The 106,721-nt window shown below is 44.4% G+C and overlaps 2 protein-coding genes and 1 long non-coding RNA gene across 8 annotated transcripts; 2 read left to right on the top strand and 1 right to left on the bottom strand.

Moving 5' to 3' along the window:
- Positions 1-7,625: 7,625 nt before the first annotated feature.
- Positions 7,626-80,160, bottom strand: ATP6V0A4 (ATPase H+ transporting V0 subunit a4). 5 transcript variants are annotated; one of them, XM_032643739.1, is made up of 22 exons: positions 80,077-80,160; positions 68,671-68,748; positions 55,169-55,302; positions 53,528-53,606; positions 53,155-53,249; positions 46,278-46,403; positions 45,660-45,754; positions 44,329-44,455; positions 42,052-42,134; positions 41,531-41,624; positions 39,097-39,309; positions 35,734-35,884; positions 34,957-35,096; positions 33,354-33,511; positions 29,720-29,813; positions 26,229-26,347; positions 24,002-24,218; positions 20,795-20,896; positions 15,562-15,690; positions 11,591-11,708; positions 9,889-10,060; positions 7,626-8,053 (listed from the first exon to the last, which is right to left on the bottom strand). In XM_032643739.1, exons 3-22 carry the CDS (start codon positions 55,283-55,285, stop codon positions 7,960-7,962), a joined length of 2,523 nt encoding a protein of 840 aa, XP_032499630.1. In that variant the 5' UTR covers positions 55,286-55,302; positions 68,671-68,748; positions 80,077-80,160; the 3' UTR covers positions 7,626-7,959. The 5 variants fall into 5 exon arrangements, with proteins under 5 accessions (XP_032499630.1, XP_032499634.1, XP_032499631.1 ...); XM_032643743.1 differs by lacking the exon at positions 68,671-68,748 and having other exon boundaries at positions 80,077-80,146; XM_032643740.1 differs by lacking the exons at positions 68,671-68,748; positions 80,077-80,160 and adding an exon at positions 56,675-56,820.
- TMEM213 (transmembrane protein 213) lies at positions 80,042-85,147 on the top strand. Of its 2 annotated transcripts, none has more exons than XM_032643746.1 (3): positions 80,042-80,273; positions 83,691-83,759; positions 84,869-85,147. In XM_032643746.1, the coding sequence occupies exons 1-3, from the start codon at positions 80,129-80,131 to the stop codon at positions 85,036-85,038; spliced, it is 384 nt and encodes a 127-aa protein (XP_032499637.1). In that variant the 5' UTR covers positions 80,042-80,128; the 3' UTR covers positions 85,039-85,147. The 2 variants fall into 2 exon arrangements, with proteins under 2 accessions (XP_032499637.1, XP_032499636.1); XM_032643745.1 differs by having other exon boundaries at positions 80,049-80,273; positions 83,688-83,759.
- Positions 84,174-84,777, top strand: LOC116759709. The gene is made up of 2 exons (XR_004351534.1): positions 84,174-84,352; positions 84,512-84,777. It is a non-coding gene; the product is annotated as an uncharacterized LOC116759709 (long non-coding RNA).
- Positions 85,148-106,721: the final 21,574 nt, after the last annotated feature.

Genomic DNA, 106,721 nt, shown 5'->3' with positions numbered 1-106,721 from the left:
CTTTCTTTTGGTTTCCATTTGCATGGAATATCTTTTTCCATCCCCTTACTTTCAGTCTGTATGTGTCTCTAGTTCTGAAGTGGGTCTCTTGTAGACAGCATATATAAGGGTCTTGTTTTTGTATCCATTCAGCCAATCTGTGTCTTTTGGTGGGAGCATTTAGTCCATTTACATTTAAGGTAATTATCGATATGTATGTTCCTATTTCCATTTTATATATTGTTTTGGGTTCGCTACTATAGGTCATTTCCTTCTCTTGTGTTTCGTGTCTAGAGAAGTTCCTTTAGCATTTGTTGTAAAGCTGGTTGGGTGGTGCTGAACTCTCTCAGCTTTTGCTTGTCTGTAAAGGTTTTAATTTCTCCATCAAATGTGAATGAGATCCTTGCTGGGTAGAGTAGTCTTGGTTGCAGGCTATTCTCCTTCATCACTTTCAGTATGTCCTGCCACTCCCTTCTGGCTTGTAGGGTTTCTGCTGAGAGATCAGCTGTTAACCTTATGGGGATTCCCTTGTGTGTTATTTGTTGTTTTTCCCTTGCTGCTTTTAATATGCTTTCTTTGTATTTAATTTTTGACAGTTTGATTAATATGTGTCTTGGCGTGTTTCTCCTTGTATTTATCCTGTATGGGACCCTCTGTGCTTCCTGGACTTGATTAACTATTTCCTTTCCCATATTAGGGAAGTTTTCAACTATAATCTCTTCAAATATTTTCTCAGTCCCTTTCTTTCTTTCTTCTTCTTCTGGAACCCCTATAATTCGAATGTTGGTGCGTTTCATGTTGTCCCAGAGGTCTCTGAGACTGTCCTCAGTTCTTTTCATTCTTTTTTCTTTATTCTGCTCTGCAGTAGTTATTTCCACTACTTTATCTTCCAGGTCACTTATCCGTTCTTCTGCCTCAGTTATTCTGCTATTGATCCTATCTAGAGTGATTTTAATTTCATTTATTGCATTGTTCATCGTTGCTTGTTTCATCTTTAGTTCTTGTAGGTCCTTGTTAACTGTTTCTTGCATTTTGTCCATTCTACTTCCAAGATTTCGGATCATCCTTACTATCATTATTCTGAATTCTTTTTCAGGTAGATTTCCTATTTCCTCTTCATTTGTTAGGTCTGGTGGGTTTTTATCTTGCTCCTTCATCTGCTGTGTGTTTTTCTGTCTTCTCATTTTGCTTATCTTACTGTGTTTGGGGTCTCCTTTTTGCAGGCTGCAGGTTCGTAGTTCCCGTTGTTTTTGATGTCTGTCTCCAGTGGCTAAGGTTGTTTCAGTGGGTTGTGTAGGCTTCCTGGTGGAGGGGACTAGTGCCTGTGTTGTGCTGGATGAGGCTGGATCTTGTCTCTCTAGTGGGCAGGTTCACGTCTGGTGGTGTGTTTTGGGGTGTCTGTGGCCTTATTATGATTTTAGGCAGCCTCTCTGCTAATGGGTGGGGTTGTGTTCCTGTTTTGCTAGTTGTTTGGCATAGGTTGTCCAGCACTGTGGCTTGCTGGTCGTTGAGTGAAGCTGGGTGCTGGTGTTAAGATGGAGGTCTCTGGGATATTTCCACCGTTTAATATTATGTGGAGCTGGGAGGTCTCTTGTTGACCAGTGTCCTGAAGTTGGCTCTCCTACCTCAGAGGCAGAGCCTTGACTCCTGGCTGGAGCACCAAGAGCCTTTCATCCACACAGCTCAGAATAAAAGGGAGAAAAAGTAGGGAGAATTAGTAGAAGTATGAGTAAAGAAAGAAGGAAAGGAGGAAAGGAAGGAAGGAAGAAAGAAGCAAAGAAGGAAAGGAGGGAGGGAGGGAGGGAGGAAGGAAGGAAGGAGGGAAAGAAGGAAAAAAGACAGAAAGAAAGATGATACAGTAAAAATAAAATAAAGTATAATATAGTTATTGAATTAAAAAATATTTAGAAAAAAAAAAAAAGGGACGGATAGAACCTTAGGACAAATGTTGGGAGCAAAGCTATACAGAGAAAATCTTACACAGAAGCATACACATACACCTTCACAAAAAGAGGTAAAGGGGGAAAAATCATAAATCCTGCTCCCTGAGACCACCTCCTCAATTTGGGGTGATTCGTTGTCTAAAGGAGGGAAGGAAGGAAGGAAAGAAAGAAAGAACGAAGGTAAAGTATAATAACGTTATTACAATTAAACTTAATTATTAAGAAAAAGAATTTTTAAAAAAAAGTCATGGACAGATAGAGCCCTAGGACAAATGGTGGAAGCAAGAGTATACAGACAGGATCTCACACAGAAGCATACACGTACACATTCACAAAAAGAGGAAAAGGGAAAAAATCATAGATCTCGCTCCTAAATTCCACCTCTTCAATTTGGGATCATTCCTTGTCTATTCAGGTATTCCACAGATGCAGGGTATATCAAGTTGATTGTGGAGCTTTAATCCGCTGCTTCTGTGGCTGCTGGGAGAGATTTCCCTTTCTCTTCTTTGTTCTCACAGCTCACAGGAGCTCAGCTTTGGATTTGGCCCTGCCTCTGCGTGTAGGTCGCTGGAGGGCGTCTGTTTTTTCGCTCAGACAGGACGGGGTTAAAGGAGCCGCTGATTCGGGGCCTCCGGCTCACTCAGGCCGGGGGTTGGGGGATGGGGGTAGGAGGGGCACTACGTGCGGGGCGGGCCTGCGGCTGCAGAGGCAGCGTGACGTTGCGGCAGAGGCCGGCGTGATGTTGCACCAGCGTACTCCCGGGGAAGTTGTCCCTGGATCCCGGGAACCTGGCAGTGGCGGGCTGCACAGGCTCCGCGGAAGAGGGGTGTGGAGAGTGACCTGTGCTCGCACACAGGCCCCTTGGTGGCGGCAGCAGCAGCCTTAGCGTCTCCCGCCCGTCTCTGGGGTCCGCGGTTTTAGCCGCGGTTCGCGCCCGTCTCTGGGGTTTGCGCTTTCAGCCGCGGCTCGCGCCCGTCTCGGGGGCTCGCGCCCTCAGCCGCGGCTCGCGCCCGTCTCTGGGGTTCGCGCTTTTAGCCGCGGCTCGCGCCCGTCTCTGGAGTTCCTTTAAGCAGCGCTCTTAAACCCCTCTCCTCGCGCACCAGGAAACAAAAGAGGGAAGAAAAAGTCTCTTGCCTCTTCGGCGGTGCAGGCTTTTCCCCGAACTCCCTCCCGGCTAGTCAGTCGTGGTGCACTAACCCCTTCAGGCTATGTTCAAGCCGCCAACCCCAGTCCTCTCCCTGAGCTCCGTCCAAAACCAAAACCCGAGCCTCAGCTCGCGGCCCCGCCCGCCCCCGCGGGTGAGCAGACAAGCCACTCGGGCTGGTGAGTGCCGGTCGGCACCGATCGTCTGTGCAGGAATCTCCCCGCTTTGCCCTCCGCACCCGTCGCTGTGCACTACTCCGCGGTCCCGAAACTCCCCCCTCTGCCTCCCGCAGTCTCCGCCCGCGGAGGGGCTTCCTAGTGTGTGGAAACTTTTCCTCCTTCACAGCTCCCTCCCACTGGTGCAGGTGCCGTCCTTATTCTTTTGTCTCTGGTTTTTCTTTTGCCCTACCCAGTTACGTGGGGAGTTTCTTGCCTTTTGGGAGGTCTGAGGTCTTCTGCCAGCCTTCAGTAGTTCTGTAGGAGTTGTTCCACGTGTGGATGTATTTCTGGTGTATCCGTGGGGAGGAAGGCGATCTCCGCGTCTTACTCTTCCGCCATCTTCAAGGTCCCCCTCAACTGGTGATTTTTATCTCCTGCTGGTCTTGGAGAGTCTCCGGGAGAGCAGAGTGGGTGGCGGATGGGGGCGCACAGCTGTGGCTCACCCTGGGGACATGAACGCTGGTGGCAGGTACATCGAGGAACATCGGTATGTGTGATTTTTAACTGATAAACTTCCTTCTTTTAAGTGTGTTATGAGGATTAAATGAGATAATGCTTGTATAATATGGCACAGTGCTCACTGCAAGATAAGCACTCATGGTCCCACTGTTTCTCATCTCTGAATAAAGGTAATCAACTAAATTTCTAAAATTTCACCATAATCACAAATCAAATACACTCAGGGTAAGTTTTTAAGCATCTACAGTGTTATCAAATGTATATCTCTCCAAATGCAATTATTGCTAATATTTGGCCAACATGAAAACACCTTGGACTCAAATTAAAAACCACCCAAATTGGGGGAAAAAAACTTGCTTGTTTTCTAAAATAGATTGATTAAATTTCAAGGGTCAGCTTAAGTGGTGTTAGGAAGCCCTCACATGTGCCATACGCCTATTGGAACATAAGACCAAAAATAACCTCTCTAATCAGATATGTAACAGTGATATCCACCCAACCCAGTCACCTTATGCTTATGAAGAGCACAACAAAAGGGGTAATTTTCACTAAAAACGTGCTTGTTCTACATTGCTTTCAATTGTAAAACCAGCGTATTTTACAGAAAGAAAAACCTTCTGAACATGGAATGGCCTGGTTGGTGCATGGGTGCGGTGCTGGTGGACAAAAAAGCTGGCAGTCACGTGTGACCCAGACTCCACTCAGAGGAGCAAACCCGTTCAGTTTCGCCAACTGTAACATCAATCTTTCTAATGCCCAGCCCTTCCTTGAAGATGGTCAAGGCTCAGGTGCATTCCCAGTGTCAGGGGAGGTTGCCAAGGGATGGAAAAAACAAACATATAAACTACCCGCAACAGAGAAAGTTCTCATTCCTGCCCTAGTAGGTTATACGGGGCCTTCAACCACAGGATTCCTTGGTGGGGGCATGTTGGTTGTAGGGGTGCAGGGTTGTTGGTTGATAGGATATTATCAGGATTTTGTTATTCACATCTGTGAATTATAAAGAGGCTTACAGGGCTTCCCTGGTGGTGCACAGGCTAAGAATCTGCCTGCCAGTGCAGGGGACACGGGTTCGAGCCCTGGTCCGGGAGGATCCCACATGCCACGGAGCAACTAAGCCCATGCGCCACAACTACTGAGCCCGCGGGCCACAACTGCTGAGCCCATGAGCCACAACTACTGAGCCCACGTGCCACAGCTACTGAGCCCACGTGCCACAGCTACTGAAGCCCGCACTCCTAGAGCCCATGCTCTGCAACAAGCCACCACAACGAGAAGCCCACGCACCGCAACGAAGAGTAGCTCCCGCTCGCCGCAACTAGAGAGAGCCCACGGGCAGCAATGAAGACCCAATGCAGCCAAAAATTAATTAATTAAAAATAAATACATAAAAAAAATAAAGGGGCTTTCATTTCATGTCATTAAGAGGACACTCGAATACTAACTCAAAGTTAACAGATATGGAAAGTATTCTCTTACTATATTTTCTTGAGTTCCAGCCCAAAGTTTCATTTAAAAAGTTTTTATAAAGAGGAAAAAATATTTCAGAGATGAATATGAGGAAAGTTACTGAGAGATAGAGCTTGTAATCTCAACGTTGAAAAAGAATGTTGGAAAAGCTGAGTTGGCATCTTCTATTCTTTGGCTCCCTAAGTCATTCTAAATCCCTTCTAGCCTAGGAAGAGGATGGATGATGGATAAATGCATGGAGGGATGGACAGATAGATAACCAGTCAGACCAATTCAAGAAAATAGGGACTAACATGGGGAAGAACGCTCCACATCCCTCACTATCATTCCTGAAAACCTACAATAGGAAAGTAACCATTGCCTGCCTTCAAAGAACTGACATATTGGGGATTTACTGTGAAACTCAAGGGCTCAGATGGAGTTCAGGCTTCATTCAAACAATTTCTAAGGAACTGATGGACATTTTATTCTACTATATTTTGCTACACTTAATTTTTGAGCCAAAAATAATTAGGCCATGTAGAGCTTTTTAAAACTGAACTTTGTGTGTGTGTGTGTGTGTGTGTGTGTGTGTGATGTAATTTGTTTTGCAATATCATCAGTAAGAAGAGAGAAATTTTTATACTCCATCTGTATTCAGCCAAGTACTAATGGTCAAATCCCCTTGGCTCCCAGAGCAGAAAAAGTAAATCCAGATCTATGTTGCCTGTCGGAGTTTCTTACCTCTCTGTATTTCCTGGGAAGCGTTCCAGTTTCGGGCTCTTCTGCTCTTCCTTACTGCAGCTGAGTCTTACACAGAAGTTGGGCCACTGATGGCCTCTTGGGGGCTTCTGAACTTCCCTTCCCAAGAAGCCTGACTCTCAGGTCTTCTCCTCCCCTTTCAGCTTAGTTCTGTGAACAGGATTCTTTAAGGAACAATCGTGCATCCTGGGCGACTGAGTGACATGCCGGTCACACCCTCTTCTCAGCAGCCCTTCACCCAATCCCTTTTTAAAGGGGAGATTACATCTCTCATTGAGACAGAAAGAGGCTGCCAATCCTTGGAGGAAACTACTGTGTCGTTCTCAAGAAGGCCGGGGATTTCTGCAAGAACAGGGGTCTCAGCAAGCAAGGGGCAGAGGGCAGCTTTGTTTTTTCATGCCTTTTCTCACAGCCATCACTGTTTAGAATTAAACGGCAAAAGGCTGTGGTCCATCTAGGCATAGCGTATTTTTAGATAGGCGTTGAGAAGGGCAGTGATGAGCTGAGAGAACCTTGAAACTCTCTGGTGACCTTGGCAGCATGGGGATTTATGGACTTACAAGAACCATTTACATACTACTTTAGTCTGTCCTTTTCTTTGATCGATGCCATTGGCTAAGTACCTCATCCATGCTTGGTGCTCTTTGAGCCCCAGCAATATGTGGAACACTCCAGTTCCTGCCCAAGGGCACACATGATAAAGTATCCGAGTCGGAACTCACAGATACGGAGTCTTCTGACCCCAACTATATCATTCTTGAGCTCAACCTGTTTTAATCATTAAATGAAGACTTGCTGAGCACCTGATTGTGCCTTAAATTGTACTGCACAAGTCAGGACACCAACGTGGAAGGTGACACGGACGTTGCCTTGGGCTTGAACAACGACACCTGAACACGAACAATCGTCAACCCCACTGCACGGAGGGGCAGGTGGGAGCTTAAAAAAAATAGAGATCTGTCCAAAAGGCGACTTTGCATTTGGTCAGATCTTCTGGAAACTTATTACAAGCTAGATACTATGTGAAACTGCTTTGAAAACTGTAAAGCACTACACCAGTGTTAATGACACTTAATTCTACCAGTATAGTTACCATAAAGATGGCAATTAACCTGAACACAGGCTGTTCAGACTAGTCGATGGAACACATCTTCTTCTACACCTGGATCTTGGAAGTTTGCCAATGAAGATGCGTAAGAAGTGACTCTGGGGCCAGCTGACCCAGAGAGCATCAGGGTAGACTGTCTGGCAGTCTCCTTTCCGGCAAGCCATTTTCCAGAACTTGCTGAAGCCTGCAGATCTCTTTCTCCAGCTAACTCCAGCACGATGTGCACTGAGAATAAACAAAATCACTGATGATATCATGTTGTCACACTTCATTCCACAGGATTTAACAGTTCGAGCCACGCCAGGGCCAGCTCTCCATCTGAACAGAGAACATTATCTGTTTTTCCTCACCTGGAGTGAAAATTCTTGAGAAAGTCCCTAATCCTGTAAAACTTAGCCCCCGACAAGGAAAAAAGGTATTTGAGGAAGGAGGAAATGAGGAATAAAAAACCATAACCTTTCTCTAGGGTTACTTTGTGTAACTCTATTGTTTAGCTTTGGCCTATAATTATCAATACTCAGTTTTACAGAATAATGTTGAAAAAAGACACCTTAATAACAAAGTGGATGACCCAGAAGTTTAATTACAAGAAAATCTCAGTTTGGCACTCCCCTCTCCCCATTTCTCAATCATTCTAGGATTTAACAATTAAGACCCTGCATGAGGTTGAAACGACTTGCCTGTGTAGTCTCTCTACGACATGGTTAAGTCATATCAAATCCCAAGGCTTACAGATACAATACATGGCTTCCTCCCTCCGGTTAGCGAGAACAATCATTCCATTGACTGCCTTATGCAGGCTGACGTTAAAGACAAGACAAAACTTCTTTCATTGGCACAGAGACTGGTGTAGGAGGTGACTGATGGAAGAGGCGGCTGCAGCCACCAGACGTGCAGCTACTGCTCGGCTGTCCCATCCAGGATTTGTTTAAAGGAGAATGGAGAAAACTTGTAACCAGCCCCGACGTAGAACTTGTTCTGGAACTCCACCCTGTTGTTAGGGGCAAGGAGAAGGGGGTTTGAACACATAAACAAGAGGCTGGCAGCTGGAGGGGAGAGGCTGGCAGAGCATGTGTAAAATCAAGCACCAGGTGACAAAGGCGCCCCAGGCTGGCAGCCACCACAGGAATCCTCTGAGGCTTTTTTTTTTAATCCTTCTCTTGCCTCCCTCTTACACCTTTCCCTCCCCCGACCCCACTTCTTCCAGGCCTTTGCTAGTGGCCTCAGGGACCAGAGCATGACCTCCCCCAGCTCCCAGCAGCCGGGAAGCCCTCGCTAGGCAGTACCGGATAAGGAGCTGGTGATGAGACAGCGTGTCACCAGGCTGTATGAGGTTTTTTGTTTCCATCCTGATCTTAAACTGTGGGGCTTACGTGATTGCAGAACCGCCAGAGCCTTGACATATATATATATATATATAAAGAAGATGTTGGGGGTAGGAGTTTAGTAATTTATTTATTTATTTTTGCTGTGTTGGGTCTTCATTTCTGTGCGAGGGCTTTCTCTAGTTGTGGCAAGCGGGGGCCACTCTTCATCGCGGTGCGTGGGCCTCTCACTATCGCGGCCTCTCTTGTTGCGGAGCACAGGTTCCAGACGCGCAGGCTCAGTAGTTGTGGCTCACAGGCCCAGTTGCTCCGCGGCATGTGGGATCCTCCCAGACCAGGGCTCGAACCCGTGTCCCCTGCATTAGCAGGCAGATTCTCAACCACTGCGCCACCAGGGAAGCCCTTGACTTATATTTTTATAACTTACATAACAGATATCATGTATGATCATTTCCGCTTTATTATACTGCAGAGTTCATTTCTTTAATGAAACGGGGAGAAATGATGTTATAGCCTCAGGCGGGGGACCCTGTGATTCTCTCAACAGGTGAAGTGTAAAACCTTTCCTTTATGAACAGTGGCCACAGAGGGAGGGAGGAAGCCCCAGGGTTGCTGAGGACAGTCTGGTTCAGGATGCATAGGAGCCCTGATGCTTCAGTATGGACAGCACACTCAAAACTCTTGGCTGAAATGTGACTTGGGAGAGAGAGAAGCCGAAACAAATGTTTTCATATTCGTCAGCCCAGTGATGGCCGACAGTCTCTGGACACATCTGTGAATGTCAAGGGCCTCCAGTGAGTGCCTTCCTCCTGCTGGGTACCCTCCTTCTGTTTCCACTTTCCAAGAGTTTAGTCGCGGGACTTCCCTGGTGGTCCAGTGGTTAAAAATCTGCCTTCCAATGCAGGGGACGTAGGTTCGATCCCAGGTCGGGCAACTAAGATCCCACATGCTGCAGAGCAACTAAGCCCATGCGCAAATACTGAGCCCACACCCCACAGCTAGAGAGCCCGCGTGCCACAACTAGAGAAGCCCACATGCCACAACGAAGATCCCGCGAGCTGCAACTAAGAATCGACGCAGCCAAATAAATAAATAATTAATTTAAAAAGAAAAAAGAGAAAAAAAAAACAGTTTAGGTGTCTGTTCTGTTGGTATAACTCCAGCACTCAGCAACAAAGGCCAGACATCCCAGATTTGCTCAGCATTGCCCTCTGTGAGCCCTTCAGATCCGTCATCTTACCAACAGTTGAAGCCAATTATAATAACAAATGAACATTTCTAACATGCCTTACAGAGCAGTCACTGTATATGTATATATGCCCCCAGGTATTACATCATTTAATATCATACCAACAAGGGGACTAAACTAAGGTTCCAAAAAGGTACGTGAATTGCTAATGTCACACAGCAGGTCAGGATTTGAACCCAGTTGGCTGGCCCTACAGCCCATCCTCCTTCCCTAGAGCACACTGAGAGCATCTACCCTACAACCAGTTCTTACCAGTGCAGCCGCAGGGCGTGCAGGAAAGCCGAGAGGCCCTCCATGATCAGAAGGATGGCTACCGTCAGAACAGCAAATATGGCAAAAATGATGAAGACCCCAATCAGTCCTCCCCAGCCTTGCACGCGAAGGCCAATGTTCATCACCATGGTCCAGAGCACTTCAGACAGTTCTGCAAGATGCAAGAGAAACATTCTCAACCACACGGTTTATCTGGCAAATGCAGATTATTCTTACACCATAATCCTGGACCTGCACACCCTACGACTCAGCAACTCCACTCCCAGGTGGAGAACGCGGTCACGTGTGCCCTAGGGTACCTGCGTGAGACTGTCTACACAGCTTTGGAGGAGCTTCCATCAAGAGGACAAGTATAGGACGGCATATTATTCACCAATGAAAGTGAGCAGACCATAGCTACGGGCAGCAACGTGAATAAATCCGAGTAACATCATCTTATGCCAAAGAAGCAAAACACAAAAGAATACATGTACTATGATTTGATAGCCCCTCTAATTCATATATTAAAGCCCTAACCCCAAAGTGATGGTACTCGGGAGATGAGGGTGGGATCCTCATGATGGGATTAGTGCCCTTATGAGAAGAGATACCAGAGAACCCCCCCACCCCTTCCAGGGAGATACTGTAATTACAGGAGTTTGTGCGAGGAAACAAACACAGCCAGAGCAGTCAAGACCACGCTAACGCTGAGCACATGCTTTTCTGCTGTAAGTCAACAATCAGGCTCACTTTCACTGCTTTGCTTTCTATCCCTTTAGCACACATTTTGGCCTGGCTTCTCTGTTCTTGGCATTAGGCCCAGTGCTGGGAATGCAGAGATAAAAGTCAGGGTCCTTGCCTTTCAGGAAATGACAGTCTAGTAGGGAGACAGGCTAATGAGACAGAATTACAATCGGTGCTAGGATAGGGGCACCTCCAGAACCCAGGGGAAGGGCACCTTCCAGACTGGGGGCCAGGGAGGAAGACTACCCGGGAAAGGTGCTAGCTAAGCTGAGTTCTGAAGGAAGGATGAGACATCAGGTGGGGAGAGAGTGAAAGAAGGGAAGAATTTTACAGGCAAGGGAGCTGCAGGGCAAACACACAGAGGGGCCCAGCTAGTGTGGCATCTTCGGGAGCCTCAGTGCAGTTCCTGTGGCCACTGCACATGAAATGGGGAAGTGGGTGGGGGTAATCGGGAGCCGGTGGGGCATGGAGGGAAATACCAAGAGACAAGACTGGAGAAGCGGGCAGAAATCAAGAGGGGTTTTACAAAGTAAGTTGATGAGTCAAGATTCCAGACTTAAGTCATTCTTGGGGCTTGAATCTTCATACCAAGAGATGCAAGGGGCCTGTAGAAACTAGGAAAGGCAAGGAAATAGATTCTCCCCAAGAGCTTCCAGAAAAAACAGACCTGCCAACACCTTGTTTATAGGTCTTCTGGCCTCCAGAACGGTCAGATAGTCAATTTCACAGTGCTCTGAGCTGCCACACATGTGGTAGTTTGTTACAGCAGCAACTGGAAGCTGATACAGAGGGTAACCATTCCAGCAAGATAAAGCCAGACCCACTGAAAAAGGTCACTTCTACTACGAAAGAAGAGCCATTCTTCTGGTCAGCGCACCAGAGATGACCCAGAAGTACGCTGCGTCTGTTTCCAAAGGGACAGGCGATGGTGACCCTGCCACGCGGCCCGCTCACTCACGTGCGTGCGCCAGGCTGAGGGCCCAGAGCCGGAGGTAGGAGGCTGTGTTGGAAATGCAGCCCAGGCAGTACTCAATCGTGTGGATGGCCTGATGCACAAAGATGTCTCCAAAGCTGAACTGAAAGAGAGAATTTGTAATGCTATTTCATTAAGTACTTTCTACTCAGACGTATTACAAATGATACCACGGACGAATAAGGCCTGGACTCTGCTGTTAAGACATTTCCAGTTGAACGAGGGGGAAATGGGTATTAATATACTTGTAGAAACAGAATGAGCAGCCCACAGTAGGACATGGTGTGTGTGCGGTAACATTTCCCAGAAATGGCTGAAAAGAGCTCAAAGCAGCAGAGTGGTTGGTTGGTAAGGGGAGCTGAGATTTGTGCTGAGCCGTGAAGAACAGGGAAGGAAAAAGAGAAGCCAGTTCATTCCTGGTAAAGAAAATGACTCCGGGTAAGGAAAAGGCAGGTGGTTGGGAGCATCACGAAGGTAAGTGTGGGAGAAAAACCATTTGGCTCTCGACGGGGAGCTTGCTGAGGTGAGGAAAGACTCAGCTGTGGAAGCCGTGGGAAAGGCAAGGATGGACGCAATCGAGAAAACCACCCAGAGTCATGAGGAACCAGTAGAAGTATCTCAATAAAATAAAGAAATATTGGAGGCAAGATTAATCTGGTAGAAAAATGGATCAGGGAAAGGACAGCCCATAAGCAAAAAAAGTCAACTTGTTGATTATGTTAGTAATCCAGGTATGAGGGGAAAAGGAACAGTGCAAAGACAGCAATAGATCATTCTTTTCTTTCATGTACTCTGATGTTATGAGGGAAACAATCTGACTGGCACCATCCCTGCCCTGAAGCAGCTCACCACCCAGCAGGGAGAAGATGCAAACAGACAGTTACCACACATCAGCACGGGAACTGCAATAACCAAGAATGCAGGGGTGTCGTGGGAACACAGAGAAGGGTCCCTCACCCCGCAGGGCCAGGGTCATACAGGGCTCTGAGGTCCCTGAGCCCGAATGGGTGAAAGAATGGCACTGGCGGAAATGAATAAATTGGAGAAGGGGAGTAGCTGATTCCCAGACGTGTTGCGTTGCAGGTGATAGCTGGCCATACAGGCTGAATCTCTCAGCACAGACCAGCAGAGGCAGAACAGGCTCAGAGGAAAAGTCTGGGCTGGAAAGGGACACCTGGGACCACAGCTGTGCGAGGAGTGAGAGTGGGAGCTACGAGGACCGAGAAGATGAACAAGGGGAAGATCATGAGAAGAAGAGCTGCCACCCTTAGGAAACATCTCAACTCGGAGATAAGAAAGAAGGAAATTGATGATGAAATGAAAAGGTCAAAGAGCTGGGAGCAGTCACAGGCTGCGGTCCAGGACGTCAAGGATGGAGGGATATACAGGAAGAAACGGGGGTTGTGGTCACTGGGGGTTGTAGTCAGATGCTATGGGGTAAAGACCAAAATCAGTGCCTCCCCTCCCATTCATCAGTGAAAACAGCAGAGAGGAACTGAAGGGGCGGGGATGGGCAGAGGTGGAGAGAGTGGGTAGAGAGAGTCACAGTAACAGAGGAATGTCTGGTGAAGAATGAACCTCAGCCAAAGAGAGGTCTGGCTTTGCCCTGGCTCCTGGGAGGCAACCTCTAAACGCCTGGCATTTCCCAAGTGAAAGAAACGTCTGATATTCATGGTCCGTCCCTGGGACCACACCTCACCACTTTTGCGAATGAGGTGTCTATGGTGGGCACTTGGTAGTTTAAGTGGGAGCTGGCTTCACGTGGTTAGAGAGTTGAGACTTTCAGCCACATGTTATCAACCCAAACCCATCTCCAGGGAGGGGACAGAGCTGGAGATTGAGTGCAACCACCTGGATTGCACTTGGGTCAATCACACCTACATAATGACACCCCAATAAAACATCAAACACAGAAGCTCATGGGAGCTTCCTGAATTAACAATACGATAATACTGCCACATGTCAATGCTGGGAGAGTCATGCATCCCTAAGAACACAGAAGCTTTGCATCTGGAACCTTCCCAGTGTCAGATTCTGCTTACTTGTGTCTTCCTCTGGCTGGTTCTGATTTGTAGACTTTTGTTGTAAGTAAAACTGTAATTGAAAGTAGAGCATTCTTCTGAGTTCTGTGAGCTGTCTACAAATGACTGAACATGAGGGAGTCTGAGGGGACCTCCAGACTTGTGGGTGGTGTCAGAAGTGTTGGGTAGACTTGGCAGTCTGGAGAACTGGGCCCTTAACCTGGAGTTTGGCTAACTCCGGGTGCGGACAGAAGTGGGACAGGACCTGGAGGGGGAAGCAGAGTCGAGCCTGTATGTGCCTTGTGCTGGGAGACCCAGGCATTATTGTACTGGGGGAAGAGCCGTCAAATGGAGCCTGAAGCTGCCCCCAGTGAAGGCAGCTGGTTCACGAAGGAGGTGGCAGGTGAACATTGACCGGATATATACCGAGGCCACGAGGAGGATGGATGAGGAAGGTTGTACTGGACAGGCTGGGACTTGATGAGTCAGAAGATGTGTGGGTTGGATTCTAAAACATTCCAGCAGGTCTGACAGACCTAGTAATACCAATCGCCATGAATATGGGTTACTCTCTGTACCTGGAATCTTGTTGGGAAAACTTTCCATGATCCAGATTTTTCATTAATTCTAATTGACTATTCATTGGTGCAGATGAATACTTGTTGGTTTTTTTAAAGTAATTAACACCACAGATGGAGTTATTTATAGCATTTCTCAGGCCTCAGGAACCCTGTCCCCACTCCAGAATTAGAACAGAGCTCGGGTTAAAACCCCCTGCCCGGGGTTCAGGACCGTGGGTGACTTCAGTCATGGTATAAAAACAGCCAGCCGTCTTGTCTGGGAAAACATGGTAAATTCCTGAGCGGGGAGTGGCTGCCCTTGGATGGAAAGGGACAGGGAGGGAGGAGAGAAGAACACATGAATTTGTGACTTCCCTTGAGAGGCAGACAATATTACAAAGATAAGTGAACAAAGAAGAGACTGAGCCAGGGTTGAGGCCAGAGGCGGCGATGGCATCTGAGGCTGCTTACGCTGGGGAGGAGGACTGAGAATAAATAACCCACTTCTTTTTTATTATTATTATTTTTTTTTTTTTTTTTTTTGCGGTACGCGGGCCTCTCACCGTTGTGGCCTCTCCCGTTGCGGAGCACAGGCTCCAGATGCGCAGGCTCAGCGGCCATGGCTCACGGGCCCAGCTGCTCCGCGGCATGTGGGATCCTCCCAGACCGGGGCACGAACCTGTGTCCCCTGCATTGGCAGGCGGACTCTCAACCACTGTGCCACCAGGGAAGCCCCATAACCCACTTCTTGCTTCAATATAAGGGACCAGACTTGGCCTCTGCTCTCATGAGTGAGGGTCACTGATGGGAAAGATCATCATAAATTTGGCAGACTCCCAGGGGCCCAGTTCTGAGCCAAGGAGACCTCAGTAACATTTAGGACCTTCTATGTCACTAAATGTGAGGCTGATATTCACCTCATACTCACAGATAGAGCGGCACCTGGGCGAAATTATTTAAAAGGCTCCCTGACTGGTTAGTAAGTAGTTGTAAGCTTAAGTGACCCCCCTTTCCTGGGACCTCCCCAATTTCCCATGACTCAGTGATGACAGGGTTGCCACCAGCAGGGTCCTCCCAACCCTCCCAGCTCTACTGCCTAAGTCCGTTCTGATTGGCTGGTGCCCACACGCTACTGGCTGTTAAATACGTGAGCACCATCCCTGACTAGATCTGGCTTCTAGAATCTGTACAAACTGGAAGTATTCATAGGGTGTCAAGTCCCAAATACCTCTTCCCTCTTCTTTAGATAAGCAATTAATTTTTTGGCCATGCAGCTCATGGGATCTCAGTTCTGCAACCAGGGATCAAACCTGGGCCACGGGAGTGACAGCACCAAATCCTAACCACTAGGCCACCAGGGAACTCCCCCAGATACCTCTTCATCGTGGTCATCCTGAGCCCCATGGGCACCTGCAGAAGCCCTGTGGCCAGGGCTCACGGAAGGATTGGAGTTGTCACCTTCAATGTCCTCGGTGGCATCTTCTTGGATCCTGGAGGCCTGTAGCTTTCAGCAAATAAGAAAATGCAGTGTCAAATTCACCCTTCGAATGACAAAACTTCTATATAAAGGCTCTCATTAAATATTAGCCATGTCCCAGATACTGTTCTAAACCTTCTATTCAATCTTTTTATGTAAGCACAATTATCACCCCCATTTTACAGAGAAGTAAACTTAAGTAACAGAAAGGTTAAGAAATGAGCCCAGGACTGCACAGCTGGTAAGGCTAGTTAGTGGCAGAGCCAGGATTCAAATCCAGGCAGTCTAATTCCAGGGCATGTGCTTTTCTCCACTGTGTTCCAGAATGTGCCAAATTAATCACACTCTTTACAGGAAACCAATCGTCGTGTGACCCAAACAGCCAGATTTCTACAAGCAAAATTAAGAGAGATTAATGACTGCTATGGTCTGAATGTTTGTGCCCCCCCACAAAATTCATGTTAAAATCCTAACCCCCAAAGATGAAAGTATTAGAAAGTGGAGACTTTGGAAGGTACTTAGGTCATGAGGGTGGAGCCCTCGTGAATGGGATTAGTGCCTTATAAAAGAGGCTTCAGAGAGCTCCCGAGCTCCACCCATCAGGTGAGGACACAGAGAGTTGTCAGCAGTGAACCAGGAAAGGGGCCTCACCAGAAGGTGACGATGCTGACACCTTGATCTTGGACTCCTAGCCTTCAGAACTGTGAGCAATAAATTTCTGTTGTTTTAGCCACCCAGTGTGTGGTATTTTGTTACAGCAGCCCAAACGGACTAGACAATGACTTTTCCAACACAAATATACTTTTTAAAGTAAAAACATCACTTTATGAAAATAGCTAAGAAAAAAATTCAAGGAAAAAAAAATCTAGGTGTAGTCACCATTCAATTTGGCCTGGTTTTCTCCTTGAGTCTGAAGAAAATATTTCTTTCAAGTCACTGTGAAATTTAATGTCCCACATCCAAAGTTTTTCCTAGAATAATTTCACGGGTGGCATATTGCAAATTAGGCATTAAAGTGTCTTTATCATTCTTTCTTCAGCAGGTCTGAACCTGATATTTGCAGATCTTTGGGCAAAGGTACAAATGAAAGCCCACATGCCATATGTTTAAATATTTAATAGTTAGAAATCAAGCCAACAAACTCCTAAATAAAATATGTTTTGGTGTCTGTCTTGATAAATAAATTCTCACAAGAACTTGGAAGGCCAGGTTCAAATTCAGCATCCCACACCAGGACATGGCAGCATGGGAGAGCTGGCCCTGCACCCCGGCGTATGACCCTTCCCTTCTCACCTGTGATTTCATCTCACAGCATAAGGGCCGTGGCCTCGTGTGCACATGCGTGGACACTCCCACCCAAATGTCTACGTTCCACCCACACTCCCTCCTTGGGAGTCCTGCTGCCCCTTGGCCACACCAGGGTCAGTGGTACCCAGTCCGGTGCTGTGGTTGGCCCTTTTTATGCCCTGGAAGTGGGCTTGTGTCCATCTGGACAGGAATTCCAGGGTGCTGGGTACCAAGAGGGGGCTCTGGGTAAGCCTTTCCCCTTGGCCCATGGTTCCTTGCCCCATGGTGAGAAAATGGGGCTCAAGTTAACATTACTTTGTCTTCTTGAAATCCTATTTTCTCTCCCCATCAACTTAAGGAAGAAAATACCAAAGAAGAAACAGAAGACAGTTTTTCCACTTCCATCTTTAAATGCTAGCCTCTTCTGGTCATATCCTGAAATTGGTTCAAATCAGCATGAACAACTGTGTAGAAGCGTGACACTGGGACTCTGTGGATCTTACTGACTCTTCTTCCCATTCAAAATATACTTTGCAATCCCCCTAACTAAACATCTCACAATGTTTGAGCTGGATGCCGTCTGAAATAAAATAGGAATCAATTTTAAATGAGTTACTTGCAACTGTCTAAAAACACATAAAACACATGTGCACAAAGACAGACACAAGGATGTTCACAGCAGCACTATTTGTAATTACTAACAACACTGGAAAAAAGCCAAATAACTATCAATATACAAATGGATAACCAAATTGTGGTATATTCACGCAAGGGAATACTGTAATACATAGCTATCTCACACGCACACACACACACACACACACACACACGCACACACAATCTCTCAAACATAACACTGGATGAAGGAAGCCAGACCCAGACGAAGGCGCGGTGTATGGTTCCACTTACATAAAGTTCCAGAGCAGGGAAGACTAACCTGTGGTGTTAGACGTCGGGATAGTGGTTGACCTTGGGGTGACAGTGACTGGAAGGAAGCACACGGGGACTTCAGGGTCTATGGTGTTCCGCGTCTCTATCTGACTGCTGGTCACACAGATGTGTCCATGTGATGATACTTCACTGATCTGTGCCCTTATCATTTGTGCACTTTGATGTATGTAGGTTATACTTCAGTGAATTTTAGCATAGAAAACACGCAGGTAGATGTAAAGATTTTCAATAGAAATGCAAAGTTACTTCACCGTGACCTGGGATATGGAGTGATAGGAGACCTGGGTCCACGGCAGCAAGTCTGAAGAGGAAGCAGAATGTGGGTGGTCCAGGCGGTCCAGGGGGCTGGCATGAGTAGTTCTGGGGAGGAGGTGTGCGCTCACTGGCTGCCTACAGGGTGCGTGCCAGAAGGGCCACATCACAGGTGGCCCTCTAGTGAAGGGGTTTCCAAACCATGTCCTGCAGGGACCCAGGGCTACAGGGTTACAGAGGAGCCTGAGGAGATGGGACCTCTGCTCATTTCCCCCAAGGCCCATCAGAACAAGTCTGTTTATAATCTCTATGTACTGGACCTCTTTAAGGCTTCACAGGGGGACTTGAGAGGAGGCCAGATAATTCCATTATGGAATCATCTCTTGGATGGAGGTGGAAGGAAATGTTTCTAACATGAAAAAGGACCATGTAACCAGCAGCCTAAGGAGTCAATCGACAGCTACACATCCCAGGGGCCAGGAGGCAGGCCTCCAAGCAGCCTTTGGGAGCCCCTGTTCCCCTGAGTCAGCCTAGGAGGTATCGCCCAAGATGGCAGACTACAAAAGCACCTCTACTTCCTTCCCTGTCATACAAGTCATCCGTGGGGAAAAGGGAGAAATCCGTCACTTTGGGCTCAGCCACTATTTAAACAGCTTTTGTGGAGCAAAGAATAAGACAAGCTATGGTTTGAGAGTCCTGGGACTCAGGCGAGCCAGCAGTAACCTAGTCCTCGACTTACGGACAGGTTGAGTTTCTAAGAAAGACAGTCGCATCTGTTTCTGCAGAAAGGTATTTGCCACCTTCCTTTGAAACACCAGTTCACCTATTTGGACAATGGTCCACCTCAACTCTCCTTTACCATCTTGGTCTCTCACCTATTAACCAAACAATAAACAAGTATTCGTTGGTTTGCCTTCCTGTGTATTTATATCCCACATAAATTATATCTCAGACAGGTTTTGGATCTGGTCGAGGCTGGCAGGAAATAGTGGGAGAGGCAGGTGATTTAGAAAGAGAGCGCCACCTAGAGACGAACCTCCTGAACTCCAGCCTGGACCCACCCAGGTCCCCGACTCTACCATCAGCCACGTCAGGGTGTGGAGAAAAGGGAACTCTTACACTGCTGGTGGGAATGTGAATTGGTACAGCCACTATGGAGAACAGTATGGAGGTTCCTTAAAAAACTACAAATAGAACTACCATACGACCCAGCAATCCCACTACCGGGCATATACCCTGAGAAAACCATAATTCAAAAAGAGTCATGTACCAAAATGTTCATTGCAGCTCTATTTACAATAGCCCGGAGATGGAAACAACCTAAGTGTCCATCATCGGATGAATGGATAAAGAAGATGTGGCACATATATACAATGGAATATTACTGAGCCATAAAAAGAAACGAAATTGAGCTATTTGTAATGAGGTGGATAGACCTAGAGTCTGTCATACAGAGTGAAGTAAGTCAGAAAGAGAAAGACAAATACCGTATGCTAACACATATATATGGAATTTAAGAAAAAAAATATCATGAAGAACCTAGGGGTAAGATAGGAATAAAGACACAGACCTACTAGAGAACGGACTTGAGGATATGGGGAGGGGGAAGGGTGATCTGTGACAAAGCGAGAAAGAGGCATGGACATATATACACTACCAAACATAAAATAGATAGCTAGTGGGAAGCAGCCGCACAGCACAGGGAGATCAGCTCGGTGCTTTGTGACCGCCTGGAGGGGTGGGATAGGGAGGGTGGGAGGGAGGGAGACGCAAGAGGGAAGAGATATGGGAACATATGTATATGTATAACTGATTCACTTTGTTATAAAGCAGAAACTAACACACCACTGTAAAGCAGTTATACCCCAATAAAGATGTTAAAAAAAAAAAAGTTTACCTGAAAATATTTCCAACCGCTTAAAACATACATGATCTCAGCACAGCCCACTTAATCTTTTGTACTAACAGAGGGAAGCAGAGACCAATCATCTCAAACAGTGCCTGTGTGTCACTTCTAGACTCTAATGGTCCTGGAAGGTTAATCTTCCCAAATCCTATGTGATTTAGGCTGACAGTAAACACTTCGTCACCCTCTGAGTAAACCTGAGGCTCAGGAGAAGTTCAGACAAAAGGAGGAAGTGGGCTGAAACTGGTGTTTGACAATAGGGTGAAAATCAGAAAAACAAGAACAGACTTATTTAAACGTGTTTCCTCCTCTAGTTCCCTCTCACCATCTGTAACATAATACAGTAAAAGCCCACAACTTTAGAATCCTGATGAAAACAACTTTCAATACTCATTAACACACTAAAACTACAGTAAAAGAGTCTTATTTTCAACTAATAAAACGACCACATTCAGAACCTTAAAAGTCATTACCTACCACTTGACTCAGCACACACACCCCAAGCACGGTTTGCAGCACGTAAGATTTAAATGCGACCATCATGCTGGAATCAAGAAAGCCCCAAGGAAAAGCTGAGCTCTGCAGTAGGAAGCATACCTGGGGTGGGCCAGTTCCTCACCTCACCAGGTCCTTCAGGCCCTGGTCAATGCGGTGTTCTCTCTAAACCCCAACTTACACTTGCAGGGAACCCACACTCCTACCCACAGTGAGTGAATGGAAGTGGATGGTGCTTACCTGGGATCTCCGATGACTGGCTCTAAGAATAAACGGCTTAATCAGAAGCATCCACGGCACAGAAATCAAAGCCATAATAACAAAGAAGCTTTGGACTTCTTGCTGTAAGACCAAAAACCGTAAGATCCTATCATTTCAAGGTGATTGCACAGCACATTTCACACGATAAAATGGTAAATATGTATCATTTTAGCTGCACTTTATTTGGGAGTGATCTACAGCGTTTCAATGGACCCATTCACCCTCCCATCTTGGGCTATTCCCAGTGCAGGGAGACAGCTGTCAGTCCGGTGGTATGGGGTGTCCACTCATGGTGGACACTGGAGTCTCCCTGTCTTTATTCCTTACTCTCCAAGTGGTCCCTTATCATACACCCGCACCATGTGGAGCCTGTCATTGGACAGAAGAGCTCATGAGCCACATCATAAGGGCAGCTTTATTTGTCCCTGGTCCCCTTGACTCTGTTCCGTGGGGACAGTCAGCCCTGGCCCTGGACAAAGCGCTGGCCTGGCACTGCGCTGGTCACTCTGGAGTGACCAAAAGTTCTTGGGTCACTTAAGTCACAAATTTACTGTCTCCATCAGTAACCTTGTATTTCCAGTACTACTAAGCCCTTGTGCTCTCTTTTTCAAAACAATCGTCGCCTACTCGCACAGAACTCATTATGGGTGAGTCACCTAACGGGTCCTGGGACGCCTGGGCTGAACTCTCTTTTGCTGTCTCTCTCACTGTCAGAATTCACTCTGGAGTGAGGCGTCTATGGTCTTCATGCCTCGCTGAAGCCCAGGCGACATCCCACTTTATCATCCTGTCACATATTTCCTTTCACATCCTCACCCCCAACTCTTTTTCCTACCCTCCCGAGTCACTGGGTTTGAGGACTGACCCAGAGCTGCTATGGTCTGAAGAACCAAGACTCCTGGGAAGGTTTCATCAGAGCCATTGAAAAGGTGTAGAAATGGGGTGCTCAGAGTAAAAGGGAAAACGCTTCTTGAGCCCTCACATTTCTTTAACTGTTCTGGCCAAGCTCCCAGTGAGACAATTTATTATCATCCCAATTGTAACAAGATTTACCCCGATAATAATGGAAACATTTTATCTTCTCCATCTCCTACCCTCCTCCACTCTTATTTTCTTTTATTTTATTCTTGGCTGAGTTGGGTCTTCGTTACTGGCCGCAGGCTTTCTCTAGTTGTGGTGAGCGGGGGCTACTCTTCGTTGCGGTGCACGGGCTTCTCGTTGCGGTGGCTTCTCTTGTTGCGGAGCACGAGCTCTACACATGCGGGCCTCAGTAGTTGTGGCACACGGGCTCTAGAGCACAGGCTCAGTAGTTGTGGTGCACAGGCTTCAGTAGTTGTGGCACGCGGGCTCAGTAGTTGTGGCTCGCGGGCTCTAGAGCGCAGGCTTGGTAGTTGTGATGCACGGGCTTAGTTGCTCTGTGGCATGTGGGATCTTCCCAGACCAGGGAGAAGACCCATGTCCCCTGCATTGGCAGGTGGATTCTTAACCACTGCGCCACCAGGGAAGCCCCCTCCTCCACTCTTAACTGCTCCCAAGAAGGGGGAGAACCACGGGAACACACACTGTACTTGCCAGTCCCAGGTCCCTGTCCTCGAAGCTACCTCGTTGCCATTTGCCCATTTAGATATCATGCTTTTTCCCTTCACAATGTACAAAGCAACCAGAGATGTCTACTTATCTGTTGCCCTTCTTCTTTGATATTGAAACATGGCACGAAGCAACCAGGGCAGTGTTTGGAGGAGGCTGTATTAGTAACTTACACTGTCTCTTCCAGCTGCATGACGGGAAGATGAGGTTATGGAAACTGCAAACTGTGTCTAGATAATGAATCTTCATTCCAGGGTGTGGAAACCAGCCAACTCCAAATAACATTTTTGAATGGAAAAAAGCTGGAAAAGCCATTCACTGTTCAATGTTCAGTGCACTAAGACAGGACTTTAGTCTTTAGGAAAAGAATTAGCACATGAACTATGTGGTGAATCTGAGTACCGTGTCTCAAAGAGAAGACTTGTTTGGGAAATCCAAGTGAACTTTCGTTTAGACTCCAGCATTGCATAAACGAACCTTCCAGATACATTCATTTAATGCCAATAGTCTAGGGATGGTTCCTACACCATTGATGTATAACAAACAGGTGCAACAATAGTAAGGTGGGATATAAGAGAGCTTTCAGAGCTACATGTCGTCTCTGATTATTAGCTAAAATCATTCCTTACTTTTTCTTCTTCTTATTTGCTGCTTCTGTAGGGGAGGAGAACACAGCTAGGATTCAAACTCATGAGGACGTGTGCAGCTGTAGGAGGAGCATGGCTGTAACTGGGACCCAGGATGAGCGGTCACTGGCAGGTGCCATGCACTGATATTGGGAAATCTAGCCCTAGAGCTTGATCCAGAGGAATTAGAACCTATATAAGTGGATCCTCCCTTAGTGAAAATCTACCAGCAAACAATATGATCAGGTTATCACTGGGAGAGGCCAGAGGAAAAGAACTATTTGTGTTACCAAAAATTAGTCACTGAGATATTTTTATACCCACCTCTCATGGGACATTTATACTTTTTTAAAATAAAATATTAAGTTGATAATGAGGCTGAAAGAAACAGAAGTCAGAATGGCAATAACATCCAACTGTTGGAAGGTATCATCCATAGAAGAAGAGCCCAAAGAAAAAAAGAAAGAAAGCATCTCCAATTAGCCATGGAAGCTCATAGGACAGCATGAGTTTGGTTCAGTTTTCCAGAAACTCACTCCCCACGTGAACAGAGGGATTCTTCTTCTTGACTCTATTTCAATTTTCTTTCTTGTGAACCTTAACTAGAGTTTACTTTTATAATAAAAGATTATTCATTTTTAAGGTGCTATTTAGAGCGTTTAGTTTCAAGCCAATCAATCCGAAGGATTATTTGTTTTCTTTCTTCGCAGACAACGTACAAGCTAATTTTCAACCCCACAGCAATAATCCCTCCCACGTATTACCCAGATAGGAACGGCTGGAGCCACACCACAGCACTGCCTTCAGCACCCAGACATTCATCCAATTAAGACCTTCTGAATTTGAAGAAGCTAACACATCGGGTGCTGAGATGGCTCAGTCTTGCAAATAATTACTCTCTGCAATACCCAAGAGTAGGAGAGAGATTTAACATAATCAAGTGCGTAAAAGAAGAAGAAAGCCCCATCAGTACCTGATGTTTGTATAGGGGTGCATTCGAAGGGTCGTTATAGTTAAACAGGAACATGTTGATGAAGTGGATGAGGATGCTCGGGGCTCGCCGGGACACGGAGACGTCGAAGGAGCACCATTTGAAAATGATCATGAAGACCAGGTATCCGAAAAGACACAGGATAAAAATCATCTCGGGGATGAACTGCAAGATGATGCTGAGCGTGTTCCTGAAGAATCTGAGGGTGGGAAACACACACACATACCAGACAGAGCACTGAAGGAACACCAGCCACTCACTATTCTCTCCAAATCACCAGATGTTCATTTCTTTGAACCCTGCATCCACTCCCCAGGCAAGTGGCAATCATGCATGGCTGGAGAAGATGAGAAAGGAAGGTGCTTTTGCACAAAAGGTTCAGAGAGAACCGGGGTCTAGAAGATAAAGTCTGAGGCAGAGGGCAGGCTCACATAGACAACTGATGATCTGGCCACAGCTTCCCATGCAGACCGAATTCATATCAACACAATTAATGGTACAAGGATATAGAAGCATGGCTTGGCAGCTTCTCCCCTAAGGATGCCCTAGGACAGGGGTCGGTCAACAACGGCCCACAGGCCAAACTGAGCCCATCACCTAGTTGTGTACAGCTTACAAGTTAAAAATGGTTTTTACATCATTAAATGGTTGGGAGGAAAAAAATCAAAAGAATATTTGATGACACGTGAAAATGATAGGAAATTCAAATTTCAGTTTTCATAAATAAAGTTCTATTGGAACACACTCACACTCGTTTGTTTACACAGAGTCTGTGGCAGCATTCACACTACAACACCAGAATTGAGTAGCTGTGACACAGACCATCTGGCCTGCAAAGCCTAAAACATTTACTATCTGGCCCTTTACAGAGAAAGTTTGCCAACTTCTGCTCTAAGAGAGTCCCACAAGACTAAGTTGGGGGACACCCAGTTAAAATGTCAGAAAAGGGCCCCAGACCCTTTGTTAATTGTAAGAGTTATTGGAGGGAAAAATGGAGATCCCATGATAAAGCAGGATTACTAGAGATAGTTGAGGCCAGCCTGACACACGATGTCAATGATAGTCCAAAAATCACCTCCTGGTTTTCTCTCTCATTTAACTCTCACAGCACTTTCAGGCAGGCAGTAGTACCAAGGCGCTGTCATTCGTTTACTCACTAAATAGTTCTTATTTTTTAAGTAGAATCGTACATCTATTGGTTTTCCGATTGGAGGTCACCATGTGACTGGCTCTAGTCAATGAAATGGGAATGGAGGTGGCCTGTGTCACTCCAGGTGGAACCTTAAGAGTCAGTGTGTAACTGACCACACTCTCCTGTCACAGCAATTGGCAGCTTCCAGGTGGTGGCAGCCCATCAGCTCTGGTCCCAGTGTGAGGATGAGATGAGCAGTGTCCCCGGTGGCCCACGATGACAATGCATCACGGCCATAAACCACTGTGATTTGGGAGTTGTTTGTTACTACACAGTAACCGACCCATTCTGACTCCTCTATTCCCATTCTATAGCAGAAAACGATCTCAGAGACGTTAAGCTACACATCTATGATCACACAGCTATAAAGAGTTAGAACCATCAGTCAACCTTCTGACTCTAAACTCTGTACCATTTCTTTGGCACTGTGCTGACCTCCTGGCAGGTGGGTTTCAGCGATACCCACAAGCTGCCATGTCCACAAAAGCATCTCTAAACAGGCATATTGGAGGCCGTTTTCAAACATTTACAACTTAGCACAAATATGCAAGTTTGAGAAGCTTTCTACAGATCAATCTTAACAGAAAGAAGAGATGGGAGAACGTTAACAGTCAAAGAAATGAGAGAGAGGCTGCTGCCAGCAGGAAGAAATTATACCGAATGGAATTCAGAATTTGAGGGCACTTATGTCCCCATTTGCCCACTGGTGGGAGTTATAAGCCTGGATCTAGCACCAGCGGAAGCCCTGCAGGCTGGGAGGACACATAGCACTGTGGCCTTGCAGTCTTTCTGAACCCTCAAATACTTCTGAGGTGAAAGGTGCCCTCAGCTCAGGAGAAACAGAGGTGTCATTTCTGGCAAACAAGCTTGCCTGAACTCAAGCCAAGAGACCGGGGAAAGCAGTCCCCATAGGAAGGAAACTTGCACGGAGGGACACAGGAGCAAACTGGGGGCTCTGCCACTGCTCATCCCCGACACGGTCAGACCAACAGGCAGAAAGCTCATTGTGAAACTTACATGTGATTGAAAAGGCTGAGAATGACACCAAAAACCATCTGGACAATTCCCAGGATAACTGACATCTTCATCTTATAGGAGTTCAAGAATGTTAGCTTGTTTGAAGCCAAGTTCCAAACCTGGAAGGGAAACGTGACAAGAAAGACATGAGACCAGAGTCTAGAAGTTCTCCCAGAGTCAGGGGCTAAAGCTCGATTTCCCCTGAAAAAGTCGCTCTGGGAACCACATTTTCAAATTTCTGTCCAGTTCAGCCCATGCATTTTAGGCTCAGAAAAGGACCAAACCCCTTATAAATGCAATTCTCATGACAACTGTGTTGGAACCAATAGCACCATTAGTAAAACATCAAGTAACTGGAAGAAAAAAAAAAAAAAACCGACATGATTTTTCCCCTGTTCTAAATGAAAAGACATTCTGAAACATTATGGAGAGATCTCAAACTTGCCTGGGTTCCCACATTAATGGTGTAGATCTCTGGTCCATGAATTTAGCCCATCCCCTCTTAATAATACCACCTTTTAGGCTGAATTTCTATAGCACTTTACATTACAAAGCATTTTCCCAGGCCCTTCTCAAGAAGCCACTCCTGTAGCCAACATTTATTGGCACAGAGAGGGACGTGTGTACCTGTCCTGCCCACACAAGACGGGCACACAGGACAAGCACTCAGTGGCTGGGGGCTGTCGTGGCCTCACCCTGGTTAATGGTCCCAGTCACTAACGCTCTTCTTCCCCGCAGAAATCTCCAACACCCACCCCCACGCGAATGATTCAAGTCCTTGCTTCTACCTCTGACCCCTCTGGAACTTTAGGCATCTGGAGGGTTTGCTCCTCAGAACTAACAAAGCCACAGGGTCTTCTTTTCTTTCCTCCTAAACTACTTCCTCCTCCAAACTCCTCTGCTTCTGCTAAGGGGTCGACGTCCACCTAGTGCAGCCTCAGTGCACAGTTACCTTCCCCTCCCCCATGCAGGAACCACCTCTCACTGATTCTGTCTCAACAATGTCCTGAGCGGCCACCAGCTTAACAAACACTAAGGGGGCTGCTGGGAAGATGGGGAAAGGGACTCCTGTAACAGGTGCTCAGACCCCAGAGGCACCTCCACTACCCTCCCCATCTGCCCTGGCACTGAAGCTGCACCAGGCTTGCCCTCCACCCTCTGCTTTTTCCCTTTGCCCTCCTGGTTGGCCAGTCTCCACAGAATCACTCAACACAGTAAGGGCAGGGTTACCAGTACACCTTAGACCCAGCTTGGAAAAACTAAAAAATGTTCACGGTTAAGTACCAGGTACATACTAAGCTCTTTAAGTGTATTTATCTCATTTAATTCTAACAAAAACTCTATGAGATAGTTGTAAGTATTCCCATTTTACAGATAAGGGCATTTATCAAAATCTCAGAGAGACTAAGTTACTTACACGCCCAAGGAGAAATAATATAACAGCAAATGGAGCGTTTACTCTGTTTATGCAACAGACTCTTCTGGGTGTTTTACCTGTAAAATTCGTTTACTCTTCTGAGCAATTCTATGAGGGCTATTATTATATCCATTTTACAGATGAGGAAACACAGACCCAGAGATGATAATTTGCTCAAAATCACGTAGCAAGTAAATAGAAAATCCAAGATTTAAACACAGCCTATCTGATTCTAAATCATGGGCTTGTAACCATTGTATAATGTTCATTTATTATAAAATATTTACAGACGCCTTTAGAAAGCCCCCTCAGCTCTGATGCTCGAATATTTTGTGATCTGACTCACAAATAGATGCTCAACAGAGTTAATAAATGCAGCTGTAGAAATTTACATTATGTAAAAATCAAACCCTTCATTAATATATATAAGTGCTAATATAAACACAGAAATGTTCCATTAAAGAGATTATCTCTGGGCAATCAGATTGCAGGAAGAGGAAAGGTAAGAAAGGCAACTCTTCCTTTTTATTTTTTTAATTTTTTTTTTTAACATCTTTACTGGAGTATAATTGCTTTACAATGGTGTGTTAGTTTCTGCTTTATCTTTTTATTTTTTAATAATTTTTGTATTATATGGGTTTTTAATCATATATATTATTTTATAATGTTTAAAAAGGCCAAAAATCTTTAAAAATCTAAATGTTACTAGGAAAAAATTAATTATTTTCAGCACATCACCTTCCCTTTCACCCTCACATTTTTCTTTTCTTTTCTAACTGGTGGGCAGATGACAAAATTGCACACAGAGTAAAGACTGGACCACTCAATTCTGAATCGTGAAATTTGCTACCCTCCCTTTGTCCATGAGGGGCAAAATTGGGTAGACAGGATTTGCTGATGCATGAGATGGGGGCTGTGAAGAGAAGAGACAGGACAGTGGGAGCAATGAGATTCAAAGGAAAGGAAGGTCAACCAGACCCTAAAAATCACTCCCCTCTAATACTCCTCCGCTGCCTGTTCGCTGATCATGAAATTCCTTGGACTGAAGATAAAGCCTTCCAGTCTACAAAAATAACAACTTGCATTTATTTTTAGCACTTTGCAGCTTACAAACAGGACTTCAAGGACTTCGCCTCTTTTGATAAAACTTTGAATGCAAGTGCCCCTGGGTGGCAAGTATAAACCAATCCTGGGTGAGGCTTGCTGCTTTTATAAGGGACAGGAGGTGGGCAGCAAGTGGGAGGAACAGGAAAACTGAAGAGGAGATGACCCACAAGATAGGAGGGACCAGAGAACCAATTTTAGGGCCAGTGCTATTACTCTCAACTGTCAGCAAGTAAAACTGTGGTCTCAGGTTCTCTTCCAACAAAGTGAGAGTAGAGGAAACTTTTATGAACCCCATCTGCCAAGTTCAGCTCCAGACACTTGTGCTCATTTGGGGCACAAAGCCGCCACCTGGTGGCAATATGGTGCTAAGCCATCGTGTGAGGGGTTTTACCCAAATAGGGATGTGTCTTCTTGACATCTCTTTGTACCTGCAGGCTTGGTGAGGAAGCACCTTTGTTTGTTTGGCTCAAGTCCAATTGAGGTAGATATAACAAACCATTAAAGTTAACACATTTTTAAAAACTTGTATAATTCTATGCAATAAAATAAAGCAAATATAAAAGCAAATCCACACTTTTCTAGGAAAAAGAGAGATGTTAATCACTGCAAGAAAACGCCAAAGTTGGGAACCCAGTTAGGTTGCTAAGTTGCTTATCTAATATGCATACTTTCCAAGCAAGGGCCTTTTAAAGAAGCAACGGTAAACCACCAGGGGTATAACTGAGAAGAAAGAGGCAGATGTTTGGAAATTGCACGGAAAATGACCCAGGGGCTGGGTAAAGGGTGCAGGTAGGACGTTTACTTGAATCCATTGCAATGCGTCACAAAAACCTCCAGGACATGCTATTCTATCTCAGTACAAGTTGGTGGATTTGACAGGTGCTGGTACTTTCGTCCCCTCCACACAGAGATCTCCTCAGCAAGACATTTTACATAATGAATATTTAATCTCAGAAGACATTATTACCGGATCAATCCCAAAAGGGTATGGATTTCCGGAGTACACTCCCGGAACGGCTGGGTCCAGCTGTAAATATGGATTTGTTTCCATTACTTGTGTACTACAGAGGGAGAAAGGAAAAACAAAACAAAACCAATGATCAACTAGAGGTAGGAAAAATACTATAGTACCATCAGTCATCCACTTGCAAGCCAATCAAAGCCTAACTGTTGGTGCGACTCACCAATTGGTTCATTCAATTATTCCACAAATGGATATTGAATACCTACTATGTGCTGCGTATCACCCTAGGTACTGAGCTACAGAAATTACCATCTGGCCCCCAAGGAGGTCACAGTGTGAGTTTCCAAAGGGCTCTCAGCCTGACTGGGTATAGTAAAGAAAAAGTTATACTACATCAGAAAAGAGGCAGGGGGCAAGGGTGACAGGAGTATAGAGGAGATAAAACCCAGCCCTGGGACCAGGCTGGGAAATCTCCCCTGGGAGCACGAGAACTGATCCTGGAGGAGTGAATTGGCTTTCACACATGACCCCTGACCTCTGGGAAACTCAGCCCCTGAAAGCTGTGGTCCATTAACTGCCTTTAAATCTGTGTCCCATTCTCACCCAGAAGCACAAATGTCAATGGGCAGGAATTTCTTACCATCTGTGCAAACCTGAAGGGGTTGAGAACATTAGGGCTTAATTTTTCTTTCTTTTTTTTTTTTGCAGTACGTGGGCCTCTCACTGTTGTGGCCTCACCCGTTGCGGAGCACAGGCTCCGGACGCGCAGGCTCGACGGCCATGGCTCACGGGCCCAGACGCTCCGCGGCATGTGGGATCTTCCCAGACCGGGGCACGAACCCGTGTCCCCTGCATCGGTAGGCGGACTCCCAACCACTGCGCCACCAGGGAAGCCCTTAATTTTTCTTTTTTTAAGAGCACACATCTATGGAGGGGCCTAAGGATGAGTATTTGAAAGGATGAAGAACAGAATGTTGGCAACGTTGACAGGCTGCCTAGAAATACACTCCCTCCCTCCTGCACCTGGGGTGTGGTGGGTATTCGGTAGCACGGGGGAAATTAGGAAGCCTGATTATGCTGACCAGGCCCTCAGTGACAGTGTAAACAGCAGGCCCTGACCGGCCATCTCAGACATAGACCCCGGTCCTAATAGCACGCCTCGGTGCAAATGGTTGGATCTAATGATCAGAGGTGTGTTTGTGTGTCAACAAAGATAAAAGAGGGAACTGGCCTGGCGCCCACAGCTAAGCCATGGTATCTGTTTCACAGAACATCAGACAAGGCCACCCTGTGACCATCAGGGACCAAGACAAAAACAAGACCATTCCACAATCATATCTGATATCAAAATATGGACAGTTCAAAAATAAGGACGTTGTCCAAACCACAAAAATGACCACCACTCCCCTTATCCTCCCAGAGGCCAAATCCTCTAAGCCCTTCTAACACCCTCTTACTGAGATGCCCACCATCCCCAGAGGGCACCATCTCCCTCACTGAGTCAATCAACCCAATTTTGGTGACAACACACACGATCCTTGTGGTCTGTGGCTGAAGGACGGTGGGACAGTGTCTCTAGCCCACTGTCAGCGAAGGCAGGCCCAAGACCTAGCTTGTGGCCAGTGACAAAATCAGCCCGCTGTTGCCCCTTGCCGCTCTGATGTGTGCCTACGATTTCCTTTCGCCTCCCTGCTGAAGAGGGTCTGCTTCATACCATCCATGCTTGGGCGTGGGGCTGAGCTTGGGGTCTCTCCGACTAGGCTTGGCCTCCACAGCCTGGAACTGGGGCCAGGGTAACTTACGTGCACACAAAAGAACAATATTCCAACCCACGTTTGCAGAGTGACAGCAAGCCAGTTGACTCGGACTTTTCGCAGTCACACTCCAGGGCAAGTGAAATTTTGTGTAAATAGTTTGCTGAAGTTACGCTGATTTAACACATGTTTCGGGATCCATCACTGTGCTTATGAGTTTAAAGCTGAAGAGCAAAACTGAGCAATTTCTCTCCAAATGCTATGAAAAGTTTTGTTCTTCGAGGCATCTCTTCAGGGTACTAATTGCAAAGAAAAAACAAACAAAACCCCACAGCCATAGCCATCTGTAACTGTAGTCCTGCAAAATGTTTTCTTCTTCATTTTTATTTACTTATTTATTGTTCAACATTCCTGTCCTCTACTACAGGGCACTTGGACCCAGCAAAGGGACTAAAAGGAGAGGCACGGAGCCTCTGCGACACACCCACCTGTACTACGATAGCCCCTGAGCCCCCCTGGGCCTTCAGTCAGCACCAAGCCCCCAAATGCACTTAGGAACATTCACGTCGAAAGGAACCCTGCGTTGAATCTTTCCTGAGAAATCCTCAGAGGAGACGGATGGTGTATTCTCTCCCCCAACTTACGATGTGTGGTGCAGATTTTGGTGAGCAGATAAGACCCCTGACGTGCCTTAAATAGAAAGTCCTACCACGCTTGAGAGAGAAAAGATGGAAGCAAGGTTGCAGATACGGTTACACATCTCCGCCTCCCCTTTCTCGCGGTGCTCTCCTCTCACACTTCCCACTGGACGTTCCAGAAAGAGACAGAGAAACCTGAAGCTGCCCTGAAGCAGGTGAGTGGGCAGACGTGAGGGAACATCACCTGGGACTTTTAGGCCTCGCAAAGCAACCCGGAACCCACTGTGGTTGTCTCGAGTGTGTGACGCAGGCAGCCGAAGGTGCCCCAAAGATCCCAAGGGAGTCAGCATTCTCCCTCGAAACCCCTGCCCCTCCACTGCCCTCCTTTTCTCCCCCAATTCATCACACTGACCCACCCCTCAAACTCAAAAATCTTTCTCCCTCTCCATAAAAGTCTCCATTCCGAAGCGCTCTCTCCATCCTGATGACTGTGTGTCTGACACACTGCATAATAACTGGGGATGCCTGCGGAAGGTGTGGTGGGTGGGGACGCAGAGAGCTTCCAGGTCTCTTTCCTGCAGCCCAAACTTCTCACCAGCCTGCACACCCTACCCTCTGCGTTCCTCACCCCGTCCCCCACAAGTACAGGGAACAAGTACAGCAGCGCAAAACTAACCGTCTCCTCCTTTGCTTTCAACATTCAATCAAGCTGCTCTGAGCCGTCAAAACAAAAATGCCCTTCTGGTGAGTCCGGGGCTTTGAACGTGGGAAACCAATCACTTATATATAGTTCAGACCTGCATCAGCCTTTCTTAAAGCGAAGCCTTCTGTCCTAAGTACGTGGCTGCATAATTTCACTCTATCCCCGACTCCCTGCCAAGCAAGGTATGTTTCAAACGCCACCTCCTTCTCCCGGAAGCCTCACTTCCACGACCGCTACTCGGATGCCCAGTTTATACCTGCCCCACCGTTGTTTTCGCAACAGTGCCTGGCACACGGGGTGCACTCCAGGATACCTACTTAATTCAGCTGAAGTTTTAAAAACTCTCTCCACGCATTACAGTTACCAGCGCAGTTACTGAGGAAGCGGTACAAGGTCTCACACTCAATAGATAAAACCAAATTATCTGGTGAAGTGGTGGGCGCACCTCTGGGCAGGGCCAGGCGTAGGATCCCCCCGCCACGAGAACTGTCACTGAGGCCACCTGGATGGCCACTGAGTGACCCAGCTCTGTCCCAACTTACTTCCATGTGCCATTTCTGAACATGGGTTGGACGCTCCAAGAAGAGCCGAAGATGTTGAAAGACTTGGAGAAGCAGTCGTTGTAGATCAAGCCCGTGTAGATGGAGAAGATGCCCAGGAGGAGGATGAGGTAGCGTCCGTGGAAGAAGGTGTCCCAGATCTGGCCCCAGGGAGACAGAGGACGATTGTCAGTGGGCTCTGAACCAGACCCCGGGGACGTGTGTTACAGGATGCCGCCAGCACCACTGGGACAGCCACTGCAAGGCACACGGGCATCCCACACAGAGGGGCCATGTGACCAGGCAGGCATCAAAGTGATCCAGACAGACAGGGCACACACATCCTGATTTTCCTGAGCTTCTACGGGTGATTCAGAAAAGTCCTAGAATGGTAGCTGTCCCTGTGGAAACAAAGCACTTATAAGCTTCATATTCTTTAATTCAGCCTTGGTTAGAAAACGTAACTGAAGCAGCTGAGGCCTCCCTTATAAACGAAGGGACATGAAAGTGGGTGGCGGCTGCCTCAAGTGCTTCTGGGACCTGCCACCTATGCTGCTAAGTTTTACAGCAAGTGAAGTCTACACTCATCTGGGGTCTTGTTATAACAGTGAGTCTCTGTCTAAGTACATCCACCAAGAAGAGTAAAGCGTTTTCCGTAGGACTGGATGATGTGTATCAGCCGTTCTCAGAACAGCTGAAGTGTCCATTTGAGACTTTAAATATTTATTATAGGAAAGCCCAGCTGTTAAGACGCTTGTCATGGAAAACTCTACTGGTCACAGGTTGATTCTCCCACTAACCCTGCTTATGACTGACTTGCTATGACATCATTGAACTAACTCAACTTAAGTCAACTTGTATTAAAGATTGCAGATATTCTTAAAATTCAGAACAGAGTGAAAAGCGTGTTTCCAGTTTATAAAATGTATTACAGTGGACATAAAGTGACGTTAGCTGATTAACTTTGAAACAAGGCGGACTTCAGTTGTCTCAACCTTCACAATGCTGTGCAGGGACTTCACAGAAAATGTGGAAACTTCAGGTGTGCAAGTGAAGACCCGATATTCAGGATTTCTCAGCCTTTCATAAGAATGCTGATCACGGGCTGATCGTAGGAGAGGGGCTCTGCCGTAAAAAAATATGTGTGATATTTTGAGTGAAAAAAAAGGAAGCTACAAATTAATATGCACTATTTCATCCCAATTTTAGAAAATTATATACCTGCGTATAAGCACAGGAAAAAAAACATTAATTGTGATTTTTCTCTAGGTAGTTAGATTATTGTATTTGCCCAATTTTTGCAGTGAACATATATTGCTTTTATAATCAAAGGAAAAAATCAATGTTAAGGAAAAAAAGTAAAGGAAAAGATCACTGCATGTCAAGTAATGTACAAAAAACAAAGATGCTACTGTACCGAACCGTCCAAAGGATTTACCTTTGGCCACAGGAGTTTTTATGTTGAACTCTGGTTCTTTGTCACTTTCCATCTTTCTCTTACTTCTTATAACAACATGTTATTTCCACGGTGAAAACAATATACACATTTTTAATATTCTACTTATAACCTCCAAGAAACGAGGCGAGACATTTGATGAACACTCACCTCATTGGTCGTCTTCTGGGACAGCAAGCGTCTCTCATTAAGGACCATCCAAAGGGCTGCCAGTAGCATCACAATTCCGTGACCACAGTCTCCAAACATCACAGCGAACAGGAAGGGGAAAGTGATGATGGTGTAGGGAGCTGTAGAGGTGAGACCCACCACAGCCTGAGTCCTCCCAACATTCTTTGGGCCCCACATCAAAGATTTCTCTACCACGATCTACAAGCTGGTTCCTTGTGTCTTTCTGATTCTGTCTTCCCTCACCATCCCCACCCCTGACACTCACTTAGCTCCCCCATACACTAGCTCATCAATGACTAAGTATTATTATTCCCCACTTTACAGATGAGCTGAGTTTTGGAGCAGCTAAGTGACTCTCCCCATGATCATTTACAAGTCAACTTAGTGACACAGCTTGTGACTCCAGTCTTCTGACTACAAGTCCTGTCTACGTCCATCTCCATCTCTCCCACACAACAGCTATGGGACTGTGCAGACGCCTACAGATGACCCTCATTGAATCAGTAAGGAAACAAGAACTGAAGCTGGCTGCCTGATACATCTACGGTTTAAGGGAGAACAGGTGAAATCTTGACGAAGAGCAAATCTTTCACTAATCACCATTTGCAAAAGACAATACAGGGCATTAGGAAACCAAATAAGATTTTAGGAATGTCACAGATCAAAGTGATTAACTGCCAAGGCCACTGTAGGGGTAAATCTTATCCAGTTTTCATTTTCAAGCTGCCTAGTTGTGCAATATGTCGGTCCCTTTACCTGGGTTCATCTCCCGGTAACTGCCTACACCATATGCATCGACAATATTCTGGAAGCCAGCTGTGAATTTATTGGTCCTGTTAAATGTGGGAGGAGCTGTTTTAGATTGCACTGCAGTCATGATGGGGACCATGGAGGAGCCGCTCAGTTCCTGCAAAAAGAACATACAAGAGGATGTAAGGAAGAGAGCCGTAGGCTAGGTGTCAGCAGGTACATCTCACAGTCCTACTCCTGCTGCCGTCACTTACTGGGTGAACTTGGGACAATTTTCTGACCTCTCTGAGACTCATGATCTCATCTGTAAAGTTAGTACTCTTCTCATTCCTCTTACAGGAGAGGCGTCAAGAGAGCAGAGCTCCTCCTGAGTCTCTGGTAATTTCCATTCTCCGGCTCCTGCAAATGTCATGCACTCTTCTGAGCCCTCTACTCTTCCCTCCTTCCTTCCTACTCACTCTCTCAAGAGTTCACTCACTTTCCTAATTCTGTTCCTAGATTCCCAACGGCCCTGACCCTCTCTGAAATTTCAATTCTCTTTTCATTGCCTGCCCAGGCTTTCAAACACACATGTCTCAACAACCCCACAAAAATCCAGGAGCCTAAAACTGAACTCGCCAACTTGCCCCAAAGCCAGGTCCTCCCCTGACCTCTCAGTAATCTCCAATCTCCAGATTCCAGGCACTTTGGAATCACGAGACTTGTCTCTTCTCTTGATTCGGTTAATCACCAAATCTTGCTAATCGTCCCCTTTAAGTCCCTCCTCTTCCCATTCCCACAGCCACCAGCCTGGCCCCGAGCCTCACCATCGGACTCCAGTCTCCTTCCCTTCCATTTAGTGCCTACTCCAGACCGCGTAATCCTTCTTTTAATAAAACAAACAAAAAGCACTACTTTAGTCATGTTACCCTCCCACTCAAAAATCTTCAAAGCCTTCCCATTACCTAAAGAATGAAATCAAATCTCTTTGGTCTTATAATCCAGACTTCTTTACAACATTGATTTAATCCTGTATTCACACCTTCACCCGCACTACTTCTCCATGGAAGTCAGCCAACTCCACACTAGGCTTCTCTCTTCTTCCCTTCTCCAAGTATTCACAATTCTCCAGCTCACCCCCCAGGAACCTTCTGGTCACTCCAAACTCCAGCAGCGCTTACCACCTGTACACTCAGTACAACTTAGCACCAACTAAACGAGTGCTCAGCCATCCTCCTAGCAACTCGATGACGTAGGTATCACCACAAGCCTCACTTTACAGATGAGGAAACTAAGGTGCCGAGAGATTAAGTAACTTCCCCAAGGTCACACAGCAAGTCGAGGACATCCTCACTCCACTTTTATATGCCTTTTCATGTGTGTGATTATGATCTCCTTGAGGGCAAGGACTGTGGCTTCCTCCTTTTTTCTAAACATGCCCTCCAGGAGCTGACACAATGCCTGGCATGGAGTAAGTATCTTTTGCTTATGTGATGATGATAATGATAGCCACTCCCTTCCACTTCTCTCCTCACCTCCTACCCACACAGGTCCTCTACTCCGATCTCGGGAAGTAATTATCTCACAGGACTGGAGATGCTGTAGAAATGGTCCCAAGTAGCCCTGTAGGAGTCTGGCCCCTTCACAATTACAGAATGTCGCTGTTGGGTTCAGACCCCTGCGTTAGGGCAGCCCTCCCGCACAGCCCGCTGTCTGCCCCACACGGCAGTGAAATGTTTCTAAAACACAAACTGGACCGTGTCGCTCCGGCACAGGAAGGTACACCACTAGAGAGTCCGTCCACCAGCACCTGCCCTGCAGCCTCTCCCCGACCTTACTCGAAGCCTTTCAACTTGCCGCGCCCCAGCTCCAACCACTGGCCACCCCACCTCTCTCCACCTGCCCACTGACCGCCCTTCCACGGCTCAGCCCGTGCACTCCTCCGGGAAGCAGCTGCCCCTCCCAGTCTGGGTGAAACGCTCTGTGTAAGTGCCCCATTTGGGTAGTTACTGGACCACGATGTGGGGACATTCAAATCCTACCTCCTGGCTACAGGACCGGGGTCAAGTTACTTCCACTCTCGGTGCCTCCGTTTCCTCATCTGTACAGAGGGGATAAAGATAGCTCCTATCTCCTCATCCAACCCGACCTCCAGGTTGGGTCCCTTCAGACCCTTCAGCCCGAAATCTCTTCCTCCCACCCTGCCTCATCTTCCCATGACGTGCAGGAAAGTCTGCTCCAGTGCCAGCTGCTCAGAGGGGCCTTCTCCCCAACAGCCCTAGAACGGTATTAGAAAGACCTAAAGCTTCGGGGCCCCAAAGGCCAAGCCATGCGTTCATCTGCTCCCACCAGGTATGCCACCCACTTAACAGGAAAGGTTCCCCACCTAGCCAGTTCTCCCAGCAGACAGACCAACGGCACACTGCCCAGGCTTCAACCTGATGAGTTTCACCTCCCTGCCACCCCAGAAAATCATTCAAACAAGCTAATAATCACACTCTCCCATGGAAACAGGGGTCCCCCATCCTCCTGTCACTATGAAGTCTGCCTCCCCTATAGCTCCTGCTGATTCATTCTGCTCCCAAGTGCAGGTCCCAAGTGCAACCTCCATGCGGTCCTGTGTGACGTGCAGTGTCCTCCCCTGGGCTGTGAGTATATGTGACAAACTGTGGCCAACCTCATCTGTCCAGTATCAGGTGTCGTCTGTTTGGCCAGCTTGCAATAGTTAGGGCAGAGGGTCCCTTCTTCACCAGTGGGGTGAATAGGTGATCAGACAGGCCCCTCACTCCCCACACCCTTCACTTTCCCCCTGCTTTACTTCCCGTTCACCACGATTTCACTGCCTGAAATCACATTGGTTAGGGACAAGCCTGCTGTCTATCTCCCTTTCGAGAAAGTCTATCAGAGCAGGCCTTTGCTCTGCCAGCACAGCCCCAGGTCAGTTCCTGGGGCACAGTGAACACCTAGAGGGGTGACTCAAGAGCGCGGTGAGAGCTACGTAAGGTGCGCTGAGTGCTCAGCACAGCGGCTGGCACAGGTGAGCAATCCGCTCCCTGCGTTCCGGCTGTTATTGCAGGTGCCTGGTTATCTGCCTTTCCAGCCAGACAAAGGCGGTACCTACCGGCATAACTAGCAGAGTGATGGCACATCAGTGCCCAGTACACACTTGCTAAGATCAAAGAAATGGTGCATGTTTATCAAACGCTGAGAAGAGCGGGAGTTTCTGACATGCGCCCACGCCCCGGGTAAGGACCGAAGGCGCAAAGATAAAGGAGACAATCCTACCAGGTGAGGTTCGCTTGACTTAGGAGGCTGACCAGCTGAGGGCCTGGCAGAGAGGCTGCTCAGGCTGGACGTGACTACCCGCCTCCTGCTCCACGCGCCACGCACCATGCCTTGCTCCAGTGCCCTCCTGATGCGCACAGCGTCTGCCACCGGGAACCAGATCTCAGCGATGATGCACTGCTGGGTGACGTCGATGTTGCACATGTTCAGAATGTGGTAAATGGCCTTCATCTTGTGCACTTTGATGACCCAGGAGTGCCAGTTGGCAGCTGCTTCTTGCAGGAGGTGCTGACGGTGAGACTCTGTCTGTGTTATGACCTGGGCAAAAAATACCAACAGCAAAACAAGGGGCACTCGTGGAGATGCCGGACAATGTGGCAACAATGGAGGCTCATCGGCCACGGGGGCGTCCTCTGCTCCTGGCCCCCTCTTCCAGCCTGCAGCTCTCACCTGGCCTTTCACGAGCAGTTTATCTCCCCCACTAGAGGTTAAAACCCTCAGGCAAGGACTATATCTTCCTCTTCTTCGAAATTCCTTATAGTACTATTGCGATGTATTGAATTGTGTCCTCCCCAAAAGATATGCTGAAGTCCTAACCCCTGGTAACTGTGAATGGGATCTTATTTGGAAATAGGGTCTTTGCAGATATAATCGAGTTAAAATGAGGTCATAAAATGAGTAGGGTGGGTGCTATTCCAGTATGACTGGTGTTTTTATAAGAAATTTGGACATGGAGGCACATAGGGAAGATATGTGTGATGCAGGCAGAGACCAGAGTGATGCATCTACAAAGCAAGGACCATCAAGGACTGCTGACAACTGCCAGAGGCTAGGAAGATGCCTTAGTCCACTCGGGCAGCTATAATGAAATACCATAGGCTGGGTGCCTTATAAACAACAGAAAGTTTTCACAGTTCTGGAAGCTGGAAGTCTGAGATCAGAATGTCAGCACGGTTGGGTGAAGGCCCTCTTCTGGGTTGCAGACCTCAAATTCTAACTTCACATGGCAGAAAGGGCAAGCAAGCTCTCTGGGGTCTTTTTTAGAAGGACACTAATCCCATCCACGAGGACTCCACCCTCACGACCTAATCACCTCCCAGAAGGTCCCACCTCCCAACACCATCACCTTGGGCATTAGGTTTTTGACATTCAAATTTGGGGGCAATACAAACACTCAAACCATAGGAGAACAGCTAAGGAAGGATCATTTCCTAGTGCGTTCAGAGGAAGCCTGGCTCTGCTGACACCTTGATTTCAGACTTTTCACCTCAGAACTGTGACAGAATAAATTTCTGTTGTTTTAAGCCTCGTAGTTTGTGGTAACCTGTTATAGCAGCAGTAGGAGACAAATACACCTATCAAAATGCCTCACATACATAACCTCTCCAATAAATGACAGACGAATTAATGAATGAAGGAATGAAGAGGCAATTTGGCCCCCACAGAATTTATTTAGTGGAATTAGTTTTTGTTCTGGTGATACAACACAGAAACCCTCTTCAGTAACCTCTACACGGGGCTACTCAAGTCATCCGAAATGTAAGTTTAGCATAACTTCCATTCTCCTCGTGCAGTTTTCATAAAATCCAGCAGAGTATTTGGGGGCAAAGGACTTCAAGGGTAATTGCTTCAGGGAACCACGGTCTCCCTGACAAGTGACAAAGAGGGAACAGAGAGGATGAGAACAATTAAACACAGCTTTTTCTGGGAAGATAAAGATGTTTGTTAGCCTAGGAGTTTCGAAAAACACACACACCTGATTTCTAAAGATACTCATTGAGGACCTAGAACTGTGCTGACCAAAACAGCAGCCGCATTTTATACAAATAAAAATCCCGTCCCCCAGTTGCACTAGCCACGTTTCAAGTGCTCAGTGGTCACATGTGGCCCATGGCTATCGCACTGGACTTGCAGGTTATATAACGTTTTCACCACCACACAGAGTTCTATTGGACAGGGCTGGTCTGGAATAGGCGATTTGATGTAGGCCCAACTCCTTTCAGTGACTACTTGCAAAGCTTATTGAAGAAAATCATATGTGTTGAGAGCCCATCCTAGCTGATGACAGATTCGAGAAGAGGATATGAATTGGGGGCGTGTTCATATGTGAAACTAGACTCACTGTCTTGACAGAATTAATTGCTTGGCTCACACAACTGGGCAATTCCGTGGAAACAGAATCAGCAAGACTGGCTGGTCGACTTAATTGGCTAGTGAGTTATATCACAGATGCGGCCTAGGCCAGTCTGGCAATAAAAGCCTCCTTTTATCAGACTGGGGTGGGCACCTGCAGGTTGACCAGGGCTGTGGTTAATTCTAAGCCCAGGCAAAGCATCACTGACATGCAGAATCATCACCGTGAACTTAGTGAACACTGCTCCCTAATTATGAAGCTCCTGCCGCAACAGCCAGAAGAGCATAGCAGACATTCCAGCCGGCCTTGGAGCAAGGGCCCTGGGAGACAGGACTTATAAGGAAACGGCAGACGTAGCCCATCGGCAGCCCCCGCTCGGGTCACCAGCCCGAACACCTCACTCACAGTGATTAAATCTTCCAGCCTCATGTTGACACCATCCAGCATCTCTCTGCGCTCCGACGCCGGCTCTGGGCAGGGGTATATGGTGGCTCGAAACCTGTGTTTCACACATTTCAAAGGACACACATGGGTTACCGCCAAGAAGCCTTCTGCACATCCTTTTCCGCTAACCCATCATTTGCCCACTTTGGTTAGATGACCGCCTTCCCCTAGGTTCTACGTATTGTATTCAATGTATTGCACACAACCTGACCTAATTCTGACCCAAATTGCTGATGAAAAGAGCCCTTGGGCTTCCCTGGTGGCGCAGTGGTTGGGAGTCCGCCTGCCGATGCAGGGGACACGGGTTCGTGCCCTGGTCCGGGAAGATCCCACATGCCGCGGAGCGGCTGGGCCCGTGAGCCACGGCCGCTAAGCCTGCACATCCGGAGCCTGTGCTCCGCAACGGAAGAGGCCACAACACTGAAAGGCCCACGTACCGCAAAAAAAAAAAAAAAAAAAAAAAGCCCTTAATAGCCACTTACCCATCACAAATCTTCTTGATTTTCTGCCTGAGCTGCTCTCCTTGATAAAATATGATGAATATATTCTTTTTAATTTCTTCTCTCTGGAAAATCAAAACAGTGAAAAATATATTTTTAGAAAAATTTAAAATTTTCTAAATTTAAAATTGGAAAACTTAAACTTCTCCCAGTTGATTCAAGTTCGTAACTCATGATGGTTGAGGGCAAGGCCACAGAGGCAGGCTGGGCGGGGCGCCCAGGAAGGCCGATACAGCCTTAAAGGGACCACCTTGCTGTTTGCTACACTATTTGGATCACAGTTGAGCCTTGTGTTCAGCTCTAAGCCCTGTGCTTAAGAGGTGTGTTAAGAAAACACCCAGAAGAGAGGGACCAGGATATTGCAAAGGCTTAAAATAAAAAGAGCTGATCTAGCTCACCAGAGTTAACTCATACACAACATTGACATTTCAGGGGGGACTGGGTGTTTGATATTTAACAAGGGTAGAGCCAGGTCTAATGTTGGACTCACACACTCAGTGTATGACCGTAAGAACCCTGATTAAATGCAATTTAAAAGTCCAAGTTTGACATTTCACAAGAAAGGAAAAAATATGCATTTCACAAGAATATCTGGAAAAGTTCAACGTTTACTGTAAGCGAAGAAATGTGCTGTTTTACTCTCTTTAGTTTGGGATGGGGGGGGTAAAGGCAAAATGAAACCCATTGTTGGAAAAGCGGTAACAAATCCAACGCACTCATCACACACCACTTGGGTATCATGTATCTTTGGAATCAGGTACGACCCCAATGAAAAGCCATTTGTCAGGACCTATCGAGGGTCATGAAAATGCTCACACCCTTTAAGCCAGCAGTCCTATTTCCTGAATTCATGCCATGGAAATACTTCAAAATAAAAATCCACATGCATGAAGATGCTTATCATAGTGTCTATATTCTGGAGAAAAATTGGAAATAAAGTGTCTAATAACCGACGGTTAATGTCCCATCAACTCAATGGAAACATGAGGGACCAACTGAAAATAATACCAGAACGAACTGCCTCTTTGCTAGGTGCTCATGGGAGCAGGGAAGTACTTCAGGATTTGGGGAACTGACTGCTTTACATTATTTGAAGGAATAAAGGTTCCTTCAACCATGGAGTTCACCCCTAGTCCTTTGCTGAATCTCTCAGATCCTTCTTTGTCTCTGGATCCACCAGAACCAGGAATCCATTCTGATCTCATGCTATCTGTTCAGTGATCTTCAATGTCACCAGGCTAAAGTCATCTTACTTTGTAAATACTCTCTCTACCACCATGACTATTCCATGTCAAAACGTGATTGTGAAAAGGAATGATTCAATTGTCGAATTTTAAAATGATATTTATAAATGGCACATAGTAATACAGGAGGGCATTTATGTTATTTAAATCAAGAGAAGGCCAAAAAAAATGATTTCCATGCTATTTCTACAACCATATTAAATTACACCTGCTTATGGCTATGGACTAGAGAGAAAGAGGACAAGAAAAAAATAAAGACATTAGAATGGTACTGCATTTTTTTTTTAAAACAAGTGCTTTTTTCTTATTTTAAATTGTATTTGTTTTAACAGTGAAGTTGTTTTCCACGAAATAAAACTTAAAATTACATTTTTTTAGCCTCTACTATAGACAAGATTATGACTCTTTTAGAAATAAGCCCAGCTTCTTGGAATTAAAAAGTAAGTGGATTTAAATACTGGCCGGAAGGGTGGAGGAAGCATACCCTATAGATTTAGTAGCAATACCGTGTGGCACTCAGTGAAGGGGACCCTCAAAATCTTTGTTCGAAGTGTGTGGCCCACTGACTACCAGCAACTAACTGCAAGCTGATTAGAAATTCGGGCTCCCGGGCACCACCACCCACTGAATCAGAATCTGTCGATACACTGAACAAGATCTCATGCTCCCATGAACACTGGAGCTTGGGATGCACTGACCTAAATCAGTTCTCAGTGCTTTGTGATGAAGACACAGCTGCCATTCCACATGGCACTACTACAGCTAAGTTTCCAGGAACTGGTACAGCTACGGTATTTGGAGGAATGAGCACTTACGAGGTGTCAACAAGACTCAGTTCTTTCATGGGTATTTTTTAAAAGGAGGGGTTGGGGAGGAAAAAAGAAAAGAAAGGAGAAAAAAAGGAAATAGATATTAGCTTCATAGAGCTAAAGACTCAGTGTTTGAGAGAATGAAACCCTTCTGGTGGGGCTACAGAAAATTTAAGAAAACATTTCCTGCAGCCTGAGATACCCACTGTAACGGGATCTTCCAGAACTGTGTCCATCTCACTGAACTTTAAGTAGATGTTTCCTCGGCAAATTCGCCACAGCAGCCTCTCAAAGGAAGCCATCCTCTCCCGGTTGACCACACCAGCCGTGAACCTGGGCAGTCAGAAGAGGACATATTACTGAGGCACAGGGAGCGGGGTGCAGAGAAAAGGCCCTGTAGGATAGGAAGATATGCAATCACAAGGTGGAGGACCACCTTCCCTCTGAGCGGGAGGTAAGGACATAGCCCTGATGGGCAGGGGCCACAAGGCCACTCTGGATCCCAGCCCCAACTTTCCCCAAGTCCCTTTTGACCTCCTGTTTCCTTTGACATGTCCGGGTTTCCTTAATCATCCCAATACTATACATACACTTATTTGCAATTAAAAATACGATAGACCATTCATTATAGCATTGTAGCTAAAGGGAACAAGTGTTCAACCTGCTCAACAATGGTTTCTATGAGTTTATACAAATAAGGTACTAAAACTGAAACATATATATTGATTTCTATACATCTCTGCTTTTACAATCATCTAGGTATCTAGATAATTTCTGATCCGAACTTTTCAAATGAACTTTAGAATGGTTACTTTCACTGGCCTATTACTTTAAATGTACATTGATTCTGTATTACCTTCCGATCAAATATTTTCAATACATATTTTCCTTGCCATTTCAAATTCAATGTCTAGTGCCTCAAATAGCATGCCCCCAAGTACCTATTGAATAAAAAACTAGAATTCTAAAACTCATTTTCATCAGTTTTACTTGGACACTGAATGAAATCCCATTTTGAATCACCACACATTTTGGTGGGTATTATCACATCCTATTACCTCTACTTGTGGAAGACACGATTGCATAACTACCTCATCGCTAATTACACTCAAACTTCACACTCCAAATTTATTTTATTACCAAAACAGTATTTTAGAGACCAGGAAAAAAAAAAAAAACATGTATCCCATAATTGTTCCAAAGCCAGGGAACAGTTGTGAAACCCCATCTAAACAATTATCACTACATCCTTCCCATGTGGAGACAATACACACATCGCACTCTTCAGACCCAAGAAGGTCAGTATCACCATAAACAAGGTAACACTACCTGCAACTCCACTAACCTGGTGAGGTTAAACTTGGGTTTATTACTGGTGGAGGCCTTACAGTCGTGTGAAAGAGTCCTCATGCCGGTCGCTATTTGTCCATTCATTCATTCATTCACTCAAACACTCAGGGAAATGTTGCACCGGGCACTGAGCTACGGACCAGGGAGCCATCTACACATAACCTTCAGAGCAGGGAGTTTCACTAACCCCAGCTTTCCACTCATGTATGCAGGTGTAGGTCTTAACTCCAGGAGACCAGAAGTGTCTTCCATAAAGAAATCATCAGCTAAATTGGTTTCCGTCTGAAAGTCAAAGAATCACTATTTTCATTTAAATGTATTTAGACTACCTTAAAACCACACCTCATAGTTTTGTCTGCTTTTAATGATATTTCAATTTTCCACAAATAGTTAGAATTCAAAAGGTAGACTGCTTAGACCTGATCTATTTTTCTGTTTTAAATAAAGATTTATGTGCGTGTCAAAAAAAAAAAAAAGGTAGAGTGCCCCTTGACAGATCAAAAAGCTTCCGCAGTCTCTTCCTACCAAAATCCCAAACCTGCTCAAACTAACTGGTGCTTTTTTCTGACTTCCACTTCTGTCTGGGCCATTTGGGGCACCACATCCTTTTTAGTGAGCACCTTAATGTTTCTGCATTCATTTCAACCAGTACCACGTGCCACCCTAACCCTCCCCCTCCCCCTCGGCCCAGCCATGTGACAGAAACAGCACAATTTATTCATATTCCAAACCAGCCAGTTGTCGATATGGAAATTTGAGGTTCTGGCGGAAAAGGCCCTTGAATAAATAGTCCCCAAATTACAACCTCAAAGAAGTCCTGGGTTTTCTTCAGGAGATGTTTGAATTCAGTCAGTTCTAGGAAGCTTTTCTTCAAAGCCTGATAGTTCTCATTGGCTTCCTGTAACTCTCCTTCCAGTTTTTCTAGAGCAGTCTATGCAGGAGGGAAAAGAAAGTAAGCCGGGCAGAAAGCATTATGACGTTTACTGTACATTAACCGTAACGGATAACTAAATATCAAAGCGGTATTCAGTGCATCACAAGGTAGCTTGAAGTTGAGAGGCCTGTTCAGTCAAACTCAGCAAGATTGTGGAGCTGTAAGTAAAGCCGCTCACAGGAGTTCTCTCATCAAATGGGGAGGATCAGAAAACAATCTGGGGGAAGGGACGTTAGCTGCATGAGGAAGTGAAGGCATTTCAGCAAATCACGTCTCTGCCCCCATTTTAAACACTGAATAGGGAAGCTGGAGTAAATTTACATGTTGAGAATTCCTTCTGCCCCAAACACGTTATAGTGATAAAATACAAAATATATTTTCTCATAAGATATAAAAAGATAAACCACCAGTTCTGAGTGGGGGGGTCCTGGAGAACCAGGTACAAGCAAGTGAAAAAGGCAACATAGAGAAGCACAGAAGGCTTCTGTGAGCAAAGAAGGCAAGATTACAAAAACGAAGAAGAAACCAATCTCCCTTTCAAGTGAGGCTACAAAAAGAATACGGCTCATGAAGAAATCTAATGACAGGAAAAGTCACCAACAAAATCAACAATCAGAACACAAAATCTCAGTGGGTGGAATTATTTTTACAGAATAGTCTGAAAGAGTTTTGAATGTTCGAAGAGATAGACAAAGGTATTACTTCCACTAAAAAGTAAAACAAGAAATTACTAAACAAACATGTCATAAAATGAAAGAACAGGAAGTATTAAAAAAGAACTACTTAGAAATCTTAAAAATGTAACATACAGCTACTGAAATTCAAAATCCAATAGGTGAGTAGGGACTTCCCTAGTGGTGTAGTGGTTAAGACTCCGCACTCCCAATGCAGGGGGCCTGGGTTCGATCCCTGGTCAGGGAACTAGATCCCACATGCATGCCACAACTAAGAGTTCGCGTGCCACAACTAAGGAGCCCTCGAGCCGCAACCAAGACCCAGTGCAACCAAATAAATAAATATTAAAAAAAAAAAGATCCAACAGGTGAGGATCAACTCTCTACTGGACACAATTTGAGATTTAGCAAATAATGTTAAAATATGAAAGCTCATTTCTCATTCATCCAATATCCATCAACAATAGAATGGATAAAGTGTGGTACATTAAATAAAAGAAACACTACCCAGCAGTGAAAATGAATTCATTTCAGAAACATGAAAAATACAAAATTCAGGTAGTGATTATCTCCAAGGGAGGAGGGGAGGGGTGAGATGAGGGGCACACAGAGGGCTTTAAGAGCATCACTGCAGTGACCTTTCATCTTATACAGGGTGGTGACACTTGATACTTGCTATATCATTATTCTTTGTACCATACATGTATTTTCTAAAAATCCTAATACACCAATTATTTAATAAAAACAATTACAAATGAATCCATACTTAAACACATTGTAGTGAAACTATAGAACAAAGACAAAACCTTAAAGGCCATTGAGGGAAAAAAGACATATAATCCACAAAGGAAGGAGCATTGAACCAGCAGCAGATTTTATGGGAAGAATTTACTAAGTGTGTATCTCCAGATGTTAAGCTTAACTATAATCTATAGCTTTCAACCCAAGAGAAGGGTGAAAAGGGTTGAAGGTCATTACAGAAAGGCAGGAAAGGGGAGGAAAACAACAAAGGAATGGTATAACAAAGAGCCAGTAACTCAGTAATCACAATAAACGAAAATGGATTAAGGTCACCTATTAAAAGACTGACAGTATCATGCTAGATGTTTCAAAAATCCATCTAAGAGACACCCTTACCGAAGAAATTAAACAAACAAAAAATAAATAAATAAAAAGATTTCCATGCAAATGTTAGTTCCTATCTTCTAAAAAAAGCACCTTAATATCAGACAAAATTGAATATTTAACATTTTTCAAACATACTTTAGTAGGGAGACCACATAATGAACCCACACACTGGTCACCCAGCTTCAATCGCATCCCATTCCTTCCCCTCTCAAAAACAATCACTACCCTGAATTTTGAACACTGACTATAGGTGGCACAAGTTGGGGAAAAAAATGAAATCCTCATTTCTTCTTTTTTTTTTAAATAAATTTATTTATTTTTGGCTGTGTTGTGTCTTTGTTACTGTACGCAGGCTTCAGTAGTTGTGGCACGTGGGCTCAGCAGTTGTGGCTCACGGGCTCCAGAGCGCAGGCTCAGTAGTTGTGGCTCATGGGCCCAGTTGCTCCATGGCGTGTGGGATCCTCCCGGACCAGGGCCCGAACCCATGTCCCCCGCATTGGCAGGCGGACTCTCAACCACTGCGCCACCAGGGAAGCCCCAAAATCCTCATTTCTTAACCATCTGCTCTATCCATTTAATGATTCCATTAAAAGTAATGCTGCCATTAAAAAAATTTTGGAGGACTATGCAGTATCTAAGAAGTGGTTTACAACATGATGGTAAATGGAAAAGTAGAAAACTATAATGTATATTATGGATACGTAGTTATAAAAAATACAGCTGGCAAGAATAAAAACAGAAAAATTAAGGCAGTTTAAGCTGAGATGGTAGATTTGTGGGTACATTTTATTTCCTGAATTATATTATTCCCTCTAGGATTGCTACGAAAGCCTCTTTAGAAATTCTACAAGGCAAGGGCCCAAGCCACTGTGTAGTACTGCCAGGATTCTCCTTTCTAGGAATGTGGGAGGAACACTCAAGTCACTGCCAGATCAGCTGAATCAATGAACCAATCCCTGTGATCAATGGTAAGACACATATTACTCTCATAAGCACATGTTGTTTTAATTTCATCTTTACAATAAATAGTATCTAGAAGGAAAATACTGAGCAAAGACTGTTGGCACGCATCTGACTGCCCCTTATCTAACTGGTTATTATTACAAATGTGTACAGTTTCAAACCAACCAGTCAGCCCATAACAAACTCACTGGGATGAAGTGATTTTTTAAGCTCCTGTCTAAAACATATAACCAATGTCAATTTGGAAATAAAAATACTTGTTACCTGTTTAACAAAAGCAAGAGTCTCCATGCGTGTCAAGTTTCAATGTAATATCAAAGAATATCTGCAGTTATTTGAAAAGGCTATTAAAATTCTCCTCCCTTTTCCAACTACCTATTGTGCAAGGCTGAATTCTCTTTACATACTTCAGCGAGAATAACATATCCCAACAGATTCAGAGCAGAACAGACACGAGAAGCCAGTCTTCTATTAAGCCATGCATTTAAGAAATTTGCAAACGACCTCACTCTTATTCACTAAAGTTTTTGTTTTGGAAAATACAATTATTTTCCGTTAAAAAAATGTTAACATGTAATGAGATATTGTTATTTTTAAATGAGTTACAGCAAGTCACCTACTTACCAACGAGTTCTGTTCCAAGAGCGCGTTTGTTTGTAAGTCCAACAAAATTAACCTAGGTACTCAACTAACAACACAATCGGCTACGTAGTACTGTATTGTAATAGGTTTATAATGCTTTTCACACAAATAATACACGAAAAACAAACACACACAAAAAATTCTTAACCTTACAGTACAGTACTTTGAAAGGTACAACTGTACAGTACAACAGCTGGCACACAGGGGCTGGCATCGAGTGAACAGGCAAGAAGAGTTACTGCCTGGAGGAGGGAGAGGAGGTGGGAGATGGTAGAGCTGAAGGACTGTCAGCAACAGGAGACGGAGGGCAAGCTGCAATTTCACTCACGCCTGACGTTGATGGCACAGGTTCTGGTTCTTTGCTGGAACCAGATGCACGTTCGCATCTTTGAAAGTTTGCAACTTGAAGGTTCGTATGTAGGGGACCCACTGCAATAACTAGTTTGCTTTTTTTCAGCTTTAGTTCCTAATGCAGTAATATCAGTAAATATAACCCTCATAAATAAAGCTCTTTGGGATCCTCAATATCGTATAAGAGTGTACAATCAAGGGATCTGCCCGAGGACAGCGGAGGACTTGAGAGGTAGGACAGGGCTGAGGAGAGCGGGCTTTGCTGCCAGCATGGGCCTGACATAGGTAAGAAGGGAACCATCGTACATTCTCAAGCAGGGAAGTGACAAGATAGAGCGACACCATGACAAAAATTAGGCTGGCGGTAGGGAGGCAGAAGGGACTGGAATGAAAAGAGGATGAAAAAGATTATACATATGGATAACTGAGCCACTTTGCTGAATGCCAGAAACTAACACAACACTGTAAAAAAAAAAAAGAATGAAATAGTTAAGAAGAAAGTTGGAAAACTAGGAAAACTTCTGCCAAAACTCAGAAATAAGATTAGAGTGATTTTGCAGCAACATGGATGGACCTAGAGATTATCATACTAAGTGAAGTGAGGCAGAGAAAGACAAATATCATATGATATCACTTATATGTGGAATCTAAAAAAAAAAAAAATACAAATGAACTTATTTACGTTCACAGGCATAGAAAACAAATTTAAGGTTACCAAAGGGGAAGGGGAGGAGGGATAAATTAGGAATTTGAGATTAACAGATACACAGTACCATATATAAAATAGATAAACAACAAAGTTGTACTACATAGCACAGGGAACAATGTCTTCTAATAACCTATTATGGAAAAGAACCTGAAAAAGAACATATATGTGTATATGTATAACTGAATCACTTTGCTGTACACCAGAAACTAACACAACATTGTAAATCAACCATACGTCAATTTAAAAATAAAGATTATGGTAAAAACATGAGCCATTAAGATATCTCACAGTCCACAAGATCAGCTCTAGGTGTTTAGGAAGGTAAGGGGGAGGGGAGCTGTTAATTAACAGGGCTGGTATTAGAAGACTAGTGATAAGACTGAAAGTGGAGATGACTTTATGGAAATCCGATTCATATGGATTAAAAACGTTCTCCCCAAATGTCCAGATTTTAATAAGACAAGATCCAAAATATTTCCTAGGGGAGTTGCCAGCCTCATATTTCTGTTAGAGGATCTAGACTTATACTACTGATGACTTCAACAATTTCAAGAATTTTAAGTTATCTTAAAAGAAAACAAAAAACAAACGAGAAAACCCAGCCAGAGATAAGGTTCAACTCGGTGAAGCTCTTCCTTACCTGCCCGCCTCCCTTAGGGAGCCCTTCCTCCTCTGACAATAAAAACTCCAATTTTTTTTTTTTTTTAATCAAGATCTACAGGGCTGGGACTTCCCTGGTAGCACAGTGGTTAAGAATCCGCCTGCCAATGCAAGGTACATGGGTTCGAGCCCTGATCCGGGAAGATCCCACATGCCATGGAGCAACTAAGCCCGTGCGCCACAACGACTGAGCCTGCGCTCTAGAGCCCGCGAGCCACAACTACTGAACCCGTGTGCCACAACTACTGAAGCTCGCGCGCCCAGAGCCCGTGCTCCGCAACAAGAGAAGCCACCGCAGTGAGAAGCCCGCGTACCAGGACGAAGAGTAGCCCCCGCTCACCGCAACTAGAGAAAGCCCGTGCGCAACAACGAAGACCCAATGCAGCCAAAAATAAATAAATAAATAAATGTATTTTTTAAAAAAGATCTACAGGGCCTTCTGGGATCTGGTTCTGCCTACCTTTTGGCATCCTCTCCCTCTGCCTCACCCTGCCTTCTCTACCACCTGCTCTAGAGGGCTCCTAGAGGGCAAGACCATGTTTCACTTCTCTCTAAGGTGCCCTGTGTGTGGCAGGTACTCAGTGTTTTATAAAAGCAACTAGACAGAAAGGGGAAAGAAAGAGGAAGGGCCCCACCAGCCACAGTGACCTTGGCTAAAGAAAACTGCTGTCTTCTCACACTTGACCTCAGGAGCCAGTCTGAGGAGAGGCCTCAATCCAGACTGGAACAAATGCATCAGCTATTTCCCACCACACAGATAATTAGAAAACAACCCATTGGATCCAGCAATTCCACTTCTGGGTATTTTATCCAAAGGAAATGAAATCACTATCTTAAAATGATATTGACATCCCCACGTTCACTGCAGAATTAACAATAGCCAAGACGTGGAAAAACACAAGTGTCCACCAACAGATGCGTGGATAAAGAATATGTGGTACATATACACAAAGGAATATTATTCAGCCATAAAAAAGGGAAGGAAATCCTGCCATTTGCGACATGGATGTACCTCGAGGGCATTCTGCTAAGTGAGGTGAGTCAGGCTGAGAAAGACAAATACTGTATGATCTCACTTACATGTAGAATGTGGAGCCTAAAAAGAAACTAAACTCAGAGATCCAGAGAATAGATTGGTGGTTGCCAGAGGCGGGGTGAGGGGGGGTGGGTGAAATGGGTGAAGGGGATCAAAAGGTGCAAATTTCCAGTTATAAAATAAGTCCTGGGAATGTAATGTACAGCATGATGACTGTCATTTTAAAAAAGAAGAAAGAAAAAAAGGAAACCTCCCACTGTGCCAGTGTAAGGTCTGTTCAGTGGCATCATATAGACAAAACTTTGCTACCTGTAAGAATCTTATGTCCCAAAGGAAACCACTCCTCAAAGTGGAGTGAGCTTCCCTAGGGCTACGTTGAGAAAGAGAGCTCTCTCCTGGATTAGGGAGAGTGACTCTAAAAATTGCACCATGGGATTTTCCTGGGGGAGTAACACTGAGAAGTGGAACAACACATAAATCCGCCTCCCCACCTTCAGCAACGGGGTAAAGGACCCATGAGAGGCTTGCAGAGGCCCCAGGAGACAGACTTCGTGACTGTCCTCAGTAAAGTCGCAAAGAACCTACCTCCAGGGTAATCATTTCCCGTGGGAGAGGGGTCGACGGGGACTTCTCAGGCACCTGAATCTCAATCTCATTTTGCATCTGATCTTCCAGAAAACCTGAGGGACAAAACCCCACCAGAGAGCCCGAGGTGACTGTATTTTCTCATACCTACGAAATGGGGTCAAGCAGGACAGGTGCCTTTCCCAGCTCAGCTGCCTTAATGGCCCTGGGGACCTGCCACAGCACCTGGATCCCATTTCTAACCTCCCCGACCCATCTCCAGGATCACCTAGAGTAGCATTACAAATAGGGGCATATTACAGGACACCAGCCCTGCAAACCATTTCCCTCCCTGCCAGTTCACTTTTAGACAGCAAGCAGAAAATTGGCTCACGGAGGATTCTCTCCAGCGATTCACACCTTCTGACTTCATTCACAAATTTCCTTTGGAAGCGGCTCTCATTCACATTTAACTAGAAGGGAGGCGAAGAAACCACAAGGCACACATTAGTAGCAACTGCTGCCAACATATTCTCTTTGGTTATTTTATTACATTTTTTTAATGCTGGAGAATGTTGCTGGAATCGTCTTAGAACTAGATACTTCTGTGCACAAGACAGCAGAGTTCCAGGCAAAACACACCTTGATGTTCTTACACTCAACCCCCCAAATGCCTTAAGTTCTGGCCTCCTTATACTTCTAAGAGTCCTCTTGTAGCTAAGGTTTCCTTATTTTTAGCTGCACTGACTATCCAAATTGCCTTGAATTCCTCAAAGGCGTCATGCATATGGCAGGACCTTGAAAACTGTACAGCTCCCTGCAATGTATCCCTGTCTTCAACAAAAAGTCAGTGTCCTTGTGGTGGTGACTTCACAGCTCAGCCCAATAAATGTTGTTGAGGAACTGCCCCATGTCAGGTCCTGAGCTAGGAACTAGGGCCACAAAGAACAAGACGTGACCCTTCTCTGCAGGGCTTACTTTTGACCCTGACCTTAGTGAGAAAATAAAGAGTTCAATTTTCTAAATTGGATTCAAAAGATTTTGGTGAGGATCTAAACTGCCTCTGGGAAATGATAACCCAACATCATACTCAAGACAGCCCAATAGTGACAGATGGTGAACAGACTTCTCATGGTGATCATTTTGAAATGAAAAGAAATATCGATATCCTGGTATCATTGTATACCGGGAACTAACATAGTCATAGGTGTAGGTCAATTATACTTCAGAAACAAACCAACCCATAGAAAAAGAGATCAGATTTGTGGTTACCAGAGGTGGGGGGTGAGGGAATGGAGAAATTGGATGAAGATAGCCAAAAAGTACAAACTTCCAACTATAAGATAAACAAGTACTAGGGATGTAATGTACAACATGGTAAATTATAACTAACACTGCTGTATGTTATATATGAAAGTTAAGAGAGCAAATCCTGAGTTCTCATCACAAGGAAAAAAAATTTTTTTCTATTTAATTTCGTATCTACAGGAGATAATGGATGTTCACTAAACTTACTGTGGTCGTCATTTCATGACGTATGAAAGTCAAATCATTATGCCGTACACCTTAAACTTACACAGTGTTATAGGTCAATTATATCTCAATAAAACTGGAAGAAAAAAAAAAAAGAAACAGTCTAGCCCAAGAATGTCACTGCAGAGACTGTGGACTCCAGGATACTTTTTCCTCAGACTAACTAGTCAGGAAGAATTGGTTTCTGCCCTGAGAAAAAGGTTGGTAATCCATGTGCCCATTGGATATATCAAATGTTCTGAAGATGGTACATCAGAAAATAAAATACAGTGCCATCTTTGTGATTAGAGTTTCAAAACATTCCTAGAGAGGAGACACATAGGGAGGAAGGGAGAACATGTTTGCAAGTAACTTGCCCAGTGTTATCGCAAATCCTAGCCAGAAGAACTAGAAACACCGAATTCCATCTATTCCAGCCCAGGGCTCTTCTCTCTGAACTTTGTTCACTCCCAAGAAGTAGAAACTCCACCTTCTTCTGGTCTCCAAAGAATGCAGTACTTACATCTTTGAACTGAACCAATCCAAGCTCTCCAAGCTCGGCTACACAGCAATATGCAGCCTCAACCTGGAGGAAGAGCTGTGACAAACACATCTCCTCACTTCGGAATATGGACGCCATCTTGACCCAGCCTTGGTCTGCAGGAGACAAAGGTATTTGAGGTAACAAATGGGTGAAAACCTTAGGACGAAAGCTGGTTTTAGTTGCGTCAAATTAAAATCCAACAGAACTAAAAAATGCAACAGGAATCACTCCTGATTTCTAAAATATTAACAAAAACAAGGTAGCAATTTTCACCACCTATCAGATTGGCAAAAGATTAAAAGATATGATTAAAAACTCACGTTTGTGGAGAGTATGGGGAAGCAGGCATTTTCATACAGTTAATACTTGAAGTGTTACATTTGTACAGCTTTTTAGAGAGCAATTTGTCAATATCTACCAAACTTTATATTACTCATATCCCTGACCCAAGATTTCCACTGCTCTTCACCCAGATAAACTTGGAGATGTATGGGGAAATAGACTCACAAGGATGTTTCTGATAACACTGTGTGTACTACTAATAATAAATAGACCTAACCTAGAGATCCATCAACAGGGGGAATGATTCAGCTGATACAACAGAACCCTGTGCAGTCAGCAGGAATTTTTTTAAAAATCTGTATGTCCTCTATAAGGAAAAAGGATATTCACCTAGAATCCATTCTCATCCAAGACCCAATAGACTGCCCTATTGCTGCCAAACCAAATTGTCTTCCTCGAAGTCCAACCTTTTGGAAGAACTGTCACACCTCCCAGAGGGAGTCCCTTCTCCTTATCATTTTATAATATATAATCTACTATTTGCCAGACATTGGGTTTATCCTTCCTGTTTTAATCCTTCCATTGTCCCATTTTCCCACAGGATAAAGTCTAAAACCCTTGACGTAGCCAGCAAAGGGCTGCGTGCATCGTCTGGCCTCGACCTTCCCCTCCAGCTTCACAGAATTTCTCCTACTTACCCTAGATTCAGAACCTCAACTGCTTCCTCCCCACCCTGCATTCCCCACACCGCGCATACTCCTGTCATTCCTCCCTCTGGGTGTCAGGATCCTCTTCCTCCATAAGCTTTCCGATCCCCAGCACTCCCAGTGAACTTAGCCCCCTCCTATATATTCCTCCCAGAATATAATCATATGCAATTACTTGCTTAGTGTCTGTTTTGCCCACTAACCAGAAAGATCCATGAGGTCAGAACTCTGTGTTTTTCACTCCATCACCAGTCTAGCTCAATGCCAAAGAAGGTGCTCAAAAAACGTTTCCCGATTTATGGACTAGAGGCTAACCCTCATCCCTCCCTCCAGAATGCAGAGTCTGGTTTTCCATTTTTGCCTTTTGACACCGAGATGAAGGAATTTTTCATCCTGCTAATTCTGGTAACTACGGCGATGTTTTCATAGAAACGAGACGGAAGACATTAGCTTCTTGCAGACCAAAGAGCACAAGGTAGAGACCCCTTCTTCCTACCCAGCCTTGTCCGAGCAGGTCCTGGGCGCGGGTCTCCCGCGGCTTCCTTCGCCGGACCCCGAGCTGGCAGCACGGGCCGCAGCGGCCGGGCCGGGTGTGTCGGGCTGGCGAGCGGCGGGCCGGATGGGACCAGCCCGGCCGGGGACTCCGCGGGCGACCTCCCTGCGGCGACGGCCGAGCCCCTCCTGCGGCTTCTCCTCCCCGGGCGCCCGCAGAGGCCGAGAGGCGGCTCTGTTGTACCAACACCGACCTGTCCGGAGCTAGGACAAACCTGCTCCGCCGGCCGGCCCTGCTCAAACCCCCTCCCTCTCCCCGCCCCACCTGTGCCCTCGGCCATGACCTTGGGGCCCCACCAGGAAGCGGTGACTTTCTTCCCTGAGGAAGAAACCTACCCCCCAGTGAGCGGAGGGTTTGGGAAGAGGTTGCTCGAGGCCTCAGAAGGGCCCCAGAGACAAGTTCCTGCGTATCTACTGCGCACATTAAAACACTCCTTTTCGGTGGAGAAATGAAATAACATTTAAAAATGGTTTTGGAAAAACAAACACACACACTCACTACCCTACCAACAATTTCAAAAACACTTAACTTTCAAAGGAGAATAGACAGACAAATCCATCTATATAGCCTATGGCTAAAATTCAGCTTCCAGGTGGCCCAGGTAAAGAGACGGAGCCAGTTGAGAGATTTATTCTTTTCCTACTGAGGTTTGCTGTCTTTCCCTTTTATCTGGTGGAGGGGTGAGGGGCAGAAGAGTGAGCCTATTAGATGTGTTTCTCTGCAGGGGCCACCTGAGTTCACTTTGTGAGGTGAGCAGATCCCTCACCGAGGCCCTGGGTGCCTGTAAAATGTACCCTAGAATGAGGAGCGTGCTTTTTGGTTTTTTACACCTTGTTATGGAAAAATTCAAGCATCTGCACAAGTACAGAGGATAGTATAAGAACCCCCTGTGTACACACCAGTCAGCAGCAACAGTTGTTGAATTTTGTATCATCTAATTCCCACCCACTTCTCCTACCCACTCTGGGCTATTTTGAAGCAAATCTCATACATCACATTTTTCTTTCAAAATAGTTGAATATCAAAATATTCAAAAGATAAGGATTCTTCCGTGTGTATGTTACACACACACACACAAAATACTATGGTCACACCTAAAATTCAACAATAATTCCTTAATATCACATATCCCATCAGTGTTCACATTTCCCAGGTTGTCTGGATTTGCCTTTTTAGTCAGCCCCTCAGGTGATTTTTGTGTATGATCAAATTAGAACCATTGCTTTTGAGAACACAGGGTGAAAAATCTAACTTTAGCCTGGGAGGAAGCAGAGAGAAGCAGGGTGTAGGCAGTTTGGAAACAATCAGCTAAGAAAAAGCAGCAATTTTGCCCCTGGCGCAGTGGAGGACGGGTATTAAGAAGCCAAACTTGACCACACCCACCCATCTCAACAGGGCAGATCCACTCAAGAGTCCAGAGTCACCTGGGCAAAGCTTCAAAGACTGAACTCTGGATTCTCAAAGCAGAGCAGGAAGATGAGAACAGAAAACTTCCCGAGGCATCATCAGAGTTGACTCTGCCTCTCCCATCAGATAAGCTCCGGAGGCAAGACGAGCCCCTGCCCCAATTAGTGCCTCCCTCTTCTTGCCCCTCCCCCGGCCCACCTCCCTTCTGCTCTTCACCCCAGGTGGGAGTGCTGTGTCTTCCGGTCAGGGTCAGTGGGTGGAACTGTAGCTCCCAAAGGTCCTGGTGCCCAGGAGTCACTGAGAACCATATAGAGAAAAAAGTACATCCTGGGCTTCCCTGTGGCGCAGTGGTTGAGAGTCCGCCTGCTGATTCAGGGCACACGGGTTCGTGCCCCGGTCCAGGAGGATCCCACGTGCCGCAGAGCGGCTGGGCCCGTGAGTCATGGCCGCTGAGCCTGCGCGTCCAGAGCCTGTGCTACGCAACGGGAGAGGCCACAGCAGTGAGAGGCCCGCGTACCGCAAAAAAATAAGAAAATTAAAAGTACATCTTGATGGTTAAGAGCAGAGTCAACATCCAAACTGCCTGGGTCAGGAGCCCATCTCTGCCTTTTAACATGTGTGACCTTGGGGAAGCTATTTCGCCCCAGGCCCTCAGTGTCCTTATCTGTAAAATACAATAGGATCTTAGATATTTATTTAACATGTGGAAATATAGAAGGGAGAGGTTATTTTCAGGTTTGCTATTTTTTCTCCTAGAGCCCCAAATCAAAGGTGCAGAAGACCAGCAGGCTCATATGACACTGGCAGGACGCTAAATTAGTGCAACCTGGGGAACTCCCTGGCTGTCCAGTGGTTAGGACTCCGAGCTTCCACTGCTAGGGACTGCTAGGGACGTGGGTTCGATCCGTGGTCGGGGAACTAAGATTCCATGTGCCACGCAGCAAGACCAAAAAATATAAATAAATAAGTACAATCTGTCTGAAAGTCAATTTGCTTGTCCTTTGACCCAATAATCCCACTTTGGGAAGTTCATCCTAAAAAAAAAAGGATGTAAACCAAAATTTAACTACAATCGTATTGTCTGTAATAAGCATGTAATTGTAAAAGACCTGAACTCTTTCATCCATTCAATAAATATTTATTGAGAGTCTATTATGTGCCACTCTGTTCTGGGCTCTGAGGATAGGGTGGTAGATAAGAGACAAGGTCTTCCCCTCATGAAGCTTACGTCCAGATGGAAGGAGACAAACAGTAAACAAGTAATAAGTTAGCAAGATATTGAGGATTATGAAAAGTGTAATCAAAGGAAGATAGGCTTTAGAGAAATGAAGCGAGATCATTTTAGACAGTCAGGGAAGAGCTCTCTCATCTGAGAGGAGGTGGCATTTGAGCTGAGGTGCGGAAATTTTTTAAATGAGCCAGTTTTGCAAAAAGAAGCTGCTAGAAGGGTATTCTAGGCAGCAGGAACCCCAAGATAAGAGCAGGGGTGTGACATCATCGCAATAGCTAATGTATCTATTGAGTGCTTGCCATGTGCTGGGCATTGTTCTCATGGCTGTAGAACACAATTAAATACTTTACATGTGGACTTCCCTGGTGGCAGTGGTTAAGAATCCGCCTGCCAATGCAGGGGACACGGGTTCGAGCCCTGGTCCGGGAAGATCCCACATGCCATGGAGCAACTAAGCCTGTGCACCACAACTACTGAGCCTGCGCTCTAGAGCCCGCGAGCCACAACTACTGAAGCCGACATGCCTAGAGCCCGCGCTCAGCAACAATAGAAGCCACCATAATGAGAAGCCCGCGCACCACAACAAAGAGTAGCCCCTGCTCGCCGCAACTGGAGAAAGCCTGCGTGCAGCAACGAAGACCCAACACAGTCAAAAATAAGTCAATTAAAAAAAAATACGTGTATTAGCCCATTTAATTTTCTTAATAACTCTATGAGGTTGGCAGTGTTCTTATTCTCATGCTACACATGAGGAAATAGAGGCACAAAGAAGCTAAGTCATTTGCCCAAGGTCACACAGTCACTTATGACAGGTCATCTGACACCAGAATCCTTGTTTACAACCACTGCATGGTATTGTCTCACACCTTCTAAAAAAATTAACTCAAAATGGTTTAGAGATAAGTTGAAAACATAAAACTCTACAACTTTTAGAAGAAACACAGTAGAACACTTCCAGAACTGAGGGTTTGGTGAAGAGTTCTTAGACAGGACACCTAAGTACAATTCATAAAAAGAATAAAATGGATTTAAATTTTTTTCTTTTTGCTGAACAAAAAGACCCTGTTAAAAGGATGAAAAGACAAGAGAAAGGCTGGAAGAAAATATCTGCAACCCGCATATCTGATAAAGAACCCATATCTAGCATTTATAGAGTTCTCATTCTTCAACAGGAAAAAAACTGAACAATCCAACTAGAAAATGGGCCAAAGACATGAAAAGACATTTCACCAAAGAGGATATACAGGTTGCAAATAAGCGCTTGAAAAGATGTTCAACATCACTAGCCATTAGGGAAATTCAAATTTAAACCATAATGAAGTATCAGTATATATCTATTAAAAGAGCCAGAATAATAAATACTGACAATTCCAAATGACGGCAAAAAGGAACAGAAGTTGGATCTCTCATGCATTGCTGGTGGGAATGTAAAACGGTACAATCGCTCTGGAAAATAGTTTGACAGTTTTTTTAAAGACTAAACATGCATTTTCTTTATAACCCAGCAATCACACTCATGGACGTTTACCCAAAGAAATGAAAACTTATGTTCCCAAAAAAATCTGTACATCAATCATAGCAGCTTTGTTTATAATATCCCAAAACCTGGAAACAACCAAAATTTCCTACTTATGATACATCCATACAATAGGCTACTACTCAGCACTAAAAGCGGTAAACTATTGATAAACGCAACTCCGGTAGATCTCAAGGTCATTATGTTAGTGAAAAACTTAATTCCCCGACCAGGGATCGAACCCGTGCCCCATGTAATGGAAGCACAGAGTCTTAATGACTGGACCACCAGGGCAGTCCCCGGATGATTCCATTTATATAACATTCTTTAAATGACACAAATTATAGACATGAAGGACAGATTAATAATTGCAGGGGATTAGGGACGGTGACATGTATGTGTGACGATGAAGGGGTAAAACATGAAGGAGAACTCTGTGGTGATGGGATAGTTTAATATCTTGATTGTGGCGCTGGTTACATGAATCTATACATGTGATAAAATGAACCACATACACTCTTTATATTATTGCCAGTTTCCCGGTTTTGACATTGTACTATAGTTATGTAAGATGTAACCAATGGGGAAACTGTGTGATGGAAACGGGAGACCTCCCTGTACTACGTTTGCAACTTTCAGTGAAATCTACAATTATTTCAAAAGAGAAGTTTTTTGGTTTTTGTTAAGATTTCAATAAGAGCAAAGATGACTTGTACTTAGGCGGCATCCTAAGAGAGAGAGCAGAGAAAAATTTTGGAGATGTGTGTTCTAGATCAAGCTAGCCCAAGAGATTTGAGCGACCTTCAAACGATAAGTCCCCACCATGAGACTCAGTTCCCTCATTGCAAAATGAAGATGTTGAGCCAGATGAGTGGTTTTTAAACTGGGGCACAGAACCCTAGGGATTTTGCACAGCCCTCTTCAGGTCCCATTTTGGGGAAGTGGAAAGGAAGAGTCAAGATGCCCTGCTTCATCCTGAGCAACACCTTTATCTATGGCATTGCTGTATAATTTTTTTTTTGTTTGAACAGAGAATTTCCTCATGAAAAAGAAGTATGAAGACTGGGGGGGGCAGGAAATACAATAAAAAACAAATTACTCTGGAAGCTGCATGAAGAAAGGATTAGTAATGGACAAGAGAGGAAGCTAGTTTGTCAGGAAGAACTTTAAAATGATTTCAGTGAGAGCAAGTGGTTTGTCCTCACACTGTAATTGGTGAAAAGCATGATGCAGCCTTTATAGCTGTCAGGCTACGAATCTTTGATTATTCAATCTTTTTGTGATAGGCATACATCATTTTATAAAAACAAATTGCAAAACTTTGGGGAAAAGATCTTAAGAAGTTAGAAACAATGTAAATGTTCAACATTACAGAGCTGGTTAAATAAGTTATGATGCAGCTGTGTGATAAAATACAGCGCAGCTATGAAAACAGCACCAAAAACACTCTACTGACAAGGAAATCTCTTCCTGGTACACTGTTGATGAGAAAGTATTTTGTGAGAGTGTATATATAGTACTGATGACAAATTGAAATTATAATGGAGTGATCACAGCTCAGGCAGACAAAAATGGAGCCAGGTGGACATCGAGGATCTGGTCTCAGACATGTCTCTGTACCACCGAGAACCTGAACTTTCTTTGAACTATACCAGATCCAAGGACATTACCAGCTCTATTCCAAACAACACCTGCCGGCTGCAGCGTTATGGTCTCAAGGTCTCCCCTTGTAACTATGCGACCATTTTGGACTCCAACCAATCTTTAGTCAACAAGCACCTTTACTTCTTGCCAGCTCCGATTGTAATTCTTGATAAACCACTGTGACCTTGCCATTTTTGCCTAAGTCTCCCCCATTTTGTAGTCCAGCAGAACACAATTCACGTGCTTCTTGAATTTGTGTCTCCCAAGCTGCAGTCCTAACAAACCCCAAATCAACACCTTTTTATTTCAATCAGGTCTCTGTTTCTAAAATTTTCTGTTTCTAAAATGAATATACTTGGTGTAGCCGGCAAGATTCAGTGGCAATCGGCACTTCCTCAGATTTGGTGTAAGGACCTACACGGACCCATTGTGTCCAGCCGTCTCTTCAGCTGCATCAGGTCTCCTGGCCAGGGTCCTTCCGGTTGAGCTTCAGGCCTTTATTTGGGGGTTTTATTGGTGTCGACACTAGCCCCGCTCCCTTTCTGAGAATGGGGTTTTCTTGTTTGTTTATTTTTCTGTCTTGAGATGTGGGTTTCATGTTTCCACGAGTATTTGGAATAATGGGAAGCTCTTACAGAGAGAAATTCAAAGAAAGATGACACACCCAACCCCAGAAACCCCTGCTGGCCTTACGTTTAACATCTATGGACCCTCATCCTGTAACTACTTATCAAAATGGGTCCATTTAAGCTGGGATGATTTACATTGCATTGGCCGAAATGGCGAACTTTCAAAATTCCCAAATTAGTCTATCTTCATGCATGACTAAACATGTTTCAGAAACAGACAAATAATAGGAAGCATATTTTAATTAGTGTCTGGAGGCCTCTAAATGTAATATCAAGAAAACTGCTTCCCTCCAAGCTGTAAATGAAAAGTTGACTCAGACTGTCTCTAAACTTGAAAAATCAGTTGAATGAACTCTCTTGCCCCCCTCCTACCCCCTCCCAAAGTCTGCATCTTCTCTATCCTTTTATGCACCTTTTTCCAAACTCCTCTTTTTTAATCTGCAAGAACCGCCCCCCCCTTCTCCTTCTCCACCGGATCTCCTTCCTCCTCCTTTCCTCCCCTCTAACCTCCCTCCTGGCAGACCCTTTTAAAACTAAGCCCTCTGGACAAGAGAAAAGACCTGCCCTGGCGCCTCAGCAATTCCCCAGGCCTTCCTACAAGTAATCAGAAAATAAATCAGCTGCAAGCCAATATTCAAGGGCTACTAGAAGCAACTGTTTTTGTTTTGCAAATCTCTACAACTCCTACAAACTATTACTACCCACCTTCACCAGCCCCAAGGCCTCACCTATTCCTCTCAAAATGATTATAGATATTATAAAAGATCAGGATATCAGAAAAGAAAATGTCCTGTACTTTAAAAATGTTTTAAATAATCATCATCCTAAGACTTATAATAATGGATACATTTTCTTTCTCTGTCCAATAAAGTTATAAATCTTATCATTTCAATGAAATATAAACACAGCCACATCACCTGAGACTGCAGCCTTAGCTCAATCAGTAGAACCCAAAACTAAAAAGAAAAAAAGAGGGAGAGGGAGCTTCCCTGGTGGCGCAGGGGTTGAGAGTCTGACTGCTGAGGCAGGGGACACGGGTTCGTGCCCCGGTCCGGGAAGATCCCACATGCCGCGGAGCGGCTGGGCCCGTGAGCCATGGCCACTGAGCCTATGCGTCCGGAGCCTGTGCTCCGCAACGGGAGAGGCCACAACAGTGAGAGGCCCGCGTACCACAAAAAAAAAAAAAGAGGGAGAGAGACCGTTTTAAACACAAACTTCTAAAAGGACCCTCTTGCCCAAAGAGCCCCCTTAAAATTGCTTGTCAAAGGCAAAGACAGATCTTAAAAGTCTTCTCCATAGACTATAAAAGACTTTAGCCAACTGAGCAAGTAATCTAATTATCTAATTTATTCCAACTGTTATTTATAAACTAGTGAGTTTTGTAGTGCACCAATTCATAACTAAAGTTTTATTTATTTTTTTAAATTTATTTATTTATTTTTGGCTGCATTGGGTCTTTGTTGCTGTACGCAGGCTTTCTCTAGTTGCAGCAAGCTGGGTACTCCTCATTGTGATGCGCGGGCTTCTCATTGCGGTGGCTTCTCTTGTTATGGAGCATGGGCTCTAGGAACATGGGCTTCAGTAGTTGTGGCTCGTGGGCTCAGTAGTTGTGGTTTGTGGGCTCTAGAGCACAGGCTCAGTAGTTGTGGCGCATGGGCTTAGTTGCTCCACAGCATGTGGGATCTTCCTGGACCAGGGATCAAACCCATGTCCCCCTGCATTGGCAGGAGGGTTCTAAATCACTGTGCCACCAGGGAAATCCCAAATGACTAAAGTTGTTTTTGTTTTTGTTTTGGCTGCATTGGGTCTTCGTTGCTGCACGCAGGCTTTCTCTAGGTGCAGCGAACAGGGGCTACTCTTCGTTGCGGTGTGCGGGCTTCTCATTGCAGTGGCTTCTCTTGTTGTGGAGCACCAGCTCTAGGTGCACAGGCTTCAGTAGTTGTGGCACACGGGCTCAGTAGTTGTGGCTCACGGGCTCTAGAGCGCAGCCTCCGTAATTGTGGCACATGGGCTTAGTTGCTCCACAGCATGTGGGATCTTCCTGGACCAGGGATCAAACCCATGTCCCCTGCATTGGCAGGTGGATTCTTAACCACTGCACCACTAGGGAAGTCCACCAATGACTACAGTTTTAAAATGAAAACTATCAGATCTCTGGTTGTGTCTGTCTATATCCAGATGGTATGGCCAAAATTAATTTGTAAAAGAGCTCTATTTAATTGGCTTAAACAAATAAGTGCTTACAGAAACTCTCAGAAATATAATAGAAACTAACCCAAATGAATTTCAGGTTCTCACGACCTGGGGAAATATTCGGTATTAAAGCTAATTTAAGGGACTTCCTTGGTGGTGTAGTGGTTAAGACTCCGTGCTCCCAACACAGGGGGCCTGGGTTCGATCCCTGGCCAGGGAACTAGATCCACATGCATGCCACAACTAAGGAACCCGCATGCCACAAGTAAGGAGCCCACAAGCCACAACTAAGGAGCTCTCGAGCTGCAACTAAAGGAGCCTGCCTGCTGCAACTAAGGCCCGGCACAACCAAATAAATAAATAGATAAATAAATTTTTAAAAAATCAATTTATTTATTTTTGGCTGCACTGGGTCTTCATTGCTGCACGCGGGCTTTCTCTAGTTGTGGTGAGTGGGAGATACTCTTCATTGCAGTGCGCAGGCTCCTCATTGCAGTGGCTTCTCTTGTTGAGGAGCATGGGCTCTAGGTGCTCGGGCTTCAGTAGTTGTGGCTCGCGGGCTCTAGAGCGCTGGCTCAGTAGTTGTGGCACACGGGCTTAGTTGCTCCGCGGCATGTGGGATCTTCCCGGCCCAGGGCTTGAACCCGTGTCCCCTGCGTTGGCAGGCGGATTCTTAACCACTGTGCCATCAGGGAAGCCCAATAAATAAATATTGTTTAAAAAGAAAATAAAAATAAAAATTACTACTTGTTAAGTTTTGGTGTAGTGTTAAAGGAAAATATTCACAACTATCTGAAAAAGCCGGTAAAACATTTTCCCCCTTTTTGAAACTATATATCTATGTGAGGCCAGACTTTCTGTATGTACTCAAACAAAAATAACAAATAGCAACAGATTGAATGCAAAAATAGATACAAAAGACAAAAGCTGTCTTCTATTGTCAGACATTCAAGAGATTTGCAAAATAAAACAATTGTCACTCTTCTCACTAAATTGTTGTTTGTTTTGGAAAATAGAGTTGTTTTCATTAACCTATATATGATATCAACATACAACAGGTTTCATATTATTTTAGATGAGCTAATATCTAAGTATCTTTAGAATTTCTCAGTTTTAATCTCTAGTGTGATAAATATCAGTGGATAGAATCCACATAAGCCATAGCTCTTTGGGGTTCTCAATAATTTTTAAGGGTATAAAGGGCCACCTAGACCAAAACATTGGAACTGGCCTGGGGAGAGAACAGAGGGGTATATTAGCTTGCTAGGGCTGCCTGAACAAAGTTCCACAAACTGCGTAGTGTAAACAACAGAATTTATCATTTAGGAGTTCTGGAAGCTAGAGTCCAAGGTGTCAGCAAGGTTAAATCAGCCCTTCTAATGGCTGTGAGAGATAATCTGGTCCATGCCTCTCCCCTAGCTTCTGGTGATTTGCTGGCAATCTTTAGGGTTCCTTGGCTTGTAGAAGCATCATCTGATCTCTGTCTTCATTTTCACATGCATGTGTCTGTGTCCAAATCTCCCCTTTTTACATGGACACCACACATACTGGAGTAGGGGCCCAGCCTACCTGAGTATGAGTGTGACCTCATCTTAACAAATTACCTCTGCAAAGACCCTATTTCCAAATAAGGTCACATTCTGAGGGACTGGAGTTAGGACTGCAACATATGAATTTGGGGGTGTACACAACTCAGCCCATAAGAAGGTGGAAGCAATAAAGTCAGGCCTGAGCATGGGAGAACTCAAGGTTTCAAGACAGGACAGAGTAGATGGACAAGAAACAGAGAGGGAGAAGGATAATCCAAAGAAGGAGAATTCTAAAGAAGAAAGTGTCTCAAGAACCATGGATTGGTCATGCCAGAGGAGGGCTGCGAAGCACCTGGAGGTTACTGATGACCCCAATGGACTTACTTCAGTGGAATGAAAGGTGCAGGATTCAAAGTAGACTATGGACTTGGGAAGTCAGCGGCTGGTGAAGAGGAGGTAGATAACAACAATTCTTTCAAAATATCAGGCTAATGAAAGGGAACGAGGGACCAGGGCAGGAGCTGATGAGAAAATAAAACATCATGGGAGGTTTCATTTATTTTTTTAAGGGCGAACGAGGGACCAGGGCAGGAGCTGATGAGAAAATAAAACATCATGGGAGGTTTCATTTATTTTTTTAAGGGCAGAGACAGTTGACAATCCAAGAGAACTCTGTGAGCTCTAGTTGCACTCTAGAAAATAGCAGCTTCTACTTTTTCTCACCCACTAAGCACCTTTGAGACAATCACTTTGAACCATACAAGGATATCACTTAAATTTCTCTGGAAGTTTCCTGATTGAGCTCAATATTTTATAGGCAACTTTTCATAGCACTGCTGACTCATGCGAGGTTGAAAGAGAAGGTGTTAGCAACCACAGCCCAGTTAGTCTAAAACCAAAGTAAACTTCCTGAATTCTCTAGCCATACTGTAAATCTCCACAGTGAAGGAAGGAGAGAGAGAGTGAGAGAAGAACCAAGCCCAGCTCCGGCCCTAAAAGGGTTTTGCAGTGACTGGTAGAAAAGAGACTGAGAGTTACTCCAATCCACTCACTGGAGTGGAGGCCTGTGAGGCTAAAAGATTTACCAAAGCCACATAGGACACTCGCATTTCTTTAATTATTTGTGTCACTGACTTTTTAAAAAAATGCAAGTAATTCTCCTATTAATCATTAAATACTATATATTTTTAATATACTCTCAGAATCCCCAATAACACTTAAATTTGGCATTAGGTCTTGAGAGAAACTACGTTCTTAGAGCAGAATCAATCCCCTATATTATCCAAATGAACATTGTTTTTGATACCGAGTGTTTAATACCACAGTCCCCATTCCCTAGACAAGTCTGGGGCACAATGCCAGCTGCGGCCACTATACACTTGTCTGTGCAGGTTTCTGGCAAGACACTTTCGTGCCCTGAGGACTGTCTATAAAATGTCTCTTGAGGAGCTGAAGAGGGAACACTTGATTTACAGCACTTCAAAGTGGACATTCCTTTCAACAAAGGGCCTCCTTTGTTCTCATAGCCCTGGACCCGGGATTAGGACGATACTGGGAGCACCACATGTTCAGCTGTACAAGATCAATTTACAGGAGATCGCCACATAATTTAAAAAATGAAAAGGGGTAGGTGGAAAGCAAGCCAAAACCCTTGCAAGAAATTTACATCAGCAATTCCAAAAAAGGTAAGCTGCAACAACCTGATTTTTCTAAAACAGTGTCTAATTTTTCTAAACTGAATCCCAGCCAGATCACCTTCATTCAAAGAACTGATTTTCCCATCCACTTACCTAGCACTTGTCCACCACAGGCCAGGCACTGAGCTCACCATCCATGAGCCTTCACAACAGGCTCTAACAGAGAAAGTGCTGGAGATAGAAAGAGAATGATTTGAGGTTGCTCAAAAGAGAGAGAATGACATCCAGCTTCACAAACACACACACACACACACACACACACACACACACACACACACGATTAGGTGCAGTTTGTTGACAGTAACATTCATGAGCTCACGAGTCTATGCTGTCAGCACACTGAGGATGATATTATGTATGCTGGAGCCAGGACCGTCCCCTGCCGTGAGCATCCCCACTCCCTCCTAGCCTCGGACCTTCTCCAGTGATGGGTCTCATGGTGCGTTGGTGCCATCCAATGTCCATTTGGCCCTCACTGTGGTTCTACAGCTTTCCATCCTCTAGATCACACCCGGAGAGAAAGAGTCCTCCCAGTGACAGCCACTTCCTCCTCCACCCTCCATCCCATACCACCTCCCTGCCTCAGCACACGGCCACCTCGTTCCTGAGAAAAAGACCCTCCATCATGGCACCCTCCGGCTCCCTTCTCTCCACCTCAACATGCCTTGGTCTTGTCTCTGTTTCCTTTCTCTCCAGAGCAGAATTACTTTACATCCCTTTCATTCCTGTCTTCACTTCAAGTCACAGGCTGACTGGGAGTGAGATTTAGGGAAATAAAATTTCATCATGAAGAGAACAGAACGCCTCTAAGTTTGTCACTGGCCAACTTTACCCATCACCTCTCCAAGTTTTTCACTGGGGAGCATTTCCCCAGTTATTCACCTTTTCTGTAATAATATTTACTCTAAATTCTATTAGGGAGTTTCTTTTCAGCATGATTCTACCTCTACTTTCTTAAAAAAAAAAAGACTTTACTACCTCATTTCTCTTCTTTCTCCATTTAATATATAATACTGAGCACAGAGTCATAAAATCATGCCACTGGAAGAAAACTTAGAGGTCTAATCCAGTCCCTTTATTTCAGAGGTAAGGAAACAAGCCCAGGGAGGTGAAGGAATTTGCCTAAGGTCACACAGCTAATCAGTGACCAAGCTGGAGGCAGAACCCAGGGCTCCGGACACAGGGTTTTCGCTTCATCCCTGTAGCTTCCCAGTTTGTTTCTCACGGGAGTTAATATCCCTTTGTGTAGGCACCATATGGAGCAAAACCCCTTCTGGGGATAATTTATCCCCTCTGGGGAGTCCGGAGGACCCCAGACAAAGGTCTTCCCACACAGGATTGAAGGCAGCATTTCCCTAGATTTTCCCCCCTGTATCCCCCTCCCAGAGAGACGACCATCATCTTTCTTGGGTAACATCATCGGCAAGGTGATGTGACTCCCCCAGGGTCTCACGGGAAGTGACTACATGAAAACTGGAATCCAGGACTCCTGACCCAGGGTTGGTTTTGCTGATCCCAAGGGGCTCTGGGCAGCCTGGACAGGAGAGATGAGAAAATGAGAGAGAGAGTGAAGGAAAGTCATAGAAGAGACTGGAAGGCCAGGGAGGAGAGAAGTTAGATGTTGGGAAGAGAGGACCAACAATCTCTCACTTGGCTACCTGGTCCTTTTGAGTTTCATGTGGACAGAACTGGAGAAGAAAAATTGACCGAGTGTTTATTGCAAACATGCAGCTTATTTCCCAAAAACCTTAGCTTAAAATTACTTTTGGGGAACACACATCTCTGTTTATTAAACAAAAGATGAATCTGACCACAAACACTGTTGTACCAACAGAAACGTTCTGCACAAATGGTCAGACTGGGAACTGAAGGGAGCCAGAAACTGCCAATCACAGAGGCCCGGAGCTGAACAGGATCTCCCCTCCGTTGCTGTTTAACTTCACCTTAAAATGCCCGTCCCTGCTTCATGCCAGTAACTCACTAACATTCCCACAGCTGGCGCTATCCCACAGTGGACATGGCTGCCTTAAAAGTTAGTAATAAACCTGTCACTTAAGGCATTTTAGCAAAGTCCAAGGAACAACCTTGAGAAGTCAAATGCAGCAGAGAGGAGAGAATTGTAGGAGAGAATTCTTACGGGTTAAGGATTGGGCCAGGCGGTCTCTAGGTGCCTTGCCAACATTGAGATTCCATGTTGTCGTTGTTGTGGTTTTTCCCGTGTCTTATTTCTAGTCTTCTTCTTGTCCTGACATTCTTGGGTTTGTCTGCACGTTCTGTTATACACCTTGGGCACCTCAAGAGCAGAGGCTGTCAATAAGCAGTTCTCTGTACCATATGCAACTTGAAACTTCATTAAGATTTTTTTTTAATGGAGAAGATTTCCTGACATTGAAATTTTCCCCAAGCAGTCAGACATTGTAAATTGTAGTCTATCTGCTCCATTGTGACTACATTGCTTTCCTGTGAACTACTGTTTTAAAAAATGTATTAACTTGATTTTATTTCCTGACTATAAGAGTAATACACATTCCTTGTAGAGGATTTGAAAGACATAAAAAAGTATAAAAAAGAAAATAAAAATCATCAAAGTGTAATTTTAGATATGACCACTGCTAACATCTTGGTAAGATGCTTTCCAAACTTTTTTCTTTATATATGTGTGTGCTTACAAAACTGCAGTGATACTGAATATATAGTTTTATATCCAGCTTTTTCTGCTTTGTATTATGTAGCAAGTGTTTTCCCAAATACTAAATGTTATTCCAAACATAATATTAATTTTAAAAATTGTTTAACATTTTATTCCATTATAAGTTGCTTCTAAGCTTTTATTTTTACAAATATTGCAATATTGAGATAGAGAGCCTTGGATATACATTTTGGGCATGTGTGTGCTCATCTCTGACTATTTCCTTGGGGAAAAATATTCCCAAGAGCTGCTCTATAGAAGGAAAGGTGACCAAACTAAGCTGACCCTAACAAAGTCTACAACTTAGCTATAAATCATCTCAACTACTGAGCCTGGACTGACATGATGGCACATTGTTATTGCCCCAAGCACCTGATTAAAGCAACCAACAAAAAAAATCACGTCTCATCCTAGGTCATCCTAGGTCACAAGTTATTTCTACAAACAATTGTATGTAATTACAATTTTTCACACAATAAAAAATAACCAGGTACACAGGGAAACACAACAACATGAATGGAAACCAACAGAAATAATAGACAATAGAAACAGACCAATGGAGGTGGGCAAATATTGAAGTTGTCACACAAAGATTTTTTTTTTAATCATGTTCACTCTGTTCATGAAGATGAAAAACACGACTGAATAACAGAAAGCTATTTTTTAAAGTACAAAATGAAAATTTAAGAACTAAAACTAAAATAATTGAAATTAAGAACCCAATGGGTAGTTATAAAAGTGGATAGACACAGATGACAAGAGATTTAATAAAAGATAGGGCAGAAGAAAATATCTAGAATAAAGCACATGAAAACAATAGGATGGAGAATAGAAAAGAGGGTAGAGAATTAGAAGATTCTATGGGAAAGCCTAACTTATGTGTGTAATTGGAGTCCTGGAAGGAGAGAAAAGAATGGGAGAGAAGTAGTATTTGATGACTGAGAACTTTTCAAAACTGATGAAAGACATCAAACTCCATATTCAATTGCCTACAAACCTCAAGCAAGACAAATAAAAGGAAATCAATACCTGAGTGCATCAGAATAAAACTGCTGAAAACCAAAGACAGAGCAAAATGCCTAGAAACAATCAAAGAAAAAGGAGACAAATTACCTACAAGGACGCACCAATTAGATGGACAGCTCTCAACAAAAACAATAAAAGTCAAAAGAAATAGAATGATATCTTCAAAGCACTGAAAGAAAATATCTGTCAACCTAGAATACTACACACAATGAAAATATCTTTCAAGGATATCTTCAAGAATAAAAACATATCCAGATAAACAAACACTGAGAGCATTAACCACTACATTGAGGGAATACTAAAAGCTGTTCTTCAAGGAGAAGGGAAATGATCGCAGATAGAAGAACAGACATGCAGAAAGGAGTCAAGAGCAATAAACTGGCTAATATGGGGATAAATTTAATTTATTTTATAAAATAGTAGTAATGACTTAGAGATAAAATGTATGTATAGAGTTAAAAATATATGACCATAATGGTATAAAAATCAGGAGTTGATAAGTAAAGCTCCCAAGTCTTTGCATTATCTATGAAGAAGGTAAAAGTATCAATTAAAGTGACTCTGATAAGATCAGAATGCATGCTGTAACCTCTAAAAAACTGAATAATAAAAAACTCAATCCAAACTTAGTAAGAAAAAGAAAAAAAGGAACATAAGACAGATGGGAAAACCAGACAGCACTTGGTAAGATGGTAGATTAAAACCTAAACCAATCAGTAAATACAGTCCCTGGGAATAGAGCCAGTGGCCAAATTAAAAACAAACATGGTTAGAAACGGTTTTTAAAAATCCTACACTATGTTTTTATAAGGTACATATCTAAGAACATAATAAAAATTTAGGAAAGTTGAAAGAAATGATGGAAAAAGATATAGTATGCAAAACTAAGCAAAAGCAGAGGGTGGGATGAATTGGGAGACTGGGATTGACATATACACATTAATATGTATAAAACAGATAACTAATGAGAACCTGCTATATAGCTCAGGGAAGTCTACTTCACTTTGCTATACAGTAGAAACTAACACAACATTGTAAAACAACTATATCCCAACTAAAAAAAAAAAAAAACTAAGCAAAAGAAAAGTGGGATAGCTATAGTAATAGCAGACAAAGTAAACTTTATGGCAAAAAGCATTACTAGAGATGAAAAGGGATGTTACAAAATTATTTTTTAAAGGAGGTTCAATTCACTGGGAAGGTATCATAATTCTGTGTTTGTATGAAGCCTAATTACAACCTCAAATATTTCATGCAAAAATAGACAAGACTACGAGGAAAAGACAGAAATCCACAATCATCTGTCTCAGTAGTCAACAGAATTAAACAAAAAAAACAGGAAAAATATAGAAGATATGAACCACACAATTAGTAATCTAATAGACCCACGTAGAATACTGAACCCCACAACTACGATACAGTCTTTACAAGCACCATCAACCATTTACAAAATTTGACCATATGATGGTTCTTCAAGAATACACAAAATAAGTCATTCAAGTGTGTTTGCAGATCACAATGCAATTAAGCTAGAAATCAATAACAAAAAGATAACTAGAAAGCCTCCATATATTTGAAAATTCAGAAATATACTCTTGAGAAGATGTGAAATAATGAGATCCAGGATGGAGGCAGAATACGGCCTTAGCCAAGCGGAAGTTCCATTCTTTTTTATTAAACCCACCTCTGTCCTGGCCACCATATCACCGCCCTCTAGTGCAACTGTGGATTAAGGGCAAGCTGAGTCACCCTGGAACTGCTCAGAAAATGGTTCCAAATGGTGGGCTCCAGGCCTTGGTCACTTTGTTCCTTCTATCAGCTCTATGGTATGATCTCAAATTGGACGCTACGTAGTTCTCCATTTTTCTTACAAGGGTACTCCTCATTCTCTCCAAAGCCTATGCCTATAACTGAGTGGCAGTGGGTGAGGTTAAGCTCCTCCACAAACTAAGTGCTGCTCAGGGGAAGGTCTAGATGTTCCAGTCGCATGAGCAACTGGAGACTGACCTTATTTTGTGAAAACGGATCCTGACAAAGCTGCATGCAGGAAGAGCCGCAGACCCCAGCTCTGCTCAGAAATTAGGGAATAGCAGGCACAGGCGTGGTCAGGGCCATGATTCTTAGAGTGGATGAACCGGAAATGAAAGCCCCAAGTTCAAAGCCAGTGGTCTCTTCCCAGAGATGGAGGGGCGGTTAGAGGAGGCGATCAGAATCACAAGGAGGGTTAGGGAGGGATTCATTGGGAGTATGGGATTAGCAGATGCAAACTATTATATACAGGATGGATAAACAAGGTCCTACTGTATAGCACAGGGAGCTATATTCAATATCCTGTGATAAACCATAATGGAAAAGAATATGAAAAAGATTGTGTATATATATACATATATATATGTATATATATCTGAATCACTTTGCTGTAGAACAGAAATTAATTATACTTTAATAAAATAAATATAAAAAAATAAATAAAAAGAATCACAGAGGAAGTTCCCTCAACATAAAATATCTTTCCGGAAGGCAAAGGCCATTCCAGGCCACAGAATGCTGGTTTTCAATCATTTAGCACAGGAAACCCTCTGCCCCCCTCCTTCTCTTTTTCACATGAAATTATATCAGGGAAAACAGATCAAATTGGAGGCAGTGAGGGCCCTGGAACCCCATGCTCTAGGCCACCCCAACCTCAACATGGAGCCTGGTCACAGACATTTTAACTTGGACTTTAAAGTATGTGTAACCAAACACCTGTCTCAACCATTAAAAAAAAAAAAAAAATCTTGAGAAAGTTCCTGCAGAATGTCTAGCTTTGAGCAATGCAACTTCCTGGTATACTTTCCAAAGGAAATCTGATGTAAAATGAAAGACTTACCAGGTGAGGTAACCACCTGCATGGAGTTGCTAGTTATAGACGTGTTAAAATGAAAGACAGCTAATAATGTTGACACCTGTAAAACTGTTGCCACGCGGCCCTTCCTTTGGGAATTAATGAGTGATCAGATACCAGTCAAGTCCATCCTATTTTAGAATAATAAAATCCTTTCATCTGTCAATAAGAGAATATGTGTCTTTTAAACTGACTTGCAAACACCTTATCTAAAACAGTCCCCAATCAACTAACAATGTGTTGAGAGAGAGAGAGAGAGAGAGAGAGAGAGAGAGACAGAGAGAGAGAGAGAGGACAGATCATTGCCTGTCCCCTTCACATCCACTGCTTCCCAGAATTACTTTCCATTGTATGACTTGATAGGATGCTGTCATTTTAGACAGGTGCATGCTCTTTAAACCCCCATCACAAAAACCCCACATAGGGCTGTTTTGAATCTATGTCCCAGGCTCTCACTATTTTGGAGGGACATGCTCTGCTCACATCAAACCTATTAAAATACACCCAACATCCTACATTAAATTGTTTCTGTTTAAATGTTTGAATTGTATAACTTTGCTTTTGAAATAATTTTTTTCCTTTTTTTTTTTTTGGCTATGCCACAGCTTATGTTATCTTAGTTCCCGACCAGGGATCGAACCCATGCCCCCTGCAGTGGAAGCGCCAAGTCCTAACCACTGGACTGCCAGGGAAGTCCCGAAATAAATTTTTTGGATTGCACAGCTTTTGTTGCTGTTGTTGTTCATATTTTGGACCTGAGAACATTTTTCAGGTCTCAAACATTTGGGGGGCCCTTGAAAATTCCGTGGACCACACACACTGCTGTTATCTCCACTGCCCTTTGGATAAATCAGCCCTAATCTGTGAAGCTCACTGAGGGGTGTACTGTGAGGAGAATGTTGAAAACAGAGATCAAAAGATTGGAGAGGGACTTCCCTGGTGGTGCAGTGGTTAAGAATCCGCCTGCCAATGCAGGGGACACGGGTTCAATCTCTGGTCTGGGAAGATCCCACATGCCATGGAGCAACTAAGCCCGTGTGCCACAACTACTGAGCTGGTGCTCTAGAGCCCACAAGCCACAACTACTGAGCCCGCATGTCACAACTACTGAAGCCCGTGTGCCTAGAGCCCATGCTCCACAACAAGACACCACAATGAGAAGCCTGCACACTGTAACAAAGTGTAGCCCCTGCTCGCCACAACTAGAGAAAGCCCGCGCACAGCAGCAAAGACCCAATGCAGCCAAAAATAAATAAATTAATTAATCCTTTTAAAAAAAGATAGGAGAAAAAAAATCAAAGGAAGCGTTCATCCTATTAAGTAGTGTCATCTCTGTGGGCACCCAAGGGGAAATGGTATCAAGAGCATTTATCTGGTTTTGGTATCGAGAGCAGTTGTGCTTTTAACAGATACACACTACTGTATATAAAATAGATAAACAACAAGGACCTACTATATCACAAGGAACTATATTCAATATCTTGTAATAACCTGTAATGGAAAAGAATCTGAAAAAATATATATATATATATGCGTGTAACTGAATCACTTTGCTGTACACCTGAAACACTGAACATCAACTATACATCAATAATGAATTCATGGATAGCAGTTGTACTTCCCCTGTTGTTTTCGTCTTGTGAGGTCATGAATCATGTATGCGATCATGTGACCCTCTTGGCACTGGCTACCAGAAAGCTTAGAAAACATGCATGCCATTTTTGTGCTCTCAACTCACTCATGGTTCCCTCTTATATTTACTATCCTAACTTTCTCTTTGCCTCATTTCTTCTTGTTTCTTTTATTTTACCTAGCTTAATTAATGTATGTAAGCTTCCTTAAATCCTTTTTGGACCAAGGCAGGATATAAATAAATGAATACATAAATAGCATTATTTTTCCTTAAAACTGCCCTTCTCCCATACTTGCTACTTACAATGATCCTCCTATTATAATGATGTCTACCACTGGCTGAGTACTTGCCATCAGCCGGCACTGGGCAACGCGCTTCACGTAGATTACTTCATTAAGTCATCACAACAACTCCTGAGATAGGAGCACCTCCTATTATTCTTCAGATGAGGAACCTGAGGCTTGGATGTATAAAGTAACCTGCCCAGGGCCCCTCAGCCAATAAAACACAAGGCTGTGATTCTAGCCCAGACTGGCCTCATGGCCACCCACTCACCCCAGCTGGAGACCTTGCCTCCATCCTGGACGCTTTCTTCCTGGATTCCTTTCTGTTGATTCGGCCTGCTAAATACCTCTTGATTCTGTCCCCCCCCTCCTCTATCCTCAGTCCAGCTGCTTATTTCAGGGCTCTTTTGATGTCTGTCTGGGATTTCTGCAACAGCTTCTTCGATAATCTCTCTGAATACAGACCTGCCCTCCCTCCTCCATTTTTCTGAAATACAAAGGTGGCCACATCTACAATTTCCTTATAGGGTGCCCCAATCATAAGATGAGAGTCCAGTTTCCTTAGTCTGGCATGCAGGTCCATTTACAATCTCTTAGTCTAACCAGACACACCATGACCCAGCCCATGCCCCGAGGACAGTAATTCCTCCAAAGCGAGGGGCACACGGTCATGGCTCAGAGACCAGGCACACACTGGTCCCCTCTCCCGTGCCTGGAGAACTACACATCTCGCAAGTTTCAGGTCGAGATGCCACTTCCATTGTGAAATGTTCTCAGGATCCACTAGTCCTCAACCCTCCTCGCCACACTTATTTCACTGTGTTGTCATTACTTATTTGTCCATCTTCCTCACTGGACCCTGAGCTCCTTGAGGACAGGGGCTTTGCGGCCTTACCCATGTCAAAGCCCCTCCCTCATACCAAGGGCCTGGATACACCAGCTACTTGGTAATCACTGAATATTCAACCAAGTGGTAGGCCTAAGCTGGACTTTTGTACACGGCCTGAAGATCAGCCTTCTTAAAGCTCTTCTGCTCCCAATCCCCAAATCCAAGAGTATAGGGCCACCATTAATTGGTACGTTTGGGCGGATTAGAAAAAAGTGCCCCCTCCAGGCTGATGTATAACAACGAGACATCCTTATTCTGGGCTTACACATGGCTTATACGTCCTTCTGTTAGGGAACTGTGGACCGAAACCATCCCTGAAACTAACCCTGAAGAATTCAGGAGGGGCCAAAAGGAGGAGGGAGGAGAAAATATGTCCTGCCACCCTCCCAGAAGCTCTCACGCTGGAAGCGGTCTTGGCTGAGAGATGCACGCCACCAGGAAGGACCCTGAGTCAGACCAACTATGGGCAAAGCAAGATGATTGGCCAGAAACAACCCGGAAACTATCCCCCTTAACATCAAAGCTGAGACTGTGAGTCACGTGGCAGAGCAGTCCTCCTGGGTTCCCTTGCCCTCCTGCTTTCCCCCCAGGCACCCTTCCCAATAAAGTCTCTTGCTTTGTCAACACGTGTGTCTCCTCGGACGATTTATTTCTGAGTGTTAGACAAGAGCCCACTCTCGGGCCCTGGAAGGGGTCCCCCTTCCTGCAACACTTCCACTGAGCTTTGAATGAGCTTCAAAGCTCATCCCTCGGGGCTTCCCTGGTGGCGCAGTGGTTGAGAGTCCGCCTGCCGATGCAGGGGACGCGGGTTCGTGCCCCGGTCTGGGAAGATCCCACGTGCCGCGGAGCGGCTGGGCCCGCGAGCCATGGCCGCTGGGCCTGCGCGTCCGGAGCCTGTCCTCCGCAACGGGAGAGGCCACAACAGTGAGAGGCCCGCGTAACGCATAAAAAAAAAAAAAAAAAAAAAAAGCTCATCCCTCACTCTCTTAGCCAGACCCAAGCTTGTTTAGGAACATAATACACGTATCCACACGTGGTAGCTGGCCAGCATGCACACATGCTGCTATTCCTTGTACTCAAAAGGCCCATCACCTCCCACCTGCATATGCAAAGTTTAGTACCCAGCCCAAAGGTCACTTCCTCTGTGAATCTCTCCTCCACTGCTCTCGGGCAGACTTCCCCCTCCGTCTTTTATATCTCCATCACCGGGGAAGATACCCATACTGAGTCCTACCATATTGCCTCCCAGTTCTTTCTTCACTGCCTAGTCTCACTGCTGTACTGAGTAGGAATCAAGAGGAGGCGTCACATCTTAATCATCTTTGAGTCTCGAATGCCTGGGATGGTGCCTTTACAATACATGGTTGGCATTCAACAAACGTCTTAGACTGGAGGCAGAGCTTCAATCAAGTTACTACTCAATTCAAAATCTTCACAAAGCCTCCCTCTGGCCTCCTGACTGTTTCAAACCCTCCACCCCCAGCCTGGCACATCGGATGCTCAGCCTCTTGGTCACAGTGGATTTCTGAGCACCTCTTACCTCCGGGCCTTTGCTCGCCTGTCCCTTCTGCATACGATGCCTTTTTCTCCTCTTCGCCTGTCAAAGCCCTATCCATCCTTCAAGGCCCAACCCAAATGCCACGTTCCTCATGAAGCAGCCATCGGGAGGTGAGGCCTCTTACTGCTGAGAAGCAAAGTGCTTTCTCCTCCACCCCTGAAACACCGCTCTGTGCTTTAACGATGTGTGTTTGTAATAAAGCACTTGGAGGGCAGGTACTTCCAGACTTGAGCAGAGGGTAGTGCACGCAGTAGGTGCTCGGTAAATATTGGACAGGATGACTATGCCTGAGGGTGGAAGAGGCAGTAAACTCATCTTCAAGGAACCAGCACGACACAGATCTCCTGCCCCTGTCCTCTTTTTTCACAGCAGGGACAAAATGTGAGCTAAGGAAGAACCAACTGAGTCACCGTCCATTCCTCCCCCAGCCAACGTAGCTCAGCTTCCCTCCTGGAGAGGTGAGAGCCAGGTGTGACAGCCCGAGTTCCCTTTGCTCCACCCCCTCTCTTTCCCCCAAACACAGAACAGAAATTCACCTCTGCCAGCGTTGTTTTCAAGTTCCTGCCAGACGGGCCACACACAGGACGCATGGCAGGCGGCCCTCAGCTCGCCTCTGCGGGGACTGTGATCACAGAAGCCTCCCTCCTCAGCATGAAGCACCTCAACTCTGCGCCCTGGGCCACGCTGGTCCTCAGCCTGGCCTTTGCCTCTTTCCACCCGGCTTGCTTGGCAGGTAGAACTGTGAGCTTTATTCTTGCCACGCTGGGAAGAAGAAGGGAGGGGAGGGGGGAAAGAAGGAGGTGGGAGAAGGATTCCTTGGCTAGGGTTGGTCCCGCACAAAGGAAAGAGGAAACAGTACTTTCTCATCTGAAGGATTAGGCAAGAGAGGGTAGGGTGGGACGGGAGTTACCTTAAGACCAGCGTCAGCCAGTATGGGAGCAGCCACCTCTGCTGGCCTTTGCCACAAAGAGTCTCTCCCATCAGGGGACCAAACTGGCCTAAAATGATATCTTTGGGTTGCTGTTTCTCAATGGCTCCTTGTCAGCATAATTGTGTTGCAAACCCATATTTTGTGGTTGTCATCCTGCTTTTGCGTGCCCTCCTCTCACCTAAGGACCTCTGTCCCTCCCTCGACCCTGTGCGCCCTTTGCAACTTTCACAAAACCTCAACACACAAAGCTGTCGTACGCTGTTTAACCTTCTCCCACCTTGCCCGGCTCAGGAGATGCTGGGTTATGTCCCGACTTTCTTGTGGAGGCTAAAGGGAGATGTTAGGTGGCCTCCCCTGGCTTGCTCTCCCAGGCTGGGCTCTGCACGTCAGGGACCTCAGTCACATTCTCACGCTCCTGGTTTCTGCCTCTGGCTTTGATCTTGCTCCTCAGAACAGTCTGCCCTCCTCTCTGACAGACAGATTCTCCCTCTCTCGAAACCAATCCTCGCTGTCCCCCCTCCAGGCTCTATCTATCTCTCCCATCCTCACGGTCTCTCCTATGGAGGTTCAGAGCGTGGGCTCTCAAGCCACTGAGGCTCAACTCAACTCTGGCTTCCACAACTTACTAGCTGTGTGACCTTGAGCAAATTACTTACCCTCTCTGTGCTCCAGCTTCCTCATTTCTAACATGGAGATAATCATAGTGCTTATATATAGGTTTGTTGTAAAGATGAAATAGGTTACTGAATGTAAACAACTTCTAATAAAATAGTACATGGTAAACCCTCAACGAATGTTAACACATGCCTTTTATTTTCCAAATCACCCCTCCCCAGATAAGAGTGGTTTCTGTTTACCTGGCCATGCTTAAGAGAGGGCCTCAAACACTTGACAAATTTAACTGCCCTGAATGGTTGGGTCTTGCCAGCAGCCTTTACTTTGGAAGTGACTCCAAGTGGGACCAGTCCCTGGCTGGCTTTGCTTATGAGGGAGGTGGGTGATATTTAAATTCTTAAGAATTTGTAACAGGGTATTTAGTTTGAACCATGTAAAGTTTCTGATACTGAATAATTTTTGACCTACAGAAATGCCAATTTCATATGGTTGAACCTAATATTAGTATTCCATTAACTAGGTTTTTTTCCATTCACTAGCCCTAGACTGGGACCACTTCCATTCTAGGGTAGAGGGGAGATGAAAGTCAGGGTCAAGGAAGTTATTCGGGTAACAAGGGAAATTAAAACATTGAGGAATCAATTTTTCCAAAGCAAATAAAGACCAAGCTCTAAGGCGTTTAGCTGTAAATTATTTACAGTAACCATCAGATTGCATCAAGGTAATTACTATACTTACGCAGGACATTGGAGCGGCTGGGGGCGCGTGGCATTAAATTAGTCTGAGCAGCAATTTCATGGCTTTGGCTAAATCAGAAGTTTCCTCCTGACTCGTCCTGCTATGTGACAACAAGCAATTTTGAAGGACATGTTAACCTAGAGTCAGTGGGGCCTGGAGAGTTCCAAACTCTTTTTTTTTTTTCATTCCCAAAGAAGTAGATTGAACAACAACATAATTTCCAGAAAGATTCTCTTAAATGGTCTCTTGGTTTTGCTCTACCTAGATCAGCATTGTCTAACAGAATTGTTTTGTTTTGTTTTTTTTTTGCGGTACGCGGGCCTCTCACTGTTGTGGCCTCTCCCGTTGCGGAGCACAGGCTCCAGACACGCAGGCTCAGCGGCCATGGCTCACGGGCCCAGCCGCTCCGCGGCATGTGGGATCTTCCTGGACCGGGGCACGAACCCGTGTCCCCTGCATCGGCAGGCGGACTCTCAACCACTGCGCCACCAGGGAAGCCCATAACAGAACTTTTTTGATGATGGAAATGTTCCGTTATCTATGCTGTGCTTCCAATATGGTAGCCACTAGTCACATGTGGTGATTGAGCACTTGGCATGTGGCTGATATGACCAAGTAGCTGCATTTTTCATTTAATTTTAATGAACTTAAACAACCACAATGGTTAGTGGTCACCGTGTTGAACAGAGACCGAGACCATCTACCTTCTGTTTTTTGCTTTTGTTTTTAATTTTTGGCCACACCCCATGGCATGTGGGATCTTAGTTCCCTGACCAGGGATCAAACCCGCACCCCCTGCATTGGAAGGCAGAGTCTTAACCACTGGACCACCAGGGAAGTCCAATCATCTACCTTCTTATCCTCAGGGATGAGAGGGAACGTGGGCCATGGTTTTTCTCCCTCGGGGATCCTTATGTTCCTCTCCATAACCCCTCCCCATCCCCCAAACCCTGATATTTCTGCTAAAGTTCTTTTTATCATTGTGCTTCTTGTTTATTAATCAAGGGACAATTCTAAGTGCTGCATATTCTAGAAACCTCTCAACTGGCTTGTAGGGTGTTTAATTAATTTTTTATTAAACCCTCTCTCTGAGTAATAACATCATTCTCATCATGAAGAATCAAGGTCAGACTTCAATGTTTACTAGTTCCAGTTTTTGAAGGAAATTGAAGCTAGTTACGAAAAGACATTCCAGATTTTTAAGTGATTGTGTTAATATATACTAGAAAAAAAGTTTATAGATGTACCTATCTGCATGGAAAGCACATAAAAGAGAGTGTTTAGAGGCCCTTGGTGACGGAAGGGACATGAGATATGAAGATAAAGCATCTCTGAATGGGACTCGGGAGTGATAGGAAAAGGGGAGTGTGTGAGTTTGCTAGCCAACAAAATACCATAGCCTGGGTGGCTGAAACAACAGAAGCTTCTTTTCTCACCATTCTGGCGGCTCCAGGTATCACCGGGTTTGTTTTCTCCTGAGGCCCCTCTCCTTGGCTTATAGATGGTCCCGTCTGTGCTGGGTCCTCATGTGGTCTTTGCTCTATGAGTTCACATACCTGGTGTCTCTTCCCCTTCTTACAAGGACACCAGTCATATTGGATTCATTTAACCATTTAACCTTAATTGCCTTTTTAAAGCCCTATTTCCATAAAATGGGTTAGGACTCCAACCTATGAACCTGGGGGACATAGTGCAGGCTATGACAGAGGGTTAGCTTTGTTGCATGAAATTTCAATGTACCTCTACTGGAACTTCTATAACACTTTCATAATACTCACTACTGATTCAAAAAAAGATTGCAAACTCTATGCCTGAGAATGGCTTCTCCTAGTGCCTGAGACTATCTTCTGTCTTTTCTTCCAGAAGCCAGCGGCAGCAGCAACTCAACCTTGACTGTCCACCATCCAGGCCTTGAGACCCTGGAGCAGTGCCCCAGTAAGCCTCTCCTGGCAACCTCCCTAACCCCAGGGCTCATCCTGGAGCAGGGAGGGACACTTAAGCCTCCTTGCTTTCTGCCCATTGGCATCAGGTGGCTGAGCGCCTGCCTGGCCCTCCTGTGCACCGGTGTGGTTTGTTCACAGCCCCAGAACTGTCTGCAGAGCACGTCTAAAAAGCTCTCTTTGGGGCTTCCCTGGTGGCGCAGTGGTTGAGAGTCCGCCTGCCGATGCAGGGGACACGGGTTCGTGCCCCGGTCTGGGAGGATCCCACATGCCGCGGAGCGGCTGGGCCCGTGAGCCATGGCCGCTGAGCCTGCGCGTCCGGAGCCTGTCCTCCGCAACGGGAGAGGCCACAGCAGTGAGAGGCCCGCGTAACGCATAAAAAAAAAAAAAAAAAAAAAAAAAAAAAAAGCTCTCTTGGGCTTGGTCCCCATCTAAGCTCACACTCTTTGGTGCAGGTGGCTTTAATGGCCCATCCCCAGGACAGCAGTCAAAATCCCCCTACCTTCAAATGCTTATAGAAATTTGGAAGTGGAAAGACCCTAGACATCAGCCAGTCCAACTTATGCCCAAGGCAGGAGCTTCATTTTGGTATCCTTTGTATATTTGAGTTCATCCTCTATCTGAAGTCTTCCAGTGGCAAGGAGCCTACCGCTTCATAAAGCAACCACTGCTATGCGTGTCTAATTAACAGGAAGTTTGCCTTATTCGAAGTTTGCCTCCTTGATTCTGCCTTCATTGGATGAACAGATGTGTTTACTTCTGGGCACTTACAAAGGAGGGTAATAGGCAATAACATGTAGAGGTTATGAACATGACTTTGGACTCCTACAGGCTTGGGTTTGAATTCTAGTTCTGCCATCTCGTGACCTTGCACAGGTGACAGCCTCAGTTTCTTCATGTCAAACAGCAGGAATAACTGTGCCTATCACTCTGTGAGGAATAAATAAGGTAATGTGTGTAGAGCACTTAGCCTAGTACATGGCGTGCTTTAGTAAATGGTGGCTATTCTATTATTACTGGTCTCAGTGTTATGAATACTAGAGAAGAGCTCGGGGGAGGGGAGGCTGGTGTGACGCTGTCATTCCCGCTCTCTCTTCCCACCAGATGTCGACTTCTGCCCACAAGCAGCCCGGTGTTGCCACACCGGAGTGGATGAATACGGCTGGATCGCGGCTGCCGTTGGTTGGAGTCTCTTGTTTCTCACCCTCATCCTGCTCTGTGTGGACAAACTGATGAAGCTGACTCCAGATGAGCCCAAGGACTTGCAAGCATGAGACTTAGAATCTTTGTCCCAAGAATGTCAATCACCACCAAGTTGTAGGTAATAGCAGGCAGGGATAGCGCTAATGTGATTTCCATTGCTTTAAAGTCTTTTAATCCTTTTTTGTTTGTTTTTGCTTTTGTTTCTGTTTTTGTTTTGGCCGTGCAGTGCGGCTTGTGGGATCTTAGTTCCCCAACGAAGGATCAAACCCGGGCCCTTGGCAGTGAAATTCGGAGTCCTAACCACTGGACCTCCAAGGAATTCCCAAAGTCTTTTCACCCCTAAAGTTCAGTTAATTTTAAAAGGGAAAGAAGAAGGAAATGGGGGTCCAAGGAAGACAAGATCAGTGCTGCTGCCGTCACACCTAATTTCAAAAAGCACTTGGGCTCTTTATAATCTCGTATCTCCCTGATCATCTCCTTTCTCAAGATGGCCCCCATGAAAATTGCTTGTAGTTTAACTATCGCCTTCTTCTGGCTTCCAAGGGTGTGGTACACGAGAAACATAAGCTTCAGTCTTTTAGTCAACACATTCGAAACAGAACTCAGAACCTTCTCACCAAAAACAAGGTGTTGTCCTTTGTCCCGTACTTCAGTCAAGGGCGTCACTGTCATTTCAAAATGTGAACTTCACCTTGGACACCCCAGCTTCCTCACGCCCATGTCCGATGCTTCTCCAGCTCTTGTTCTTTCTGTGATGCATCTCCCATGGCTGTCCTAGCCATTCTCCCTGCCGGCACCCTAGTTCTGGCCTTCACTACACCGTCTGACCATCACGTCAGGAATATTTCATTTCATTCTCACTGCTTCAGGATCTGCACCCCCGGCTTGTCACTCCCCTCATCCCGATGTCTTCCACTTCTCTGCTGTCATTCCCTCTTCTAGGGTGGCTACTTCCACCTCCACCTCCAGAATGAAGGCCGTTCCTCCAAGTCCAGCTCTAATGCTTGCTCTGCCTGCAGCCTTCTCTGCTCGTCTTTGGGAGACCAGAAGCTGGTGGTCTTAGGGCATTTCCGTGCTGCCCTGAGCAAAGCCATTGTGAATGGGCCTCTTCACACTCTGGGGCATAATGTTTTCCAGTGAACGGATGAATGAGCCAATGAATAAGTTCTTGCCCTAGATGAATTTACGATCATCGCTCTGCATTCAGAACCACTGTTTTTCTATAGATGGTTGACACAACTGACCTCTACTTAGTTCGTGCTGACTCAGGGAATCCCTCAGGACCAGGGTGTCCCCCATCACTGTGCACTCTTCCAGTGGGAGTCGGGAGGAAAGGAGGGTGGGTTCATGAGAAGGAAGAAAGGACAATGACTCTTTCTTTATGAAAACATGTCTTCCCTTTGAGAGCAAATATGTGTTTCGAAAGGATAAACTCTAAATAATCATAATACAGAAAAAAAAGAAAAGTCAGAGGCTTCTGAAATAGGAAGAAACATTTTCTAGAGGTGGCAAATGACCCAAAGCCAACCAACTGCTCTTTCAGAAAGTCTGAATAAATTTCCCTGCCAATGGGAACTAAAGGATCGCCTGGCACATTTTGCTATCTTCTGAAGAGCCAGATGGTTTCAGAATCTCAGTTGTTTAATCAGTGAAACGGGATGGATTTATTGTCCCTAAGGGTTAATCATGTGGACACAAGTGTCTATGTAAGCCCCGAGCGATGTCATGGACATACACGTGGATGTGTGTTCCACTTTTTTAGAAATTGAAGGAAAGAGTTTCCACAATACATGAATGGTTTAATTCCTTCGAGATGAAAAGATTCAGTGTGGAGCTTACTTGGATTTAATATCTGTGAACAGTTTTGAAATAAATCAGTGGGCAATAGTGATAAGAGCACGGGCTCACAAAAGCAAAAAAAAAAAAAAAGAAGGGAAATTAAGATTTATTTCTAACGAATGTGAATAGAATTGACTCATGTTGCCTTGGTGAGCTTCAATTTTCTAAGTGGAAAATGTAAGAACTGGACCGAATACACGGTTGCAAACTAGGTTCCAAAAGCTCAGGGAGCTATGCAAGGTGCTTCATGAAAGTGGGTGTGCAGGAGGCCCTTCCTTGCAACCAGAGCAGCAGGGCTCTAATCTGTTTTACACGTTTGTGGACCTCTGTGGCAAGATTGCATTTGCTGCCTTAGAGAACGGACAGTCAGAGCACCAGTTGGCGCCTGGGACAACGTGTAGATTCTCTGACTACACTGAAATGAATTGTGTTTAGTTGCTGCCACTGTCACAATAAAATATAGGCATTTTGTGAATTGCTTTTCTTTCACAATAGGAAGGATAGATCAAATCCAAACAATCACTTTTTTCTTTGAGACTGGAAAGAAAGATGGTTTTATAATTTGATGGTTATGCTACCCAGATGCTGTCTCTCAGATCCATCCTCAACATGGAATCTCTTTATTCTAGCAAAGCAAAGATTTGTTAGTAAATTAAAAAGGAAAGCCTGGGGCTTCTCTGGTGGCGCAGTGGTTGAGAATCCGCCTGCCAATGCAGGGGACACGGGTTCGTGCCCCGGTCTGGGAAGATCCCACATGCTGCAGAGCGGCTGGGCCCGTGAGCCATGGCCGCTGAGCCTGAACGTCCGCAGCCTGTGCTCCGCAACGGGAGAGGCCACAGCAGTGAGAGGTCCGTGTACCGCAAAAAAAAAAAAAAAAAAAAAAAAGGAAAACCTGAGAGGGAAAACTGAGGATCAACATCCATCTAAGAGCTTTCTGGGATAAGGCAGCAGGACCTGCCTAACAGTAGATGTACTTTTCATTTAAAAACTTTGCCCCCAGCAACCAAGGCTGTCCTCAGCACCATTACAGACTGTATGACACAGGGCACATCCAGTTTGGGACATTTCTAAATATCTCAAAATGCCCTACACAGAAATAGAATATTTAAACATTAAGGTGTGACACAATTACCTAGCTTTTAAAATCATCATCTTTAAATCTATTCATTTTTAGATGCATGATACCCAAGGACAAATAAACCAAATATATAATTTTCTTTTATGTATAGAAACGTTATGCCATGCAAAATTAATTAAAAACAAGTCTTAGGGTAACTTGGGCCTCTCTTCCACAAAAATACATGTAGGCATATTTTTAAACTTAGAGAAAGAACAATCTAGAATTTTATTTTTTTTTGCGGTACGCGGGCCTCTCACTGCTGCGGCCTCTCCCGTTGCGGAGCACAGGCTCCGGGCGCACAGGCTCAGCGGCCATGGCTCACGGGCCTAGCCGCTCCGTTGCATGTGGGATCTTCCCGGACCGGGGCATGAACTCGTGTCCCCTGCATCAGCAGACGGATCCTCAACCACTGCGCCACCAGGGAAGCCCTAGAAATTTTTTTGATGAAGAACATTTCTCTCTGTTGGAGGTCTGGCTTCTGTTTTGAAGTCACATACACATACAGTGACATTCCATGGGTCTTCATCACTATGTGGGAGGAGTGCCTTGTAGACAACCTCTACCCGATGTCTACAACCAGCCTTACCTGGCTCAGCCCATCCTCCACACTTCCTTCCAGAGTGATCTTTCTAATCCATAAATAAGGGATCGAGTCACTCTTCCCTGCCTAAAATCCTCCAGTGACTCCTCACATTTGACAGAGGAAACTCCATACTCTTACCTGACCCATAAGACCCTCACTAGCTTTATCTGTTCTATATTCTTCACACATACCCAGTTCTGAATTATTTCAGCTCTCTCACTATCCTCCAAACCTTCGTTCTTGCTGTTCACACAGCCTGGAACATACGCTTCCCAAGAGGCAGATTTGCCATGAACCAAGAGAAGCTAAAATTTCTGATCCCCTTTCTTGTATGCCCCCCACCCCAAGGTCCTCTACCTAATTTTGTATTCCGAATTTTGTATGTTTTTGGTTTTTTTAAAGCAGGAACTCTAATTGCACATGTTTTAGGTCGTAAAACTGGACCTGCCCTTGCTCTTCCCTCCCATCTCCCTCTCCTGATTGAATTCATTTGGTTTACTGGGATTGGTCCTCCAAGTCAAATTATCCCTCCTCCCTGATGGACACACACACACACACGTGCAAGCACGCACGCATGCACACCCTACCTCAATGGCCTGTGCTCACCTCCAGGGCAGCACTGTGAAAAAGACTCTCTCCTTAAGGGAGTGAAGAAAAAAGAAACCCTCCTACACTGTTGGTGGGAATGTAAATTGGTACAGCCACTATGGAGAACAGTATGGAGGTTCCTTAAAAAACTAAAAATAGAGCTGCCATATGATCCTGTAATCCCACTCCTGGGCATATATCTGCAGAAAAACATACTGTGAAAAGATACTTGCACCCCAATGTTCATAGTACCACTATTTACAATAGCCAAGACATGGATTCAACCTAAATGTCCATCAACAGATGACTGGATAAAGAAGATGCGGTACATATATACAATGGAATACTACTCAGCCATAAAAAAGAATGAAATAATGCCACCGCAGCAACACAGATGGACCTAGAGATTATCACACTAAGTGAAGTAAGTCAGAAAGAGAAAGACAAATATCATATAATATTGCTTATATGTAGGCTCTAAAAAATAATACAAATGGACTTATTTACAAAACAGAAACAGACTCACATAGAAAACAAACTTATGATTACTAAAACGGGAAGGGGGAGGAGGGATAAATTAGGAGTTTGGGATGAACAGACACACACTACTATATATAAAATAGATAAACAACAAAGACCTACTGTATAGCACAGGGAATTATATTCAGTATCTTATAAGAGCATATAATGGAAAAGAATTTTTCAAAAGAATATATATATATATATATATCAGAATCACTTTGCTGTATGTCTTTAAAACAATATCGTAAATCAACTACACTTCAATTTTTTTAAAAAAACACACAAAGACTCTCTCCTTGACCAAACTCCTTTGTGCCTTCTTGTCAACTAGACCTCAACCTAGCCTCTAAAAACCACAGACTCTCAACACAAATGATTTCATCCCCCCCATTAAAGGCTTGAATAAACACTAACATATTTTCTAACAGCTCAAGGCTGCATCCCTAGGATGACCCTAGCCTCTCTTTTCTCAAGGCTGCCAAAAGAATTTGCTGTTTGTTCTAATCAATGCCTGACAATAGGCCCCTGAGCATATTTTCTTAGAACATTTACTAAAAAGGGCTTAGTTGTGAGTCCTTCCACTGTCCCTTCGAGATATCTCTCTCTCCATCTATCTACCTATCCATCCATCCATCCATCCATCCATATCTCCGACAACTCAGGACCTGAAACCTGTTCCTTTAAAATTTATTCATCAAGAAGGATAGGCCCTCTGTCCCCCGGTCTCTGTGGGAGGACAGAATCCTAGCTTCAGGGTCTTCCAGGTAGCAGGTAGAGCTGGCCTGATCAGCATTTACAGTGACCAACTCTGTAATTTCTCAATTCCCTGACTCTCCTGAGCCCCACTCACCTCTCCCTTCTCCCTCATCCTCCGCGTAAAATGCCCAGCCACCTCTGTACAGTTGAGTTCAGGTCATAGTGGACTCTCTTATCTATGGCAATAGTTATAGTTCTTATTCAGATCTGTCCTCACCACCTTAGTGTCCAGCTTTGTTTATCTTTGACAACTGAGCACTTTGGACTATAGTATCTACATGCTTGCCTTTCCCACTGATCTCTCTGAAGGCAGAGACTGTGTCTTTCACCTCTGATTCCTTCTGCCTAACCAGTGTGAAGCAAAAACTCAATAAACATCTGATGAGTTAGTGAATCAGAGGAGACCCACGAACGTGGCCTGTGCAAACAACCACAGTGAAGCAGAAGAGCTGTGAGGACAAAGAAAGAGGCTCTTGGGAAAATTTGAGGTTTCAAGGTTGGGAAACATTTAAATTATTGTTTTCATAAGTTCATAAGTATACATAATTAAGTTACTTGTGGAAACAAGTATCTGGCAGACCTACCCCGAAAGTTGATTCCGTGATAAGAGACTAAATATACAAATGGACAAGGGCCAGACCATATATAAAAATAGAACTTTAACCGAGAGTCTGCAGCAACCAGTCCAAGAAGCCAACCCACTACCCTCAGCAACTAGTCCAGGAAGTCAAACAACCTCCATAGCAATCAGCCCAGACAGCCAGGATTTGGTTAATAATGGACAGCTTCAGACAGTTTAATTAATTAATCAATTCGGGTTTTTTTTGTGGCCGCTCCCGTTGCGGAGCACAGGCTCAGCGGCCATGGCTCACGGACACAGCCGCTCCACGGCATGTGGGATCTTCCCGGACCCGGGCACGAACCCGAATTCCCTGCATCGGCAGGCGGACTCTCAACCACTGTGCCACCAGGGAAGCCCTAATTAATCAATTCTTGCCCCAACTTCCAACTTGGGACCAACCACAGAAAGCCAAATAAGTACCCCTGACCAATCACATAGGATGCCCTGCTCCTACTTAGCCCATCTACAGCCATCCCATGCCAACAGCCTCCGATGGGGCACACCTGAAGACCTGAAGTCTTCCTCCTTTCACCATCAAGCTCTCCCACCCCACTGCCTACCTTCGAGTCTCTTCCAAATGTAAATGATGGTGGCCGACTCCCTGAATAAATAGCGTTTGCTTGTTTTCAGTTGGGTGGTCTTGTTTATTTCCACAGTGACTATTTGTTGAACTCTTTGTTGAAACAGTTGTCCTGTTCTTTGTACCCTGCAGGAGATCTTTTTACCTCGGAGATTCCTGTCACCAGGTCAAAATGAGAGACGCTATTGAGAGGGAGTGTTAGGCTGAGTTGCATGACCCCCAAAATTCATATGTTGGAATTCTAACCCCCAGTACCTCAGAATGTGACCTTAGTTGGAAATAGGGTCATTGCAATTTAATTAAGATGAGGTTACCCTGGAACAGACCTCTATTGGGCCTTTAATCTGATCTGTCCTTATATAAAAAAGATTTTTTGGCACACACACACACAGAGGACAACGTGTGATGAAGGTAGAGATCAGGATGATGCCCACAAGCCAAGGAATCCCAAAGGTCGTCAGCAACCACCAGAAGTTGGGGGGATGGGGAGAGGCCTGGAACAGATGCTCCCCATGGCCCTCAGAGGGAACCAACCCTGCTGACACCTTGATCTCAGGCTTCCAGCCTCCAGAACAGTGAGACAGTACATTTCTACTGGTCTTAGCCACCCAGTTCGTGGTACTTTATCAGAGCAACCAGAGCAAACTAATACAAGGAGTATGGTTTTTTGAAAAAAGAGCAGTTTCAACTTGAAACCAAGGGGAGTCTAGTGCCCAGGGTTTGCAATGCCTGGACCACAGACATGAAGTGATTGAACATGAACAGATAGGCAGGATGGTTTCCCATGGAGCTTCAAGCTGTGGTCATGTGGAGTGAGTGAGTGAGTCACACTTGGGGACCAGAGACCCGGGCCGTCTTCCTGCACCTCCCCATGGCCCGGGATGGCTCTCCTCTCCCACACCACACACTACCTATTCAAGAACAGGTCAGGAGGGTGGAGATGCTGCCTTGGAAGACGGGACGACTAGAGGTGCCAGATGCCAGCCCCAGGGTCACATACATCCTGTGCACGGCACAAAAACACCATTCCATCCAGACTTACCTGCGTGAGGGCTGGGAGTGGCCAGGGGTGGAGAATGCAGGACTTGAGGGCTCTCATGTAAGTCCTGGGGTAGCAGGAAGCCCCCTTCTAGAAAACCCTATAATAAACCCACACTGCACCCATGGCTGTGCACACTGTCGCCTTGTTCTGGCCACACCTGGGGCCCCTGAGCTCGCTTCCCTCACTGGCCCACTCCCTACTTACTGCCTGACACTGCCACGCTTCGTCCCCTCCTGCCCCACTGCCCCCGTCTGACTCTGAATGGTCCTGGGCAGAGGAACACGGAGTGTTTGAGAAGCCAACGCAGGGCGCCTTGGGGGCACATGAGCGGGAGAGCGAGTACGTGGCCGAGGCTGCTGCCAGCTGGGATCTGGGAAGCTCTTCTAGAGCAGCTCAGGTCGTTCATACGCACTTACTCAGGTTTCCTTGAGGAATGGGCACCTTTTAAAAGTTGCATAGAGGTGGCCTAAGGGCTGCCAAAACCTAAGAAAAAAGAAATGACACATAAGATGTAACATTTGGCTTCAATTACAGGCTTGTCTGGTACAAAACACACTTGCTATATAGCATATTTGTAAATTCATTGTTTAAGCTGTACTGAAATGGGAATTCCCTGGCAGTCTAGTGGTTAGGACTCTGCACTTCCACTGCAGGGGGCATGGGTTCAATCCCTGGTGGGGGAACTAAGATCCCACATGCCGCATGGCGCGGCCAAAAACAACAACAAGAACAAAAACAAAACCAAACTGTACTGAAAAGAAAAGGCTAAAGTTAAAAAAAAAAAAAAACTTGATTACAAACAATACTCCACAATGGCCAGACTGACAAAGCGCCGTTGATAAAAAAGGCCACAGCACAGATGCAACACTGTCGGTAGACTACAAACACGCAGTCATGCAATCTGCACGGGCAAAGAAGTCATTCCTATTCCCCACTAAAGCAGCCAGGCCCACAAATGCAATTATCATATTTCTTCTGTGACATGTTCGTTTCTCTCAAGAAGGAATAAGAGCTAACTGGTTCTATAAAGGTAAGCAACTATTTCTCTGTTTTCACTGGTTGAGCAAGTAGCTTATTCCTCAAATTTTGTATTGTTATAAGCAGTATATGAAATACAGAGAAAAATCATACTTTGAAGATGCTGAGATCAAATATTCTTTTTAAAAACTGAATTATAAGTTATCAAGCCATGCAAAGACATAGAGGAACCTTAAACGTATATTACCAAGTGAAGGAATCCAATCTGAAATGGCTACTTATTAAATGATTCCAGCTATATGACATTCTGGAAAAGGCAAAACTATGGAGACAGTAAAAAAGATCAGTGATTGGGGGTGAGAAGGGATGAATAGGCTGGCTGGTCACAGAGGATTTTTAGGGCACAAAAGTATTCTGTATGGTGCAATAATGTAGGATACATGTCATTACACATTTGTCCAAAAAAATAGAATGTACGCCAAGAGTGAACATTTATGTAAACCATGGACTTCGGGTAATAATGATGTGTCAGTGTAGGTTCATCAATCGTAACAAATGTACTGCTCTGGTGGGAGATGCTGAGAGCCGGGGAGGCTATGCATGTGTGGGCAGGGCGTATGTGGGAAATCTCTGCATCTTCTGCTCAATTTTGCTGTGAACCTAAAGACCTAACCTAAAAAATTAAGTCTCTTTTTAGAAGTGGATTTACAAGTATCTGGGAGAATCTTAGTACTCACTCCTGAAAAGGGTGGTTTTTTTATGCATCAAATTAAATAACCTTGAGTTTAAAATCTTGAATAGGGCTTCCCTGGTGGCGCAGTGGTTGAGAGTACGCCTGCCGATGCAGGGGACACGGGTTCGTGCCCCGGTCCGGTAAGATCCCACATGCCGCGGAGCGGCTGGGCCCGTGAGCCATGGCCGCTGAGCCTGCGCGTCCGGAGCCTGTGCTCCGCAACGGGAGAGGCCACAACAGTGAGAGGCCTGCGTACAGCAAAAAAAATAATCTTGAATAAAAGACTACTTATACAACAATAACTTCCATATCGTATGCACTAGCACCAAACTTTAATGCCTAGTTTATCAAGTCCATTCTTAGGATCACTGAATAAATCAAAAGTGTAAGTACTTGTTTTCTCTTAAGATAACTGTACCCATTTATGTACTTATTTATTTGGGGGAAAATGTCTGATATACAGCCAACGGTCAACCCAGCTTTTCTTCATTTTACTCTTTATTCACTTTTACCCCCATTTCTCTCTCTCTCATTCTCCTGCGCCCACCCTCTAAGGCAACCATATTGGTCCCTATATGGACTCCTATAAAATATGAAGTTTTATTATAAGTTTAGGTACTTTGAATTCACGTAAGCTAGATTTCATCCTGCCTCTTACTTTGTTCACTTGCTAGTAATGTTTTGAAGATCTGTTTATACTTCTATGTCCGTAAGTCCAGAGCTTCTAGCTGCTACACAGGATTCTACCATGTGAGCAACCATGGCTCATTTAACCATTTCCAGGGAGATGGACACCCAGGTTGGCTCCAAGCCCATCTCCACATCACACTGCCACGAATATCCTCAGAGGCTCCCATTATGGGCTTGGGAATGTATTCCCCAGGTCAATACTGCCAGCTGCAGTAACACACGGTCACAGGAGAAACACATTCTTAATTAAACTAAGTGTTACAGGATAACTTTCTTTTTAAATCAACACACAGATATTTCATTTTGTCCCAGAAACTGAAACTGACTTTTCATTATTTCTTTCTATCTCCCTGTTCCAGGATAGACATCAATCATATTCACGCCTCATCCAAGAATAATACACATAACATTCCCACTGTTAGATATTGAATTCAATTTATTGAATTCAATTTTATCTTGAACATGAAGACAGCACTGCTAATCAATTTGTATCAGAGTTAGCATTTTTCTTTTAAATGTGATTTTTTTAAAGGTTAGCTATAACAGAAATTCTATGCAAGTGTACATTTTAGCTGAATTGAAAAATAAAATTTACTGCCCTGTTACTCTATTCCTGGCTCCGGGGCAGATTTCTCACCTTCAGATATACCAGGTTTGTGCCAGGATTGGGGAAATGTGGAGAAGCTCTTTTGTTCAAGAGATCAATTCTGAAGGACATTTTTAGAACTATGATGAGACCTCAGTGTGTTTTTCCCAGAAATGAACCAAAACATAGCGTCTGGTTAGTTCTGAAAGTCTGTCCCTGAAGTGAGAACAAACAGCAGAGTGGGCTATGAAGCTGGATGACACCTGTGTTCCATGCTAAGATGGTGAGGAAACCTCAGACATCGTGACTTACAAGGCTTATAGTGAGGGTATTTCAGATTCTATAAAACACTAGAATGTAAATGCCAGAGAGGCAGGGGTTTTAATAATTTTAAATCATTTTTTAAAACATCTTTATTGGAGTATAATTGCTTTACAATGTTGTGTTAGTTTCTGCTGTATAACAAAGTGAATCAGCTATATGCTACGCATATCCCCATATCCCATCCCTCTTGCATCTCCTTCCCACCCTCTTTATCCCACCCCTCTAGGTGGTCGCAAAGCACAGAGCTGATCTCCCTGTGCTACGTGGTGGCTTCCCACTAGCTATCTATTTTACATTTAGTAGTGTATATATGTCAATGTTACTTTCTCACTTTGTCCCAGCTTACGCTTCCCCCTCCCTGTGCCCTAAAGTCCATTCTCTACGTCTGTGTCTTTATTCCTATCCTGCCCCTAGGTTCATCAGAACCACGGTTTTTTTTTAGATTCCATATATATGTGTTAGCATACATTATTTTTTACTTTCTGACTTACTTCACCCTGTATGACAGATTCTAGGTCCATCCACCTCACTACAAATAGTTCAATTTCATTTCTTTTTATGGCTGAGTAATACTCCATTGTATATATGTGCCACATCTTCTTTATCCAATCATCTGTCAATGGACACTTAGGTTGCTTCCATGTCCTGGCTACTGTAAATAGTGCTGCAATGAACACTGTGGTACATGACTCTTTTTGAATTATGGTTTTCTCAGGGTATATGCCCAGGAGTGGGATTGCTGGGTCATATGGTAGTCCTATTTTTAGTTTTTTAAGGAACCTCCATACTGTTCTCCATAGTGGCTGTATCAATTTACATTCCCACCAACAGTGCAAGAGGGTTCCCTTTTCTCCACACCCTCTCCAGCATTTATTGTTTGTAGATTTTTTCAATGATGGCCATTCTGACTGGTGTGAGGTGATACCTCACTGTAGTTTTGATTTGCATTTCTCTAATGATTACGGATGTTGAGCATCCTTTCATGTGTTTGTTGGCAATCTGTATATCTTCTTTGGAGAAATGCTGATTTAGGTCTTCTGCCCATCTTTGGGTTGGGTTGTTTGTTTTTCTGATATTGAACTTCATGAGCTGCCTGTATATTTTGGAGATTAACCTTTTGTCTGTTGTTTCATTTGCAAATATTTTCTCCCATTCTGAGAGCTGTCTTTTCATCTTGTTTATGGTTTCCTTTGCTGTGCAAAAGCTTTTAAGTTTCATTAGGTTCCATTTGTTTATTTTTGTTTTTATTTCCATTTCTCTAGGAGGTGGGTCAAAAAGGATCTTGCTGTGATTTATGTCATAGAGTGTTCTGCCTATGTTTTCCTCTAAGCGTTTTATAGTGTCTGGCCTTACATTTAGGTCTTTAATCCATTTTGCATTTATTTTTGTGTATGGTGTTAGGGAGTATTCTAGTTTCCTTCTTTTACATGTAGCTGTCCAGTTCTCCCAGCAACACTTATTGAAGAGGCTGTCTTTTCTCCATTGTATATTCTTGCATCCTTTATCAAAGATAAGGTGACCACATATGTGTGGGTTTATCTCTGGGCCTTCTATCCTGTTCCATTGATCTATATTTCTGTTTTTGTGCCAGTACCATACTGTCTTGATTACTGTAGCTCTGTAGTATAGTCTGAAGTCAGGGAGCCTGATTCCTCCAGCTCTGTTATTCTTTCTCAAGATTGCTTTGGCTATTTGGGGTCTGTTGTGTTTCCATACAAACTGTGCAACTTTTTGTTCTAGTTTTGGAAAAAATGCCATTGGTAGTTTGATAGGAATTCCACTGAATCTGTAGATTGCTTTGGGTAGTATGGTCATTTTCACAATGTTGATTCTGCCAATCCAACAACATGGTATATCTCTCCATCTGTTTGTATCATCTTTCATCAGTGTCTGACAGTTTTCTGCATACAGGTCTTTGTCTCCTTAGGTAGGTTTATTCCTAGGTATTTTATTCTTTTTGTTACAATGGTAAATGGGAGTGTTTCCTTAATTTCTCTTTCAGATTTTTCATCATCTGTGTGTATAGGAATGCAAGAGATTTCTGTGCATTAATTTTGTATCCTGCTACTTTACCAAATTCATTGATTAGCTCTAGTAGTTTTCTGGTAGCATCTTTAGGATTCTCTATGTATAGTATCATGTCATCTGCAAACAGTGACAGTTTTACTTCTTCTTTTCCGATTTGGATGTCTTTTATTTCTTTTTCTTCTCTGATGGCTGTAGCTAAAACTTCCAAAACTATGTTGAATAATAGTGGTGAGAGTAAGCAACCTAGTTTTGTTCCTGAACTTAGAGGAAATGGTTTCAGTTTTTCACCATTGAGAATGATGTTGGCTGTGGGTTTGTCCTATATGGCCTTTATTATGTTGAGGTAAGTTCCCTCTGTGCCTACTTTCTGGAGAGCTGTTATCATAAATGGGTGTTGAATTTTGTCAAAAGCTTTTTCTGCATCTATTGAGATTATCATATGGTTTTTCTACTTCAATTTGTTAATATGGTGTATCACATTGCTTTATTTGCATATATTGAAGAATCTTTGCATTCCTGGCATAAACCCCACTTGATCATGGTGTATGATCCTTTTAATGTGCTGTTGGATTCTGTTTGCTTGTATTTTGTTGAGGATTTTTGCATCTACATTCATCAGAGATATTGGCCTGTAGTTTTCTTTTTTTGTGACATCTTTCTCTGGTTTTGGTATCAGGGTGATGGTGGCCTTGTAGAATGAGTTTGGGAGCGTTCCTCCCTCTGCTATACTTTGGAAGAGTTTGAGAAGGACAGGTGTTAGCTCTTCTCTAAATGTTTGATAGAATTCGCCTGTGAAGCCATTTGGTCCTGGGCTTTTGTTTGTTGGAAGATTTTTAATCACAGTCTCAGTTTCAGTGCCTGTGAATTGGTCTGTTTATATTTTCTATTTCTTCCTGGTTCAGTCTTGCAAGGTTGTGCTTTTCTAAGAATTTGTTCGTTTCTTCCAGGTTGTCCATTTTATTGGCATATAGTTGCTTGTAGTAATCTCTAATGATCCTTTGTTTTTCTGCAGTGTCAGTTGTTACTTCTTTTTCATTTTTAATTCTGTTGATTTGAGTCTTCTCCCTTTTTTTCTTGATGAGTCTGGCTAATGGTTTATCAATTTTGTTTATCTTCTCAAAGAACCAGCTTTTAGTTTTATTGATCTTTGCTACTGTTTCCTTCGTTTTTTTCATTTTTTTCTGATCTGATCTTTATGATTTCTTTCCTTTTGCTAACTTTGGGGTTTTTTTGTTCTTCTTTCTCTAATTGCTTTAGGTGTAAGGTAAGGTTGTTTATTTGAGATTTTTCTTGTTTCTTGAGGTAGAATTGTATTGCTATAAACTTCCCTCTTAGAACTGCTTTTGCTACATTCCATAGGTTTTGGGTTATTGCGTTTTCATTGTCCTTGTTTCTAGGTATTTTTTCATTTTCTCTTTGATTTCTTCAGTGATCTGTTGGTTATTTAGTACCGTAATGTTTAGTGTTTGTATTTTTTAGTTTTTTCCCTGTAATTGATATCTAGTCTCATAGTGTTATAGTCAGAAAAGATATTTGATACGATTTCAATTTTCTAAAATTTACCAAGGTTTGATATATGAACCCAAGGTATGGTCTATCCTGGAGAATGTTCCATGAGCACTTGAGAAGAACGTGTATACTGTTGTTTCCGGATGGAATGTCCTATAAATATCAATTAAGTCCACCTTGTCTAATGTATCATTTAAAGCTTGTGTTTCCTTATTTATTTTGATTTTGGATGATCTGTCCATTGGTGAAAGTGGAGTGTTAAAGCTCCCTACTATTTCTGTGTTACTGTTGATTTCCCCTTTTATGGCTGTTAGCATTTGCCTTATGTATTGAGGTGCTCCTATGTTGGGTGCATAAATATTTACAATTGTTATATCTTCTTCTTGGATTGATCCCTTGATCATTATGTAGTGTCCTTGTCTCTTATAATAGTCTTTATTTTAAAGTCTATTTTGTCTGATATGAGAACTGCTACTCCTGCTTTCTTCTGATTTCCATTTGCATGGAATATCTTTTTCCATCCCCTCACTTTCAGTCTGTATGTGTCCCTAGGTCTGAAGTGGGTCTCTTGTAGACAGCATGTATACAGGTCTTGTTATTGTATCCATTCAGCCAGTCTGTGTCTTTTGGTTGGAGCATTTAATCCATTTACATTTAAGGTAACTATAGATATGTATGTTCTATTACCATTTTCTTAGTTGCTTGGGGTTTGTTTTTGTAGGTCTTTTCCTTCTCTTGTGTTTCCTGCCTAGAGAAGTTCCTTTAGCATTTGTTGTAAAGCTGGTTTGGTGGTGCTGAATTCTCTTAACTTTTGCTTGTCTGTAAAGGTTTTAATTTCTCCATTGAATCTGAGTGAGAACCTTGCTGGGTAGCATAATCTTGGTTGTAGGTTTTTCCCTTTCATCACTTTAAATATGTCCTGCCACTCCCTTCTGGCTTGCAGAGCTTCTGCTGAAAGATCAGCTGTTAACCTTATGGGGAGTCCCTTGTGTGTTATTTGTTGCTTTTCCCTTGCTGCTTTTAATAGTTTTTCTTTGTATTTAATTTTTGATAGTTTGGTTACTATGTGTCTCAGTGTATTTCTCTTTGGGTTTATCCTGTATGGGACTCTCTGTGCTTCCTGGATTTGATTGACTATTTCCTTTCCCGTATTAGGGCAGTTTTCTATTATAATCTCTTCAGATATTTTCTCAGACCCTTTCCTTTTCTCTTCTTCTTCTGGGACCTCTATAATTCAAATGTTGGTGCGTTTAATGTTATCCCAGAGGTCTCTGAGACTGTCCTCAATTCTTTTCATTCTTTTTTCTTTATTCTGCTCCCTGGCCGTTATTTCCACCATTTTATTTTCCAGCTTACTTATCTGTTCTTCTGCTATTGATTTCTTCTAGAGTATTGTTAATTTCAGTAATTGTGTTGGTCATCACTGTTTGTTTGCTCTTTAGTTCTTCTAGATCCTTGTTAAAGGTTTCTTGTATTTTCTCCATGCTGTTTCTGAGATTTTGGATCATCTTTACTATCATTACTCTGAATTCTTTTTCAGGAAGGTTGCCTATTTTGCCTTCATTTATTTGGTCTTTTTACCTTGCTACTTCATCTGCAACATATTTTTTTGTCGTTTCTTTCTTTTTTTTTTTTTTTTGATGGGTGGTGCTGTATTCCTATCTTACTGGTTGTCTGGCCTGAGAAGTCCAGCACTGGAGTTTGCAGGCAGTTGGATAGAGCTGGGTCTTGGTGCTGAGATGAGGACCTCTGGGAGGCCTCATTCTGACTAATATCCCCTGGAGTCTGAGTTCTCTGTTAGTCCAGCAGTTTGGACTCGGAGCTCCCACCACAGGAGCTCAGGCCCGACTTCCAGCCAGGGGACAAAGATCCCCCAAGCTTTGTGGAACGGTATAAAAAAAAAAAAAAAAAAGAGAAAGAAAGAAAGAAAAAAGGAGCAGTGCAATATCAAAGAATAAAAAAAACAAAATAACATTAGAAAGATAAAAAATATATTAGGAAAATAAAACTATAATTGAAACAACTGCAACAAGGTAAAATAAAACCACGACAAAAAAAAGAAAAAAAAAAAAAAAAAAAATGGGGGGGGGAGCAAGCCAAAAGGAGAGATAACTAACAAAGTATAAAGAATAAAGTAAGGGGCTTCCCTGGTGGCGCAGTGGTTGAGAGCCCACCTGCCGATGCAGGGGACACGGGTTCGTGCCCCGGTCCAGGAAGATCCCACATGCCACAGAGCGGCTAGGCCCACGAGCTATGGCCGCTGAGCCTGCGCGTCCGGAGCCTGTGCCCCGCAACGGGAGAGGCCACAACAGCGAGAGGCCCGCATATCGAAAAAAAAAAAAAAAAAAAAAAAGAATAAAGTAAAATTAGAAAAATAAAAGATTAGGAAAAATAAAAATATAAAAGAATCAATAACAGTGAATCAACAAGGTAAAACAGAACCCCAATGTAAAAGAGGAAAAAAGAAAAGAAAAAAAAAGCACCTTGGCTATGGGGGCAGAGTTTAGGCAGGGGTGGAACTTAGGCAGGGGCAGGGTTTAGGGTGGGGTGGGACCTAGGCAGGTGCAGGGAGTGACGTTTCAGTGGCATGGGGCAGGGCCTAGGCTCAGGACCTGTGCAGAAGGGGAGAGGCAGCAGGTGGAAAGGAGGGCCTCTGGAGTGTGGAGTTCTGGAGTTTGGATGTAGGGCCCTGAGTGAGGGTGTGTGGGTGGGCTTTAGGCCCAGCAGGTTGGAGGGGGTCTCAGAGGGGGTCTCTGAGTATAGAGGTAGGGCCCTAGGTGGGGTGTAGGGGCGGGGCTTGGGCTCTATGTGGCAGGAGCGAGCTCCAAGGGCAGAGGATTAGGCCCCAGAGCCCAACAGGCTTCCCCGGTGCCGAAGTGGACAGGGAAAGGCTGGTCCCGTTCCCTTCTGTTCCTTTGCACCCCTGCCCCACCATCTCCCCCAGGGTCTCCCTGGTCGCTGCTGGACCCCTAACCTTGGGTGGGTCCTGCTGGGTGTAGGAACTCCTCCCCTACCCCAGTCGCCCCTCAGGGGTGCTGTCCCAGAGGTCTGGCCTTTACTTTTGCTCCCCGCTTCCCTCTCTCCCACTCCCTCAGGACCCGCACGGCTGGAGAGGGCCTCAGTGGGCAGAGGATCAGGCCCGGGATCTCAGTAGGCTCCTGGGCGTCCCAGTGGGCAAGGGAAACCTGGCCACGCTCCCTTTTGATCCCCTGCCCTCCCAATGGTTCCCCAATTTCCTCCTTTGGGTGTGGGATCCCTTCCTCTCCCCCAGCCACCCCTCAGGGGCACCAGTCTCAGCCCGCCTCCACTTCTCCTCCCCCTTCACTCCCCCCATGCCCCACGTCCTACCTGGTCACTGGAGGTTCCTCCCATCCCCTTAGGTGTCCGTGGTCCCCCACTGGTGCCTGCTAGGTGCCCTAATTGTGAGGAGACGTGAATTCTGGGTCCTCCTAGTACACCATCTTGACTCTGCCCCTTAAGAATCATTTTTAATATATTAAAATAATTTCCACAGATTTGATATACCACTGCAAGAGTTAAATTTTCCAGGGGACAGACAGAACCTCCCAGGGTACCCCAACATCTCCAATTTACATTCAGAGTTGTCAGCCTTCCAGCCCATCTCTGGATAAAGCCACGTGGAAGGCATCCAGCTCAATAGGCGCAAACAAACTTCTCACTTCCAGCTTCCCAAGGGCAATTCCCTTTGAAGAACTCTGGGGGTGAGAGGTTAGGGTGGGTTTGGCAGGGAGCCAGGTGGATAAGATCTGCACATGTAAGGCAAATCAGACCTCCATGATGGTCTGAGGATGGTAACATTTTTTTCAGCTTCCTTGAGGTATAATTGACAAAAATTGTATATATTTAAGGTGTACAATGTGACAATATTTTAAAATTTTTTGCCTGGAGATGTTTAGCTTACCATTTAATGTTATCTACATAAATTATTTTTACGGGCACCTGTGGGTTTCAGTGAAACTCAAGGAGATAATGTAAGTGGACCAAAGTCACATCACTCTAAGTAGCTCAGCTTGGATTAAAAATATTAATAATAATAAATCTGATCTTCTCCAGGCTTAGAATTCTCTGCTTTAAGTCCTCATCAGCAAGACTGCCTGGGATACTGGGACAATGTAATGAGTCGCAGAATCGGAGTTGGAAGGGACCTTAGAGGCCAACAGATTTTATCTCCTCTCTCTCTCACACACACATGCATTTAACCATACCTCAAGAAAGATGACCTGTCTGCTTGGTGACCTCCAGGAAATGATGTTCATTGCACTACGAAAGAGCCCCTTAGGACTCCCCTGGTGGCACAGTGGTTAAGAATCGCCTGCCAATGCAGGGGACACATGTTCAATCCCTGGCCTGGGAAGATCCCACATGTCACGAAGCAACTAAGCCCATGCGCCAGAACTACTGAGCCTGTGCTCTAGAGCCCACGAGCCACAACTGAGCCCTGTGCTGCAACTACTGAAGCCCACGCACCTAAAGTCCAGGCTCCCCAACAAGAGAAGCCACCACAATGAGAAGCCCACGCACCGAAACGAAGAGTAGCCCCCGCTCGCCACAACTAGAGAAAGCCCGCACACAGCAACAAAGACCCAATGCAGTCAAACATAAATAAAATTTTTTAAAAAAAGAAAGAGCGAGTCCCTTAAAATCCACGTATATTAAAAACATAATAATTCAAAGGAAAAAAATGCTTAGGAAATAATCTGGGTAAGTAGTAGTTGTTTCCAGTAATTTGCTATTGTAGATAATGGAAGCTACTGAGAAAAGAATACTAAATATCAAAGAACAAGGTCAAGGAAAGATAATACGACTATGGAATATTATATAGATGTAAGATGATAACTATGAAAAGTATGCGGAAATTTTTTATTGGTCAAATTATAAAATATTAAGTATATATAAAAATACTCTATGACTCAATGCTGGTGAGGGTACAATGAAATGTCTTCTCAAAGTGGACCTTGGGGATATAAATTGGCCCAGGATTTCTGAAAAATAATTGATAATATGGAATAAGACCCTTTAAATCTATTCAGACCATTCACCTCAGTGATTTCACCTCTAGGAATTTATTCTAAGGGAAGGATCTGAAAATTAGACAGTTTATACACAAAGATATTTAGCACACCATTATGTACAAGAGCGAAACATTAGAAACAACCAAATGTTAAACACTGGGGGAATGGTTAAATTATGGTAGGTGCACAGAGAGGAGTATTATGCAATAAATAAATAAATAAATATAAAAAATATAAATATAAATAAATATAAATATAGCCCCTTTCGCCATGTGAGGATACAGTGAGAAGTCTGCAACCCAGAAGGGGTGCCTCACCCCAGTAGGCTGACACACTGATCTCTATGAGTTCCACCTCCATAACTAATTACACTTTTCATATTTAAGTGAGAATGATGAAGGAACCAGGAATTCTTCTGTTGAAGAGTTAAAGGGAATGCAAGTGCCAACCACAAAACTTTACAAAGGAACAAATACGATCAAGTTGCTAAAGGAAAAAATGTTTTTAGTAAAGAAATTAACTCAGATACATGGAAGCTATAAGACAATGAATTATACAAGAATTTGGGGGGAAATGTCGATTTAGACATAAAATGATGGGTAAAAATAGGTCTTCAGTGACATGGGAAAATGTTTATGACAATGCTTAAGAAAGAAAACAGAATAAAAAATTGTATATAGGGTATATCCCTCAATTAGGTAAAATAGGAGGCATATGGAAAAGTCTGGAAGGAATTTCACCCAAATGTTGAGAGCTGCTTGAATAGCTGCATAGTAACCTCAGGCAACAAAATACAGGGGAATATGTATGTCTGGGTAGCATGTGCATATGTGTTTAATTGTGAATTAAATACCACCATGTCTTCCAGCTTCAGTAAAACTTGTAAAGAGCTGAAACTCTGTTATAAGGTACTTGTATCACCTGTGAAGCAGTAGAGTGTTATTTGCAAGTGGACTTGGATGAGTCATAAATATGTATTGCAAACTCTAGGGCAACTGCTTAAAAGAATAAAAAGAGAAGGAAACTTGAAATGTTAAGAGAGGAGAGAAATGGAATGATATAAAATGTTCATAGAACTAGAGAAGGCAGAAAAAGACAAAAAATACAGAAACAACACAATCAATGAATGAAAACAGTAACAAATATGGCAAACATGTCCACAATCACTTTAAATGCGAATGGCCTTGACATGTATACACTGATGTGTATAAAATTGATGACTAATAAGAACCTGCTGTATAAAAAAATAAAATAAAATTCAAAAAAAATGTGAATGGCCTAAATAAACCAATTAAAAGAATATCAAAATAGATAGAAAAAAAAAAACAAGACCCAACTATACATTGTCTACAAGAAACCCACTTTAAATATAAAGACATAGATAGATTAAATGTAAAAGGATGGAGAAAGATATACCATGCTAGCACTAATCAAAAGAAAGTTGGCACAGTTATGTTCATTTTAGAGCAGAATTCAGAGAAGGAAATTTATCAGGGATAAAGAGAAGCATTATAAAATGATAAAGGGGCCAATTTTCCAAGAAGCTATAACAACCCTTAATGTGTATACTCCTAACAACAGAGCAACAAAATACGTGAGGCAAAAACTGATAGAACAGCAGGGAGAAACAGATGAATCTACTGTTATAGCTGGAGACTTCAACACCCCTCTATCAGTAACTGACAAACCCATCAGGCAGAAAATCAGTAAGGACATAGTTAAACAGAACAGCCCCATCAATCAACTGAATTTAATTGACATTTATAGACTATTCCATCCAACCACAGCAGATTACACATCCTTCTCAAACTCAGATGGAATATTCACCAAGATAGACTATATTCTGGGCCATAACAAATTAAAGAGAAGAAATAGCTCCGTGTCACTCAGTCATTATGCTACCCCAAATAACAGACACTATTAATTTGAATGTATCTTTCTAGCCATGGAAAATGAAGCAGAGTTCGTCTTTTAAAAAGCACAAAATTAGGGCTTCCCTGGTGGCGCAGTGGTTGAGAATCTGCCTGCTAATGCAGGGGACACCGGTTCGAGCCCTGGTTTGGGAAGATCCCACATGCCGCGGAGCAACTACGCCCGTGAGCCACAACTGCTGAGCCTGCGTATCTGGAGCCTGTGCTCCACATCAAGAGAGGCCGCGCTAGTGAGAGGCCCGCGCACCGCGATGAAGAGTGGCCCCCACTTGCCACAACTAGAGAAAGCC

The sequence above is a fragment of the Phocoena sinus genome, chromosome 9 (genome assembly GCF_008692025.1).
Source record: "Phocoena sinus isolate mPhoSin1 chromosome 9, mPhoSin1.pri, whole genome shotgun sequence".
Taxonomy (NCBI): domain Eukaryota; kingdom Metazoa; phylum Chordata; class Mammalia; order Artiodactyla; family Phocoenidae; genus Phocoena; species Phocoena sinus.
Note: the sequence above shows the minus strand (reverse complement) of the source record. Positions and strands in the feature narration are given on the sequence as shown.

Coding starts and splice junctions, on each gene's coding strand:
- TMEM213 (XM_032643745.1), top strand. CDS start 80,129: ATGGCAGGCGGCCCTCAGCTCGCCTCTGCGGGGACTGTGATCACAGAA. Junction 80,274..83,687: donor CCACCCGGCTTGCTTGGCAG/GTAGAACTGTGA, acceptor CTTTTCTTCCAG/AAGCCAGCGGCAGCAGCAAC. Junction 83,760..84,868: donor GACCCTGGAGCAGTGCCCCA/GTAAGCCTCTCC, acceptor TCTTCCCACCAG/ATGTCGACTTCTGCCCACAA.
- ATP6V0A4 (XM_032643739.1), bottom strand. CDS start 55,285: ATGGCGTCCATATTCCGAAGTGAGGAGATGTGTTTGTCACAGCTCTTC. Junction 24,219..26,228: donor CTCAGCCTTTTCAATCACAT/GTAAGTTTCACA, acceptor TCCCACCCTCAG/ATTCTTCAGGAACACGCTCA. Junction 20,897..24,001: donor CACCCCTATACAAACATCAG/GTACTGATGGGG, acceptor TTGGTCTTACAG/CAAGAAGTCCAAAGCTTCTT.